This window comes from Dermochelys coriacea, chromosome 5, assembly GCF_009764565.3.
Source record: "Dermochelys coriacea isolate rDerCor1 chromosome 5, rDerCor1.pri.v4, whole genome shotgun sequence".
Taxonomy (NCBI): Eukaryota; Metazoa; Chordata; order Testudines; family Dermochelyidae; genus Dermochelys; species Dermochelys coriacea.
The window spans coordinates 134,770,421-134,914,599 of record NC_050072.1 but is presented as its reverse complement, the minus strand read 5'-3'; the positions used below and the strand labels follow the sequence as shown (position 1 = coordinate 134,914,599).

The 144,179-nt window shown below is 43.4% G+C and overlaps 2 protein-coding genes across 6 annotated transcripts; one reads left to right on the top strand and one right to left on the bottom strand.

Moving 5' to 3' along the window:
- Positions 1 to 14,725: 14,725 nt before the first annotated feature.
- KLF4 (Kruppel like factor 4) lies at positions 14,726 to 19,521 on the top strand. 3 transcript variants are annotated; one of them, XM_038403892.2, is made up of 5 exons: positions 14,727 to 15,132; positions 15,242 to 15,359; positions 15,598 to 16,456; positions 16,553 to 16,717; positions 18,441 to 19,521. In XM_038403892.2, exons 1-5 carry the CDS (start codon positions 15,128 to 15,130, stop codon positions 18,614 to 18,616), a joined length of 1,323 nt encoding a protein of 440 aa, XP_038259820.1. In that variant the 5' UTR covers positions 14,727 to 15,127; the 3' UTR covers positions 18,617 to 19,521. The 3 variants fall into 3 exon arrangements, with proteins under 3 accessions (XP_038259819.1, XP_038259820.1, XP_043370974.1); XM_038403891.2 differs by having other exon boundaries at positions 14,726 to 15,132; positions 15,598 to 16,717; XM_043515039.1 differs by lacking the exon at positions 14,727 to 15,132 and having other exon boundaries at positions 15,225 to 15,359; positions 15,598 to 16,717.
- A 56,580-nt stretch (positions 19,522 to 76,101) lies between these two features.
- RAD23B (RAD23 homolog B, nucleotide excision repair protein) lies at positions 76,102 to 134,637 on the bottom strand. Of its 3 annotated transcripts, none has more exons than XM_038401744.2 (10): positions 134,479 to 134,637; positions 105,503 to 105,584; positions 102,202 to 102,281; positions 100,605 to 100,864; positions 98,625 to 98,680; positions 93,994 to 94,121; positions 89,519 to 89,648; positions 86,460 to 86,587; positions 85,007 to 85,195; positions 76,102 to 77,433 (listed from the first exon to the last, which is right to left on the bottom strand). In XM_038401744.2, exons 1-10 carry the CDS (start codon positions 134,542 to 134,544, stop codon positions 77,320 to 77,322), a joined length of 1,233 nt encoding a protein of 410 aa, XP_038257672.1. In that variant the 5' UTR covers positions 134,545 to 134,637; the 3' UTR covers positions 76,102 to 77,319. The 3 variants fall into 3 exon arrangements, with proteins under 3 accessions (XP_038257672.1, XP_038257673.1, XP_043370408.1); XM_038401745.2 differs by having other exon boundaries at positions 85,007 to 85,177; positions 134,479 to 134,634; XM_043514473.1 differs by lacking the exons at positions 102,202 to 102,281; positions 134,479 to 134,637 and having other exon boundaries at positions 105,503 to 105,523.
- Between the last annotated feature and the right edge of the window lie 9,542 nt (positions 134,638 to 144,179).

Below are 144,179 nucleotides of genomic sequence, written 5' to 3'. Positions count from 1 at the left end.
AAAGAACATTTTTTTGACGTTTCAATTTGCAAAAAAAAAAAAAAAAGTTTTTTAATTGGTTTTGGTCCAGCCTGAAACTTTTAATTACATCTTTGAAATCATCACAAACCAAAAAATCAATTTTTAGCCCAGCTCTAGGTGGAAATCCCATCTTTTGAGTCATTTAAAGCTAGATAGAACAAAGTACTGGAGAATATGCTTTTGGGAACAATCCAGCACTGGCAGGGGGATGAACATGCTGACTGTGGGTCTTTATTTGTTTCAGTTTTTTTACGGGCGTGACCCTACAGTCCTTAGCTAAAACTTTCATTGCGTGCAATGGGAACTTTGCCCAGGTACTGGAATTCATGACTGGCTCTTAAGATTATATGACATAACAGGTGACAGAGGTGCCTTGCTGGGAGGCTGAAACAGAACAGATTGTCCCAATTATCCTGAAACCATTCAAACATTGCCTCTAGACACTGATGATGGACACAGCTTTGGATGCTGTGACATTACCATGTGCTCTGCTTAACCTTGCTTGTGAAGAGCTGGCCACTCGCCAATCATTTCACAATGAAAGAAGGGACAGGGCCCCCTGATATTGGCAAATCCTATCAGCATCCCCTCTCAGATCATCTGAGAGACAGTTTATCAGAGACCCTGCTTGATTCCAAGCTCCATCAATCAATAAAGATGGCTGCTTAGGCACAAAGAATGAGAACGAAAAGATAAGAGAGGAAAAGTTCTCTCTGAAGAAATATTTAGTCATAAAAAGAATGAGTAAAAAAGAAACTGGGACAGCCAGAGAAAAAGAAAACTGAAATGACATTGGCACAGAAAAGGCTGAGTAGAAATGGTACAGAGAGACGGAAAAGGAGATTTGAGATGCAGTCCAAAGAAAAAGCATTATTTGAAACAGAAAGATTTCCCTTGATGAGGTTACGCAGATTAACCACGACCCACCCTTATTTAAAGGGAGGTGCTCTAAGGTGGTAATGAGGGTACTAAGTATCAGGGGGTAGCCGTATTAGTCTGTATCCACAAAAACAACAAGGAGTCCGGTGGCATCTTAAAGACTTATTTGGGCATAAGCTTTCGTGGGTAAAAAAACACTTCTTCAGATGCAACTGTGCTTGCTGTCTCTCAATGATTTCCCTATCACATATGATCAGTGTACAAGTATAAAAACCCAGTTCCTATCTGCTAGCACGGCAAGCCCAGCCTGGAACCTGACAGTTTAGAGTTTAAGGCCAAAAGGGACCATTCTGATCATCGAGACTGACTTCCTGCATAACACTGGCCATAAACTTGAACCAAGTGTCTCTGCAAGCCCGTAACTTCTGGTTCAGCTACAGCATCTCTTTTAGAAAGACACCCAGTCTTGCTTTAAATACTTAGTAATGGAGAATCCACCACACCCCTAGATAAATTGTTCCAATGATTCATTACCCTCACTGTTAAAAATGTGTCTTATTGCTAGCCTGAATGTGCCCAGCTTTAGGTTCCAGCCATAGGATGTTATGAGCCCTTTGTCTGCTAGAGTAAAGAATCCTCTGCTATCAGAAACCTCCTTTTGTAGGTATTTAGAGACTGTGATCAAGTCACCTCTTAACATCCTCTTTGTTAATAAACTAAATAGATTGAGCTTCTTTAATCTCTCACTAAGGATATGTCTACAGGTGCTACAGCAGCACAGATAGCTGTGTCTACCGTGGAGGTTAGGTCGTCCTAATTTTTAGGTTTAAGATCAGGTCTTAGGTTTTCCAGACTTCAGATTATTAGCTGTATCTTTCTGGATTGTGCATCACCAACAATAAAGTTTCCAGGACAGGAACTTAAACAATTCTGATGATGATGCATGAGACTGAAAAGAATACCCTCACTCTCCCATGCTAACAGAAGTAAAAAGTAGTACAAACTTATTTTTGCCAAAGTCAGCAGATACAACTCTGATTGAATACACCCAAGGAGCAGATCTGTGGTGTAAGAAGGCACCATTTTCTGATGATAAATACACTTTGAAGTTTTTCAGACCCAGTAAAACTTTAATCACTTAAACAGACTTCTTGACCAAAATACAAGAGCTGACAATTTTGTGCATGTTGTGACGTACTGACAAGTTGACACATTGTGCAACACAATAGATTGTCACATAATGCAGAAGAATTTATCTATGGATGGAGGCATTCTTTGGCAATCAAGATTCAGCCTGAGGATAAAGTCACAGATTCAGCTGACAATGAGTGTTTGTTTGTTCATGGGAGTCTGATTGGCCTCTGAAATTATTAACTGATGTGAGTGTCCCAGTGTCTTTTAAAGCCTTGGTTGGATAGGTCCTTGCAACCATATATGCTACAGAGTTGTGCAAGGTAACTTATATCAGACTATTTTCAAAGAATTTAGTAACAGATTAATACCTTTTAAAGTTCATGTGTATATAGCTATACAAACCCCACTATATGTGTATACACTTAAAAACCTATGTTAAAAAAATTATAGTTGAAAGGTCAAGTACTCAAAAGTTGATCCTTTCTCAATGTTCCATTGCAAAAGTCAATCCTGTGCAACCATAATTTCACCCCGTTGTGCAAATGCATCATGCTACAGTCTTTAATTACATTATCACATATGATGGTTTCCACAAACCCCTGCCCTCTTTCAGTGCACATGATGGACAGTTTTCAGAGTAGCAGCCGTGTTAGTCTGTATTCACAAAAAGAAAAAGGAGTGCTTGTGGCACCTTAGAGACTAACAAATTTATTTGAGCATAAGCTTTCGTGAGCTACAGCATCAGATGCACCCGATGAAGTGAGCTGTAGCTCATGAAAGCTTATGCTCAAATAAATTTGTTAGTCTCTAAGGTGCCACAAGTACTCCTTTTCTTTTTATGATGGACAGTGTTCACTTAATGAGCAGTGATTCAACGTTTTGTTTTCTCCTCATTGTTCAATGTGTGACTCCGAGTCTTATTTACTACACACTGTTCAAACTCACTCTGAAGACAAAATTATTAATTTCCTCAGGGGTGTTTCTATGACTCTCATCACTATAGTATCTGAATGCTTCACAACCGTTAATGAATGTATTGTCACAACACCCTGGTGAAGAGAGGTGAATTTATTTAACAGAAATTACAGTCAAAGGTGTGCACAAATTCTGGGTGCAAATTTAAGATATCTAAGGCCTGATTTTTCAGGGAGCATTTCTGGTTAAGAGGATTTGCATTCTCAGTGTCCTGCCTACTAGACACCATGGGAGAAATCTTGCCCCCATTACAGTCAATGGCAAAAGTCCCATAAACTACAATAGGGCCGGGATTTCACCCCATTATGTCAAAATTCATCTTTAGTAAAAGTATCAATGAATCAGTATGCAGGATTTATGTCAAGCATCCTAAAGTATTTTCCATATTGCTCTAATTAAGAGATCACGTCTCTGCTGGAGAACGTTATCTTAGGATAATGGTTAGGATAAAGGCATTTATGGAAAAAATGTTGAAGTGTGATATTTATTTTCAAAGCAGAAGGCATTGATCCTATCTCAATAGTCTGTTACAATGACTTCGTTTCTGTTCAAATTATCAGAATATATATCTAATAATTTTCTCAGCTGGATGTTGGAGCAGTAAAGTAACAGATGTTCCCCAAACAGTTATTGACCTGTAGCATCGTGATTCGTTTAGATCCAACATATTGTTTGATTCAGCCAGTCAGATCAGTTTATCCATAAAAGCATGTGTGGAGAAAGTTGATAATGGTGATGTGGAGATGGTGGGTGAGAGGGGCTGAGCTGTTGTCTTCAATACTCTTTATGCATCTGACTAATTAGCACAGATTTAATTTAGTATACATCTGGTTTAAAATTAAAAGAACTTTACTACTTACTCTTTACCTTCTCTTCATGTAAATTCAGGCATTGCACTAGGCAAACTTGCAGCTATCATGTTGTTTGGTTGGTTGTTTTCTCAAAATATTGAATTAATATAAATTGTGTTCCTTAAAAACATCGCTGTCATTTAAAAAATAAAAACATCAGACCTGATCCTTTCCAAACATGAAAAGCCCACTCAGCCATTCCTGACCAATGAGTGGGAAGTTTTCCAGGCTGAGTGTGAGGACTTAAAGCAACAATTTCTGCAGAATTTAAGATTATATTTTAAAAACTGTCTTTAACTCTTGTGTATGCAAAGAACCTTCAATCTGTGACCTAAACGTAAAGTGATATTGTCCTGAGCCTGCGGGCAGCTCCAGTGCCTCAGCTTCTGCTGTGCACAATGTGCCAGGAAATGGAAATTAACAAGATTGGTCAGCCTCATAGTTCCTATTCAGAACGTTGTGGACAACAGTGAAACATTTAGATTTCATGCTGCTGCTGGGGAAAGCTATGAGAGGCCTCAAAAGCAGGCACTAGAGTTCTGAAAAGAGGAGGAAGATTGAAAAAGAAGAGGTTGGGGGGAAGACAGATCTCTTCCACCCCCCTCTTCATAGCAACCAAGGGTTCTGGGAAAGTGAAAGAGTATTGGAAATCCCCTCACACTGCAAACAGCAGGTTCTGCAGGGGGAGAAGAGACAGCTCCTTTTTTCTTCCAGCAGCTATAGGAGGGCAAATGTTTTAAACATTTCAGACACCGAACAGGTAAAGAACCTGAATCTCTAAATAGGACTCGGGGGGGGGGGGGAGGGGGCATTCTGATAAAAATCCCAACACCTTCCCTCTTCTGACATTTGGGGAAGAGGCATTCTCTGGGCTTCTCCCCAGGGCATCGCTTGGATCCCACCCCCCTATATTTCATATTTACTGCTGATTGATAGATTTAACCCTCCAGCTGGTTTAGTGCTTTAACTGGTTTTGTCAAGCTCTGTTATTTTCTCTAATTCCTCCATCAGCATAGGGAAAATACAGTGAATCAGCCTGGCAAAAAGCTCTGTTATTTTCTCTAATTCCTCCATCAGCACAGGGAAAATACAATGAATCAGCCTGGCTGATTCTCCTCTGTGTCTTTAAAAATACAGTGAATTTAAAAGACAATATTATTGTTTATTTTTTGTTTGCACAGGTTCCATTTTGGGAGCTATGTATACAAGTCATTGTTAAAGCCCAGGAACATCTGAGTTCCAAGGCAGGAACATCTGAGTTCAACTCCTTTAAAATAATGTTTGAACTATAAAGAAAATTATATAGTGATTTCTTTCGAAATGTCAAGCTATTTTTCCCTTTTTCTAAAAAAATTTTCCGTGTCAACTAAGTCCTTGGATTGTTTGAAAACAAAACGTATTTTTGCATGGGGAAAATCTTATGTTCAGTACCCTCATGAGTAACTCATGGGTACTGGGAATCCTTGCAGGGGGGACACAAGGAAGCACCCTCCTCAGTGTGCAAAATGGGAAAAGACCAATGGCTGGAGTAGCTTCCACTGCTCTAATACCCTATTAAAGTCAATGATTTAGGTACATAACTATAGGCACTCAAGTATTGAAATTTTGGCCTATGTGACTTGACCAGTGGGAGCCAGTGTCAGCGCTAGGATTAGTCCCTTGTTCTCATCCCTGAGTCCGCTACATACCACATTGCCTCTCCTATTCGTTTGCCCCTTTTTGTGGTCAAAGTCATGCTGGATGCTCAGCAGAGGAACTTGTGATGGTCCTAGTGCATCAATGATAGCCTGAGTGGTGCTGCCCACTCCAGCTGCAAAATGACCTGGGGCCTTCACAAAAATCAAAGACTTCCTGGCTGTGATTTGTCAGTCCTCAAAGACCAACCAGGTGACTGTAAATAACTCACAATCATTAGGAAAAATCAGTGTCAAGATTCCAACTCTAGCAATCAGAAAACATTGTTTCAAAAAATTCACAGGAAGGAGCTGTAGACCAAGCTGGATGAGCAAGCATCTTAGGAGATTAAGAAGAAGCAGAAAGCAGAAAGCATACAGGGATTGGAAGATGGGAGTGATCAGCAAAGAAAGCTACCTTACTGAGGTCAGAACATGTAGGGATAAAGTGAGACAGGCTAAAAGTCGAGTAGAGTTGGACCTTGCAAGGGAATTAAAACCAATAGGAAAAGGTTCTATAGCCATATAAATAAGAATAAAACAAAGAAAGAAGAAGTGGGGCTGCTAAACACTGAGGATGGAGTGGAGGTTAAAGATAATCAAGGCATGGCCCAATATCTAAACAAATACTTTGCCTCAGTCTTTAATAAGGCTAAAGAGGGTCTTAGGGATAATGGTAGCATGACAAATGGGAATGAGGATATGGAGGTAGATATTACCATATCTGAGGTAGAAGCGAAACTCAAACAGCTTAATGGGACTAAATCGGGGGGCCCAGATAATCTTCATCCAAGAATATTAAAGGAATTGGCACCTGAAATTGCAAGCCCATTAGCAAGAATTTTTAATGAATCTGTAAACTCAGGAGTTGTACCGAATGATTGGAGAATTGCTAATATAGTTCCTATTTTTAAGAAAGGGAAAAAAAAGTGATCCGGGTAACTACAGGCCAGTTAGTTTGACATCTGTAGTATGCAAGGTCCTGGAAAAAATTTTGAAGGAGAAATTAGTTAAGGACATTGAAGTTAATGATAAATGGGACAAAATACAACATGGTCTTACAAAAGGTAGATCGTGCCAAACCAACCTAATCTCCTTTTTTGAAAAAAAAGTAACAGATTTTTTAGATAAAGGAAACACAGTGGATCTAATTTACCTAGATTTCAGTAAGGCATTTGATACCACGCCACATGGGGAATTATTAGTTAAATTGGAGAAGATGGGGATCAATATGAACATCAAAAGGTGGATAAGGAATTGGTTAAAGGGGAGACTGCAACGGGTCCTACTGAAAGGCGAACTGTCAGGCTGGAGGGAGGTTACCAGTAGAGTTCCTCAGGGATCGGTTTTGGGACCAATCTTATTTAATCTTTTTATTACTGACCTTGGCACAAAAAGTGGGAGTGTGCTCATAAAGTTTGCAGATGATACAAAGCTGGGAGGTATTGCCAATTCAGAGAAGGATCGGGATATTATACAGGAGGATCTGGATGACCTTGTAAACTGGAGTAATAGTAATAGGATGAAATTGAATAGTGAGAAGTGTAAGGTCACGCATTTAGGGATTAATAACAAGAATTTTAGTTATAAGTTGGGGACGCATCAATCAGAAGTAATGGAAGAGGAGAAGGACCTTGGAGTATTGGTTGATCATAGGATGACTATGAGCTGCCAATGTGATATGGCTGTGAAAAAAGCTAATGCGGTTTTGGGATGCATCAGGAGAGGTATTTCCAGTAGGGATAAGGAGGTTTTAGTACCAATATACAAGGCACTGGTGAGACCTCACCTAGAATACTGTGTGCAGTTCTGGTCTCCCATGTTTAAAAAGGATGAATTCAAACTGGAGCAGGTACAGAGAAGGGCTACTAGGATGATCCGAGGAATGGAAAACTTGTCTTATGAAAGGAGACTTAAGGAGCTTGGCTTGTTTAGCCTAACTAAAAGAAGGTTGAGGGGAGATATGATTGCTCTCTATAAATATATCAGAGGGATAAATACAGGAGAGGGAGAGGAATTATTTCAGCTCAGCGCCAATGTGGACACAAGAACAAATGGGTATAAACTGGCCACCAGGAAGTTTAGACTTGAAATTAGACGAAGGTTTCAAACCATCAGAGGAGTGAAGTTTTGGAATAGCCTTCCAAGGGAAGCAGTGGGGCAAAAGATCTATCTGGTTTTAAGATTCTACTCGATAAGTTTATGGAGGAGATGGGATGATGGGATAATGGGATTTTGGTAAGTAATTGATCTTTAAATATTCAGGATAAATAGGCCTAATCCCCTGAGATGGGATATTAGATGGATGGGATCTGAGTTACCCAGGAAAGAATTTTCTGTAGTATCTGGCTGGTGAATCTTGCCCATATGCTCAGGGTTCAGCTGATCGCCATATTTGGGGTCGGGAAGGAATTTTCCTCCAGGGCAGATTGGAGAGGCCCTGGAGGTTTTTCGCCTTCCTCTGTAGCATGGGTCAGGGGTCACTTGAGGGAGGCTTCTCTGCTCCTTGAAATCTTTAAACCACGATTTGAGGACTCCAATAGCTCAGACATAGGTGAGGTTTTTCGTAGGAGTGGGTGGGTGAGATTCTGTGGCCTGCGTTGTGCAGGAGGTCGGACTAGATGATCAGAATGGTCCCTTCTGACCTTAGGATCTATGAATCTATGAATTTTCAAGAGATTGCCTTTTATATTCCTTGGTTCCCTCCAAATTAGGAAGGGCCTGTGACCGCAGGCATTGCAGGGTACAAAGGGCAGGTCCACATCCCTTTTCTCTTTGTCGTACTCCTGCCTGCTACCTTTTCATTTTCAGTTCTGCTACCACAGTACTGATCAGCAAATTCTTCAGTAGCATAGGGAAGGGCAGGCACCAGCACACAAGGACTATTACACAGAGACCCGTCAAATGCACACAGCAAACAAATAAAAACAAGAGAAGAAAATGTTATTTTTTCCTTTTAATCCCTTTCAGTGATAGCAACCTTCGTGGCTAATTGGAACAATAGTAAATACAGCATTTTCTGATTGAAATGATTTTTTAAGTTGCGGGTGCCCCTTTAAGAACAGTAATTGGCTAGGGTCTGTGACACAAGTAGTCTTTGGTATAATTCCATTAAACCTGGGGTTTTGCTCAATTACATAAGATATCTTGGAATTTTTCTGGCGTATTCACATCACATACATCACCTACAAGACTCCTGCCATAACAAGGGGTTCTTTATCGGGGTTTGAAATTATTAAAGTGACCCAGCACTTTTCACTTGTAACAGCTCAGGACAAAGTAGATCTCCTTGATCCCACTTATGTACCTATTTAAATGTAACCTAGTTTTAAGGTGGCCTAACTTAGGCTATTGCTAATTTTTTGACACGTTTTCAAAAAGTGGCCTCCATTTAAATACATGCAAATATCTGTATGCACACTTTCTGAGCACTGTGAGTCTGAATCTATCACCCGTTCATGCATCTGCTGTTGCCTGAAACAAGCACATGCTGCCATTTGCACGAAAACTTCTACATGCATGAATAGAGGAGGATCCTTTGAAAATGTAGCCTTTTAATTACATTTAATACTCCACAAGAGCAGCCTAAAAACAACAACGGGCTATAATAAAACCCTGGCATCAAACAAATAAGGAACAATATAAAAAATTGAGCAGCACTTTTTAAAGAGGACAGGAACAAAATATACAGTAACCATAAAACCAATAGATAAAACAAAACCCAGATTTCCCCAGGTGCAATCTAACAGGACAATTTTGCATTCATAACTCTAGCAATACTCTCATCTACTCAACATGTAATGATCCTGTTTAAGGTATCCAGGAGACAATATAATCTGGTCCCAGGGTTTGCACATGTTCACTTTGTTATGTCACTCCAACTGCCTCCTTTGGGGTTTGATTCTACACCATTGAAATCAATGGAATGTTTTCCATTGACTTCACTTAGAGCAAGATTGGGCCCTCCAGCAATTTCCACCCAGTTCTTTCTGCTATGATTTGTACCAGTCAGGGTTCGGGGCCTCATTGTTCTAGGCAATGTATAACAAAATGATGGCCCCCCGCCCCAAATATTCTGCAGCAGCATCCAAAAGATGCCAGAAATGCAGCCCAGTGAATTACCTTGATAACCCCTGATGTAATCTTTCTTAATGTTTGTGGTTTCTAATTCTATCAATTACTAGACAATTAAATTAAGGGGGTTAAGTCACACAGTGGTTTCTGAGAGCAATTGTTTTGAAAATCCAGTTAAAACGGTATTTTAAAGGTAAATAAATGTGTAATCTTTGCCTGAAGAACAATGTAGTTTTTTTTAAAATGTGTGCTACCATCTCCAAGCCTCATCCTCTCTCCAATGAAATCCCTCTTCAAATGCCTGCACTTTTTCATTTCCACCCATGCCCTTTCCCTTTTTGCCTTCCCAGAGCTATGTTCGTTCCTGCAAGCTAAGGCCTGGTGGGTTTATGCTAGAAAAATTACCCATTGCTACAGGGGGTTCAGCACCAAATCAGCTCCATGTGGTTTAACTGCAAGAGAAGAGCGGGATAAACTGGGTTCAGAATCTTTTCAGAAAACTGTTTTAACCACAGCAAAGGCCACTGGTTTCTGAAAGGTGTTTTACCCTGATCTACACTTGCAGTTAAAACATGCGCAGCTAAACTGTTGCTGATACCAACTGTCAGCAATAAGTAATTTTCCAAGAATCTAGGGTAGTGTAGGCCTAAAATGGGTGAGAAAGTCTCACTTCAAAGTCTACCAATATTGTTCTTGAAATGACTTAGAGCGATAGCCATAAAATGACTGACTACAGGCACTCTGATTTTCTCCCAGAAAGATGAGTGTGCTGCCCCTACGACGTTCCCCCACCCTTTGTGATATAGCAGGATTCTAACTGGGTACTGCAGAATCTGGAAAGATGCCATTATTACATCTTCTGAGGCACCAGAGGCACAAATTCTGTGCAATTTTCTGTCTTATTTAAGCAATCCTAAAGTCAGTGCTGAACCAACTCAAGGTTTGCAGAGGCATAGGGCACTCTGACTTGCTGAGTAGTGGGAGGAGTGTTTTAAGGAAATGCTAAAATGGCCTGAGACCCCATGTAAAACTGAATTAAGAAAAGAATCAGTGTTGGCTTAAACATCAAGTTGCAAACAAATATCTTTCCCTATGTAATGACTAACAACTTATATTATTAGAAGCAAAAGAACTGTAAACATTCAGCTTACCGGTCACCAATTATGTTATTTGTTTAATTTTAGCATTTCTCTTTTGCATTAGACAATGAAATCATTTTCACTTGTGTTTATAGCCGATTTCATTTCAAGTTCTCCTTTAGGTGGCAAACACTACAGGCTGGCATTCTTTTTTAAAAAAACAATAACTTTTTTATTGGGTTTGTTTAATTTGTGGAAAAGCTGCCCTTGGTCTTTATGGGTGGCATTTTCAGAAGTATTCAGCATTGGCCTATCTTTTTCTGCCATTGATGCCAATGGCAGAAAACTCCCATTCCCATTGGGGGCAAATTGGTAAAAGAAGCTACATTATTTCAAACTGTGCTATTCATGGGACCAATCCTGCTTGCTCCTGAAATCCATGGAGTTTTCCCATGGCCTTCAAAGGGAGCAGGATCAGGTCGCTTCCTATATTTGACATATGCTTAATGTTAAAAGAAAAGGAGTACTTGTGGCACCTTAGAGACTAACAAATTTATTTGAGCATAAGCTTTCGTGAGCTACAGCTCACTTCATTGGATGCATTCAATGCTTAATGCCATGTACTTCTAATAAAGGATTTAATTCTAATTTTTGCCTGGAGTGACTCTGAATTTCAAATTATATTTAAATATGGGAATTTATGGAATGGTTTAGGAATAAAAATAAATTACCATGTACAGAAATATGAATTAAAAAAAACAAATAGGGCAATTTCCCTGCTCTACATGTCAAAAACCCACACAGAGCTTATTTCAGAATTTTTCTGCAGACTAAGCTAAGGGGGGAAAAAGAAAGGGTTTCTCTAATTGTTTTAAACCATGGATGAAAAGAACCTAAGATGATCACCCTTGCTTAAGATGCTTATTATATAATATAGAGTCAGGGACACTAGGGAGAGGACCCTGGGCCACAAACATAACTAAGGAATCTTTCATGAGAACCAAAACAAAGCATCATTCAGAGTCTGTAAACAACTGAGCCTGCTGATCCTAAAACTAGTATTATAGGTAGACATGTACCTCTCTCTATGTGAAATATTTAGATAACATCCTTAATGTTTTGTTATTCTTCATGTCTCCACATTAATCCTTTTTATATTGATAGTTCCCAATGAATCCTGTGCCAAGAAATGGACTTTGTGCAGAGAAAAATCCATTTTCTATATTAATAATTAACATTTATATCATGAAACTTGTAATATCAGTTTGCTAAAATAAAGCTAAGCTTTTTATTATTATTTTAGAGTTTAATTTAGTCATCAAAGGTTACTCAGCTTCATGTGTATAAATTATACAGGGCAGGGACTTAATGCCTCTTGATCTACCTGTTTTGGAATTAGGCCTGTACAAGTAAGGAGGTTCATAACCTTGTTTGAATATCTGACCCAGCCTTGAAAGAAGGTGATTTATGGGATCGACAAACCCTCATCATTTCAAGAATCTGCATCTGAGAACAAGATTTTCCTCTATAACACAAAGAGCAGAGCAACTCAGGAAGTCCAACTACAAGCTACAACTTTGTTTATGTAAGAGAAATACAAGGTCTGAGAATAGTCTGCCAGTAAGAGTATAGATTTTAGAACAAATAAATAGCTACATACTGCATAAAAAACTGAAAGTTTTGAAACTACATGGCTGATAATTCAGCACTAGCTATGTAATAATAGCATGCTCTAATTTACCATTTGGCATATGCTTTTTGAAATACTAAAAGTACATATCAATGGTCACCTAAAGCATAGAACATTCAAGCCCTATTTTACATGTTGGGTGAGATATTGAAAACTGCATGACTTAGAAATGCCAGTCCCATTAAAAGTTAATGAGACTTATATTCCTAAATCACTTACTCTCTTTTGAAAATCTCACTCATTTTCGTTTCCAGGGCTACTGCCGCCAATCACCAAAATTTTTAAGATAGTACATTTTTTGTAATTATCTGGCATAATAAAAGCAGCAAAACTGTTTCTTGCAGAAAAATGAATCCAGAAATCCTAAAATACTGCAGTACTTCTGTTTTACTTTCTGTACCAATGATGAGAGGATTCTGTGAAGGTAGACTTTTTTTTACAGGATCTGTAAAATTTCTATAGTAATCAAACATATGCCCATATTAAGCACCATAGACTGCCAAATTCCAGAGAAACAGAAAACACTCTATATTTGTGCATGGAATCACTTTTATGTGTAATTTCAAATGCTCCTCCTGAAGTTCTTATGGTGATCTGCAAGTGGAAGGGAGAAGAATTCTGAAGACAAAAGTAAATTCCAGTGCCATTTCTATGATTGTGAAATCATGGAAAGCAAGGGGCTCTGAATTGATTACAGTATTTACATTACTGTTACAAATCCAAATGTTTGTGGGCACTCATCACCTATTTTCTAGGTATACTTCGCCCTAGTTAAGAAGAACCAAGCAAAATCATGGTGCAATGGTAATACAATTAGGGTATTTTTCCATGCACCAAAACTTGTAGATTGTGCAAGGAATATGAGGTTGTGACCTATATAAGTGCAGGTAACAGTGCAAAAAGGAGCTAAAACTGTTTTTCTTTCTTTAATAATTGTATTCTCTGCCATGCATTGTCAGGGATTGAGAAAAGCACATGCCCAGCTTTCATTATCTGAAGATAACCTTCCAAATGTAAACCAATGCAGAGCTGTCTTCCTGAGTCTGCAAACTGGCAGTTCCAGTGCTTCTATTCCTCCTCACAATTCTGCCAAGCAGTGGCAGCATGAAATTAACAAGACTTTCGTCAGTTTCTCTGCTGTTATTCAGAACCTCAAGGGTGACAGTAAAACTGAGAAAAATGGTGCCACTTTCGGGCTGCTCAGGAGAACTCTAAGTTCAAGCAGAACCAGGCACTGGAGCTATTCACAGAGAAGTTCAATCCCTCCCTTCCCCCCGCCTCCCATGGAGTGGGAGGGGGGAGGTGATTTCTCCCTTTGGGTCTTGAAAAAACAAGAGTGAAACAACAGGAGGCAACGTTTTCAAAAGGGGTGAAAAACATCAGATTTGTCTTCCCCTCCCTCCATCACTCCCTTCCCTGCATCCCTCCCCCGTCCCCTCTCTCCATACTTCACCCTTCCCTTCCCTCCATCCCTACTCCCTTCTTCCCCTCCCTCCATCCATCCCTGCCCCCTTCTTCCCCCTCCATCCCTTCCCTGCGTCCCTCCCCCTTCCCCGCTCTCCATCCTTCACCCTTCCCCTCCCTCTATCCCTGCCCCCTTCTTCCCCTCCCTCCATCCCTGCCCTTCTCCTCCCTCCATCCCTGCCCTGCATCCCTCCCCTGCGTCCTCCCCCTTCCCTGCTCTCCTTCACCCTTCCCCTCCCTCCATCCCTGCCCCCTTCTTCCCCCTCCATCCCTTCCCTGCGTCCCTCCCCCTTCCCCGCTCTCCATCCTTCACCCTTCCCCTCCCTCTATCCCTGCCCCCTTCTTCCCCTCCCTCTATCCCTGCCCTTCTCCTCCCTCCATCCCTGCCCTGCATCCCTCCCCTCCCCCTCCCTCCATCCCTGCCTCTTCTCCTCCCTCCATCCCTTCCCCGCTCTCCATCCTTCACCCTTCCCCTCCCCCATCCCTCCATCCCTGCCCCCTCCCCCATTCCGCCCGCCCCACCCCGCTCAGGTGCGCGCGGCAACGGGGGCAGCCGCCCCTGGCTCGCGGACTCCTCCTCGGTGGCGTCAAGGCCGCGCGCCGCAGCCAGCTGCTGTGCTTGCGTCACGGCCCGGCCCGGCCCTGCCCGGCCCGGCCCGGCCCGGCCCTTCCCTCCGCCTCCCTCCCCCACGTGTTGCGAGAAGGTTTGTTTTTGTGGTTGCCGCGGCGACGGTGGGCGGAGCCCGGGTGACCACGCGAGCTGGGCGGGGCGGGGGCCGAGGGGGATGAAGTTATAAGTGGGGCGGCCCGGCCGCGCGGCGTGACAGTTCCGAACGGACCGTGCCAGCGCTCTGGGCGCGAGCCCCGCCCGCGAGGACACGGCGGCGGCTCCCGCAGCGCCCCGCCACCCCCCCCCTCCCGCAGCGCCCCACCTCGCGGCGGCGGCGGCTCCCCCATGGCCGCGGCGCGAGCAGGGAGTCCCCGGGAACCGTCTCGCGCCGCCCCCCTCCTCCGCGCCCAACTCCGGCTGCCTCGCGGCGGCTGCTGCTGCTCCGGCTGCCGGGCGGCACCGCTGCTAGCCCCGAGCCACCGCCTGCTCCGGAGCAGCAGGGGCCTTGGCGGGGGGGGCAGCCCGGCCTCGCGGTTGCGCTGTCGCTAAAGGACACCGGCCGCGCCGCTTTTTCCTATTTTGGGTGCAACCCCCCCCCCCCCGCCCCCAGTTGGAGCCTCTCCCCGAGCTGGACTCTCCGTCGCGCTCCCAGAGCGAGCAGCCGCCCGGACCCCTTGATGAGGTGGGTGGTGCGTGTCCCCCCCGCCGGGCGCTCGCGGGGGCGCAGCGCGCTGGAGCCGGGCGGCGGCTGAGCTCTCACTCCCGCCCCTGCTCTCCCGTCTCCTCCGCAGGCAGCCCCCCGGCGAGTGCGACATGGCTCTGAGCGGCGCGCTGCTGCCCTCCATCGCGACCTTCGCCGCCGGCACGGCGGGCCGGGAGAAAGCCCTGCGGCCGGCCGGGGCCAGCAACGTGAGTATCGCGCTCGGGGCCCCCGGCCGCCGCCGCCCTGCTGGGGGCCAGGGCCTGGGCTCGCGGCGGGGGGGCCGCTCCCCTTCCTGGCGGGCCGGTTTCGCGCCGTGCGCCCGGCGGGCCCCTGGCAGGGACGACACCTGCCCGCGGCCGGGGGGGGGGGGCGGGGGCGGGGGCGGGCGCGGCCCGCGGGGCCAGGCCGCGGCTGATCGGTGCCTGTGTCTGCTCCCGCCCGCAGCGCTGGAGGGAGGAGCTGTCCCACCTCAAGCGGCTCCCGCCCGTGCTGACGGGGCGCCCCTACGAGCTGCCGCCGGCCGAGCTGGAGACCCAGGCGAGCAGCGGCAGCCGCGGGGCCAGCCCGGCGCTCCTGGCCCGGAGGGAGGCGGAGGAGCTCAGCGAGCTGCTGGACTTCGACTTCATCCTCTCCAACTCGCTCATCCACCAGGAGCCGGCGGCCTCCGCCTCGCCCCCGGCCAGCGCCTGCCCCTTCGCCTACCCGCTGCAGAGGGGGGAGCCCGGCCTCCTGTACGGCGCCGCCCGGGAGCCCGCCCCCGCCGCCCCCTTCGACCTGGCCGACATCAACGACGTGTCCCCGTCCGGTGGATTTGTAGCCGAGCTGATGAGGCCGGATTTGGACCCGGTTTACATGCAGCAGCAGCAGCAGCAGCAGCAGCAGTCGCCTCTGGGCAGCCTGCAGGGGAAATTTGTTGTGAAAGCCACGGTGAACATGGGGGAATACAACCACATCAGTGTTAGCGGCAAGAGCAACCCGGCTGCTGCCTGCGCGGACAGCCCCGGGGCCCCTTACGGCTCCCTGCCCAGGATGTGCCAAAAAATCAAGCAGGAGGCAGCCCCTGCTTGCACCCTTGCCCAGCCGCCGCCTCCGCGAGCCCAGCAGCACGAGTTCCCCTTGGGGAGGCCGCTGCCCGGCAGGACTAACCCCTCCTTGGCTCCAGAGGAGATGATGAACAGCAGAGACTGCCATCCTTCCTCCCAGGGGCTGAGTCACCTGCCACTACCCCCAGGCTACCACGCTGCCCCGGGCTACCCTCCTTTCCTGCCAGAGCAGCTACCGCCAAGTGCACTGCAGTATCAAGGTCAGTCTAAGTATCGAAATGTTTCGGGAGAGCCTTTAAGCGTGCCTCCCTTGGTACAAGGGGTGATGATGCTGACTCCACCCTCTTCACCTTTAGAGCTGATGCCACCTGGGAGCTGTCTGCCAGAAGAAACCAAGCCAAAGAGGGGACGTAGGTCGTGGCCCAGGAAAAGGACCGCCACGCACACCTGCGACTATGCAGGTTGCGGCAAAACCTACACCAAGAGCTCTCATCTCAAGGCACATCTTAGGACCCACACAGGTAAGGTCCATTCAGTAAGACTTTATTGCCATGGCAAACTGTGCAAGTCTTACCAAAGTGTATGAAAGACATGGACCGCTTTCTGGGCTCTCTTTAGGGAGGTATAGTCTGCTCAGGTAATTAAATACAGCTGATCCCAAAACATTGAATCTCCAAATTTTTTGATCAGATAAAAGATTGCATTTTTGTGGGGAAAAATAATCCCACTTTTTCATTCAGTTCAAAAAAAAAAAAATAGAAATCCATGCAATTTATGGCTTTACCTACTGGACTGGAGGTTACTTCATGGCTCAAAATGACTCCGACATTGCAGGGTGTTTTTGCAGACAAAAGATTTGTTTGCATGTCTATTGCTATGTGGCTAGCTAATCGGCAGGTACAGTAGTTGGAAGTCGAGCTGAATTTGTTGATCTAGATAGCACTGGCTCAGCTGTGTGATAGGAGTCTACCTTGCAGGTACCTCCTTAGATTTTTACTTTCTTTGCTCGTGGTTTAAAACTTTCTTTTGTTCTGGTTTGCTCCTCTAACTGGAGAGAGTCTATTACTGGCATTTCCGTAGTTATTGCAGTTCTGAAATCAATGGAAGATAATGTTGTTGCTTGCAGGCGAAGCAAGATACTCCCAGAACATTTTTATAATTTTGTATTGATGACATGATAAAATTTGTAGTCTACTTTTAAAAGTTATTCTTCAGCTTTATTACGGCAAGAAATCTACTTTAAGGTTCCTCAACTACTATTGGAATACAAGTAAAATAGTAAATACATTCACATTGGTAAATGAGCTTGATCTCACAGGTATGGTTTAACTTTGCCACTGAAGAATGCTTACTGCAGTAATGAAGTTGGTGAAAGTATTTCTGTTAAATAGTATTCACTACTTTTGACATTCTCTAAAAGCATGGTATAACTTAGATTTGAATTATTCAGGATCCCTGAATGAAGTGGTAGGAATTGGAATCAAAATTTATTCTGTGAGCGGAGGAGGTAGGAAAGAGCTAAGGGACATCTCAGGGTTTAGAGTGCAAACTATGGTGCTTACCACGTCCCAGCTAATGTCAATGCAAGCGGGATTGGGTTTTGAATTTCTCCAGAGATAAATGGCTAACAGTTTTTCTGGTATTTTCAGATTGGATGGATACTTTCCAGAATGCTAATGTGCTGAGTCTATAATCTTTAAGTAAAGTTCCCACTGAAGTCAATAGAAGCTTTGCTTAAAAGGCCATGAGATTGAGCCCTCTAATTTCTTAATAAAGTTGGTCTAATGAAGTTTCCAGCAGGTTCTTTATTCCTTAAATCTACTATAATCTAAATCCATTTCATCTGAGCTGTTTCTGTATTGATACTGTTACCTGAGCTTTGTATTCTAAATTCCTGCATACATGATAAAGACTGGAAATAAGTGTTGTAGTTAAGGTTTCAATAAAAGGAACTTACTGTCATGCGAAGAATAGATGTATTTTTCCCTTTGTCTGATTTTAGCATCTTTGTAGCTAGATATAGATATAGATATAGATATAGATAAAAATTACCACAAAAAGCCTTATTGATCTTATTTTCTTTAATGAAAACATTTAATTTTCCTGTACATTACCAAACATTAATCAAACTTCTTGAGTGAAGATGTTAATAGAAGGCTGGAATATTATCCTTATTGGAACATACTAAAGTATGTGCATGTCTGCAGACAAATATGGATTTAATTGACATGATTTTTTTTTAAGGAGAAAAACCATACCACTGTGACTGGGAGGGCTGTGGATGGAAATTTGCCCGCTCCGATGAACTTACCCGTCACTACAGGAAACACACCGGCCACCGCCCTTTCCAGTGTCAAAGATGTGACAGAGCATTTTCCAGGTCAGATCACCTAGCCTTACATATGAAGAGGCACTTTTAATCAGAAGCAATGGATCTTTCCCATACTGCCATAAGAGATTCAGTATTTACAGCACAGACTGTCTTCCACAAGAGGGAGGAGCCCAGCTAAAGCACTACAAGGAATCATGGTGAAGTCTTCCAAAGAGTGGAAATAGATAATCAAATGCAAATGTTGGAACTCTTCTTTTTTTAATTATAAATTAAAGAAAAAACATTGGGGTCAATGACTGGATCTTCTATCATTCCATTTCTAAATCCAACTTGAATATTTCTGGACTACAAAATGCCAAGGAGTGACTGGAAGTCAAGGATATCAGGGTTAAATAGACTGTTGGGTGGGGAGGGGAGATTATACAGGGAGATTACATTCCCTTAAATCTTGTTTCAATGCAATATGAGATGTAAATGTCATCTTGTCTTTTTTTCCTTCTAAAAGCCATTACTATGTTAAAAGAGGAGGAAGAAATTCAGGTACAGAATTGTTTAATAGCCTATTTCATGGTGCTTAGTGACTGTTGGTTCTAAAGGTACCAAAAACAGGAAGCCAAAGTTCTCAAACTGCTGCATATCTGACAAGGAAATATTTTTGTCTTCCGATCTACAATTATGACCTAAGTCAGGTAAATAAACCTGATTTATTTCTTTTCTTTTTTTTTCTTAAGAAAAAAACTTTATGCAGACAGTCTGTAATGCACTGTGGTTTCAATGTGCAATAATTTGTACAATGGTTTATTCCCAAATATGCCTTAAGCAGAACAAATGTTTTCTATATAGTTCTTTACATAATAAATATGTAATATAAATTTAAACAAACGTCTATTTTGTATATTTGTAAACTACAAAGTAAAAACGAACATTTTGTCGAAGTTCGTATTTTGCATATTCAAGTTGAAAATAAGTTTTAAATAAACCTATAATATTTTATCTGAATGGCTTTCCCACTTTTTTCTTCTATGCATTTGTCTCTAAAGAAAACTTGCTTTTAAATACTCATGAATGGCTCAGTACCGCAGTCCCTTACTCAGACAAAGCTCATAGGGCAAACAAGATTAAACTCATGCATTTCCAGTACTGCTATAAAGCTTTGTCTTTAGGAAAAATGCTCTCAAAACTGGATGTTCTGAGTAGCGAGTCTTGCTCACCTCTCTCCTCTGCGCCAGAGAAGCATACTTCTCAGTTTTAAACTAAGGTCTTTTGAATTACTCATGGTTAGACTGTAACCAACTAAAACGTCTGTCTGAGACTTAAGAGCATTAAAATAAAAAACCCTTAATCTTCAGAAACTGGAAGTCTTTCCATGGTTTTGTACTGAGCAAACTTGGTGTTTGTGTATCTTGAGTGCAACATCCATATAACTACCCAATCTGAAGTATTTACAGTTTGAGTTTTTAGCTTCTGTTCCTGTAAAGTCACATACATAAGCTGTTATGTTTACACTGTATCTTTTCATACTGCTGAGAAATTCGTTTAATATCGAAAAAAATCAACTATATGCTAGTAATAAACTTGGGGCATTGTGTATGTAATTTCTTGGCATTACATGGAGTAGTATAATTTCATGTGCACTGAAAATTCCCCATGACTTGAGAATTTTGAGTGTTCAGGGAATACAGGTATGCATGGCCCACATTGCTTCCAAGAACCTTGGTTAAGCCATATTGATTCTTCTGCACTGAATTCAACAAGCTGTAAATGCTATGCATTAGTATTAAACAAATCTTTAGGATCTACAAAATCAGTGGTTACAACAAAGTGCTTGATCCTGCAAACACTTCAGCATACTCTTACACCTTTCTCACTTCATTGAAGTGAATAGAACTAGTTGCATGAATAAGGTAGTTATTTTTATTGCAGTAGCATGTAAGGGTCCATGGTGGCTCAAGGCCCCTTTTGTGGTTTGATGCGATATAAATTCTTAACAATAAGACTGACTGGTGATCAGTGTTAGCAAGATCAGGCCAGAACTGGGACTCTTTGTAAAAAGAAACAAATTTTCTTGCACTGGTTTAAAAATGTCATCTAGGTATTTTGCCTATATATGTTGATCAGAATGAATAAAGTAGAACATGGAAAAATAAGTATTATTGATAAGGCCAGTTTATATTTTGCAGTGTCTGTAAAAACAAGTGGTAATACTAATTTGATTTTTTTTCAAATCTGTCTCAAGAATGCTATTGGATTTCACATTTTGATGTGTTCTTTCTTTGTGATGACTGGTCACATCTTTTACCAAGTTCATGCCTTACTGATTATATGCATTCTTGTTCAGTTGAAAGGTGCCTTGACTTGTTTGACGAACAGGGAAGGGGAGTGAAGGGGAGAGTATCCTTTTTGATTTTGCAAATTAATTTAGCTTTGTCTATTTGGTAGAGTTAGGAGTCACTTTTTTGATCATCAGGATTTTTAAAGTTTAAAATATTTACAGTAGTAATTGCTTTCGACCTTTTATGTTGCCTTGCCTCAAATATAGATGCTGCCGTGGAGGGATTATCAAATGTCAAAAGTGGAAAACTGTTTGACAGGTTGTGTGAACCTGCCAAGCTTTCCTGTTTGTCCTATGTACTTCCCAATGTAGCCGAAGCATATTTGCAACTCTGTAGATAACATGTGTACAGATAACTTGACTGTGAATCAGGAGACCCTGTTCATTTTCAGAATCACATCCTCCATCAGGCTCTATTAAAATCTAGCTCTAGAAAAACATGATCATTGGATAAATCTTGTACGTGTTTTGAGTGTCAAGAGCACTGTCATGACAATGTCTAAGCACTTTATTAAAAAATAAAGGTTCCCTAACATTTGGAGACACATGGTTATTAAAGTGAACTTTATTTTTCCTTTGATGCTTTCACAGGCCTGAACTCTATAGTTGCTGAAACAATAACATTCCAAAAACCAGCTTTTTCTCCCTCCTCCATTCAAAATGGTTTCCTACCCCAGGTTGTCTCTCATTTACATTATGACTTTCATTCAAAAGCTAAATACAGATGGCAGCAGCTCCGTGAAGTATTTAAAAAACTTTTTAAACAGATCCAACATCCATATACTTACAGAGATAGTGCCAGCTCACCATTCATCACTGAGTGGGGCAAAGCCCAGATCTCTCCTCCTTGTTCTTTAGGAGGGCTCCTGGGAAATGCTGAAACAAGCAAATCTTCTAGTTGTACTTTGATAGGCAGGTATAGCTAAAAACAGCACGCTGAGTTAGCCACCTATTCCATTGTGTCTTGCCTCCTGGAGGTGTATTTAGCTGAGGGAATACAAAGGCAGCTGGCGGCACAATATAGATGATAAATGCCTCCTATAGAGGGCATGCAAAAAAACACCAAACAATTTTGTTATACAGTACCTTGAAAAATCATATTCAATTTACTAATGTTTACAGCCTGGGCTACTTAAGTTTTTAGGCACCTTAAAAGAAGACATCTTAAAAATAGCCTCATTTCCAAAGGGAGCCAAGTACCCAATAGCTACCATTCACTCAAGGCCACTCTTGCAGATGCCTAGAGAAAGCCCCCAAGTTCGAGAAGGCTGTGCGTAGTCAAATACAAACTACAGCCATTATCAATCCTTATCCACCATAGCCCTAACCATCCCCTGTAAGCATGCTTGGTGTGTGAAGATGAGCCATTTACAAGATGACACATGTCTGTCTTCAAGGTGCCAAGTTTTCAGAAGTGTCATTTGCATACAAAAATACTCAAGGCGATAGATGGGATTATTGCTCATTAATCCTTTGTTTCTGTCTGTTGTGGTGTTTAGAGTGGAAACTTGTCTACTTCAAATTATTTCACTACTTGTAATCTCATGCAAATGCTTCCATCTCTTCCCTATCAGACAGTCTTACTTTAATAAGAATTTCTCTTTTAGTGGATTTACTACTCCCTTAGGGACCAAATCCTGCTTCCACTGAAGTCAACTCTGGACTCTCATTGATTTCAATTAAGGTGCTGTAGATCAGGGAATCTCTTCCCCTTCGCTTTAAGAAGGTGAGGTCAAAGGAAGTGTAGATAAGCACCCCTAGTCTTTAAATGCTCCGTTGAATACGTTTACCACATATTCCTATAAATGTATCCTGGACCTTGGGACCTCCTGCTTCCATGGGGGTCAGGGACAAAACTTCTATGGACAGCAATGGGATCAAAAACATGTACTTTGGCTTTTATGCATTTATCAGGCATTTCAAATAAAGAGGCTAAAATAGTCCAATAACTCAACGGTATTTGTTAGGTGCCTTAACGCTCCTTCTTGTTATGCATAAATTCAGTTGTTTTTGCGTAACTGGGAACCTTGAGTGCATTATAAAATCATAACTTGTCATGCTGGAATGTTCTGCTACAGAAGACTGGAAAGTCTAAGCATCGTTTTGAGACCGAGCACAGCCTCGGGTATGTGAACCTGCTCCAAAACTGAATGACAGAAGCCTGAGCCTTAACTCAGGGAACCTGCATGGATTGGCTGCATCTGGGAACATTTCCCCCGCTGCAGTGACCTGGGGTGACTTGAGCTTCCATTGTTGTTAACTCTGGTGGTGAATTATAGCTGGGAAGTTTATTATAGGCAAGACCCTAGAGGTACTCTCTGGGGCATGCATGCCCATGTGTTGGTGTTTCTACTGCTTTTGTTCTCGCTATACTTCAGATAAAAGTCTTCTAGGCTGCATTTCACCCTTAGAGACTTGCATATGAACCCTCATACCAGAAACCCTATGTATGAACCATGCTTGCTGTTGCAAAGGAAAAAGATAGTCTTGTTTTACTAGCATCTCCTCTATGTTTGGAGTGTGAGTGTTGTAAGTGATCCAGAAGGCTAATGACACAGCAGGTGTCTCCCACATGAGTTAGATTTTCTAAGGTGATGCTGCCCTCATTTTTGAAGCTCTGACTCATAGGTGCTGCAACTAAGGGTGCTGCTGCTGCACCCACAGACTTGAAGTAGTTTCCATCATCTACAGTGTTTACAGTTTGATTTAATGGCTCTCAGCACCCCCACTGTACAAATTGTGCCAGCACCCCTCCTCTGACTTTCTCCATAGTAGAGACTGGACTTGTTAAGTGAATGTATGCAGTGAGGTTTGGCAATATGAATGGTTACTAGTCAATTAAAGTTAACATGCTAAGCTCATTTCACCTAGGAATTTGTATCAGGTTATAAGGATTATAAATGTCTTATCAACACAGCTATCTAACTGCAACTCGAAATATTTTTGCATAATTTTGTTTTGGGTACAGTAGGCTTGTTTATTTGGTACAAGCCATGGCTTGCTCAATCTTGTAATTCAAGTTCTGTACTATTAAGGTTTCAGCCTTATTCAACAAAAATGATGCAGCTTCTCTTTATTGGCTGATTAAATATCTTTAAACAATTATAGCAACAGGTATTAGGCAGCTCTTCAAAGTAAACCTCCCCTGCCACAATTTGCTACTGATGGAGTAGGTGGTCTGATATTTAACTCTGCACCACCAAATCATGATATTATCTACTTGAAATTAATTATGTATCACTTAATGGCTGATCCTGCACCCAGTGCAGTCAACAGTGTTACCACGAGTAGGTCCTAATACAAGATCTGATCTATAGTTCATTAAAATTACTCCCATTGACTTCCCTGGCCTTCAAATCAGGTCCACAACTACCCAGGGTAACATCCTAACATCAAAGTAAGTTTTGCTGTTGACTTAAATGGGTCTAGGATTTTACCTCCAGTGTTGCAGCTTGTAGAAATACTGAGTGGGGGAGGTTGCCCCAGTAAGCCTCATATTGTAGACTAAAGCCACCCTAACATGGGAGTCTGATTTGCAATCTGGGTCTTTAGCAGATCTCTCTTGTTTGATGTCTGGTTCTCAATTTGCATCATGCAAAAAAGCATGACCTCATCAAGGCTTATATAGTTCATCACCTTTGTATTCATGGTCTGGCATAATTGATATTGTATGTTACTAAATTGCTAAACTCCTGTGCTGAATGTTTGCATTGATTAAGGAAGTCTAACAGAGTTTAGTTTCTAAACTGTCAAGGTTTTATGCCATACTTACTCTCCAAACATATTGAGTCAATAATTTTGTGGGCTACCAAAAGCAAAGACCCCCAACATTCCCATATTTTCCTGCACTGGAGTGAACTGAGCTTAAGCAGCCTATCTAAATTCTTGCATTTGTATATTTTAATAGCAGGTTTCCACTGCTCAGGAAAGAATAGCTGGGAGAGTCTGCTAAGAAATAATTTTTTTAAAAGTGGAATATAAAAAAGTTTGCTCATCTAGATAGCAAAAAATGTTATCCTTCTCAGTTATTGTTCATGCCTGGGTATTTACAGCTGCCTTTCCTCACATGTATTTCCTTATTGATTCCTATAAATATGCTGTCATCTGCACAAGATATTTAACTACCTTTCCTTTGGTAAACAGTTTTTACTAACATTTGCTTTGACAACGCTCCCATGTAGGTAATGTAAAACCTACTAAAGAAGCTTTGTATTCAAAGAAGCTGTCTAATTGGTTGTTATGGTTCAGACAATTAGACATCCTTTTAACTCTTTTGTTTAGAAAGATAGGAATACAGATCAACCTAGTAGTCCATGTAGTCCAGTATTGTGCCTTTGATAGTGGCAAATATGAGATGCTTCGGAGGAAGGTGCAAGACTCCAGTTGACTTTATTGGCTTTCGGATCAAGATTATAGCTAACCAGGCAGTAATAAGTAGTTATTGGGTAATGGCAACTCCTTGTGGCCTGTGTTCATACACAGACAAAACAGGTCTCATTTTTATGAATGAGAGAGAGAATATTGGGTGAAATTCACCCTAGGGCAGATGGCTTGCTAAGGACTTATGCACCACTTCAATGGGGATTTAGTGGGGAACAGTGTCTTGCTGTGTAGCACCCAGAGTGAATTTAAACCAATATGAAAGTGTTATATGCTCCTATATGCTGAGGCGAATCAGACCCCTTATGTTTCAGTGGTGGTGTGTTATTTGCACTGGAAAAAGAAGAAATACTGCCATATCAATGCTTGCAGATAGCAAGGCTAAGGCTTTTTGTGATGTGCGGGCCCCAACTTGACCTGCCTTATAAGGACCTGATTTTCAGAAAGTAATGAACACCTGCCCGTCCTCTGAAAATCAGAAATCAAGCCCCTTTTAAAGTGTCTTAAGCTGGGCACCCAAATGTTGAAGCAGCCAAAATCACTAGTCACACTGGAAAATTATGACCCCCCACCTTTTTTTTTTTTTTTTTGCATGCATCCATGTGACCAAAGGCTTGTTTATGCAAATCTTCACAAAGCCAGCAGGACTGCTCACGTATTTAGATATCTTGCTGAATCAGGGCTGACAGGCACACCACTCCCACTGTTTTCTGAAGGCTCTGAGAGGCGAATTTGGCTTCGTATAAGGTCCAGCATACCAGTGATGTTCAGCCTGAGGCTCGCAAGCCCCAAGTGGCTCTTCAGTGTGTCTCCTGCGTCTCTTTGCAGCACACGATATTAAAACACTGTGTGATTTAATTATTAACCAATCAGGATGCTGTTACTATGTTATTAACCAATTGTAGTTGATAAAGTAATAATATACTTGGCCAGTCATTTTGCAGTGAGAATTCTATTTCCCCGTCACGCTGTTTAAATATGAATATATAGTACTATAGTAAATGAAACAATGAACTCACACGCCTGTGAATTCTCCTTTGGGGAATGTTGATCACTAATTTGGCTCCTGAACCACCAAGATCTGAGTATCACTGGGCTAAACTAACAAACAAAACATTCTGCCGTCTCATTGGGTGTGAAAAGCAGCATGTTGATTTATAAGCATGAACGACCCAATAGCACCTGACTGCTGGGAATGCTGTTTTTGTGGGGGGTTCCCCCTCCTTTTTATGCCAGCATTTACGTAAGGAAAATAATATTCAGTTTTTCTGGTTGAATGTGCAAAAAGGTATTATTAGGTACCATTTGCTGGTCCATTTTAAATAGAACTGCATCAAATCTCTTTAATAAACCTTAACAGATTAGAGAGCACTGTGTGTTCACATCTGCCTGTGTTTAGAAGGAATAGGAACCAATATTTGTCAGCAGGGTGTTTGAATGTTCTTTGGTAGAACAGATTTTATTCACTTAAATTGATTACCATCCATGTATGATTAACATATTTGCCCTCATGTAAATTCTATTCACAATCGCATTGACAATTCCTCTAATGGCAGACTCCTGAAAAGGATGAGCCCAATTAGCACCATCTGAAAGATCCTGAATCTGACTCACCTTTACATTAAGCATATGCCTATATAATAGCGGCTACAGCCTGACAGCTCTGGCACTGCAGCTGCGCCACTGTAGCACTGTGGGGTAGATCTTGTTGCATCAACAGAAGGGTTCCCCCCCCCCCCCATTGATGTTGTTTATCCACCTTGCTGAGCAGCACAAAATTTCTCATAGTCCTGAGCGATGTAGCTAGGTCGGCCTAAGTTTTAGTTGCAGACCAGGCCTGAGGCAACGTAATGGAACTTAAAAAGTGGGAGAAACCTGCACTTTAAGGTCTCAGGTCGAGAGAGCGATAAAAAGTGACCCTAGTGTAAAGGAGACTCAAGCCACGTGTTTATACTAAAGAGCTAAGCAGCTACACTCTAAAAGGTGTAGCGCTGCTTGCCAAGCCAGTGATGAATTGTTTTGCAGTGCCCCCATGAGGACTAACAGCCAGCGTGCAATGTACTCCTGCATGTCCTGCACATATCTCTCTGCACACAAAAGGCCAACAATTTGCTTTCTTAAGTCCACAAAATAACTGGCCAGGCAGGAGCTTTGGGCAGTGAGAGAATCCCTGGCAGAGGACCTTTCTGCTTAACCAAGGACAGCTGGATTATTATTTTAAGTTTAGTTTAAATCAATGGTTGTAAGGCACAGCAAACTCCAGAGAGACAAGGGGGAAGAAGCCTCAGAGCCTCCTGCTTGATTTTTACTCTGCTTCATCAAAGCACACGAGTAGTCACGGTGGGTGAAATCCTAGCCCATGCACAGTGAAAATATTGTTCGGTGTGCCTATCCCGGGGTGTGTGTGTGGGGGGGGAGGTGTTGGAGAGCAAACCCGCCCTGGACCCACTAGTATAAGTACTGGGGTCCCCTACTGTTGCATCTCTGCAGGAGAGAGTGGGCCCTTTGTGCTCTTGAGGGGAGTGGAGCCTCTACTCCCATTCCTGGGAGGACAAGGAGCTCTATGCCACGGTCCCAGCCTCACGGGAGGTAGAGGGGGAGATGGCCCTTCCCACCAACACTCCAAAAGGATGGTGGAGTCAGAGTGCAGGGGCAGGGTTACAGGGTGGAGCCCTGAGCGCCCCACAACATAGTGCCCTTATCGGGTGGCTGCCAAATTGCTCCATGGCATTGTTGGAGCCCCTGTCGCTGTCCTATGGAGGCTTGTGTGATGAGTGTGGGGGGTCTCAGTTCCCTTCCTACTGAGCAAGTGCCCAGACCTTATACAAATATTTACAGGTTTATTCCAGAGCATCACAGTTCAACCCCAGCAACGAAGGGCCATTTCAAAGGCGCTAAATGGCATTCTGAGCAGAGAGGCCAAAGACTGCCTGGGTCACGAGAGAGCCTGTCACCCAGAGCTCAAGGGGAAGGCAGGGGGCAGCAGCAGCTCCTGTCCCACAGGGCAGGGCCTGGCTCTATCCCGGGCTGGTGCAAAGGGGAGGCAAGCCCGCCCGGCCCCCACCCTGAGCATCAGTGGCTCCTTTTTCGCATCCACAGGGCTGAGCCTGCAGCATGAGCCCAACTAGACCAGTAGCTGCAGCAACTGCCCTATGGGGGTGGCCTGGGCCCAACTTTCTGGTCCAGCCCCTTAGCTCCCACTGCTTGGGGGAGCTTTCCACAGCATCACATGGCACCCATTAGGGCTTTGCCTCGAGCTGGATGTGTGCATGGGTGAGGGCAGTTGGCAAGCAGGGCTGATAGATTTGTAGGCACTGCCAGCTATGGGTCCATGGGAGGTTTGCCATTGACTTCAGTAGGGCCAGGATTTCATCCATTGATTTCAGAGGGACTGGTAATCAATGTTCCCTCTGACAAACCATGTGTGAAAAAATTTTCTTCTGTGTAAATGTTTTTGCATGCGGTGTTTTGTGTGTGCACGGGGTTTAGGACCTGCGTGCATGCACACAGCTTAGAGGGAACAGTGCTGGTAATGTTCTTCAACAGATAAATATGTATAAGCACCTTGCTGAGTCCACACCATAATCTTTGCGAGTCTCAGGTCCCAATCTGCAAAATGGGCACAATAATAGTGCCTTTCTCCCAGCCTGGGGCTGACTTGCCTATTTAGATGGTTAGCACATTTGCATAGGGACTGTGTGTAAGGGCCAGATTGCTTTTTTCTAGGGAATGAGTTGACTTACTTTCCTGCAAAACCAACCCCTGTTTATAAAGAGACATCCAGATTCTCAGAGATCTCAGTGCAGTCCTTCATTTTGACAGTGCGTTCATTTGCACTTGCAAAGTGTATTGTTTTTGTGGCTCACAAATGCTGTTTGTCTTTAGAAAATCAAATGTTGTCAGTGCTTAACAGATAAGAAATAATTTGCCCCTGCCATTAATAGGGTGAATACAAAAATCAGAAGTAGGTTTACAAAATTTGCCCTCCTAAGTGTATTTAAAAACCAGGAATCCCTTTTGGTATTAAAATGTGGTATTGCTAGAAATAGCTTTTGATTATCTGTAGAATCTCCTGATATGGCACCACAGTGTTTTTATAATTGACACCTTGTAAAAGAAAGCTCCCCTAAACAGGATATTCCTGTTGGCAAAGAGACACCATATTTACTTAACACAACATTTCTATGTTTCTGCAACCCTGGACAAGTACAAACAAGGAAGCATACTGATAACTGAAGGGGGTGGGGGGGGAAGAGAATCTCTATCGACTAGGAAGTATGGAGGTTAGGCATTTACACAGATATCTTGGAGTTGCACATGTACAAAAGCATTTTTGATATTTCAAGGTCTTGATCATTCTCATTGTGCTAGTTTTTCAACTGCTCTGTCTCCATTTTGTTTACTATCTTGATCAGTTACTTTCCAGCTGTCACAAGCAGAAATTGTCACTCTGTTTTTCCTTTCTTTTTTTTTAAAATTGTCTTTCAAGTTTTTGAGAATTGTTTGAAGTGATTGATAATAGGGCCTGATTCTCATTTATACTAAGGCTTGTATGCACCACTCTGGCAATGTACATGATACTTAAAGACCCCATTACGCTCAGAGGCTAGTGCAAAGGAGCCTAAGTGTAAGTTTCAGAGTAACAGTGGTGTTAGTCTGTATTCGCAAAAAGAAAAGGAGTACTTGTGGCACCTTAGAGACGAACAAATTTATTGAGCATAAGCTTTCATGAGCTACAGCTCACTTCATCGGATGCATTGCAGCAGCTCCTTGTAGTGTGGGGCCCAACCTTGGACACAGTGAAGCGAGCTGTAGCTCACGAAAGCTTATGCTCAAATAAATTAGTTAATCTCTAAGGTGCCTTTTCTTTTCGCAGGAGTGTGGATTTTTCACACCCCTGAGACAAGTGGCTATATCAATGTAAGTTCCTAGTGTCGACCAGCCCTTACCGTCAGCAGTAAAACTATAGGCATTACCCAGCCTTTTCAGTTACTGCTCAATACTAAGAAAACCATCACTAGGACATGTATTCTCTGAAGTAGGTTTTCTCCTTTTGTCATTAAATATTCAATCTAAGCAGTTTGTTTAGCTTTTCTGAGGAGGAAGTGAAAATGCCCCCAGGGGCGGTAGAAAGCAAGTAGCCAATTCAATTAAGTGAGCCTCCATGATGTGACTGTTTACTAGAAAGGCAAGTGAGATGTCAGCAGTTCATAGATTTTGGATGTTAGACTGGATGTTGGTTTTCTAGGCAATTTGAACAAATTGGTTTCACTTACATGATGAGATCCAGCAAAGTGAATTGTAAGTAGCAATGCATACAGGATAAATAGCTGCGGTAAAATAACTTCAGGCCAAGACTGGAGCCGGGAGAATAATTTGAAACTAATCATTTAACAAATTTACCTCTTTTTCTGTTGATGAAATGTCCAGAAATGTCTGCCAAATTCTCATATGTATTGATGAATTCAAATTATTTGTGAATTTCTTTATTGAAATAGTCTTGGTCTGGAGCTCATTTATGAATTGCAAAGAATCCAAATTTGAAATATATGATGTATTGGTTAGTTATGTTCATCACATAGTCCTGCTTCTGTTTCCTGATTGGATAGCTTATGTAACTAACCAAGAACAGTGCAGCTGTTGAATTGCATATCTGAAAAATTGCAAATTGACATTTACAAAGGTTTTTGTTAGTTGTGCAATTTGAAATTTCACTGGCTAATATTTCACAGCATACTAGTGAAAAAAACATTTTACACAAATATTTGTGCTAGTAGAACATGAAAACTCAAATATTCATGTACAACGTACATAAAAGGACCACAGCTACATGGAGCACTGTGTCCAGTGTTGGGCCCCACACTACAAGGAGCTGCTGCAAGCAGCAGCCAGTACGTCCCTCGGCCCGCGCCACTTCCAGCAGCTCCCATTGGCCTGGAGCAGTGAACCACGGCCACTGGGAGCGGCGATTGGCCAAACCTGTGGACGTGGCAGGTAAACAAACCGGTCCGGCCCACCAGGGACTTTCCCTGCACAAGCGGCACAACAAGTTTGGGAACCACTGCTCTAGACCGTTCTCATTGGTGGCAGGTGACAGAACAAGGAGTAATGGTCTCAAGTTGCAGTGGGGGAGGTTTAGGTTGGATATTAGGAAAAACTTTTTCACTAGGAGGGTGGTGAAGCACTGGAATGCGTTACCTAGGGAGGTGGTGGAATCTCCTTCCTTAGAGGTTTTTAAGGTCAGGCTTGACAAAGTCCTGGCTGGGATGATTTAGTTGGGGATTGGTCCAGCTTTGAGGAGGGGGTTGGACTAGATGTCCTCCTGAGGTCCCTTCCAACCCTGAGATTCTATGATACATGTGAACTGAAATTCACTTCCAAATAATGGTTTGCACTAATACCCCAAGTCCAGTCTAGACACAAACCAGCAAGGCGTGAGACACTCTGCTGCATCTCTAAGAGGCAGAACACAGAACTTGCAGCCAAGGGGAAGGAGGGGCTAACTTGGTATAAGCCATCCATACACCTTCATAACCCCGGGCTGTTGTGGGGGCTGGAGAGGCCCTCAGCATAAAACTTAGATAGCTCCAGGGGCCTGTCTAAACTACAGCGAGCTCCCTAGGCTGCCCTATGAATGCAGTGCTGCCAGACCCCCCCCCCCAGAATGCCCCAATGCTGGAACCTATAAGGGGGTCCTTGTGAGGCAGCCATATGGCTGTCTTCTGCCATGTCTGTGCCCAGGGAATCCTTGCCTGGCTGGATGCAGGGCTTTTAGGCTCCCTTTAACATAAGAGGCAATATAAATGGTATGGAGAGAGAATTAGGAGCTCACACTGGTTGCCTAAAGTTAGGCTCTTAGATCCATCTTGAACCATCGAAATCAGTGGCCTGGTTTCCAGAGATGCCGAGCACCATCAACTCCCATAAAAGTAAAGGGGAATTACTGGACACTCAGTACGTTTGAAAAATTAGGCCCCTGACTACTTAGAGTGTAAGTTCTTCAGGGAAAAGACTTTGTACAGTGCACAATGGAGGCCCGGATCTCGGTTGGTGCCTCTAAGCACTATCCAAATATAAATAAAACACAAGCATTTCAGAGCCTTTGAAAACATGTAATTTGAGATCAGTTCTAGGAATGGGCAAAAAGTTTGGGTGAGGTAGTTTCACATGTTTTTGGAACTAGTTTATTTGTCTCTGTTTAAACCTCTTGGCAGGCAGATCTCACTGGTGATAATCGAAATCGCTCTGACTGTGAGGTAATTTCTAATTCTTTGCTTCTTGAATATGATTAGCTCTAACTGCTGTCTCCTGCTGAATCTATTTCTTCAGTGGACACTTTATGGTCCAGCAGTGGCAAAAGCCAATGGGGGGGGGCAGAGGTGGTGCCCTCCAGATCTAAACGTGATGCATTTTTAAGCCTATTTTTCAGTGAAAAATGGACACCACTGACTCATCACTAACCCCACTTCTCCGTAGTTACAAAACCCGGCTACACTACTGTGGGCCATATCCTAAAATGTATTTAGGTGTCTGTCTGCTATTTATTTCAATGGGAGGTCAGCATTTAAATATCTTTGAGGATCTGGATATGCCAACATCATGTTTATTTTCATGTTAGATCAATGTATTAGCTTGCCAACATGCTGGTGGTAGTATGTTTCATTTCCAGTGTATCTGGAAAGCTTAACAAACTTTTTCCCTTGTGTGTGTTTATATGATTTTTTTTTCTTTTATCAAATTGACAAACTCATTAAATTATCCATTCATTGAAGCATTTCTACTGCTGAGAAAATAGTAACAAAGTATTAATGAACATATTTGCATATTGGAAACCAAATTTCAACTTAACATAGACCAAGATTTTCAAAAGTGACTAATGATTTGAGGGGCCTCAGTATTTGATGTTCAACTTGAGACACTTTAAAAGGACCTGATTTTCAAAGCTACACAACAGTCCTTTCTGAAAATTGGGCCCCCTTTCAGGTGTATCAACACCACCACCCAAAAATTGGGCTACTCAAAACCACTAGTCATTGTTGAAAGGGGCAGCCCACCATGGTTTTGTGTATGGCATCTGTGTGAGCAGTGATTTGTTTATATAAACATTACTAGAAAAACAATTTTCATCCAATAGCAAAAAATCATTTCATACTTAATCAGTGTATCTCAAAAAGATAGCTGTGTATTTACAGCCTATTGCCCCAGCAGGCATATGCCAAATTGTATTGATAAAGCTATGCTGGTGGTGCCCAGATTAGCACCCACCCCTGGCATCTGCAATGAACCTTTTTTCCTTTCCCCACCTCCCAGCTATTACCTCTCTCAACCTTCTTGGATTTAATGTCTATAGGTCAAAAAAGGACATATATTGGTGCAGTATTGCCAAATGTCTGTTTTTCCAGCCTAATTGTATATTCATATAGAAAAAGGCTGGCACCTATATGGCAGTAAATAGAGTGACTCATTTATTTCCATTACTTTAAAATCTGTACTGCAGTGCCCCCTAGAGGAATAAGAAAAGGAGTACTTGTGGCACCTTAGAGAGAGGAATAAGGATTCTGTTGATAAAGCTGAGCTAACTGATTTTTGCTATTATTTCATGACTAATGTCATAGAGGGAATTATATTCAGGTAGATAGTAACACATTTATGATCTCTGTGTGACTTAACAGACAGAAGTTGTTGGATTTTTCCCCAATGAAGAATCAAAGCTTGGTAAAGTCTTAAACAAATAATGTTAATATTGATCCATATGGTATATAGAACTCTTCTCAGAGAGATTATTCTTAATAAAACATAAGGGCAAACATTATGTTTCATGCCAAATAAAGCAGCGTTTAGTCAGTAAATCTGAGGAGGGGGAAATACCAGATTCTCATATTCACTGAAATCACAAAAATTAAAGCTGGAAAAGACTTCCATGATTAGCAAAAAGAAAAGGAGGACTTGTGGCACCTTAGAGACTAACAAATTTATTTGAGCATAAGCTTTCATGAGCTACAGCTCACTTCATCGGATACATTCTGCAACCGATGAAGTGAGCTGTAGCTCATGAAAGCTTATGCTCAAATAAATTTGTTAGTCTCTAAGGTGCCACAAGTCCTCCTTTTCTTTTTGCGAATACAGACTAATACGGCTGGTACTCTGAAACCTTCCATGATTAGGTTATTGTTCTGGTCAGTCCAAGAACATAATCCTCAGGCTATCTGGACATTCACTTAGACCCAGATCTTCAAATGTATTTAGGCTCCTAACTTCCACTGATTTCAGTAGAATATAGGAATTTTGATTTTCCTTCCTTTCCTGGCAGGTAAATAAGAACACTCTTTATTTATCCAGGTTTTTATACTGTACCCCTCATCTTATTGTAATGCAGGAGGTCAGATTAGATGATCATAATGGTCCGTGATGGTTTTAAAAAGCTATTAAATTATATCTGAGCACCTATTAAGGTACAAACTAAGGATGGTCCTTAAAAAAAGTATTAAACAAACAGAAGACTCACTAATAGACCTGGGATGGGTAACATATTTGTCCCCAAGGCACCATCAGAGCTGTGCTAGTGAGTCATAGAGGACAATGCCGTTGGCTCTCAGGAGCAAGCAATTCAGGTGGAACAGGGATGTGCAGCAATCATCAGCCATTGAATGCATCATGTTAAGATTGAAAGGAGAATCAGCTCTGATACGCCTATCAAGAGTCACCTACCTGAAGTACACTGCAATACAGGTGTTGGCGGGGGAGGGGAGGAAAGTAGTGCTACTTTTCCCGTAGCTTGTCACACTTGAGTTGCCAAAATGAGCTGCTGCTCACAGTAGATTGTGCAGATATTTAAAAATATGTTGCACTGGGCCACTCCCTGGGCTTTGAACTGGACTTTTGCGCTCCTGGGGTTTGGCTCCTTCTTGACTGGGGGAAGAATATAAATAGTAGTAGCTCCCATATGTTGCCACCTGTGGCACCAAACTTTCTCACATTGCTCACAGTGACCTGTGCAGATCTGAGCACCGCCCTCTCTTTTCCTACAGGAAGGATGAAATAATTAATGTGTACATCACTGGGCATCTGCATTGGCCCCTCACTCAGACGAATGGGGCAGTTTGCACTCCCTGAGCTATTATTCCATCTATTGTTCTGAGCTACTGTTCTCATCTCGGCATCAATTACACTCATTCAGATTGTGGAGGTTTTCTTCACACCAGTACCAGCTAGTGATATACTTTTTCTTTTTAAATGAAAGCCAGTAATAAGATGATAGCTTCAGAATGGTGCTGGGACAGCATATGGGCACATACCAGCTATTTCTGAGCCCTGTTGCAATAGTTATGAGACAAGGGGGAGCTGGCATTCCCCCATCATTAAATTACTCTGCTTTTCTTTCCACAATGTGGGTCATTCCGCTACTTTAGTCCTCTAGATGCCTTCTAGTTTACAGGCCTTGCAGATTTTAAAAAGGATTCAGTTCAGTGGAGCTGTTTGTCCCCTGCTCGAACTCCATTGTGCTTGCCTAGGGAAGAGTCATGCCGCCTGGGGCCCCTGGGTCTCGTTACAGGTGCTTGCACGTGATCACAGGGTCTCCAGCACCAGAACTGGGACTAGGGTTCAAGCAGAATTTTGAACTAAACAAAACGGAGGCCTCCTTGGAAAATGGGATGAACTTATTATAAACTAATAATATAACAATTCCTATTCCCTGGGGGACTCAGAGACAGCAGTAATGTAAAGTATTTGGCCACTGTCTGCCAGAATTAGGCAGAGACCCTAAGGAAGGAGAAAATGATTCCCTCCCACATACCCCCACCACACTCACAGCGGGATCAGCTCGAACTCTGAGGAACGAAGTGAAAATAGAATTGCTGAGTGAACCTGGCTGGTCACAAGGGCTAGATCCAACCAACCAGAGACCCTGGCTGGAGAGATTCCATGTGGCTTCCCACCATTGACCTTGTCCCATCATATGAGCTGTCACAGCAAAACCAACCTGACCTCAAAGACACACTTCAAAAAGTTCCTGTCTGTGTCAGTAAACAAACATTAGCTGTGGGGCACCCCCTCTAAGGCACAGCTCCCTCCCTGCTTCCTCCTCATGGGCGGGCGATTGCTGCTCACAACACCTGTGTGGCCCAGCAAGTACAGGGTGGAGCCTAAGATCTGTCCATTCCCTACACACATGCTCTGGGTTGACTGCAAGCAAGCAAGCAAGCAAGCAAGCATGCAGCACCTAATTACTAGAGTACACCTGGACTGAATATCCACCTAGCCTTCCTCCCCAACCCTTGCCCAAAGAGGAATGGGAGCAGGTGTTCTTAGTCCTCCTTACTCCCCTCTCTCTTTTCTCACTCACATATTCATACACAGAATAGCCCAGGACTGTAAAGTCTGGCTTCCACCAACTTTTTTAAATAAAATACATTTTCCTCTTGCAAATGTGCAGCACATACCACTTAAAGTTGAAAGAGAATTCAGTCTCTCTAGACTGCAGCCAAATGGAACAAAACGCAGCGTTACTGCCCTGACCAAAGGTATCATTAGCTTTTATTTCCCCCAAATTTATGATGAATTTTTTGTCTTGTGCTGTGTGTAACATATTTTAATACACATCATAAACCTTTGGTCACTAACAAAAACTGACATTAAACAACTGCTGAAGCTGTGACATAGGCTGATGAAAGCCAGTAAATGTATGTTTAATGGGGCATTGTTCGTACCATATGGCCTCCAATGCTGAAACAAATGCAGTCCATTAAAAACCAGTTATGTCTGGGGGTGTCCAGGGCTGGATAGGTCACAGCTGTGTTCTGCTTAAGAAGCACAGAGGACATTTGCATGGCTTAGCTGAGTGGGTCTGAAATGGGCACTGCAGTTCAGATTGTCACTCACTTGAGTCCCAAAAGCCCAGACTCAGAGGTGTATAAGCGCATCACTCCCATTGAAATGAAAGAGAGCCAGGCATCTCAATACCTTTGGGCTTCTGGGCCAAAGTGCCCACTGCTCCACACAAACTTGGTGTCCCTGTTTTTACTGAATAATGATTCTTTGGTTTTGCTGTCAGTAGAGTCTAGAAAAAAGGTTGTTTACACTGCGGGGGCAGGGGAATCCCACAGCATTTTAAGCTCCCTGCGAGACAAAAATGGAGATTTTCTGTATCAATGGGTTATTCAGGATTAGCGAGAACCAACCCATCTCAATGGCAGATCCAGAAAGCCAATGGGAACACCAATGACTAACACTGAACAGCAGGAAGCTCCAGTGTGAACTCAGCAGGGCTCTGCAGGGCCAAATGGTGGCTAGCTGGTGGCTAGCTGGTGTCTGTGTGTTAAGAGCTGAGCTCACAAAGAACTGGAAGTTCTTACCTGAGACTGACAAAGGGACAGAGCCAGAAAACCAAGCTGGTTCCCACAATGACTTGGCTTATGGGAGCCCAGGCATTGGCCAGTAGGGACTATGTCTTAACTTTGCTTCTCTGTGTTAACTTAAGGTCTTCTCGGAGCTGTATTCCAAATGACTCAGAAATCCTGCTCTCATTTGAAGAAGCCGGCTGGTGTCACTGCAAATACTTGCTGAGGTGCATTGATCTCTGGAGAGGGTGAAAGCCTTCGAATATGAGTCAATCTCAGTGGGACTCATCAGGAAGAGCTCATGGTGAGCAGCAGGAATGCCGGAGCTTAGAAGGTGTTGAGATTGTGAAGGCTATCCTTGGGGGATGAGTGGGATCCTTTGGCGGGTCTGGTGCATTGAAGGGGTACCTCAAAGGGACTGTTTAAAAGCTGGGGCATAGCACTGAGCCTCTGCGTCTGTGACTGTCCCTGCATGAGACCTCTTCAACAGTGAAATCCTTGCTGATCTTAACACAAAAAAGAAGCTTACAAGAAGTGGAAGACTGGGCAAATGACCAGGGAAGAGTATAAAAATTTTGCTCAGGCATGCAGGAGTGAAATCAGAAAGGCCAAATCACACTTGGAGTTGCAGTTAGCAAGAGATGTTAAGAGTAACAAGAAGGGTTTCTTTGGGTATGTTAGCGTCAAGAAGAAAGTCAAGGAAAGTGTGGGCCCCTTACTGAATGAGGGAGGCAACATAGTGACAGAGGATGTGGAAAAAGTGAATGTACTCAATGTTTTTTTTGCCCTTGTCTTCACGAATAAGGTCAGCTCCCAGCAGCACAGCATGGGGAGGAGGTGACCAGCCCTCTGTGGAGAAAGAAGTGGTTTGGGCCTATTTAGAAAAGCTGGACGAGCACAAGTCCATGGGGCTGGATGTGCTGCATCCAAGAGTCCTAAAGGAGTTGGCAGATGTGATTGCAGAGCCATTGGCCATTATCTTTGAAAACTCATGGTGATTGGGGGAGGTCCCAGCTGACTGGAAAAAGGCTAATGTAGTTCCCATCTTTAAAAAAGGGAAGGATGAGGATCCAGGGAACTTCAGGCCAGTCAGCCTCACCTCAGTCCTTGGAAATAATCATGGAGCAGGTCCTCAAGGAATCAATTCTGAAGCACTTAGAGGAGAAGAAAGTGATCAGGAACAGTCAGCATGGATTCACCAAGGGCAAGTCATGCCTGACTAATCTAAGTGCCTTCTATGACGAGATAACTGGTTCTGTGGATGAGGGGAAAGCACTGGACTTGTTATTCCTTGACTTGAGCAAAGCTTTTGACATGGTCTCCCACAGTATTCTTGCCAGCAAGTTAAAGTAGTATGGGCTGGATGAATGGACTATAAGGTGGATAGAAAGCTGGCTAGATCATCTGGCTCAACGGGTAGTGATCAATGGCTCCATGTCTAGTTGGCAGCCGGTATCAAGCAGAGTGCCCCAAGGCTCAATCCTGGGGCCGGTTTTGTTCAGTATCTTCATTAATGATCTGGAGGATGGCGTGGATTGCACCCTCAGCAAGTTTGCAGATTGCATTAAACTGGGAGGAATGGTAGATACGCTGGAGGGTAGGGATAGGATATAAAGGGACCTAGAAAAATTAGAGGATTAGGCCAAAAGAAATCTGATGAGGATTTTTGTGGGAGGAGTTTGTCCAGCCTCACTTCTCATCCAAGCCTTGCATTAACTTTTTAGCTGAGCTGGCCTGAAAACAAAACTAAAGGGAGTGGGGGTGGGGAAGAGATATCTGACATTTTCTGACAGAAGAATTTTCATTTAACTTCATTGCTCTGGTTAAATATTTCAACTTCTCTGCAGGACCTATGCTACAGTGCTTTTCTGTAGCCATTGTTCCCAAAATTTAGTCATCTTATTATTTACTATTTATATCATCATAGCCATTAGAAGCCTTAACCAAGCTCAGGGTCCCATTGTGCTAGGTGCTGTACATACAAACATCATGAGACAGTTCCTGCCCTGGACACTAAGGGTCAAATTCAGAAAAGCACTTACATACATACATATATATATCATCCATATTCAGGCCAGCACTCAAGTACATGCTTAGAGCTTGTAGTTTACCGATAAAACACCCCCAATTAAAAAAATGTTGTTTATCCAACAAATACTGGAAAAACACCTGAAATGGTTGTGTGTGTTTATGGGCTTGTCTACACAGTGCAGTGATGCGGGGGTGCGAGTTCTAACGTGCTGTGCGTTAATTGGTCTGTGTAACCCCTGCTGGTGCACACAAAAGATTCCCACGTGCACTTTAACTAATGTTGGTTGTGCCAGTACTACATTAAAGGGCACATCACAAAGAGATTACACATTACTATATACACTACTGTGATGAGTAATGTATGTAATATACATTTATAATCATGTGTACAAAGCGAAAGCACCAAAAGAACTCCAGATTTTGGACTTCTACATAAAACTCAAAAACAAGTCCCCCCAAATTAATACACTCCCAAAACAGAAGCCCTACACAGACTTTACTTAGGTGTGTGCTTAAGGTCAGTGGATTTCAATGGGACTTACACACACACCTAAGGCTCAGCACGTCCTTAAGTGGTGTCCTGAGTAGGGATGCCTTTCTGAATTGGGACCTCAATAGATCAGACACAGAACTAGAAGGAGAAACACAGTATGGTCAGCCCCATGTTACAGCTGGGGACTTGAGGCCCAGGGAGATTAAGGGAGCTGTTTAAAAGGCCCAACTCTGATCCAACAGAAGCCAATGGCTCCCATGATTTCAGTGGCAAGTGCTTTAGAAAATCCCCCCCCAAAAAAAAAAGGAGTACTTGTGGCACATTAGAGACTAACAAATTTACTAGATCATAAGCTTTTGTGAGCAATAGCTCACTTCACTGGATGTATACACTGTCTGTGACTTGCCCAAGGTCCAACAGAAAAACCTTTGGTCAGACTGGCAATCATGCCCAGATCTCCTGTATCACAAGCTAATGGCTTAATCCTAAAACCACCACCCTGCTTCTCCTACTAAGGACAAACTGTAGCTGCAAGACATTCTTTAACTAGGGCCTAGAGAGTCCTCCATATGCTTCCTCCCAACACTGGAAAGATGCTTTGATTTATTTAATGCACTGTGATGGGACTTCCCAAGAAAACACGTCCCAAGAGCTAAGTGTGGAACAGGGAGGCCATTGCTGGGTGCATCACAGTGCAGAACAATGCTGAAATGACAGCAGCAGCAGTCACGTCAATTAGCAAAACCTAGCCTCCCCTTCCATTTTTGAAACAAGACTGGAGGGATGCTCTAGTTGTCAAACTGCGGCTCCGTCACACCAGTTCATGGTGATATTGCAGTGAAAGGACTTGATTCTCCATTCACACTAGTGCAAAAGAGGAATAATTCCATTGAATTCAGTGGAGTTATACTGGTGTAAAAACTGATATAAGGGAGAAGAGAATCAGGCCAAGTGTGTCTGAATGGAGCTCCAAGATATAGCCTCAAGTTCCACAATGGTCACTTAGGACAGAAGTATAAAGAGCTTCACATTCTTATTGGTTTGATGATAGGTTGTTTTACATAGCACCTTTCATAAACAACTAGCAAAGCATGTTATAAACATTAATTAATGTCCCAACACCCCTCTCATGTGGGCACATATTACTGTGACCCGTTTTACAGACGGGAGACACCGACAAAGACTACACTGGGGAAAGACCAAAGAATCATAGATCAGCCCAATGGCGACCTAGACCATTATCTTGTCTCCCACAGTGGTTTGCTTCTCACATGGGGAGTTATGAAATAACCTATTTATAGAGGCAGCTTCTGCCTAACCCCCATTAATCAGTCTGGCTTTTACTACAAAGCATGAAAGTTTACATTCCTGCCATATTTCCATGGGGCTTGGGGGTATTTTTTATAATCAAATATAATGTAACTGTGGATGTCTTATCTACATGAATGTCCAGTGCATATATGAATCTTACTAAATTCTTGGCCTCAAGGATATCTTGTGGCAGTGAGTTCCACATGTTAATTATGCAGTGTGGGAGGGAGAGGGTGCATTTCCTTGCAGCAATTGTAAATTTGGTGCCTCCTAGCCCCCTACTGTAACAACTCAATCACACTTACTCCCCTTAAAAGTTCTTTAAGGAGGATAAAATACAGGGTACTAAAGGGTTTTTCAGTATAGCAGCAAAGCATAAGTACACATGGCTGACAGCGAATGTCAGACACATTCAGATTAGAAACAAGGCACATATTTTTAATGCGGAGGGTGATTAACCATTGGAACAAACTACTAAGGGAAGTTATGGATTCTTCATCTCTTGATGTCTTCCGATCAAGACGATGCCTTTCTGGAACAGATGCTTTCGTTGAACACAAGTTACTGGGCTCAGTATCAGGGAAATTTTTGTGATAGATAGAAAGTCAGACTAGAGTATCTAATGGTTCCTCTGGCCTTAAAAATCTAAGAAGCTATAAAAAAAAGCATTCAAGTTCAATGCACATAAGCTCCCCTGACCCCTGAATGCTAAATCTATGGCCTAGCATAGACTGTATACAGACACTAAAGCTTTTGTACCTACCTGGCACTACTTACACTGCATTTCCTTGTAGGACACAAACAGGAAAAACTGAATGCCCAGGTCCCAGGCCAGTTTGTGTTCTCGTGCGGGTCTTGGGTGTTGGAAATTGTTACACTTGGCGTACACAAGGCACATAAAACTGCTGCAATCCAGTTGGAGGCAACCAACCTTATATGAAAAGGTAGGATGTGTTTTAAGTTGTCCTTTGGCAGCTCTGTACTACAAAGCAAGCATGTAAAAACCTTACCCACCCCAGAAGAATTTATCTGGGCTGAACTCTCAGCAACAAAATGATTGAAAGAAAAAAATGTTTAAGTAGAGCTGATGTCCCTTTGCCCCTCAAATTAAATCATAGAATCAGAATATCAGGGTTGGAAGGGACCTCAGGAAGGCATCTAGTCCAACCCCCTGCTCAAAGCAGGACCAATCCCCAACTAAATCATCCCAGCCAAGGCTTTGTCAAGCCTGACCTTAAAAACCTCTAAGGAAGGAGATTCCAACCATCTCCTTAGGTAACACATTCCAGTGCTTCACCACCCTCCTAGTGAAAAAGTTTTTCCTAATATCCAACCTAAACCTCCCCCACTGCAACTTGAGACCATTGCTCCTTGTTCTGTCATGTGCCACCACTGAGAACAGCCGAGCTCCATCCTCTTTGAAACCCCCTTTCAAGTAGTTCAAAGCAGCTATCAAATCCCCCCTCATTCTTCTCTTCTGCAGACTAAACAATCCCAGTCCCCTCAGCCTCTCCTCATAAGTCATGAGCTCCAGCCCCCTAATCATTTTTGTTGCCCTCCATTGGATGCTTTCCAATTTTTCCACATCCTTCTTGTAGTGTGGGGCCCAAAACTGGACACAATACTCCAGATGAGGCCTCACCAATGTCAAATAGAGGGGAACGATCATATCCCTCGATCTGCTGGCAATGTCCCTACTTATACAGCCCAAAATGCCATTAGCCTTGGCAACAAGGGCACACTGTTGACTCATATCCAGCTTCTCATCCACTGTAACCCCTAGGCCTTTTCTGCAGAACTGCTGCCGAGCCATTCGGTCCCTAGTCTGTAGCGGTGCATGGGATTCTTCCATCCTAAGTGCAGGACTCTGCACTTGTCCTTGTTGAACCTCATCAGATTGCTTTTGGCCCAATCCTCTAATTTGTCTAGGTCTCTCTGTATCCTATCCCTACCCTCCAGCGTATCTACCACTCCTCCCAGTTTAGTGTCATCTGCAAATTTGCTGAGGGTACAATCCACAGCATCCTCCAGATCATTAAATGAAGATATTGAACAAAACCAGCCCCAGGACTGATGCTTGGGGGAACTCCGCTAGATACCAGCTGCCAACTGGACATGGAGCCATTGATCACTACCCGTTGAATCTGACAGTCTAGCCAGCTTTCTATCCACCTTATAGTCCATTCATCCAGCCCATACTACTTTAACTCAAACACGAGAAGAGGTTTATTAAGTTTTCCAGATGTGGTCAGTGGCATGTGTTCTGACCTTTTGGGGCCAAATTATCTGATGGTGTAATTGTGCACAGCTCCATGAACATGAATGGAGCTTCATGTTTTTGCACCAACAGGGAACTTGGCCCGTTGACATCGTTTTTGCTCTTCACTGTAACAGCATTTCTCATTTGCTTGCAATCTCCACACCATGAAATAAGCAGCTTTCCTTTCTCTGTAGCTGCTTCTCAGCAATCTCTAGTCCATCTTAACTTCAAACTGGCAGCTAGCCAACATGTCACCCAGCAAACCAAGTTACCAAGCAAGTGCAGATCAGCAGATGACAGCTGTCAGGGGCTGCCTTTGTGCTATTGAAGAATGAAGATTTTTGGAGAGTCTGGAACCAGCAACTTCCCTCCAAGACTGGAAATGCCCATAGTAGGGAGGGGGCATCAGGGAACATGAAGACCATATTACAAAACTTCCATGGAAACAGCACAATGACATGGATGCACCATGTATCTTGTTCTGTAACTTTTGGCACAGAGGCTTAAGGAGTTCTCTCCCTTCATGACTGTCTATTGAAAACCATGTTGGGGTACTTGGGCATTAGAGGAATTGCAGAGCTAATATGTCAAGCAAATTAGCTGACTTGAATTGACGAGCAAGGGATTATAGGCCTCAGTTCAGCTGTGAGCCAAATAATCAGGCAGCTTATCTCCAGCTCTGCCACTGTTCTTCTGTTTGCCCTGATGCAAGACAACCTCTGTTGTCTCTTCAACCCTGTCTGTCGACTCTACTTAGATTGCAAGCTCTTTGCGGCAGGGACTGTCTATGATTATGGGTATGAGTAGTCCTTGGGCCCTGATCATGATGGGGTTCTCTAGCTGCACTGTAATACTAACAATAACTTTTGTTTTAAAGGATGACTTTTTATGGGCTTTGAGCTTATTAGGTGTTGAGCAATGTGACTGCTTCGCACGTTGTCTGGGTTAACAACAGCCACAGGGCTTGTGACCAAACATTTTCTATTCAGCAGCATTTGTGATGACCAGTAATAATGGCAGCGTGCACAAGGTGGCTTTTTAGCCCAGTGTGGAAAGCAGCTTATTAGCAGCAGACTAGCATTGCGTTCCTTCCTTACTCATTCGGTTTGCTACCACCGATCAAGGAAAGATGGGTGTCCCAGCCAGAAGAAGCACACTGCTCAACTAAAATACTTACCTTCTCTCACAGCTGGTGGAGGATAGTTGCAATGAAAACAAAAGAGAAGCTTGTTTGCTGGGGTTCCTTAACCAAAGCTGATTCTGAAACATGCCTGAAGAGATATGCTAAATAAAATCAGCACGACATTTAAAAGGGGGTAAGAATGGTCATTTGGTTGAGCATTCAGGAGATGAGAGTTCATTACTTGACTTTGCCACAGGCTTCCTGTATGATCTTGGGCAAGTCACTTAATCTCTCTGGGCCTCAATTCCCCATCTGCATAATGGGAGCCATACTTCCTTTCTCCTACCCTTTGTCTGCCTTGTGTGTTTACACTGTAAGCTCTTAGACGCTGAGACTCTCTCTCACTGTGTTTGTACAGCACCTAGCATAGTGCCCTAATCTTGGCTAAGCCCCTAGATGCTGCTATCAGAGAAATAATAGTAGCAGCAACGTGCTAATTCTGGGCACAGTGACTGCATCTAGCTGACCTGATTCTAATGTCTCTAAATAGAGAGACATAAGAACATTCAGATCAACAGTAATGCATTTTATTTTGGGAACTGGGATAAGCTGGTGTTAGGTTTACAGACAGCATATGAAAGACGCAACGTTTAGTTGCCTTCCAGCTTTTGGATGGTCACAGAAGCAAGATTCAAGCTACCATCCCTGAGACTAATCTGCCAGACGCTCTTCAGATAATGCCCCCAGTTTCTAGCATTAGCAAACATTTGCAGAACACAGTAGAAATGCCTCCTTATTGTTTCCAAATCTGATTTGTTGCATGAGTGTGCAAAATGGTGCTTTGAACATTGCAAAGTAATAGGTGCAGGTGTTGTACCAAAGCAATGGCATGATATTTTGAGTGTGAGAGAAAGTGACAGAAGCAAATCTCAAGCTAATGTATCAGATAACAATACAGGGGCATCATTAAGGCCAAGAGCTTAACAAGGTTTTAAAAAAGTCAGACTTTATATAGCTGGATGATGAGAACATCTGGAGTTATAATAGTAAGGATTCAAAAATATTATGAGTTTTGGAAGGGCTATAAACCCTTGTGCATCAAGGAATCAGACATTTTCCCTGGGAGCAGGTTATCCAATCACTGCCTACTACAGGGGTTCTTGTATCTTCCTCTGAAGCAACTGGTACTGCCCTCTGTTGAAGGCAGGATACGGGACAATACAGACCCCTGCTCTGCCCTAGTCTGACAATTTCTCTCTGTACCAAGTTCCTACAGCTATGGTCGAGAGATGCTACGTGCCAGAGACTTGATGGAGATAGTCATATATTACCACCATTTCATAACTGTCACTTCATAAACAGGTTTCAGAGTAGCAGCCATGTTAGTCTGTATCCGCCAAAAGAAATTTGTTAGTCTCTAAGGTGCCACAAGTCCTTTTCTTTTTACTTCATAACCAGTTTCACACAGCAAGTTAGTAACAGGTTTGGGAACAGAAAGCACTCAGGTCGCCTAATTCCTCATCTCTTCCCTGACTATAGAAAACGTTGCTGACCTGTGGTTTTATGCACGAGAGCAGATCCTGACTTTCAGTCACACGAGTATGTCCCTACTTACAGTGGGTGCGACTGAGAAGACACTAACCTCCCCCTATAGTAAGAATATTTCCATAATAACAGTCATCTTACATGGTAAGCGTCCTAAGAACGATATCCCTTCTGATGTCTTCACATTACACCCCAGTCTCAGGTAAGTGAATGGGAGTTTGAACACTCAGCCTGGGCAGAATTCCAACACGGCTGTCACAGCGCGAGTAAAGGGGTGGAGTGTACACTGAATAACTAACTTTCAGTGTAATCCTTGAACTCAAATTACACCAAACTGCATCCCAGAGCTGGAGAGTGACTGTATGCCGTAGTAGTACTATTTATACTGAGGTACCACATAGAAGCCCCAGTCATGGACCCCATGGGGCTAGGTGCTGTACAAACAGAACAACGTAAGTCCCTGCTCCAAAGAGCTTACATTATAATTTTTTCTGAACAACAGAACTTGTTTCAATGAAGGTTGGAAACACTGCTTCAGGTTACCGTTTCACCTATTTCCGGGTCAACTGTGCATATTGAGAAGGGGCCCCACATATTTTAACCCACTTTCTGATACGCGAGAGGTTTAATATGTTGTTATTGTTTATCATAGATATTTCTAAGGCACCAATTACTGTAAGCCAATGTTTTCAAAGATGAGTGAGCCCCTGAATAAGGAGCCTGATTTTCAAAAGGGCTGGGCTCCTAGCTGTTCCTATCCATGGCAGCAATTAATAAGAATCAATTGATAATTTCTTCAAAGTTGGGATTATACTCAAGATTTTAAAATTGCCAGGGGTTTAGCTGGATTTTAAGGGTAGGATCTGGCAAAGCACTCAGTGTTGGCCTAACTCTGCTCCCACTGAAGACAATGGTAAAGCGCCTATTGAGACTTCAATATGTGTAGAGCTGGGCCAGTAATGAGTGCTTTTGAAAAATCCCACCTAAAAGTTATCTGTACCAGAGAGAAGCAGAACAAAGACAATAACTCTGGTCACTCGATCACAGACCTAAGAGTGGCTATCCTTCAACAAAAAAGCTTCAAAAACAGACTCCAAGGAGAGACTGCTGAATTGGAATTAATTTGCAAACTGGATACAATTAATTTAGGCTTGAATAGAGACTGGGAATGGATGAGTCATTACACAAAGTAAAACTATTTTCCCATGGTATTTCTCCCCCTCCCACCCCACCCCTCACTGTTCCTCTGATATTCTTGTTAACTGCTGGAATTAGCCTACCTTGCTTGTCACCATGAAAGGTTTTCCTCCTCCCCCCCCCCCCCCCCCGCTGCTGGTGATGGCTTATTTTAAGTGATCACTCTCCTTACAGTGTGTATGATAAACCCATTGTTTCATGTTCTCTGTGTGTGTGTGTGTATATAAATCTCCCCTCTGTTTTTTCCACCAAATGCATCCGATGAAGTGAGCTGTGGCTCATGAAAGCTTATGCTCTAATAAATTTGTTAGTCTCTAAGGTGCCACAAGTACTCCTTTTCTTTTTGCGAATACAGACTAACACGGCTGCTACTCTGAATAACTGAAGGAGAAGCGCACACAAGGTTGGAGCTTTAGATCAGGGACTCATCCACAAACAGAACAGTCTCTTCTGACCTTGAATTGACCCATCTATGAATGATTCAACAGTTGAATGCTGTATTGGGATCAGATCTGTGACACTGGTCCACATTCTCCTTTCAGATACACTGATGTAACTCCATTGAAGTCAATGGGAGAGCACCAACAATAGTGAGAGAAGAGTTTGGTGCCGTGTGGTATAAAGCATCCTTAAACTAAAGGCTAGGTTCTGATCTCAGCTGAAGATTAGAAGTCATAGAAGTTTCTCCAGAATTATACCAGTATAACCGAATTGGGATCTAGGACTTGAACTTCTCCACCAACCTGTTTCCTTAAATATTATTATTTATTATTGTAGCACCTAGCAATCCCAGTCAGGGACTAGGCACTGTACAAACACAAAACAAAGACAGCTCATGCCCCAAACAGCTTCCAGACTAAATGCTGAATTACTTGCGACTATGTGTCCGTTTCCCAATGTATCCTTGACTGCTGGAAATATTACTAGTAAGAAATTCTGTATACAGCTTTAGCTTATATTATGCATAATCTTCCCGCTGTAGTTTGTCTTATTCTATGCATGGTACTCTCTCTCTCTGTGTGTGTGTGTGTGTGTAAGCGAGAGAGAGAGAGAATAGTAGAGGATGAGTGATATTTAACTATTTTTATTCTATTCTAGAAGGAAAAAGTGAATACTAGTCTCTGAGAAGAAACAGAAAATAACTAATAGTAATCAACATTTTTACCATAAGCATACAAAGTCTGGTTTCCAACGCTGGTTTAAAACCTGGTGGCATCTGCAGAGTCTAGGCAGCACAAACTGTAACAACGGTGAGAACCCCTGCAATTATTATTATAATTATAATTATGTGCTGATTCTTCAACTGTAACCTAAAATTACCCACACTACCCCACCAGCCATCCCCAGGACCCAGAGTGGAGCACTTCAGAGCTGTGGAATGTTTAAATGATGATCCTAAAAAAGGAAGAACTCCCTTTCACGGAAGTGGAACAACCAAGGAACACACTTAAGGAACAAAAAGAAAAGGAGTACTTGTGGCACATTAGAGACTAACAAATGTATCTGGATGCCGATGAAGTGAGCTGTAGCTCACGAAAGCTTATGCTCAAATTTGTGTCTCTAAGGTGCCACAAGTACTCCTTTTCTTTTTTGTGAATACAGACTAACACGGCTGCTGCTCACTCTCCTTACAGTGTGTATGGTAATACCCATTGTTTCATGTTCTCTGTGCGTGTATATAAGTCTCCCCACTGTATTTTCTACTGAATGCATCCAATGAAGTGAGCTGTAGCTCACGAAAGCTTATGCTCAAATAAATTTGTTAGTCTCTAAGGTGTCACAAGTCCTCCTTTTCTTATTGTGAATACAGACTAACACGGCTGCTACTTTGAAACTTAAGGAACAGCTGATGGTGTATCTAAATGAATCCCCTTCATTGGAATCTCCAGCTGTGCTGCTGGATTAACAGAGGGACTAGCTTTAGTAGTTGATTCGAGGACATTTGCAACATAAGGGATATCCTGGCATAAGAATATTTGTGTTTGCAAGGCATTTACAAACATTTTCTATTCATGTCAGGATTTTCAAACAGCCAGCATGTGAAGAAGTGCTGTGTCATTCACTGAACATTTGAGATTCAGACTCCAATACCCAAGTAACAGGTGCTGTCTCTCAGCGCCCGATAGTTTCCACCACTTACAACTGTTCAGCATAATTAAGATCTTTGTAGCAGGGTCTGAGCTACTAGAAAATTCACAGCAGGCCTAGGGAAATAAAAAAATTTAAAAGCCCCCCTCTAACAAAAAAAACCTTGAATGCCACATTTTCAGTGATTTTCTCTGTGTTTACTGAAATCAAAGCTTCAAAACAAAACCCAGAAATTACAGTCACAATGAGAATGACAAAAGGAAGCCATTTAAATCTTCCCACCTGAGACTCTATCCTGAAAACCAGAAGGCCAATATAGTATCTTAGGCCCCCGTGTTGCACCCCATTCTGCCAAATTCATTAGTTTTTTCTCCACCATTGCCAGCAACCAATAACTGCACAAATAGCATCAAATAGAAAATAGAGTTTCGCGTTTCTTGTTCTGTGCTGGAACCAGGCCAAGCAGGGGATCTGCCATAGGTCCACTGCATTCACAACTTCCAAAGTCTCAAAAAATAATAAAAATAAATGGCAAATGTTTGTCCTTCCTTAGGGAGGCAGATGATGAGTCCTCTGGTGTCTGCAAAAGTTCAAAAGCCAATTGTCCATAAGTCTCACCACATAACAGTAATGAGTAATAATAAAAAGTGTTTCATAGTCTCCTCTGATTCAGAGCAGGGTTCCTGGGACAGCCTTTATCTTCCTTTGCAGGTTACCTCTGACATACAGATTACCATGAAATACTCACCTCTGTACTTGAAGGAAACGCTGTGATTTCAATGGTACAGCAATGCCCCAATGAGACAATCTTCTGAGCAATTCAGTACTGCTAAATGGTGCTCTGAAAAATATTCCTTATGCACCCTCTGGTGTAGCGCTCTCGTAAACCGTGAGCCACCAGACCAGAATGCTGTTGCTTGAATTTGCCAAGTTGTATGCAAGCAGGAGACTGCTAGGCCATTGGAGGGGGAGAAAAAATACCTTTTTAGGGGCTACAATCCCACCAGTTACTCAATTTCCCCCCTGTGATATTTCCCAGTAATATTGGAAAATAACTACCAATCCCCTGCCCCAAGCTGTGCAAACACTATGAAAATTAAAAACAAAAAAACATTACCATTAGAAAAGGTTCCAAGCATGCCAGCCCTAAAGCCCCTTCATTAAACAGCACATAGACTATGATTCTCTTCACAAGGTTACATTTAATGCCCCAGAACCTCTGAAAAAATAACCCTGTCACTTTGACCGGTAGTTTTCCAGGGTAATGATACACTTGCCACACAATGCAAAGGAGCAGGAATGTAACAGGAATGTTTTAATTGACATCACCCTTTCTGCAAACGTCAGGGTCCATCTCTTCCACCTCATGACCTTAATCTGACAGGAGGCAAACTGCTTCTCTAGTTCAACTTGGCTATTGAATCACCACCACAGGTGAGTCCCAAAAGATCTATAACCCCAGGAAAGGGGGCTCATTGGAATCCACAACTCTTCTGGAGGAGCAAAAGAGCACTCCCAAAGGGCCCACCCACAAAGCCTTAGAATCATAGAATCATAGAATCATAGAATATCAGGGTTGGAAGGGACCCCAGAAGGTCATCTAGTCCTTGATCATCTTCATGTTAATCACAGCTCTGGCTGCAGCTGAATAATTAAACAAATACGTCCCTATCTTCCATGCAGCCCAGATATCATACGCCTGCCTGAAAATTTTCACTGACAGTGAAATTCCTCTCTCCTTTAATCTGTACATTTAAACCCTGAAAGCCCGTTACCCTACACTGACCACAGTAAAGGGTCCAAAGAAAAAAGAAAAGGTAGGGATAGGGTCCAGAGTAACCTAGACAAATTAGAGGATTGGGCCAAAATAAATCTGATGAGGTTCAACAAGGACAAGTGCAGAATCCTCCACTTAGGACGGAAGAATCCCATGCACCGCTACAGACTAGGGACCGAATGGCTAGGCAGCAGTTCTGCAGAAAAGGATCTAGGGGTTACAGTGGATGAGAAACTGGATACGAGTCCACAGTGTGCCCTTGTTGCCAAGAAGGCCAATGGCATTTTGGGCTGTATTAGCAGGAGCACTGCCAGCAGATTGAGGGAAGTGATTATTCCCCTCTATTCAGCACTGGTGAATCCTTGCCTGCCAATTCCACGCTGATTACTGGGATTCCTGCATGTCTAAGTGTGCTTGCAGATGTTCCTTCCCCAGTTTCTCTTTTCCCTCCTCCCCATCTCTGATGGTCTCCCCCCATTTCCAGAGATCATGTCCCTATCTGCATCTTTCTCACTCTCATTGGTTCCCTCTCCCTCCCCCGACACCTTCCCAATCCTGGATCAGTTAAGGCCAAGCTCTGTCCTTCTCTCAGAAGGAGAGAGGCCTTACAACTCAGAATGGGACTTCCATCAATCCTTGCAGGGCTGCTTGGAATTACCCAACCCACTGACTCTCAGCAGGAGAACAGGTCCTGGTGAGGCTGGGAATGACGTCTTTCCCTGTTGCACTGCTACCCATGAACACGTCTGCTTTCTCCACACATGTTGCACCGGTGAAATCCCTGCAGTCCTCAGGCTTGTGCGCACTGGAGCCGCAACACATGTACTGCCTCACCCCACAGCGGACAGTAAAATGTTCTAGAGTCACAGATAAAACAAGTGTGTGGCTGGCCAGGCTACCTACAACAACCCCACTCCGAACCTAAGTAAAATGTGGTGGGGAGACATTACACTGTATATTTACCTGGAAGAGTTCACTGGTGCCTTGAAAGTCACCATTCCAAACCCTAAATCGATCACAAACTTTAACTGGAGGCAGCGACACTTTAATGTAACATGAAACCCAATGCAGAACATCCACTTTGGGTATGTTTTCATTGCGGAAGGAAATAGTCGGTTGGAATAAAGAAATGGCTACTCCCCAATCCCTAGTCCCCTTCCTAAATCCCAACCACTGCCAGAAAAATTCCACATCACCATGAAAACTGACACCGAATTCCCTGCTGCCTGGCAGGTGCGTTACAGCTGTGCAGGAGAGAATCCTAAAGATTTTAACAGAAGAGATCCAACAACATAACCCCTAGTGCAGTGGGACAATTGTCCATGTCCCCTGGGTCGTGCAGTTGAATCACATATCTCTGCTGAGGCACCAGCAGCCCGATCCTGACCAGCTGTGACTGCTGCTAGGGTTTCTTCCTAGGCAGACCCTCAGGAGACCCAGGGCTGGAAACAGACACCTCAGGTCCTTCCTTATGGCCACTGTTCCTCAGCTGCTCACTCATGACAGCCCTTTGTGCTCCCTCCTCAGCTCCTGGGTCAGCCCTTTGTGCCGCTGGGATCCTTGGGGGCAAAAGAACCAAAAGACCCCACTTCAGAGTCTAAAAAAATGCCTCTTTTGGCCACTTCTTCTTCTGGTCAAATCCTGCCCTGAGGGGAGTCCCTTAAAGCGACTGGAGCCCCTGCAACAGAGGAGAGCCCAGTACTACCACAGGGCCGGCTGCTAACCTGACTTTTACCCCTACCTTAATGATACAGCCCAACTGTTGCAAAGCACCACAGTGGTCCTGCCCCTCCTTGAGGCCCCATGCTAAGCTTGAACTGGGGGACAGGCCCTGCAAAGCATTTCCCAGTGTGAGGGGCCTAGCTCCATGCCCTCCACAACAGGGGCTCCCTCTGGCAGCTGCAGGGGGAAAGTGAAACTCTTTTTCCTTTTGAACTCTTACTCCTCTTGCCTGTCCCTTCCCCCCAAATCCTTCCCCCATCTCCAGTAGAGTTCTCACGTCAGCTTCCCCACAAGTGTTTTTGTCCTAAGGGACTCAACCCCCAACCCACCACAGGAACAAGGCTCAAACTCAGCAGACAGTGCCACAGGATCTACCAGCCCGTGCACCATTCACCGAACAGACAGACTCTTCCACCGTCACATCCAAAGAACTTACTGGATGGAAAAGGTTCCCTCAGCCCCAACATCTGAGGCTGCAGCCAGCGTGGCAGAAAGAGGAAGCAAGAACAAAATAAACCAGTTATATTTGGACTTTATGTGGAATAACGGTCTCTAACCCCTTCCTAAATCCCTAAAACCAGCCCTGAGCATAGTTGTGTGACAATATTGAAAAGGAAGTGGCTAGGAGGTGGGGAAAAAAATGATTTGCCAACTCATCCCAGATAGCTACAGCCAGCCCTAGTTGCATACATAAAGGTATCACATCATGGAGCAGTCAAGCCGTGGTCCTCCTGGAATATTGCATTCAATTCTGGAAACTGCACAACCAGAAAAAACATCCCGTTTAGAAAAGAACAAGAATGGCACAGGGGCTAGGGCACTGGCTTGGGATTTCAGAGATTTTTAAGGCCAGAAGGGACCAATGTGAATAACACAAGCCACAGAACTTCCCCAAAATAATTCCTGGATTCACTCGCTCAGGGCCAGATTTTTACTGGGATTTAGGTACCTAAAGATGCAGATAGGTGCCTAGATTCTTTTGAAAATTCCAGTAGCATTAATTTCTAAGGACTTATCTACACTGGTGGTGGCATGTACGGTACAAGTAGCTACGCACTGCAATGAAAAGCAGGCTGCATCCACACTGCCAAGTGTAGCTACACATAGCAGTGAGAAACTCTGGCGGGGGCAGGCAGCGAAAGGCTCCAGCAGGAGGAAAGCAACAGGACACTACACTGTTAACAGGGGAGGCACTGCTGAAGAGTGTAGACACCCCCCTAAGGGTTCATTCATGTCTTTACTCACCTCTGTAGCACCTCACCATCTACATTGCTATTTATACCTGTGCTGGAGGGAGAGAGGTGCAGTGTATGTATGCTACATGCCACTGTAAGTGTAGGCATAGCCTAAGACGCAAAAGGGACTGATGCAACTTCCACTAAAGTCAATGGAAAGAGTCCCATTGACTTTAACGGGAGTTGGATCAAGCCAGGAGCTCAGATGTTTAATCTGGCTAAGCAACAAATGAGGCTGACATAAATCCATGAACATATTGTCAGCACCATGAATAAAGAGGGATTTATTAGGGTGGTAAATGTGTGTGTGAGTGTATTAACTATAATAGGACGAATACTAACAAAGGGAAATTATAGACTGAAGAAAAAAATAATCCTTACAATGAAACGTATTAATTTGTGTCTGAGTCTCCCATGGGAAGTCACAGAACCCTTATCTATTTTGCGGCTTTCTACAGAGCCTATTGCTGTAGAATCTAAGAGCTGAAAAGGTTAAAAAAAAAAAAGAACAGTTACTAACCTTTCACAACTGTTCTTCGAGATGCATTGTGTAAAAAAGATGGCCCGTCCAAGGTAGGAGAAAGGTGTCTGTGAGCGACCTTGGACTATGACCCAGGAAGGAGCAGAACAGGAGACACTTTCTCTTGTGCTTCATTGCGAACGGATCTATCTGGGGAGTTCCCCATTTCTGGAAAATGCCTTTCGTGATATCTGGATGGATGGACCACTCGTGGTGGGTGGAGAAGGATCTGCTGAGATGATCCGCTATCTTGTTCTGTGACCCCAGAGATAGGAGGCTTTGAGGTGGATTGAGCAGGCTATGTAGAAGTCCCACAAGAGAAGTACTTCCTGGCAGTTCAGGTACCTGTAGCGCGCTCCACCCTGCCTGTTATAGAACATCGCTGTTGTATTGTATTGTATTCAAAAGGGCTGACTTTCAAAAATTAAGGAAATTAGTTAGGGAAGTGGATTGGACTGAAGAACTTATGGATCTAAAGGTAGAGGAGGCCTGGGATTACTTTAAATCAAAACTGCAGAAGCTATCGGAAGCCTGTATCCCAAGAAAGGGGAAAAAATTCATAGGAAGGAGTTGTAGACCAAGCTGGATGAGCAAGCATCTTAGAGAGGTGATTATGAAGAAGCAGAAAGCATACAGGGAGTGGAAGATGGGAGGGATCAGCAAGGAAAGCTACCTAATTGAGGTCAGAAGATGTAGGGATAAAGTGAGAGAGGCTAAAAGTCGAGTAGAGTTGGACCTTGCAAAGGGAATTAAAACCAATAGTAAAAGGTTCTATAGCCATATAAATAAGAAGAAAACTAAGAAGGAAGAAGTGGGGCCGCTTAACACTGAGGATGGAGCGGAGGTTAAAGATAATCTAGGCATGGCCCAATATCTAAACAAATACTTTGCCTCAGTCTTTAATAAGGCTAAAGAGGATCTTGGGGATAATGGTAGCATGACAAATGGGAAGGAGGATATAGAGGTAGATATTACCATATCAGAGGTAGAAGCGAAACTGAAACAGCTTAATGGGACTAAATCGGGGGGCCCAGATAATCTTCATCCAAGAATATTAAAGGAATTGGCATCTGAAATTGCAAGCCCATTAGCAAGAATTTTTAATGCATCTGTAAACTCAGGAGTAGTACCGAATGATTGGAGAATTGCTAATATAGTTCCTATTTTTAAGAAAGGGAAAAAAAAGTGATCCGGGTAACTACAGGCCAGTTAGTTTGACATCTGTAGTATGCAAGGTCCTGGAAAAAATTTTGAAGGAGAAATTAGTTAAGGACATTGGAGTCAATGGTAAATGGGACAAAATACAACATGGTTTTACAAAAGGTAGATCGTGCCAAACCAACCTAATCTCCTTTTTTGAAAAAGTAACAGATTTTTTAGATAAAGGAAATGCAGTGGATCTAATTTACCTAGATTTCAGTAAGGCGTTTGATACCGTGCCACATGGGGAATTATTAGTTAAATTGGAGAAGATGGGGATCAATATGAACATCAAAAGGTGGATAAGGAATTGGTTAAAGGGGAGACTGCAACGGGTCCTACTGCAAGGCGAACTGTCAGGTTGGAGGGAGGTTACCAGTGGAGTTCCTCAGGGATCGGTTTTGGGACCAATCTTATTTAATCTTTTTATTACTGACCTTGGCACAAGAAGTGGGAGTGTGCTAATAAAGTTTGCAGATGATACAAAGTTGGAGGTATTGCCAATTCAGAGAAGGATCGGGATATTATACAGGAGGATCTGGATGACCTTGTAAACTGGAGTAATAGTAATAAGATGAAATTTAATAGTGACAAGTGTAAGGTTATGCATTTAGGGATTAATAACAAGAATTTTAGTTATAAGTTGGGGACGCATCAATTAGAAGTAACGGAAGAGGAGAAGGACCTTGGAGTATTGGTTGATCATAGGATGACTATGAGCTGCCAATGTGATATGGCTGTGAAAAAAGCTAATGCGGTTTTGGGATGCATCAGGAGAGGCATTTCCAGTAGGGATAAGGAGGTTTTAGTACCGTTATACAAGGCATTGGTGAGACCTCACCTAGAATACTGTGTGCAGTTCTGGTCTCCCATGTTTAAAAAGGATGAATTCAAACTGGAGCAGGTACAGAGAAGGGCTACTAGGATGATCCGAGGAATGGAAAACTTGTCTTATGAAAGGAGACTTAAGGAGCTTGGCTTGTTTAGCCTAACTAAAAGAAGGTTGAGGGGAGATATGATTGCTCTCTATAAATATATCCGAGGGATAAATATAGGAGAGGGAGAGGAATTATTTAAGCTCAGCACCAATGTGGACACAAGAACAAATGGGTATAAACTGGCCACCAGGAAGTTTAGACTTGAAATCAGACGAAGGTTTTTAACCATCAGAGGAGTGAAGTTTTGGAATAACCTTCCAAGGGAAGCAGTGGGGGCAAAAGATCTATCTGGTTTTAAGATTCTACTCGATAAGTTTATGGAGGAGATGGTATGATGGGATAATGGGATTTTGGTAAGTAATTGATCTTTAAATATTCAGGGTAAATAGGCCAAATCCCCTGAGATGGGATATTAGATGGATGGGATCTGATTTACTATAGAAAATTCTTTCCTGGGTATCTGGCTGGTGAATCTTGCCCATGTGCTCAGGGTTTGGCTGATTGCCATATTTGGGGTCGGGAAGGAATTTTCCTCCAGGGCAGATTGGAGAGGCCCTGGAGGTTTTTTTGTCTTCCTCTGTAGCATGGGGCATGGTTGACTGGAGGGAGGCCTCTCTGCTCCTTGAAGTTTTGAACCATGATTTAAGGACTTCAATAGCTCAGACATAGGTGAGGTTTTTCATAGGAGTGGGTGGGTGACGTTCTGTGGCCTGCGCTGTGCAGGAGGTCGGACTAGATGATCAGAATGGTCCCTTCTGACCTTAGTATCTATGAATCTATTGTCTGTGAGAACTGACATGCACTTGCCCACCATGTGGGGTTGGAACAGCCAGGTGAATCGCCCTGACCTCCTTGATGTTGATGTGTAGCAAGAACTCTTCCGGAGACCAAAGGCCCTGAGTTTGGAGGGACCCTAGGTGAGCTTCCCAGCCCATTGCGGAAGCGTCTGTGATGAGACGCACTGATGGGTTGGGGTCTTGAAAAATGGGACCCCTGCACACACCAGCAGTGGGTCCAACCACCAAAGAAGAGAGGAGATGACTAACGGGAGAAGTGTGATGACCGTATCTAAGTGGTGTTGGCCTGGTGCATATACAAACTCCAGCCACACCTGTAGATGCATGATGCCAGGGGGCCCTGGAGCTTTAGGCAGTTTCTCGCTGTGGTGATTTCTGAGGCTTTCTATAAGCATCCCTATTGCTTGGAACCGAGCTTCCTGGAGAAGGCTCTGGTCTGGACTGAGTCAAGAATTGCCCCAATGAATTCTATCCTTTAAACTGAGGAAAGGGCAGACTTCTGCACATTTATTAGCAGACCTATGTCCTGGAAAGCTGACTATTAAATTTATATCAGACTCCACTTGGGCCTTGGTCCGACTGCCGATCAGACAGTCATTGAGGTAAGGGTAGACCTGAACCCCTTGTTTCCTCAGGAAAGCTGTGACAACTGCCATGCATTCTGCGAACATACAACGGGCTGCTGATGGGCCAAACCGGAGCACTGAAAATTGGTAGTGCACGTGGCTCACGATGACTCTGAAATGTAAAAGTAAGTGTCCTTCAAATCGAGGGCAGTGTACCAGTCTTCTGGATCCAGGGAGAGGATGATGGAGGCCTAAAAGACCATGCAGACTTTCAGCTTCATGAATCTGTTGAGGTTTCGCAGGTCCAGAATCGGTCCGAGACCGCCATTGGCTTTTGGGATTAGGAAATAATGGGAGTAGAACCCCTGACTCCTTAACTCCTGTGGAACCCCCTCCACTGCTCCCACCCTTAGGAGCGACTGCACCTCTTGGGCTAGCGATTGCTTGTGAGAAGGGTCCCTGAAGAGGGATGGAGAGGGGGACTGGGAAGGAGAGGAACTGAACTGAAGGGTGTATCCCAGTGCTATTATGCGCAGCACCCAGAGATCTGAGGTAATTTGTCCGCACGTGTCCCATCAAAAGGCCTGCTCAGACCCTGCCAAGTGTCTGGGGGGCAGGCATGGACACAGATGAGGATTGGGATGGAGGACTTCTCCTGTAGCCCCGGCTCCTCCTTTTACTATAGTCTTGCCGGGCAGGTGTCAGGAAGAAACGAGTAGCTCGTTGGGGCTTGAAGTGTTTCCTAGAGGGAGTTGGTGTATGCAGGCCTAGGGACTTCAGGGCAGCTCTCGAGTCCTTCAGGCTGTACAGTTTGGAGTCTGCTCTGACAAGAGCACCGTACCCTCAAAAGGGAGGTCCTGCAATGTCTGCTGCACCTCATGGGGTAGGCACAAGGATTGAAGCCAGGAGCTTCTCCACATTGCCACCACTGAGGCCATAGATTGTTCTGCAGAGTCCATCGCTTCCAAGGCTGCCAGCAGGGATGCCCTGACCACAGATTTTCCCTCCTCTATGGGAGCTGCAAATCCACATCTAGACTCCTGTGGTAATAATTCTTTACATTTTACTACAGTGTCCCAGGAATTAAAATCATAGCAGCTCAGGAGTGCTTGCTGATCTGCGCTCCTGAGCTAGAGGCCGCCAGTTGAATAGACATTTCTGCCAAAAAAAAAGTTTAGTTTTTGGCATCCTTGGCTTTGGGGGTTGGACCATGCTGACCCTGTTGCTCCCACTCTTTGGCAGCTCATACTACCAATGAGTCTAGTGGTGGATGCGTGTACAGGAATTCAAACCCTTTAACTAAAGCAAAGTACTTTTTCTCCATCCTTTTTGCTGTCGGCTGAACGGATGCTGAGGTCTCCCATAAGACCTTGATGGGGTCCATAATAGCCTCATTTAAGGACAAAGCCACTCTTGAAGGGCCCAATGCAGCAGAATATCCATCAGGACAAGGGAGGACTCCTTTATCTCCTCTACCTGGATCCCCAGGATTTGAGACACTCTTTTGAAGTTCTCCTGATGTGCTCCATAATCGCCCTGGGGGAGTACTGTGTCCATTCCTATCACCACCTCATCTGGAGAGGAGGAAGAGGATGCTGCACAGGCAGGGGGCACTACTCCTCACCTTCAGCACTGGGCTGATCTCGCAGTGCTGGGTCCTGTTCGGAGAGGAGCGGTGGAGAAGCTCTAGACTCCTAAACAATGGACTAAGACCTTCTGGACTGTGACCCCCGAGCTGGAGAAAAAGCCCAGGGGTTCCATAATGGCCATTGGAGTGGCACCTACCACTGTGCTGGTGGCCAAACCGATGGCGGGATGCATCACCTCAGTCTGCCATCGGGTGATGTCAGCAGAAGTGTCGGTGCTGGCTCTTGCAGGGGACGTATGATTTGCCTCTGAGACCATCCCCAAGGATTCCCTTCCAGGTAACCAGGTGGTGTGGTGCCGAACAGTGCTATCAAACAATGTTCAGAGAGAGGAGACCGGGGCTGGGCTTTCATGGATGATTTCCCTTTAGACAGCTCCTGCGGCCTCGGTGCCATGGGAGCTCTTGCCACCACTGACACCTCCCATACAGCGGGGGATGGTGGTACCAGGAGAGATGGTAAATCTCTCAGGGCCTCAAGTGCCTTTGATATAGATAGTATTGCCAGGGTAGCAGAGCTCTGATGGCTGTAGCGTGGTGGAGAGTCTATTTGTGTCAGACTCAATGGTGGCCAGGGCTGGAGTCAACGGCACTGGACAAGTTGCAGGGGTCAGAGAGGCCCCACTCTACTAGCGTGTCTACCGCACAGACCTTGGAGTTGGGGATTGTCCCCATCCATCGTCTTCTGCTTCTTTCTCAGCACCGGCGATGGAGAGCGATGCCGAGAGTCCCTTGCTGGAGTGATCATCTTCAGTCACGGGGATGACAGACGATGCCGGGAGTCCCATGATGCAGAAGCAGCATCCTTTTTCATCGCCGGAGACATGGAATGGCACTGAGTCTCCTACGAGAAGCCGGGTCACTTCTTATCTAGGCTGAAGTACTTGGTGCCAAGTCAGAGCGACTTGGCTCCGAGGGAGGGCGAAGAGCTGCTTCCATGAGAAGGAACCTAAGCCTGGTGTCCTTGTTTTTTTGGTGCAGGGCCTGAACTCTCGCAGATTTTGCAGCGCTCCTGCATGTGAGCTTCCCCCAGGCACTTAAAGGAGCAGAAGCGGAGGTCACTGACAGGCATAGGCTTGTGGCATGAAGTGCAAGGATTTAAGCCCAGAGACCGAGGCATGTCCCAGTGCCAGACTAGCCCTGCTGAGTGGGGTTCACTAATCTAACTAATTTAACTAAAACTTCACTACTACAAATGAAGATAATGATGTACAATTAAAGAATCAAAGTCCATTGAGAGGAGTATGTGCAGAAAACACAAGGACAAGTTGAAGTTCTAGCGACTGTCAAAGGCGATAAGAAGGGGGCTGCAGGTCGGCGGAGCCTTTATGCGCATGCAACTCCAGGGGGCAGCAGAGTTGATCCTACCCAACAGATACCACGGAGGGGAAAACTTTCCGGCGGCGATGTTCGGGATGAGCACACACCTACTTTGGAATGGGCAAGCACTTGAAGTAATTAAATTACTTGGGATTTTTAAATGGAGACTATACAACAAAGTGCTAGGCAACCATCCTGCACTAGCAGAAAGATAGCTTGGATGAACTAAATATGTCGTCTTTTCCAGCTCAGATATCTATGACTTATGACTGGCTGGAAGGACATCCTGTCCTGAAGATGCAGCCAAAAACTATTAACTCTAACTATTCATTAATTTCCAGGAAATGCCCCATATGAAAGTCTAGTATAACCTGAAAAGAAAGGATGTATATTAGCAGATGACACAATTTTACACTTGGAATATGCACGTCATTTCTAGTGAATTAAGGCCTGCTTTTCAAAAGTAGGCACCTGCAATTACAGGCCTACGACTCCAATCCAGAAATCATGCTCCTGTTTAATGTTCCATAGGTGAGTAACCCCTTTGAAGTCAGTAGACCTACTCACATGCACAAAGTTAAGCACATGCATAAGTGTTGGTAGGATCAAAGCCCTAATTTGAATACGTGGTTATCATAATTACATACACAAAGCCACTAACTGCAGAGACAAATGCCCTGGCCCATTTGCATGCATAATTACCTCCATTTGCATGTGCAATCACTAATTCCACATGCAAATTAGCCACATAATGTGCATGCCTAATTTTTAAAATCAAGCCTATAATGCCTTGTATTTACCAAAGTAGATGCTTTAATGTTCTGTTTGTATTTCTCCGTGGTAAACTGATGCCACAAAATTCAGGTTACGATTTCAGAGCTAGAACCTCCACTGGTATGAAATGACATAGTTCTAAAGAAATCAGTGGAGTTATGTCCATTTACACCGGTTGAGGGTTGGGCCAGGCCCTTTCAATGACCTTCATTGGCCTGTCATGAAAGGAAAATTAGTGGCTTCATACATACATAAGCAATTCACTCTGAGTCTCATTTACACTAAGGCCCCTTTACATCACTCAGAAAACAAAGGTGCCTTAAACATGTACAGTATCAGGACTCTTTACATGCCCACAGTGGTGTAAAGGGATCATAATGTAAATGAGAATCTGGCTCCACTATATGAAGTGTTTGCACTAAGCAGGAAACTAAGTGGACCCTGAGCAGTGGAATCTCCAAAGTCTTTTTGCCTTTCCGTGTTTATTTTTCTCATGTTCTGAGGAGAATATGGAAAAAATCAAGAGCGTCTGGAACTCTTGCAGCATCCAGCATTCCATTGTGAAGAATATTGGAACAGATGTAACAAAGATTTTATAGTGTGCTAAGAAAAGCTCTGGAAAAGTTAATGTGAGATCTGGAAAAACTAAAAATGTAATTACATTATCCAGGTCTTTCCATGCTTTATCTTGAAAGACACTAGATCACTTTAGCAAACACTTAAAAAAATAAATGTAAAATGTAAAGCTTTTAAAATGATTTGGATGGCAAGCTGGGAGCTCTGGAAAAGTAGCTGTCTCAGGTAAGGTACATTGCCAAATATAGCATGTCTCATTAATGCCTACCTGGCAGAAAGATAGCTCTGAGCAGGTCAGCTTGTGGGGATCAGTTAATGGTTGAAATACTAACAAACAGTAAGTGGTGGAAATTGATTCAGTTCTGTCAGAGGGTTGGTGATTTATGTTTGTTTTTAAATCATAGCACCCAGCTATTTCCACACCTTGGCATTTTATTTCAGCTAATACTTGCATCTTATCAATTCAATAAGAAAGAGGCTACCAGGTCCACCTAGTCCAGTACCCTGTCTGTGGCATTTGTCCCCACCAGATGCTTCAGAGGAAGGCATAAGAACCACACAGTAGCCAGTTGTAGGATAATCTGCCTGAGCTCTAACAACTCTCTAACTACGCCCTTTCCATAACTATTGTTATAATTACTTAGACTGTGAGCTCTCAGGGCAGGGACTGGCATTTTGTCCTGGGTTTATACAGCGCCTAGCACAATTGGTTGCTGGTCCATGACTGGGCTCTTAGGTACTATGGTAATACAAATCATAAAAAATAAATAAAATAAGAACAACTCTGGATATTGATATCCCTAGACAGGGATGTGTGAAGGACCCCAGCTACGTTGATTGAAAGCCAATGGGAATTGGGCCCCTTAACTGTGATTTGTGCCTTGGAAAATCTCCCCCTTATTCTTTTAGGATGAGACTAAGCCATGAAGCTCCAGGCTGAGTCTGAGCTGGTGCCTAGCTCAGCTGCCGCAGGAGGTGTACTGGGAAGGAATTGTAACTGTGACACACCAGGGCACAATCTAGCCCTTATGAATGAATTATTAGTATATCGAGTATTCCCACAGGAGGGGAGGGGAGAATTTCTTGCTAGCACCCCAAAATAATGGTCAGGAACATTGTCCTAATATTAGAGTAAGCTGTAGTATTTGGGTCCATTACTATAGCACGGAAAAGTATTTTGAAATGAGCTAATAAGTAAACTGATAGAAATCAACAATTTACCCTTTTACAACAGGGGACCTCAGATAGAGGGGTAGCCGGGTTAGTCTGGATCTGTAAAAGCAGCAAAGAGTCCTGTGGCACCTTATAGACTAACAGACGTATTGGAGCATAAGCTTTAGTGGGTGAACAACAACTTCGTCAGATACCAAGGGATCTCAGACTTTTTCTTAGGGTACAACTTAACCGAGAAATTGTCTCATGGGCACCTCATTCATGGAACCTCCCCTCTCAGTCATGAACATATTACATTTATGGAGCAACTACAGCAATTACGTATGTGAAAAAGCAGTATCGGACCTCCAAAGACCTACGTTCAATTCCCGCTTCTGCAACTGGCTTGCTGATTGACCTAGTGCAAGTCACTTCTTGTCCCCGGCCTGTTTCCCCACCATCTGTTAAATAGAGATAATACACCAAACTTCTTTGTAAAGTGCTTGGGCCCAGATCCTCAAGAACTACCATTGATTTCAATGGTAATTACCTTTGAACATCTGGACCAGGGGTCAACCTTTCAGAAGTGGTGTGCAGAGTCTTCATTTATTCACTCTAATTTAAGGTTTCGCGTGCCAGTCATACATTTTGATGTTTTTAGAAGGTCTCTTTCTCTAAGTCTATAATATATACCTAAACTATTGTTGTATGTAAAGTAAATAAGGTTTTTAAGAGGTTTAAGAAGCTTATTTAAAATTCAATTAAAATGCAGAACCCTCGGACCAGTGGCCAGAACCCAGACAGCGTGAATGCCCCTGACAATCAGCTCGCGAGCCACCTTTGGCAGATGTGCCATCGGTTGCCTACCCCTGCTCTGGACCTTTGAGATCGACTGATGAAAAGAGCTAGGAAAAGAGCTAGTGCATCGGTAGCTATCTGTTAATGCAATTTAGCATGGACCCCGCATTTGTGTGGGTTGTCGGTAATTTTGGGGCTAAAATGAGTGAGGTCCTTTGAACTGAGACACATTGGAGAGGCATGTTTCACTGTTTAATTGCTGTTTATAGTTTTTTGCCTTTGTGTTTGGTTCCAACATTTGGATTTTTTTTCCCCTAGGCTGTTCTTAATTAATAGGAGATTGTCAGTTAATGTTGTTTCTTTAATAACTCTCTTAGAAGCTTCCAAATGAAATTCCTTTCCATACTGTCATTTTCCATTTAACAAAGATTAATTGCCAAGTGCTTCAATGGTGTTGAAAAGAATGCAATTCAGCATATGCTTAAAGAGGCAGGACACACTCGTTAAATGTTATATAGAACTTTATCAAACAACAATCACACTTCTCATCTGGTTGAACACAGACTTTGGCTTTCTGCCTGCTAACAACCCTAAAGTAATCATTATATCCATACACTTTCTCACGAGTTATGGGCTAGTGGCCTGCTTTTCAAAAGTGTGAAGTACCTGCATTTCTGAGTGAAGGCAGCGAAAGCTGTGGGAGATCAGCATCTCAAAGTCAAGCCATAAGGAACTAGGGAAAGGGGACAGGTGGTGATCAGGTTCTGTGTGTTGAAGGAGGGATGCGGGAAAGATTGCTTTAGTCTCTCGACTTAACAGCCTCAACAGAGTCACTATTACAAGTAGAGCTGGTCAGAATTCCTTATTCCCCCTGAACAGTTTGACTTTTCAGCAAACAAACAAACAAACAAACAAACAAACAAACAAACAAACAAACATGGAAATATTTTGATTCAGAAATGTTGCGGCAGCGCTTCACAGGACTTTTAGTATAGGTGCCTCATGATCCCAGACTGCTCAATAGGCCGAGCTCCCTGGTTGTACTACATGTCCCATGATGCACGATGGCCACCTCTGGTCCTGAGTGGAGGAAGTGCATCATGGGAGACCCATGGCTACGGAGTATCCTGGGAAATAAAATTTCGCTGGGGGGACCCTGGCCGCTAGAGGAGAGGGGAGCATGAGACACCACAACAGAGTATCTGAACTGAAATGTTTTCAGGCAACTTTTCCTGGAAAGCAGACACATTTCATGAACAATTTTAGTCAAAAACCCAAATTTCTGTCAAAAAGTTTTGACAGAAAATGTTCAACCTGCCCTAGCTATAGTTTAGAGCAACCCTGTTCTCTGACTCCTTCCATCTTTATAAGACTTCATAGAGGGGCTCAACTGGTTTCCTGCACCAGGCAAACCCAGAGCTACTCTACTGGAATTTGTGTCACATCTTAAGGGGAAAAATTATCTAAATATATTGATCCAGGCCCAACAGGGAGGAAAAAACCATTACATAGCTTAGCTGGTCAAAAATAGTAACCAGTTAAAGACATTTCATTTCACAGGTTTAGAAAATGAACAATTTTTCACTTACCTGATTTTATTTTCACATTCCCGCCCTTCTTTTCTTTACCCAGCTCCCTTTTCCTCCTTTCCCCCTTTTTTCCATTTTGTCAGTGAAAAATGCCCAGGGAGAAGGAAGAACAAAGAAAAACAAAAAAATTATTTCATTAAGAAAACAGAATTTTTCACACAAAAATATATTTTAGGAAAAGGAGGACCTTTCTGTCCAAAACATTTTTCAAAAGGAAAAATGTATATGCTTTCTACAAATATGCTGCTTATGTTAAGGGGAGACCAGGGAAGGCGAGGCTGTGAAAAATGCATGGAGGGAGTGTGCAAAATGTTTAGGTCTTAGGTTCAGAAGAAAGGAGATCATTTTAGAACCGATGGTCACTAGCACTCTAGTTCCCTAACAGTTCTGAATAGGTTTCAGAGTAGCAGCCTTGTTAGTCTGTAACTGCAAAAAGAAAAGGAGTACTTGTGGCACCTTAGAGACTAACAAATTTATTAGAGCATAAGCTTTCGTGGGCTACAGCCCACTTCATTGGATGCATAGAATTGAACATATAATAAGATATATATATATTATATTTATAAATTATATATACATACACACACACATAGGTAAGTTGGAAGTTGCCAGACAAACAGAGAGGCTAATTAGTTAAGATGAGCTATTATCAGCAGGAAAAAAAACCTTCTGTAGTGATAATCAAGATGGCCCATTTAGACAGTTGACAAGAAGGTGTGAGGATACTTAACTTAGGGAAATAGATTAAATATGTGTAATGACCCAGCCACTCCCAGTCTCTATTCAAGCACAAATTAATGGTATCTAGTTTGCATATTAATTCAAGCTCAGCAGTTTCTCGTTGGAGTCTGTTTCTGAAGCTTTTCTGTTGCAAAATTGCCACCCTTAAATCTTTTACCGAGTGGCCAGAGAGGTTGAAGTGTTCTCGTACCAGTTTTTGAATGTTATGATTCCTGATGTCAGATGATAAATTATGTCCATTTATTCTTTTGCACAGAGACTATCTGGTTTGGCCCATGTACATGGCAGAGGGGCATTGCTGGCACATGTTGGCATATATCACATTGATAGATGTGCAGGTGAACGAGCCCCTGATGGTGTGGCTAATGTGATTAGGTCCTATGATGGTGTCACTTGAATAAATATGTGGACAGAGTTGGCATCGGGCTTTGTTGCAAGGATAGGTTCCTGGGTTAGTGTTTTTATTGTGTTGTGTGGTTGCTGGTGAGTATTTGCTTCAGATTGGGGGACTATCTGTAAGTGAGGACTGGTCTGTTTCCCAAGATCTGTGAGAGTGAGGGACCATTCATCAGGATAGGTTGTAGATCTTTGATGATGCGTTGGAGAGGTTTTAGTTGGGGGCTGAAGGTGATGGCTAGTGGCGTTCTGTTATTTTCTTTGTGGGCCTGTCCTGTAGTAGGTGACTTCATGGTACTCTTCTGCTCTGTCAATCTGTTTCTTCACTTCAGCAGGTGTGTATTGTAGTTGTAAGAATGCTTGATAGAGAGATCTTCTAGGTGTTTGTCTCTGTCTGAGGGATTGGAACAAATGCGGTTGTATCTTAGAGCTTGGCTGTAGACAATGGATCGTGTGGTAGTATTACATTCACACATCAGTAGGTTATCCAAGTTCTTCCAGATCCTTACAGTAGAACAGCTCGCTGTGCTGTGGAAGAATTGCCAAACCATTTGGGGCCTGATTCTGCTACCTTTCCTCACAATGGTACATTATTCTACAATCAGGACTCAATCCAATTTGAACAGACATCAGCTGGAGGGAGGGGTCTTTCTATATTCAATGGGAGTTGAATACAGTTTCATTATTTTTCTGCAGGCCTTCTAAAGAGCAAGGTGATTCTTAGCACAGGGCTTTAGTGCATACTAGTCAGTCTTGTTCCCTGGCAAAATCAAGATATATGAAAAGTTAGGATGGCCCTCTACATAAATTACACACAACACACTATGTCAATAGAGCCATAAGGTTGCAAAGTCAAGCACTCAACAGTTAGGAAACACCAGTTTTAATGTCTGTGCAACATTAATTCAGCCCCCTGGGCATACACATTATAGTGCAGTGTTTAATTACAGAATCACGTTTTTCCATTGCAAACCGAAACCAAGATTCTATCATGTTGAGTCACATTGGCCCCTACCTGGCTCATCAGCAAGCTTTCAGCCTTTAGCTTTCCCAGACAGACTCTGCCATTTGAGGGAAGGGAGTAAACTGATGGCAGCAGTAGGTTGTCTCCTCTGTGGGGGCCAGCCCCCAGAGGAGAATGACACACTCACTTTGCAAGTGGGGGTCACAGATATTTGCTGACAGTTGAGGAACAGTGTGAAGAAGGCAGCCTCGCTTCAGTCCAGGCTCTGAAGTGGAGTGTACGCTTGTGACCACAGAGCTTTCCGTCCCGGTTGCCTCCCCCAAAGCCTGACCCCCTCTGCCCTAACCACTCCAGCCTGCCCTTGTGCCAGTCCGGTCTCTCCTCCCTAGCTCAATACTACCATCTCCATCCCAGATTCCTTGTTCAAGTCCCAGTCTCTCCTTGCTCCCTGGACTGCATGTGCAATCTCAGGTCCCCCCCACCCGACCCTCCTCCCCAACTCCTCACCCAGCATCCCCATGGCTTCCAGCTCTAGTCTTCTCCCTCAAAACTCCTTGCCCAATCAACCCCTCTGCCTGTCCAGCTCTTTCCTCTGCATTTCAATCGGGTTGTTTTCTGCTCCTCTTCTGTGCTGAGAACCAGGAGGAGCACTGAGAACATAGGAGAAAGCACAGGAACCAAGAGCAGGAAGACTCTCTGAGCCCCACAGCAGCTGCTGACTATGGGGAGCACTACCTGTAGGGAAAATCCCATTCAGCCCCTGGATGGAGCATGCTTTGTCGGGGGTGAGGCATGTGCCATCTTGTCAGCGCTAGGAACCGTGAGGGGAGGAGCATGGTCAGAGCAGATGGGACCTGCAGCAAATGTAGCTACCCAACTCTCTAGGGCATGTGTAGAGATTTTCAGAGGCCAAACTTGGGCAGTTTTTCAGGGGAACAGCAAAAGTCATATCCCAGCCACCACATTTGTCAAGCCCTTGTTCAAAACCGTGGATGTGCTAGAGCTCTCAACAAAACGGTTATTAAAAAAATTAACTTGGAAAAATGGATTTTTCCCTAATCTCATTCGAAAATGGCCAAACTGTTTTAGTGGAAAATTTCCTCAAAAATTCTGCCAAAGGCCAATGGTTTAAATCTGCAAAGTTATAAGCAACTGAAAACAAGAATCTCATAAAGGGAAATGTCAGACAAACAATGATATAGGTGGTGCTACCAGTTCTGCCTATAACATAGTGACAAATATATTCCAATAATCAAATCATGCGAACATCACTTATCGCCACTTCTCATGTGAATGGAAGTTAATTAGAATTGTAGTAATCTTTCACCTGTTCAGATCTGTTAAACAACATTCATATTTCCTTTGCTCAAACTGGAAATAAAATATTCTCTTTCACCCAGATGTGAAATGCTGCATTCCCAGTTCCAGGCTGTCCCCCAGGAAATCCCACGTGGGGTTTTATTTGTACTTAGATTTATACACTCATATTTGGAATAACATTACACCATAAAAGAACAGCCTACACAATTACATACTAAAATTGCATTCAGACTATTTGCTCAATACAGCCAACTGCAAACATATGTAACTTTTAATGGACAATAAGAAAGCAAGTCCAACTCGGATGCTTTTAAAATGTATGTACACCCACACCCCACATATGTTGAGGTAATTGCCATGTGATAAATAAGTATGTTGTATGAATCTGCAATTTATCATCCAGCTCTGACCACTTCACCTGCACTCTTCCTACTAATCTTTTTACCCTAGGACATGTGAAACATTCCAAACCCTGAGCAACTTCAAGCTGCAACTTTAAAAAAAAAATCAACCTGACAAAAATTAAAGTGCATCTTTAATTTCCTTCATTTTAAATTGAAATACACAGAGATGGAAATAATCCCACCCCTACCGACCCTCCTCCCAACTTGATGATGCACCTGGTCTTACCATATTTGATCCTGCTCACAAGATGTTGCTCATCCTGCACTACTCTTTTCCAAAGATCCTGTTTTCTCCTAGACAGTATCAATGCTCATTCCACACTCTGCAAGGCAGACAACCAGCCTTCTCTGAGGCTAGAGCTGTGCACCATGCAGAAGCACCCAAACTCAGCCTTGTTTTGTGTATCCCCCTTGGATCGTGAAACTGCTTTTCCCCAAACAAGGTTAGAAAATATGGGGTCACGTCCACTCATCTAGTAAATCTCCCATCCCCCTTGTTTGCATCCTTAGCTCCCTCCCACCCAGCCCTCCCCTCCCATAAGTGGTGTAGGGAGGTGGCTCTTGAGAGATTTTTGATGGCAGCAGGAGAGACTCCCCTGTGCTTTTGCACGGACCTGACTTGAACCTCTAAGCAAGCTTGCAGGCAACAGCTCAGAAGCAAGCTGCCTTGCTGACTGCACCCTGGAATGTTCACCCCAACCCTGCCCGACGTCAGGGCCAGCGTGTCATACACCCAAGAGATTGCTTTCTTCTTCCATGGAGGAAGTCACGTCATCCTCCTCAGCTCTAGCAGTTTGTAAACAGAGTAACTTGCACTTTCCTAGGCTAAAGGATGCAATGCAGTAACAAAGTCACGGCGTTGGCCCACTGCAAAGGAAAAGTATTTTGGGAATGCCAATCAGCTAATTTGATTCTGAACAGCAATCTAGGCCCTATATCCTATGGAACGAGGCATGTTTAACTTAAACAGGTGCACAGAATAGCCAGTCTTCTCTCTGTATATGGCAATCCCTTCATATTTAGGTTCACATTTCCTCCAATGTTTCAGAGTAGCAGCCGTGTTAGTCTGTATTCGCAAAAAGAAAAGGAGTACTTGTGGCACCTTAGAGACTAACGAAGTGAGCTGTAGCTCACGAAAGCTTATGCTCTAATAAATTTGTTAGTCTCTAAGGTGCCACAAGTACTCCTTTTCTATTTCCTCCAATGTGTGAGAACTGTCATGTTACTTGGGCCACTGGAAACATGCAACATGGGGGAAAAAAACTTGCATACTGCAGATTTCTATGCCCTCATTTGACACTGAGACATATACAGGGATTGCAAAAATTAGCTTTTTTAGCACTGCCTTTCATGCATTTTGATAACTTCCTATCTCAACCCCGCTGCTCTTCCGAGATTAAGTACTTCCAGCAATTTCCTTGGCACTGTTCTTTAGGTCACAATTATTTAGAATTTAAGACAAGTGCCAACAGGTCGTGAATTAAAGATATGCCAGTATCCCATAATCCTGACAGAATGAATTGTCAAAATGAACTCCACATTATCAGCCCCTCAGTAGGACCCATGACCCTCTGAGTTGTCAAGGGCTGAATTGAATGACTTTAAATTAGCCGTAGGTACAAACAAAACAAGCAATAGCATGACCACGAAATGTGCTGTTTAGCCAGGTGCTCCCTCTCCAATCAGCTCAAATGGGGGGGGGGGGGGGGGGGGATCGTAAAGAAGCCAAAAAAGCAGCTAAAAAGGTGTGTGTGCATGGAAGTGCGGCAAGTAAAACAAATTTCTGACCACTACATTCACATCGTGAAAGAAAAAAGTTTTACCTCTCAGCTTCCTTTTCTCCAAGCAGGGTCACGCTGGCAGACAAGCGGTCCAGGCAAAATTATATTGAGACTACCTCAGAAGAGCGTCTGTATATAGTAACATATGGCTTTTATTCTTCTGTGACCCCTTTATTGTTCTCCCCCTGCCACCTCTCCTCCTGTCTCCCTCCTCACGCAGATACCACCATTTCACCCACACTCCCATTCGTTAGTTGACTCCATTTGCCTCTGCACTCAAGCTTGCCAAACTGACCTGTCCCTTGGCTGACGTGGCAACTCCTCAGACCCCCTGAGCTCCCCAAACCTCTACCTCCTCAGAGACCCTTCCCTTCACATATTATGCCCCAGGCCCCTCTTTCTACTTAAGCTTTACCGCTCAGAACCAACCCCCTCAGCTCAGCAACCTCTGCCATCCAACAGACTCTGAATATTGCTCCCATCCAACTTCCCCTCCACTCCTCAACCCTCCAGCCTGGGTACTCTTCTTACCAAACAAACACCCCACCCCCCCTTACCCTTCATTTTCAAACAACCTCCATAGAAAATTCAAGACAATTAGAATAATTCAATTTTTGCAACGTTCCTACTGGGTCTAGAAAAGCAGGAGCAGGAGCAGCGAGCACATGCTCTGAAAGAGCTCCCCAGAACACCGTTCTCAGGGCTTCATCCCTCTGCTGCCTGCAGTTAATCGGCTGCATGGGCCGAAGCCCTCTTATGGCAGCCCAGTGTAGCAGTAACTCTAGGGGCTACCAGCTCCCCTGGCAGCAGGTGGTACTGCAAACTGCAATACACAGAAACACGACAGCAGGGAGGTGCGGGGGGGAAGGAGAGAGACGACCAAACAAGAAGTTTTCAGGGGATTTCCATTCAAAGTTTTTCATTGAAGAAAAAAAATCAGAACTTGAGAAGTGATGACTAGCTCTAAAAATTCTCTCATGTATGAACTATAGATTAATTCACCTGTTTTCTTATCCAAGGCTGCAGTCTTTATAACTCAAATGAATGAACAAACAGCAATGAATCCATCACCGAGGGGGCCACAACAAACCACTGACAGACTTACTTGGTACAGGACTATCCCTCACGTATCATGTCTGAGTCCTTGTCATCTCAGCCAACAGGAATTCCAAAGATGCTCCCCGACGCACTGAGGATTTGCTCACACATTATTACCTTTAAGTTAGAGGCTTAAAGCTTTTTATGACCTACTTCTAAGCATTGCTGCATGGGCGGAGGTGCAGAAAACATAAGCCCTGAACACCAACAGTTGCTGCTGGATTTCCTAGTACCAATAACGTATGATTGCTTTTCTGGATTGAAAGCGTGTCTGGGAGGATGCAGATGGCTAGGGTGGTGTGAACAGCAGTAACATGACTTTAGATGGTCCTATTTATTGACAACTAAAACCACTCAAGATTGAGTGATCTGCATGGAGAAGATTGATCGTAACGAAATTTGTGGACAATAGACTTCCCGGATACCAGTTTCTTTTCTAAAGTACATTTTGAGTTAAAAGCAACATTAAATTGCTTATTATTCATGTTTTAATCTCTTGCCCAACCAATGTTCATTTCTTATTTCAGAGGAGAAGGAAGCTATTCAGAGCAACCCCGAAATTTTATCTATAGTATAAGCTCAAGGTTCTCGTCACAGTGAACATTCAGATTCCTGACTGACCTAGTAATAAGAAAAGACTCATGCATGTAACACACTAATTGGACAAATTAGAAACAGTACTAGACTCACAGCAATTACAAAGGTGGCACCTTACTACCCACTTAAAATTTTCTTTCACTGGCCACTTCCATGCATCTTGCAAAATGGGCATCAATAGGGCGAAGTGGAATAGGATCCATTTTGTTTGCACTCAGTATTCCAGCATCTCTGCAATCCACATTTAGTAACCACTCTCTCCCTTGGCAAGTCCTCTCGTTTGTCTGCTATTTACAGTCTTCAAGTATGAGCAACAGAGCCTGACCAAGGTTGTAACAGCTTAGTTCAGTAACCATTTTGTACAACGTCCTCTCAGGGATTACAACTAGGGCTAACGAAAAAAATAGTTGGGATAGTTTAATACATTCAAAGGCATTGTCCGTTATTTTATTTCATAACAATCCAACTTTTCATTTTCCAAATGGACAATTTCATTTCAAAACTCTTAGTCACACCCTCTGACTGAGTTTCAGGAGTGACACTGGCCACACACTTGCCTAGCTAACCCCCCAAAAGAGGGAGGGGGAGTACCTCATGGACCAGGAGGTCACGCTAAACCGGGGGTAGCCAAACTTACTGAGTCAATAACCTTCAGCAGTTCGAGAAGCATGGTGCACACACCAGGGCTTGGGGCTTCAGCCCTGCCAGGCATCGCCTGTCCCTGCTGGGTAGAAACCAGAGTGATGTGTGAGAGGGACACGTGGGGTGACATCCCCCGCCCCGGTTTTTGCCAGCCCAGCTCAGTCACATGGTGCTGCCGGGCTCCCTCCCTGCACGCGGCTGCTGGAGCCGGCAAGCTGGGAGCTGCGCCCTGGGTGGAGGCAGTGGCAAACAGCTGGGAGCTACAGGAAGAGCAGCTGTTTTTGCTGCTGCCTCTCCCCAAGAAGCTAAAGCAGAGGCCCCACCCTGCAGCTCCCAGCTGTTTGCCCCTGCCTCTCCACACAGAGCTAACTTCGGGGAGCTGCAGAGAGGGGCCGCTGAGGGTGCGACACTCAAGCTATTGGGGGGAGGGCAGGACCACTAACCTTTACATTGTGCCCCCTACTCTCAGCAGGCACCAGTCATTTGTCAGAAGCCCGTAGCCGCCGCTGCTGCCCTTCCCTGGGGCCTGGTGGGCAGAGAATGGGGAGGGCACCACACAAACCGCAGTTTGGCCACCCCTGCTCTAAACTCTTCAGCTACAGTTAGGACCAGAAGATTTGTGATTGGGACAAGAATAACCACCCCTCCTCTTTGAAAGGGGAAGCATAGAGGACTAGGGACATAAATAGCAGAGCTGAGACTTTAAGTGAACCTTTTTCATCCGAGAAGCCCAACACACTTAGCAATGTGCGAAAGCAGAACAGCCGTTCTCCACATAAACAGTTCCTGGCCCTGGGACCTTTACTTGAAGGAAGACTGGAGATAAGAGGGTGACTTGTTTAGGTCATATTCCTACCTCCTTAAAAACTTCTACGAGATGCTCCTTTCCAGCTGCCGCTAAGGAGGGGCTGGGATTTGTCTCAGCCTGCATCCAGGATAAAAGTTTTACTCATTTTTCCAGCACTAGTTCAGGTGCATAGTATTACCAGTCTACAGTCACTGTATCTAGTAGTGACGCTTATGTTGAATATAACAATATTCTACAGGTAAAAGGGGCTAATCTTGACTTTTTGTGAAACCATGCTTACGGTACTGATGCTCGTGCTTAAATTATCTGAAGCGTATTGAAATTCTTTTGTTTTTGTTTTGTTTTTTTGAAGCCCTGAAGTTAAATTTTGTAAAACTGCAAAGATTAAAATAAAGTGTGGAACTATTTACTGGTCTCTACAGCTGACTATGATACCACTGCCATATTGTTGCAGTGTTAGTGCTCATGGGTATTATGTAACCATGAAAGCTGCTAAGAAGTTGCAATGAAAGTTTAATGAATAAGAGAAACATCAGAAAACAAACACAATTGAAGGCTACAGAGGAGCAGAGAGCTCTGTTTAGTTAAGCCACAGGGCACTGTGAAGCTCATTATTCTAGGCACTGAAAGTTTTTGTACCATGTAGCTAGTCAATACAAAGAGGAAATCCCAGGCTGGGAGCTATGCATTTGTTTTACTCTCCCCCACCTCATCCCCTTTTCCAAGGTACATGACTCACTGTAAACAGTGAACAATAAGATCAGTCAGCATACTGACTACATAATTCCATGTATAAAATCCCTCATCTGGTCAGAATTGTGCCATTAAAAACAGAGTTAAATAAGGATGAAGAGATCAAAGGTTAAACACATAGTTTAGAGAGTTATTGCTTTATGGCCAAAAAGTTATGACTTATCTTCAGCCCATGTTCAGGAAGTGTTGTACAAGAGATTTTTGAAGAAAGTAAAATTAAATTTTCCTCCTCAGCACTGCACCAGAGTTAAAAAGTTGTCTCTGCCAAGCCAAAATGTATTTAATAGGGAGGTTCACTGAATTAGCCACTCAGCACTCAAAATAACTGACAACGGGGCACCAAGAAATAAGACTCAGAACTCTACAATTAGAGCTTACTTTTAATAGAAGGAAAAGTAGATGTGCATAATCTTTTGGGATGCAATAACTTGATTGTTCGCCTAATTCTCAGGTTCTGAATTCCTCCACACAACAATTTATAGACACAATGTCCTTCCTGAAAAGTTGTTCCTGGAACATTACAATCCTTTCAAGAGCAATACAATGCCAATAGCCTTAAAGTGGTCCTACATTCTCACAGAAGATGAAAAAAATAAAGCAAAGGTATTACAAACATTAGATACCTGGTTTTGAAATACTTCCAGCTGTATTGGTGAAACAACTTTAATAAAACAAGAAGTACAGTGGAATCTGACTTGTTAATAAATAATATTTCACTATGATGGAGAGAAGTGAAGTTTAAATTTTTTTTTTTGCTGACCAAAGAAAGTGCTCAATTCACAAAAAGGGATACATCAAAACCAAACATGCAACGGTTGTTTTTAAAACCTTTACTGCAACATAACATTGAAGTAAACAGTAATTAGATAGCTATCCTTTTTTCCCCAAAAAGAAAAGACGTAAACAGGAAAATAAGTTTGCCTGTATGTATACAGCTTCCCAGATCATGTTAGAAGGGAGTTTAATTCAATGATCAACAAATTTTAACGCAACAGTAATGAGTTTTCATTTGAAGGCATTCTTCTTTTAAATCCAGCATTTAGCATGAAATCATGGGCTTCTTGCACTAAATTTAATACATCTGAAGCTGCAAAATAACCACCTATATTTTGGCATGTATGTTTACAGTTGCTCAATTCTTTTAGATTTCACAAAGCCATTATCCAGTGTTGCCATGAAATACAGATTGTAGATTCTAGGTAGCAAAAGCTATTTTCCAATATCAATGTTAAGTAAAAAGAAACATGAAGCAGGGCATTACACTAAGTTTCTGGAACTAGTACAGTAAAAGTGAAAACCTAGAAAAAAGTTAACCTACAGTTTATAGAAGGAACTAAATACCTGCAGAAGCTGGATTTTTGGTTGTATAGTATTTTACACTGTGTGATTTGCTGCATCTGCCAGTTTAAAGCAGACATGCTTTATTTATCCTTGCTTTGTTTCCTATGTTTTCTTCTCCCTCCCCCCATGCCATACACCAAGTATTGTGGATATGAGCCCAAATACCCCGAAACAATCCAGTGAACAAAGTTAGTGTAATGCACTGGTGTGAAGCGTGAGATAAAAAAAGTCTCTCCCTTTCAATCTTCATCGAAGTTCTGTTGTAGAAGAAAATTGGCAGCCAAGTTTTCATTCTTCTCGCAAGCAAAATATGCTTGTATCACAAGTCCTTCAGGAAATCCTAATGCCTTTAACTAAAGAAGAGACATGCATTTAGAAACCACTACATTTAAGCATATTAAAGCTCCTGGAATGTTTACTTTATTAGGATTTCACCATTTAAGCCATTTGTTCAAATAAACGTTGTGACCACAGTTAGGCTTCTCTTCCTATCACTTATTTACTAGAGATTTTTTAATTGAATTGGTTTCTTGTGGTAAGATCATATTAATTTCTCATTTAAAATGTGACTATATGTCAGTCTGAGTTCATTAAGACATCTCCGCTTTCATTGCTGTAATAAGTTATAAAACAGGCACTAGGAAATAGCATCTGAATGCTGCACTGCTGTAGCTAAAATTCATTCAACACAAAGCACATTTTAAATATGAATAGTATGATAGTTCGGTGCCTTTAGCAACAAGTATAGATTGTAGCAAACAGGATCTAGAACGCAATGACACTGGGGAACCTGACTACAGCAAAAAGAGTGTTTGATTTTAACTGAGCAAGCAGGAAAGTGCAATTGCTGCTGTGAAGACCATTAACCTCTGACCGTTTGGGTGGATAAGAGCGAGTGCTGGATTTATCCACTTTACACTTCTGTTTGTGTCTTCGTTTTAGCTAACTACGTCAGTCAGGTTAAGGAATTTGTGTTTTACGTAACAAGATTTTCTTAAAAGTCTCGGAGCATATGCAACCTGCACATATTCTAAATTAACACAAAACCAATGCTTAGTCTGAGACACTGGGTGCTCTTAACTAGGAGAGGATATCAATCCCTAATTAAATCTAGAGACTTATCATGGTGTACCTCTATGGAGCACGTCAGTGGTAACACCACATAAGGCATCTGAGCTCTATAGTGTGCTGAGCATCTGATAGGAAAAGATGTTACACTCTTTATGAGGTTTTGAAGCTATTTTAGAGTTAATCCTTTACTGCATAAAAATGAATTTAAAAGAGAAAACAGTAGGTTGAGGCAACACTAGATAAAGACAGGAGTCTTATTGTGCAGGGTGCGTGAGGAAAATAAGCTATTTTAGTGAATACCAATTTTCCTTCACCAACCCTGTCTGACCTACCCCACCTTTTATATTGTTATTCCAAAAGTTGCTGCAGAATCAGGGAGCTTCATTGGAAAAATTCAAAATTTCAATGAAATATACAAATGTTTCCACAATTTTGGGGGGAATTATTAGGGCTGTCAATCACAGTTAACTCACATTATTAACTAAAAAAATTAATTGCGATTAATCACAATGTTAAACAGAATACCAATTGAAATTTATTAAATATTTTATGATGTTTTTCTTCATTTTTAAATATATCGATTTCAATTACAACAGAATACAAAGTGTACAATGCTCACTTTATATTTTTGTATTACAAATATTTGCATTGTAAAAATGATACACAAAAGACTTTTTCAATTCACCTCATATAAGTACTGTAGTGCAATCTCTATCATAAGTGCAACTTACAAATGTAGGGTATTTTTGTTAAACAAAACAATGAAACAATGCACTTAAACAAAACAATGGAAAAACTTTAGAGCCTACAAGTCCACTCAATCGTACTTCTTGTTCAGCCAGTTGCTCAGAGAAACAAGCTTGTTTACATTTGCAGAAAATAATGCTGCCCACTTCTCAATTACGTCACCTGAAAGTGAGAACAGGCGTTTGCATGGCAATTTTGTAGCTGGCATTGCAAGGTATTTATGTGCCAGATATGCTAAACAGTCGTATGCTCCTTTGTGCTTCTGCCACCGTTCCAGAGGACATGCTACCATGCTAATGACGCTCATTAAAAAATAATGTTAATTACATTTGTGACTGAACTCCTTAGGCGAGAATTGTATGTCTCCTGCTCTGTTTTACCCACATTCTGCCATATATTTCATGTTATTGCAGTCTCAAATGATGACCCAACACATTGTTTATTTTAAGAACACTTTCACTGCAAATTTGACAAAATGCAAAGAAGATACCAATATGAAATTTCTAAGAAGAGCTACAGCGCTCAACTCAAAATTTAAGAATCTGAAGTGTCTTCCCAAATCTGAGAGGGATGAGGCGTGGAGCATGCTTTCAGAAGTCTTAAAAAAGCAACACTGATGTAGAAACATCAGAACCCAAACCATCAAAAAAGAAAATTAGCCTTCTGCTGGTGGCATCTGACTCAGATGATGAAAATGGAATACGTTGGTCTGCACTGCTTTGGATCGTTATCGAGCAGATATTCCTCTGGAATAGTGGTTGAAGCATCAAGGGACATATGACTCTTTAGCGCACCTGGCATGTAAATATTTTGCGACATTTGTTACAACAGTGCCATGCAAACACCTGTTCTCACTTTCAGGTGACACTGTAAACAAGAAGTGGGCAGCATTATCTTCTGCAAATGTAAACAAACTTGTTTGAGTGATTGGCTGAACAAGGACTTGTAGGCTCTGAAGTTTTACATTTTTTTTTTGAATGTGGGTTTTTATCGTACATAATTCTACATTTGTAAGTTCAACTTTCATGATAAAGAGATTGCATTACAGTACTTGTAGTAGGTGAACTGAAAAGTACTATTTCTTTTGTTTTTTACAGTGCAAATATTTGTAATCAAAAATAAATATAAAGTGAACACCTGTACACTTTGTATTCTGTATTGTAATTGAAATCAATATACTTGAAAATGTAGAAAACATCCACAAATGTTTAAATAAATTGTATTCTATTAATTTTTTTAATCGCTTGACAGCCCTAGGAAATCTTCTTTTACAACTATTTATAGAAAAAAACTGCGTTTTAAAAGAACTGCATGGAAGCATCCCCTTGACATACAAATCCAGATTTAGATACTTAATTATTTCCTTAGTGTTGGTATGTAGAGGTAAAAATCAGTGCATTTTACCAGATTGGAGCATTCAAGTGTAACTTCTTCAAAATTCCACAGCTATGCTTCTAGTTAGCAAAATAATGCAGCCTCAGTCTATTCTACAAATTGTAGTCGCAACTGTTCAAGATTAATTTTGTTCCAAATTACTGCATGTGTCACCTTTATTGAACAGCAAGTGGAATTTAATGCATTAGCTTTCCAGGGCTTGCAGATCTGCAAATTTATATAGATGTTTACTAATATTTTTAGCAACCTACAGAGCAAAAACTCAAACAGTCAAATAACTGGGTTAAACAATGACTTTCATCTACTTCCTATGAAAATTCAGAGCCAGTCTGAATACTTTAGGAATCAATTTTAAGGTACAAAAAAAGCACTCCCCCTGCACGTTACTAAAGACACTATTACACTTCTGGCATTGGTATCTGAAGCTTTCGCAAAAAAAGAACAGCTACTCGCCTTCTTGTAACTGTTGTTCTTTGAGATGTGTTGCTCATATCCATTCCACTTAGGTGTGTGCGCACCGCATACACAGTCGTCGGAAAGTTTTTTCCCCTAGCAGCACCCATTGGGTTGGCTGTGGAACCCCTGGAGTGACGCCTCCATAGAGCTCTACATATAACCTGGCGCCGCCTCAGTTCCTTCTTGATGGCTACTCTGACAGAGGGGAAGGCAGGTGGGCTTGGAATGGATATGAGCAACACATCTCGAAGAACAACAGTTACAAGAAAGTGAGTAACCATTCTTTCTTCAAGTGATTGCTCATATCAATTCTAATTAGGTTACTCCCAAGCCTTACTTAGGTGGTGGGGTCGGAGTATGGAATTGCTGATTGGAACAGTGCTCTGCCGAATGCTGCTTCATCTCTAGCACGCTGGACAATGGCATAACGAGAGGTGATCATATGCACTGAGGACCAAGTCGCTGCTCGGCAGATTTCTTGGATCGGGACTTGGGCCAGGAATGCCACTGATGAGGCCTGTGCCCTTGTAGAGCATGCTGTAAGTGCCGGAGCTAGGATTTTGGCTAACTCGTACGTGCTGATGCCACCGCTATGAAAGCTGGTTCCACTGCTATGAAAGCTGGTTCAACTTTACTCTGAACAGTTTAGCGGAAGACCGTGTAAGGTGGGTCAGAGGTGAGGGCCTTCAACTCAGACACCCTTCATGCTGAGATAATGGCGACCAGAAAAGCTACCTTGTACGATAGATAGAGGAAGGAGCGAGTCGCCACCAGTTCAAACAGGGGCTCCATTAGATTGGAGAGGACCAAGTTCAGGTCCCTCGCAAGAACTGTCCATCTAATCTGGGGATGGAAGTGTTCCAGGCCCCCTTGAGAAAACATCCCACCATGGGGTCGGTAAATACGAAGTGTTCATATACTCTTTTGTGGAAGGCTAAAATAGTGAGGTGTACCTTAATGGACAATGCTGCCAGGCCTTGTTGTTTTAGGTGTAGGAGGTACTCTAGGATGAGTGGTATAGGCACCTGGATTGCAGGTGTGTGATGCTGGGCACGCCAGCAGGTGAACCTTTTCCACTTAGCTAGATAAGTGGCCTTGGTAGATGGTTTCCTGCTGCAAAGTAGGACCTCCTGTTATCAGTTCCGAGCACAGAAGTTCCATGGAGTTTAACCTTGAAGCTTCCAAGCCATGAGATGGAGGGCCTCGAGGTCTGGGTGGAGCAGGCGACTGTGGTCCTGAATGATCAGGTCAGGGTGGAGTGGCAACACAATCGGGGTGTCCACTGGACAGTTCCAAGAGCATGCCAGGATGTACCAGTGTTGTCAAGACCATGCCGGGGCCACCAGGATTACCTCTGCTCAAGGTTCGCAGGGACAGAGAAGAACCTTGTGCACCAGAGGGAATGGGGAAAAGGCATACAACAGGCGGCCTCGCCAGGATAGCAGAAACATGTCCGTGACCAAGCCCAAGCTGTGATTCTGGAAGGAGCAGAACATCGAGCACTTCCTGGTGCTGTGGGTAAAAAAACAGGTTGACCTGAGGAAACCCCCACCTTTGGAAGATGGAGTATATGACATCCGGAGCACTGTGATTGCGGAACCATCTGCTGAGGTGGTCTGCCAGGTCATTCCAAGTCCCCTGGGAGATAGCCCACTCCATTCACCTGGAAGCGTCCTATGCAGAAAACTCCTAGAGCCTGAGGGCTTAACATGGGGGGAGGAACAGGTTCCACCCTGTTTGTTGATGTAAAACATGGTAGTGATGTTGGTCTGTCCTCATTGCCATGCACTGGCCTTGCAGCCGGGCCCAAAAAGTTTGGCATGCTAGGCGTACCGCCCTGAGCTCCTTGATGTTGATATGAAGGGAGAGCTTAGGCCCTGCGTTTGTAGATCTCCCAAATGTGCACCCCAACCCAGAGCCAATGCATCCATTACCAGGGACACGGAGGGCTGTGGTAGGGGACTCTTTCACACACCGTCCGAGGGTCAAGCCATCACTGGAGGGACTCGAGTATGTGCTCTGGTACCATCACTACTAATTCCAGGTTCTCGTGTCCCGGGTGATAGGCCGACGCAAGCCATGCTTGCAGGGGTCTGAGCTTCAGCCTGGCATGACAGACCAGTTAGTGCAGGCTGCCATGTGGCCAAGGAGATGTAATCAACCCCTAACAGTAGTGGTTGGGAATTGCCTGAGGCCTGGAATGATGTTTTACATGGCTTGGAATCACATCTCCTGCAGAAATGTTCTTGCCTGCACTGAGTCCACCACTGCCCTGATGAACTCTATTCTCTGGGTCAGAAACAAGGTTGACTCGTTCAAATTAAGGAGGAGGCCCAGTCTCTCGAGACTGGATCTGATGAACCAGACCTGAGATTCTACCTGGTGCGCCCCCTAAGCAGCCAGCTGGTGAGGTAGGGGTATACTTTGCACCTGTCTCTTGTGAAGGAAGGCTGCTATGATGGACATGCACTTGGGTGAAAACTCAGGGGGCTGTCGAGACCCCGAATGGAAGGACCATGAACTGATAGTGTTTGTGGTGAACCACAAACTTTAGAAAATCGCCTGTGAGCGAAGCAAATGGCTATGTGAAAGTACACATCTTTCATGTTGAGGGTGGCGTATCAGTCTCCCGGATCCAGGGAAGGGGTAATCATGCTTGGGGAGACCATACGGAACTTCAACTTCACCATGAATTCGTTGAGTCCTCATAGGTCTAGAATGGGTTAGATCCCCCCCTTTGCCTTGGGGATTAGGACTCTGAGCGGTGTTGGGACTCAGAGTGGTGTCTTGTCCCTGGTGGCGCCGAGGGGCGGAGCATTGCAGGCTTTCTGCAGGATGGTATCACACACTGTGGCATTGGGGGCTTGGTGCAAAGGGCCGGGAACTGCGGTGCCATCATGTCTGTGAGGTCTCTCGCGGTCTGGGGTGGAAGGCAGTTGTACCTCCTCCACTACCTGACACAGTGAGTCCAATTGCACCGGACTCAACGATGCGCCTTGCAGGACTGAAGTCGACGGTGCTGGCTCCAAAGTCTTCAGCACTAGGGGCTCCTCCCTGGGATGCGCCCCATTGGCCGGTTCCAAGGGGTTCAGTCCCGAAGTCAGGGAACCACTCCTCCCTTGTTTCCAGTGCAGCTTCTGACCCAGGGAATGGGACCAGTGCCAAGTCATCTCCGACGGTTTCCGCACCGGAGAATGGCGATGCTGCAGGTCTCTTCCAGAGCCATTCCACAGAGCCATCTCCACTGCTGCTTGAACACTACGCACCGATGCACTCAATGCTGGGTCCTGCTGCGCCGATGCTGGTTGCGGTCTAAGTGCCGCCTCCATGAGGAGCTGGTTCAGCCTAAAGTCCCGCTCCTTCTTCGTTCTCAGGTGAAACCCTTTGCAAATCCCACGCTTATCCACCTGATGTGTTTTCCCTAGACACATCAAGCAAGCGTCATGGGGGTCGCCCATTGGCATAAACTTCTTGCAGGGTTTGAACCCTGGGACTTAGGCATGCCCTGAATCCCCAGGGAGAATGCAGTCAGGTTGAAGGAGAACCCCCACTCCCGACAGCGAACTATTAACACTACACTAATAACTAAACAAACTAAGGAAAACAAACACTAAGTAAATAGGACTAGGGAAATGTAGGGAGCTTGCTGAGCAAGACGCCACAGTTCCAACGACCGTCACTGGCAGTAAGAAGGAACAGAGAAGGCGCCAGGTTGGCAGGGTCTATATAGAGTGCTATGGAGGCGCCACTCCAGGGGACTCCACAGCTGACCTGACGGGTGCTGCTGGGGAAAAAACTTTCAGATGACTGTGCACGTGGCATGCGCACACCTAATTGGAATCAATATGAGCAATCACTTGAAGAACTTTTGTTTTATCCTCTTGTTTTATCCTCTTCCTGAATAGGGCTCTATACTCATTCAGTTATGCATGTGCACAGTGGACCTTTGGCCACTTCAAACCGCAGTGCTGTGATTGCAATTGCATGGCCTTTTACAAGCTTCTCTTCTAAAAAGGCAAGTTCCAGAAGAGGTTGGGAAGCAATGGCCTTACAGCAAAGACATGATTTCCAGTAGGCCAAGACTACAACAGATTGCAAATCGTACAAATAAAGAAAATAAAGATGATTCATAGCAGTAAGATATCAACTTCACATATAGCTTTAGTGCGCATTTTAGCCTGCACAATGCCTAATCTTGGGAGTAAAAAAGATAGCAAGAGCATGTAAAGTATTTTAAACCCAAAAAAGGCAGCTTACCCTCTCTATAGCTTCTTTCTCCTGAGGTGTTACTTGAATGTAGTTCATCTGACCACTTCCAGCTTCTGCTACTCCTCCACTCCCACCACCGCCACCTCCTCCTTGGCTACCAGATTCTTGAACTGGCTCATTTAACATCTGAATAAAATGCTCCTGATGTTGGCTGATTTGCTGTGGTGCATGGGAGAACAAAAGGAAGCAATACACTGAAATAAAGCATGTTCAGTCCTGCAAACAGGCAACTAAAAGTGGTCTAGAGAAATATTACGGAAGCCTGGTTAATTTTGAGAATACTTGGCAGGTTCTGACTGAGAAGAGAAGCTGTTATGGTTACCATAGTCAAGTTGCAGCTACCTCTTTACTCCCTTACACACTCTGCATCCCATATAAAGGAAATAAGCTGTCGGCCTTAGTTCCTGCACAGAATGCATGTTTCTCCATTATTCTCATTGGCCAAAAAGACAGCTTAGCTTGGCACAGATATTACTAAAGGAATACCTACCTTCTATTGCTAACATTTGATCTTAATTCACTTGAGTCTCAATAGCTCCCCTTTTCGGAAAAAAGCTTCCGACTTCTTCCTTCCCGCCCCACTCACCATACTTATAATTTGAGAGATGGTACTTCTAAAGAAAATGAAAACTAGGAGAATTTACAAGCGTATCTTAAGGACAGTGACTCAGCATATTGGGCTGCATTAGTCGGAGCATTGCCAGCAGATCAAGGGAAGTGATTATTCCCCTCTATTCGGCACTGGTGAGGCCACATCTGGAGTATTGCGTCCAGTTTTGAAAGGATGGGGACAAATTGGAGAGAGTCCAGCGGAGAGCAACGAAAATGATCAGGGGGCTGGGGCACATGACTTACAAGGAGAGGCTATGGGCTTGCTTAGTCTGCAGAAGAGTGAGGGGGGATTTGATAGCAGCCTTCAACTACCTGAAGGGGGTTTCCAAAGAGGATAGAGCTCAGCTGTTCTCCGTAGTGGCAGAAGACAGAACAAGGAGCAATGGTCTCAAGTTGCAGTGGGGGAGGTCTAGGTTGGATATTAGGAAACACTATTTCACTAGGAGGGTGGTGAAGCACTGGAATGGGTTACCTAGGGAGATGGTGGAATCTCCATCCTTAGAAGTTTTTAAGGCCTGGCTTGACAAAGCCCTGGCTGGGATGATTTAGTTGGTGTTGGTCCTGTTTTGGGCAGGGGGTTGGACTAGACGACCTCCTGAGGTCTCTTCCAACCCTAATCTTCTAGAATTCTATGAACTCTTAGACAGTATCTAGAACTTCGGTTTGTGGCCAAATTGGGTGAGGTGCAGAAGGAAAGCCTCCATTCCAGTACTTTCCAGTCATAAAATTGTTTCACACACCCCAAAAATAAGAGGGCACATTACTAGTATTGATGTATTAAAGCGCCCTTGCCTGATCTAGACACGTTATCCCATGGTGCTTAAGTCACCTGCAGTAGCTGGGGGTTTTCCCGTCCTATTTGCTGTAGCAGTGCTGGCAGCAAATTAGGATTCTGCTGAATAATTTGTCTCATCTGCTGGAACTGAGGTTGATTTCGTAAAAATTCAAGTGGATGTCCTGCAATATAAAGAGTTATACATTTAAGAAAAAAGCAAGCAAGTTACTAGATAGGCTTCTGTAAATGTGACCAACAATATATATTAGAAGAAAAAAACTGAATTAGCTGAAGTTTCAGAGTTGGAGGGTAATGTAAAATTCCTTTCAAGGTGACTCAAGTCTTTGAAGTGTACAGTATTCATAATGGCCTTCTTACGGACAGGCTCAGACGAAGAAATGGATTGGCAGCAGGACCTGTCTCACTCATGAAAGTGGCTCCTCTCTTAGGAAGGGGTGCACTAGTGAAATGGTAGCAAAGCTTGCCTCACCAGTAACCACACTGCTCCTGTTCTGTGGCTTTATACAGAGAACTTCAGTTTAAGAGAAAGTCAACCAACATGGCTCAAAAATTTAGAAAATGACTAAAAAATAAAAGCAGACTTTGGTCTCTTAAAGCCTAAGATGGGGTTGTGTTGGGGACTAACATTTCATACTGTTCAGTTTAAAAAGTAAAATGTAATACAAAGGGATAAAGCAAAATATACAAGTTCAAAGGATCTTGTGGCTTTATAAGAGGTGTCCCCAACCCCAATGAGATGGTGACTAGAGATCTAATCTGAAGACCACTGCAGCTGAATTGCCGAGATCAAGTAAAAGTGGACAAATGTTCAGCCTCTTTGGGACCAGCATTTACTGGTAAAAAGTCAGCTTTTAAGAGGCTCCTCCCCCCCCCCCCCCGATAGAGCTGGTTTCTGAGAGTTACTTGCCAACCACCCATGAACAGTAACGAGAATATATATAATTCAAATAAAGACTAACATCTAATCTTTTAAAGAGCAGAACATAAGATTCCAAGGGTGGTTTTCCATTCTATATAATTTATAGAGGAATTAATTCCAACAAGCATACAGTATTTTATTTTGCTTTTTAGATAAAGAGAGATGATTCAACATACTGGAAAAACAGAGGTTTCTGCTAACCTAGGGGAGATCAAAAATTGGTGTCTGTGAACCATATAGCTAGGAAAAGACCCTCCCAAATATACACATCTGAAAGATAAAAATGCAAAGCAGCAGCATTATAATATGTAGCACGGGTGTAGTTTTATTCTGGTACACAAAAAAAAAAAAGGCAGAACTTAAAGCAAACTTGTCATTACAATGACAAAAATGTAGCAGACAATTTAGTTTATTTTTAGTATATGAAGTATGAAGGACTAACGATAGCAATGAACTGACATGCTCACTGACCCTCTCCACCTCCTCACACTAGATTTCATTTTGGGAGTGCCAATTCCAAGTGTTACTCCTTTTGCCACCTTCCCAATGATGCACGTGCACTCCCTTAAGTGTCTCCAAACACCTCAAAAACTTTTAAAACTATGCAGAAGAAACTATAGGGGCTCCTTTGAAAAGTAATGTTTGAAGCTTTATACTTTGTAGTGTAACTTAGCAACCACATTGCATTCAACAAACATGATAGGTACTTGTTAAATGCTTATGTTAAGGCAAGTTTGAGTCCTCTGAACTTAGTAGCTGAACTGGTGGGTCCCCTGCAGAAAAATGAAAAGCTCTCTGCTGCTGTGAGGTACTATATTTGAGGGGGGGTATGACGATATTGATGAAGAGGTCCTCTTCCCAAGCACCCTCAAAGGCTTACCCAAAAGACTGATCTACGTACAGCAGAGGCCAAACTGAGATGGCCCACAGAGCATTTCATGGCAGCTGATTAAGAGCTGGGTGGACATATAGTGCTGGCTTTGTTTCCAGCTACTTCTATAGGCCTCTTAGAAAACAACTGGAGGCATGGAAAAGCCAGAAATAGTGGAGCCAGTCTAGCTGCTTCTATTAGGGTCAGATACACAGGATGACAAACTGGAGTCACTAGGTAGAAAGGCACACCACTGGAAGCAAAGCAACCAAGAGTCAAGTAACATACGCAGAACAGGTGGAAAGGGGACAATAAAAAGGAAAACACAGTGAAGATTGAAAAGTGAGTTGCACTGAGAGGACACTTACTACATTAAAAAAAAAGGGGAAATATTCAGTTTTATTTTGTCAGCATTGCTTTTCCATGTACCATTGTTGTGGTTGCAAGAGAGGGGAGGCTCTCATGGACCACCTACTTAACAGTATTTGCCACATTTTGAGAACCCTGATTATTATTTATATTACAGTAGTGCCTAGGAGCCCTAGTCATGGACCAGGTCCCCATTGTGCTAGGCACTATATAAACACAGAACAAGAAGTCAGTCCCTGCCCCAAAGAGCTTACTAGTAAGTTTAAAAATTTCAGGTGGCCACAAGGAGGATTGCCTATTATTGTAGGCAATATAAAAATGGACACCTTTATAAATTAAACCTAATTCTCTGTGGTTACAAGTAGGGAAGTTTTGAAGTGATGTATTGCTACCACTCTAATTCTAGACAATAAGAAGCCAGAGGTGAGGTTGGTGAAATAAGAAGCTGTCCGTATCTGTGATCTCAGAAACTTAAAGCCACACACATTGGATCACAGAGTGGATATAAAACCAACAGTGGTATTTGGGAATTTGACCAACTATGGCCCCAACATTACAGATCTACCCACCCACAACAAAAACAATGAGGAGTCCTTGTGGCATGTTAGAGACTAACAAATTTATTTGGGCATAAGCTTTCGTGGGCTAGAACCCACTTCCTTAGATGCATGGAATGGAAAATACAGGAGCAGGTATAAATACATGAAAGGATGGGAGTTGCCTTACCAAGTGCAAGGTCATTGTTTTTGCTGAGACAGATTAACATGGCTACCACTCTGAAACTTGCCACCCACAACAAGTGTTTCTTCCAAGCAAGTTCTACTGCTCTTTTGTCTGTCACTTTGAAAAACCTCATGAACTTAAACCCACTGCTTAAACACCTAGTGCAGACAGACTGCTTAATAGCTACCCTTAAACATACGACCATCTTACCTCCTGAAGAACTAGAAGTTGTAGTTGTAGTTGCTGCTGCTGCCGCCACTGCTGAAGATTGAGACGCACCAGTGCTTGCTGCCTGAGGGGGATCAGCTGTGGCCTGAGTCTCTCTATCTCCAGGGATACCCTAAATCCAGGGATCATGTTACAATTTACAGCATTTTCATGGGTAGAGATCAAAGGTAATGGCTTCACTACACTTGCTTTGCCCTAGAAATAAGACTCAATACTTTCATTACAAATATGAAGCAATTAATACACTACAAATTTGCAGACACTATTGCTAAAAAAACAACAAAAAGCTCCAAATCATTCAATAGAGTATTGAATAAACTGAAACGGGAGAGGGGTCTCACCAATTTAGTGCTCTATTAAAACTCAACATCTTGCACTGCACCAGGAAGTTTACTGGTAGCTAATGCAGAGTAGCGCAATGTTCGAATATGTTTTTTGCACGATGAGTGCTTCATTGTATGACTTTAATAGAGGAAATCAATACATAATTGTCATAAGGGCCACATCCAAATGGGAAGATTGCACTTGTTGCCAGTCGTTGATGGTTAAGAGCACTCTTACCTACAGCACTCGATAGTTCAGAAGTAGACCAGGACGTAGGACCCTTAAATAGCAAGTCTGTATTACAACGGGCTCTGTCAGAGGTACAGATCTAGTTTCCTGAATTGCTCCCCTCAATATTCTTATTTGGGCTGAGCAATTCTTGGAACATTTCTTGAGGATAACATCTCGTTTCAGAAGGTGGAGAAATAACTACGGGGCACCCATTTTAGGCTTGATTTTGACTAACAGAGGAAATGGTTGTGAATCTGACAGTGCAAGGTAATTTGGCTGAAAGTGAATCATGAAATCGACCATTTCTTGACTAAGGAAAGAAAGGAGTGAACAGCTGAGTAAGGACAATGGACTTTTAAAAAAGCAGACAAACTCAGAACTGGTAGATAGGGTCCCATGGGAAGAAAATCTAAGGGTTTGGGAGTTCAGGACAGCTGGCAGTTTTTCAAAGAGACAGCATTAAAGGCTCAACAGAAAACTATTCTGATCCAAAGCAAAGTAGGAAGAACAGTAAGAGGACAATATGACTGCATTAGGAGTTCTTTAGTAACTTGAAAAATCAAAGAGGAATCCCACAAAAAATGGAAACATGGACAAATTATTACAGGTGAATACAAAATAGCAGCACACGCATGTTGGGACAAAATCAGAAAGGCAAAAGGCACAAAATGAGTTGCAACTAACAAGGGATAGAGGCTATAAGAAGAGGTTCTATAAATCCTCTCTCTTGCTTCTAATGTAAAGTGTGGGTCCACTATTTAGCAAGGAAGGAGAGCTAATAATGACACCAAGAAGGTTCAGGTGTTTAATGCCTATTTTGCTTCAGTCTTCACTAAAAGGGTTAATTGTGACCAGAAGGGTTAATTGTGACCACAGTTAATATTTACAACAAGGAAGAAGGAACACAAGCCAGAATAGGGAAAGAACATGTTAAAGAACATTCAAGTAAGTTAGGCCCTGCTGCCTTGAATACATCTAATGAAATTCATTCTAGTGCATTTAAGGAACTATCCGAAGCAATCTTGGAACCACTGGCAATTATCTTTGAGAACTCATGGAAGACGGATGTGGTACAAGAGGGAAGGGAAAATACAGTATCTATCTTTAAAAAGAACATAGGACCTGGGGAATTATAGGTCCATCAGCCAAACTTTAATACCTAGAAAAATACTGGAACAAAATTAAACAATATGTAAGCATCTAGAGGATAAGTAGTAATAGCCAACATGAATTTATCAAGAACAAATCATGCCAAACCAACCCTAATTTCCGTCTTTGACAGGCTTACTGGTCTACTGGATTGGGCGGGGGGAGGAGGAGAAAGACTTGATATTTTGATTTTAGTAAGGCTTTTGACAAATATTCTCAAACAATCTAGGGAAATGTGATTTAGATTAAATTACCTAATGACAGGTTCACAACTGGTTGAAAAACTAATCAAAAGAATAATTAGCAATGGTTTGGCATCAAACTGGGAAGACAGATCTAGTGGGGTCCCAACAGGGTTCTGTCCTGGGTCTAATATCATTCAACGTTTTCATTAATGACTCAGACAATGGAGTGGAAAGTGTGCTAATAAAGTCTGCGGATGACACCAAGCTGGGAGGAGTTGCAAGCACTTTGGAGGATAGGACTAAAATTCAAAATTACCTTGACAAATTGAAGAATTGGTCTGAAATCAACAAGATGAAATTCAATAAAGACAAGTGCAAAGTACTACACTTAGGAAGGAAAAAAATCAAATGCACAAATACAAAATAAGGAATAAATGGCTAGGTGGTAGTACTGCAGAAACGGATTTGGGGTTACAGTGGATCACAAATTGAATATAAGTCAATATGATGTAGTTGTAAAAAAGGCTAATATTTTGGGGAGTATTAACAGGAGCATTGTATGTGAAACACAGGAAGTAGCTGTCCTGTTTTGGGTGCCAGTTTAAGAACAATGTGAATAAATTGGAGTGAACCCAGAGGAGAGCAACAAAAATTGTAAAAGGTTTAGAAAACCTGATCTACAAGGAAACATTACAAAATTGGGCATGTTTAGTCTTGAGAAAAAAAGACAACTTAGAAGGGACCTGATAAGTCAATGGTGATCAATTGTTCTCCATATCCACTAAAGGCAGGACAAACAAGTAATCAGCTTAATCTGCATCTAGGCAGATTTAGGTTGGAAACTGGGAAAAATTTCTAACTATAAGGCTAGTTAAGCATTGGTATAGGTTACCAAGGAAGGCTGTGCAATCCCCATCACTGGAGGTTTTGAAGAACAGTTTAGACAGACACCTGTCTAGGTACAGTTAGTTGGTTCCGCCTCAGCAGTGGCGCAGGGTGAGGGGGATTGAATTAGATTAGTGTTTCTCAATGACTCGTCCATGGCAACCTCCTTGCCGGTCCCTGAGATTTCCTTGACACAGTTTAGGAAGGCAGCAAGCTGGTCCCTGGTATCAAAAAGGTCGAGAAACACTGGAGAGGACGATGTCTCAAGGTCCCTTCCAGCCCTACATTTCTATGATTAGCCAGCTCTCTCTCATCAAGTCCCAATCCCAGACATACAGGAACTATGCGGAAGTTTACATCATTGAAAAAAATTCTCTTACTGCTGGCTTACTAAACAGCTATGTAAAAAAATTTCTCTGTTATAGACCAACATTGTGAAACCTATAACATTAATGGGGAGGACTGAGATCTCTTTACATCTGTTATGTAGTGCAATGTTTAGTCCTCACAGTTGAAAGCTTGAAGTCAGTTTCATAAGCGGTTAAACACAATTTATGTTGAAAATGAGTCATAAGTAAACAGGTGCAGCACTGGCCTAAAACTATAAGTAGTAACATGAAGGATTTACATATGAATGATGCCTATGGAAAACCGTTACCAATTTGAAAGCTTCCTAGGAAGTTCGAGGTTTTTTTTCCTTCCTCAGTCTATAGGAAGTCCTGTACACACACAATCTGTATATCTCAGCTTCAAAACAAGCCAGAAATTAAGTTCATTAAGCATGAATGGGGAATAGCAAAGGGAAACTGATCTCTGGGATGTGACAGTTTCAAATGAACTCAAATGTAGCCAAAGCTAGAGACACTAGAAATATGCATTAAATAACCACCTGTCCCACTGAGCTTCCATACCCATTTTCATATTTTTCTTAGTTTCCAGAGCTGCTTGTAACCTATCAGGCTGAGAAACAGAACTGAATGTAACCCAATACAAAAATGGAATGAGGAATATTTTAACATGAAGTAACATAAGATTCACTTGGACTTGTAGCCATTTTCCATTTCCAATCAAGCAAATAGAAGTGCACTGCATTTTTAAAGCCAGTCTTACCACGAACAGGTTGTATCTTGTTCAGCAGATTGATCAATCAACTACTATTCAAAGAAAAACACTGAAGTCCAGACCCTAAGTCATTATAATACATACATGATATGCTCCCTAGGTTCTATAACGTGTCGTACCAAGGATGAACCAACAGCTTTAAGGGCTTAGTCTCTTTTGTGATACTATAACTGCCAATACAAAAAAAACAGTGACTATTATCCTCAACTGGTCACAATAAGAGAACCATTTTTAGTTAACTGATACAGGCAGTATCCTATTGAGATAGGTCATAGCTAATTAAATCACACCACATCAGCTTCACAATTTTTAGACACACCTACCATACGCAGCCCAATAAATGAGTACAAAATATGGCAATCACAAAATTTAGATGCAGGTATCGCCCTTAAGGCAGTAGGCTCTTGAAAATCATTTCTCAACCTGCCAGCCCCTCTACTTAAAGCTGCTGTTCCTTTGTGGACTTTTACTCATCTTATCTCTTTTAGGTTATCAAGTCATTCAAAGATTAATTCTTCTCAAAAGATGGGGAGAAAGTGAAAAGATGAAAAAATAGCTCACCATTAGAAGGTATTCCACTGCTCTGTCAGGATTGTTGAAGCTGGCTCTCAGTGCTGCAATTACTTGCTCTCGCTCATAGCCCATTGACATGATCTCAGTCACCATATTCTCATAAGACTGACCTGTCACTAGAGGGGCAAAAATAGCACAGTTTTAAATGCAGTAAAAGGGTGCAAGCAGACTGAGAAATACCAAAACTGAGACATTCACTCGAGAGGAAGTGAAGAAAAGTCACACTAAACTTGCCAAATTCTGCTGATTTCATTTTTCAGTATGTTCAAGTTTTGTATTAAGCACTCAACAGGATGGCAGAGTTCCTGGGGACAGAGCACAATACAGGCTTCTATAGAAGATTCAATGTGTTGGTGACACTCCTTGTACTAATAATTCCTCTTCCACACTCTTCACTAAGGTCAAGGGCAGTTGGAACATATGGTGCATCTTCACAGCTATCCAATATTCAGTTCCTGGCTTAATTTAAAAAGCTTCCCGCTTTTAAGGCTGGAAATTAATCCCAATAAACCAAAATCTGTGCCAGATTGCTTTGGAAAACCAAATAATAGCTTAACACAAAAGCTGGAATAGTCACCAATGGTAAGTGTGGACCGACTGACAGTTCTATACTGCTGCAACATGGTAAGGAGAGACAGTGAAGGCTGCCTGGACAGCGCAGTAAAGCATTGGATGGATCAACCCAAGGTGGCAGAGAAGGAAAGTTCTGAAAAGTAACAGAAGGCTTGAAGTGCTGTTTAGTGATCCAACTTGTTTTTTGTCTCTCCCCCCACCCCCCAAAAAAGTCAGTGGATAGTGAATTGGGTCCAACAAAATTTTGAGTGCGTTATATATTTATGGCCCTATCAACTGACACCCTCCTAACTTAGAATCTATTAAGTCCACAAGGCTTCTGATCTTATCTGTCCTCCTGTATGATATGGGCTACAGGACTTCTCTAAATTTATTCTTGGATGAACTAGAATATCTTTTAGAAAAATATCTAATCTTGATTTAAAAATCGCAGAGATGGAAAAACCACCAAAAGTCTTGGTAAACTGTTCCATGGTTAATTATCCTATTAAAATACTACACTTCATTTCTAGTCTCTGTTTGCCTAGCTTCAAACTTCCAGCCATTGGACCTTGTTTTCTCCGTCTGAGAGATTAGAGAGCAGCGATAAGATTAGTGCCCTTTATCAAATGTCTGTTTCCCACGTAGGTACATACAGACTGATCAAGTTATCCATTAATCTTCTCTTCATTAAAAACTGATTGAGCTCCTGGGATATCACAGAGAACATAGGCAGCAGCTTGGTGTACAGCCCTCCAAGGAAGGGCTTTCTACACTAGGCTGTTGCCTCCATCCTCAGATACATCTGAAGATGCTCCAGAGGTCCAAACACTAAGGTAAAGGGGAAAAGGTGCACACGTGCCCTGCCTCATCTTATGTAGCATATTTAAGAATTTTTTAAAGGGAAAAAATTCAGTGTAAGAGCCTAGAAAGTACATTCAGAGACATTACTATTAAATGCAAAAATCAGTCATTTTACTCTAAATGCTTTGCTTCCTTTCTTTAAGGAGAGCACGTTACACAAGTCAAGTAAAGGGCTGATTCTGCCTTGAAACGTAACCTGACAACCTTCATGGTATGGTGAGGGGTTAAGTATGGCAGCGCTGATCAGTACTAACTGACTCAATGGAGCTGTGCATCACTGTTCTAGGTACCAGTGACGCAGTCCGGTCACTTAAGCAAGGTTGCTAAAACAATTCACAATTGCAATTACAGCAACTAACAGTTTTGTTTTCTTGTTACTTATCCAGACTCTAAAATTTGTTAATTGTACTCTAAGAGTACTAAGTAACAATGGAAAAGAATCTCATGTTTTGGGACTGGCTCCCACTCACCTCCCTCACCGAGCACACAACCTGAGTACTGCTGCACATGCAGCCCCAAAGAGGGCAGGGCCGGCCTTGGAGCAGGACAGCGAGCGGAGTGGGACCAAGCAGCTGCCATGCAGGGACGAGGGCAGCAGAGCTCCCAGCTCAGCACGGCTGGGGGAGGGATGACCCCCAACATCCAGGTAGCCAGGAGCCACCAGGCTAGGCTGCGTGTGTTTTTCCTTTAAAACCTATTTTAAATATCTAACTTAAAACCAGGCAAAAATAAAAGCCAACCAAAAACACCTTCATTGAACATCCTATTTTAAAAATTAAGAATTGCAAAGTTTCATGCTAATTGTTTGACAGCCCTAGAGACTGATGTCCTAATTATCCTCAGTCTAGAGCTGAAGAGCCCAATTCTCAGATTAGATGGTAGTTCAGCATCAACCTTCTCAAACTGAAGTCATTCTACTGCAACAGTCACCAAAGGAGCTCATTATGCAGATTATGTACTCACATGGCCCCTTATGGGAACTGGAGTGCCATCAATAGCACCGCCAGTTAGGAAACAAGTTGGGCAGTAGTTTCCCTGCAGTGCATCATGTTCCTAGGGCTAGAGTGTCGACAATTGGGGTGGGGCGCACTAGGGACTTTGGGATAGGGTTTCTCTGACTCAGATTTGTGCACAGCAGCGTGAATGCCAGAGCCCCAGGTTTGAGCATGGGTCAGAAAACTCAATCTGTTAAAATGCAAAGTAGATGCTCAATTCCACGGTTCCCTGACATGCATCAGCTGACTGGAATCCCACCAACCCTAGGCTTACACTGTTGTGTAGACATACTCTTTATTATCTACATGAATTTAGGGGGTAAGTGAAGATAACATACATAAGAACCACTGGTTTATCCAAAATAACCTGGTAAACCACGTACAGAGTTGGACTCCCCATGGCATTAGTAATGTCAATTCAATATTAAACAAAAATCAGTTTAATTTTGAGCGACTACCACCTTGACTAAAACGGTTAATACAGGATCAATAACTTTTGCCCAGGTTTAAAGAAGTGCATGCACAAGTTACTGTGGTTGCGTGTGCATCTGCAATAAGGGATTAACCATTGTCTCTCCTTGGCCTTCCAAGTTTCCAGAAAGAAACTTCTTAAAATACGAACTTGTAAAGTAACTGATTTGTGTTTTGAGAAACAGTATCAGAAAACAAGTGCAAGTACAATTATCGTAGGTGAGGTGATCTTAATCAACAAGATCAGCAATTCTTTCTACTGACACATCAATCATTTACTCATATTACAAATCACAAACTAAGATTGGCAAAAACATGCCATAGAGCAAGTGAAGAGCACCATCACTTCTGGTCCCTAACCAGATTAAACTGGTCACTTTTTTCAAGTGTCTTTTGTGACCACCCATGTTATCCAGGTGTAAACTAGACCAATAGATGAATGGGGAAAACTAAAAAATCTGAAAGAGATAACAGTCAATTTATTCTAGCCTACTGCAGTCTGCACAGGCTAAGATGAAGGAGCAGATCTGAATACTGGCAATTTATGCATCTATAGTCAACAGCAATCCATGCACTCAAATCTGATTTCTCCAGTCACTCCTAGGTAGTGTTAAAGCAGGCTTGTGACGGGTACTCTAGGATCCACTTTTTTGTTTTCACAATCCATCAGTACCTCATTCATATTCAGTTGTGGATATTCTACCCTGCAGTGAAACTTGGACTGCTTCAGTGAAAAAGGAGTAAACAGTCAGCTAACTTACACAGTGAAAAACATTGACAGATGTGCCATCATGTGTAGCACATGATGGGGGAGCAGCAGGTTTATTCAGGTGGAGAGAGAAAGACCTCTCCATAGAAAATAATCTCTTTACTGGACAGACTGTGGAACTAAAAATGTCCTTCCATAAAATCCTCTCTGGGATGTAATACGGCCCAGAAGCCAAAAGTTAAAGACAAGACTGAGTCAGGATACCTGGGTTCTAGATTCAGCTCTGCTAATATGATGTGTGATTCTTGGGCAAGTCATTTCTTTTCTAAGACAGTTTCCACATTTAAAAAAATGTGAGTTTATGCCCACTCACCTTTGTGAAGAGTCTTATGAGTTATGGATAACAAGCACTGCATGTGCTATAAATGAAGACCAGCAACTCACTTCACTGGTCACTGCGCTGTATCTAGAGATAATTACTGCAAGAGACCATTTGCGACCAGAACTGCATTCAAACTGGTGACCCTAAATTCACTGGGTGCACACGCTATATAGTACTGTCAAAGTTGAAATGGTTGTTTCAATTATGTGAACATAATGGCTGAGGGTGCAAGTCTGAGGAGGGCATGTACACACATTGGTTGTGTTTACTGGCCACAACATAAAACAAAAAACACACCAGACTCAGCATTCCATCCGAACCAATTCAAGTTGAATCACTGGGAAAGAGTAAAAAATCTGGAAAAACCAGAAAGGCTGTTATAAAGTTTGTTTTCTCATCTTTATACAACACATCTTTGTATACAAGTTAAAATAACCTCTGTACTAAAGTGAGAAAAATGCTTATATGAGGTTGATTTTACCACATTTACTTCTGTTCTTTGGGAACAGTATTTTGATTATAATCTTGAGGATAAAAGGTATAGTAGAGGAGAGAAGGCAAAACAACTTATCTGTTAACTCACCATTTATTTTGGCTTCAATGAAACACGGTTTAAGTGCAAGCTAAAGTTTAGATAAACACTTACCAAGTGCACTTGTAGCATCCTCAAAAAGGTTGGATCGAGAAGTATCACCTGATGTACTGCAAGATAAAACAAAATCTCAAATATACGAGTTTGGAACACATAATTGGTAAGTAGAAGCAGCATCTGTAATTCTATGTTATTTCCTAAAGGAGTTAAGGGTGTCTAAGACCTGGTATGAAGCCAGAATTTACATACTTCTGTACTCCAAGTAAATGTTACTGTTTTTAACCCTTACTCTTGCCAACTCCCATCAAGAATATCTACATTTGGAATACTGCTTATCCATTCAAGAGCAGACACCTGCTTACTTTTCACCCAGCCCTAAAGGCATTGCTTAGGTAAGGGTAAAATGGGATTTTCGCAAGTGCTCCGTGTTTGCCTAACTGCTCCCACAGAAGTCAACAGTAAAACTGACATTGAATTCAGCATGAGCAGAGTTAGGCCAGGGCAGAGCACTTTTAAAAATCTCTCAGTATTGCCCTTTGAAGGACAACTGATTAAAGTTTACCCATTCCCTTTAAAATTCCTGTGACAGATGAAGATCTTTGTTCCCACAGTTTGTCTGAATCCACTTTCAAAAAGGCAACCATTCAGAAGACACTGTTTAAATGGATGTGAATTTTTCTACATATAAAGAAAAATGTTCTGGAAAGAGTACCACACTATCATTTGACACTGACAAGATTTACCAGAGCTAGAAATGCTACGAAGCGAGGGGAGGTCGTCTGTTTTTACTAGCCAATGCCAGGGAAATCCACATCCATACTCCAGAGGACAGTTATTTAAGTAACAGTTTGAGCTATTTGGGTTGATGGTAAAGCTTCCTTCCACAATCTAGGAAGTTTTTAAAAAGAAGATTCTATTTCCATAACTACACTCTTCCTATCTCTAATTCAGAGTTGGCCTTTACACCAAAACTTATTTTATATTCAGCCTGAAGTTTTATTTGTGGCCTTCCTCTTCTCTCCCACCAGTTTCTATGCCATCTTTGAATCACCTGCTCCCCCACCAGCCCACAACATCACTTGAGTGAATTTTAATATTTACAATCCAGAAGACAAAAAGTGTATTTAACTAAGAAGTGCATTTTACTCACTTGTATCAGTCCATATATGAAGTCATTCAATAACCAAGAACTCTCTCTCAAGACCATTTTGTGTGTTTGAGATATTTGTTAACTACCATCTTCAAAATGAATAGGGAATGGCAAACGAGCTAGACAAGAGGTTCTCAACCTCTGAACTCCCCAGTACGCAAATGTCAAATGCAATTTGTCACATCCCACCCAACTTCCACAGACCTTTGCAGCTGGGTCAAGGATTGCTTTTATTATGAATATTTTCCAATAGTGGCAAGATGTAGCTCATTTATTAACCCTTTGGTAGAATAGACAATCTTTTGGAATCTGTTCAGCAAAGGTGAGAACGATAGATTCCTTATAAAATTATTCTTTCCAGAAACTGTGTGAGATTCTGGTCAGAGCAAGACCTTAACTAACAACATGTCTAGTGCATCTGACTAAGATGTTTCAAAACATGGTTTTGAGGTTCTGGAGGGCAATCCATTTAAGTCCGGAATGGCTTTACAGACATTAATTCACTGTGGATCACAATACCCCAGGAAACAGGAAAGTATACTGAACATAGATGGGAAAACAAAGTCACAGTAATTCTGCGACACACACAAGGTCAGAGATGTCTGTGAAAGCCAGAAATAGAACCTGGATTTCTCAAACCCACAGGGCTGGAATTCAATCATAAGACCATCCTTTCCCTGAAAAAAGGTAGCGTCTTCTACAAAGCTTCACACCGGCCAGACAGCCATATACAAACTATTGTAATGGAGAAAAATAATTAGTCATCTTTTCATTCCACATCCCACTTTAGTGGCAGATTTAATTTAAATCAAATCTAAAGGGAAAGAATAATGGCCAATTTCACATAGAATGGTTTCCACAGTTTCCAAGTAGCCCATTCATACCTGTCAATTGATGTTGGGCTGATAGCAGCTGTTGCCTCAATGGGCTTCTCTGCTGGTTTCTCTTCTTTAGTGGCACTTACAGGTGCAGGTTCGCAAGCCACTGCAGCTGGTGTTGGAGGGGCAGGGGCTGGAGCAGGGACTGGTAGAGGGGCTGGTGCAGGAGCTGCAGCAGCCGTTGTAGTAGAACTAACAGTAGTAGCTGTAGCATTTGATTGCTGCGTTGTAGCTAGTGATGGTGCTGGAGCAGCTGCCATTTTGGGCTACAAAAACAATGAAAAAGAATTAAGAGATAGCACATTCCTGCCCTAAGTATGCTCTGCAAGGACTAGTTATGGTTCAGATAGTAACTTGCGAACTCAAACTCTCTATTTAGTGGATTTTATAAAAGACAAAAAAAAAAAAACCCCTAAATTTACAACATCTTAAGTGTCTAAAGATACACATTTTTAAAGGCCATAATTTTGCAATCAGAACTGATTTAATACATAATTACAACATCCAGTACTATGTTAGAGGCTTCATGTTTTGCTTCATAACCAAGTACATTCAAATCCAAATATATTAAAAGAATGCCTACTCATTTTTATAAGATGTACATTTCATAAATATTCTATACGCAAAAATGTTTATAGTGGAAATTCTTTAAGATAATCAGCAGATTCTTGACGAGTGTAAAGAGTGCAAGGTCTGACCACACAAATTTGAAAAAAGGTGATAAAAATGAAAATTTGACATTTAACTGTTAATTTGTTGGAAGGTAAGGTACCAAGAGTTAAGATTAGAAGTGAATCCTTAATATTAAGCTTAACCCACTACCAGTATGCCTAGGTACTAGAGCACCATTTTCAAAATATTGCAGAGCATTTTAGCTATGTAGTTACCACTGAAGTCCATAGAAGTCATGCAATGTCTTCAATATAAATTAGTTAGCAATATGTGACAGGTTTGCTATTACAAACATGATGGTTTCTACAATTCTCTCTTCCTTACCACTCACCACTTGAAACATGTAAAACTTATTTACATTCATTAAGTCCTCATATATGGTCCCCTCTAATTTGCCACAGCTGTCAAAATTCACAGCTCATGTCACAAATCATGTTTTTTCCTGGTTTAAACTGTTGAAGTTGACACAAAGGACCACAGTCATGAGTTTTGAAAGACAGCCACTAGAAACTTTGGAAGTTCTGAACCTGAGGATTTAATACTGGTCTTCCTTCTTTGGTGAATGAACTCATGAACAGGAGTACAAGAATGTAATCCAAGTAGGCAGAATGAAACAAGGGGAGATTGTAAGAAAGGGTGAACGGTAAAATTCAGACTCCACTTATCAGCCAGGAGCCATCAAAATTTTTTTTGGAGATTTTTGCATTCTAGTATTGGTGTTCATTATTACATACTGCAACATTTACGCACAGTGGAGTGGATAAAGGACAAAGTTTCAACTCTGAATCTCTTTCTCTCTCTCACACACACACTCTTCATGAATAGCATAACTCTCAGATAACTTAGACTTTAGTGGTTCTGTAATACTGAGAACCACAGTAAGAACTCTTTACAAAATGGATGTGATTTTGATGAGCAAATTGCAACTTACTTTTGTCACCATAACCACCACAAAGTTCTTCTCATCGATTTTGTATTCTTTAAGAGCAGTATCATCATTAAGGATTTTACCTAGCAAGTTCAATATGAAAGTTATTGAGAAGTCATTTAACAGTTTGTTAGCTCATCTTAATATTCCATTAGTGCAAACAGTATCAAGTACCTAAAAAATAGCTTTATGCAAACACTTGAATATGCATAAGCCAAAGAAGAATGTTTTACCCCTAAGCTCTGTCTGCAGAGCTCCCAAATAAAATTTTCCTGCTTTGTGTCCTTCTATAACACAAGTTATTTGAAGCCAGTTAGACTATTCTGACAGAACATTTTCAGCACAACACTAGCAGTGTCAGATATGCTCCATAATATTGAAAATAGGATCATCATCTCAAGGAAAAGGTTTTGTTCACCCTTTCTCAAAGTTGATCTTTTCAAAAACTAGAAGACAGACTTCAGTGTATCAATCATTAATTTAAATCAAATAATTTAAAAATTTGCCTACAGTGCTTAAGATAAAGGAAAAAATTTCAATATCCTCCATGCTCGATATCCCTACTGCATTATTGTGACTTGGTTAGTTTTTCAGAGCCAGCAATTGATCAGCATAAATGCTTCTGCATGAGGCACGCTTGTGACTCTGCAATTTTGCCAATTTAAACTTAGGAGACTCAAATACTGGCTTTATGTGAAACAGGCTTCACCTTTTTTTCATCCTGTCTTGCAAAAAGATGAAGGTAGAGACAAGAAAAAAAAAACAGTCGTACCTTTCTAATTTGCACTACCATTGTTGATTAGCATCTTTTGTTATTAAGCAGAAGATGGTCAAGTATACTTAAGTTCATCTATACCAGTTTGGTTTAAAACTTCATTATCCAAAATATAAATACCCTGTAAAAGTAGTCTCAGTTATACCATCACTATAGAACTCTAGTGTGAGAAATTAGGTGAGATAAGGTTAGAGAATACTATCCTACTATAAAACTGAGCAGCATCTCAGTTCTAACAGTCAGGCTTCCTGCAAAGGCAGCAAGTCTTGAGAAAGGGTTGGGACTAACATACATATGCACTTTTACAACTGATCCCATTCCCACATTAGTGAGGTTTGAAACAATATGCTGCCTCAGCTGTAGCTAACAGGATATTTCCTTGGACCTGTAGTGTAGGAAGTCTGGGCAACTGAGAATATGAATTGAAGCGTCTCACACTCAGGTGGCTCCACCTGGGAGTTGAAGGTAGACTTGAGTCCTAAATGGTTTGGTCATTTGAACACCAAAGGTGAAATGTGGATGCAGTGTCTGAATGGCCAACGTTTGCATTGGTCTATTTGCCCACTGAGGATCCCTTAGGGCTTGTCTACATTACCCACAGGATCGAAGGGCAGCGATCGATCCAGCGGGGGTCAATTTATTGCGTCTAGTCTAGACGCAATAAATCAACCGCCGAGCGCTCTCCCATCGACTCCAGTACTCCACTGGAGTGAGAGGCACAGGCAGAGTCAATGGGGGTGCATCAGCTGTCGACTCACCGCTGTGAAGACACTGCGGTGAGTAGATCTAAGTACGTTGACTTCAGCTGTGTTATTCATGTAGCTCAAGCTGTGTAACTTAGATCGATCCTCTGCCCGCCCCCAGCAATGTAGACTAGGCCTTATACATCTTGTAAGCTGTGTGGGAAAGGAACCGTGTATGCACCGGACTCTGCACCATACTCCCAAAAATACTGTGTTAAAGTCTCCAGGGACTACTGTAGTATAGATACAAAACAACAAAGTTATCATCTTTGAGTAGTTTACTGTTTTTTAAAGCAAACCACAACAACAATTCCACCAGGTTGAACCAAAGCCTAGCACAGTGCTTTAAAAAAAAAAAAAAAAAAAAAAAATTAAGAATGCCAAAATAGGCCCTCCCCACTCACCTTCCTAAGAAAGGATTTTATGCCATGCTTGACATAACCAATGACACCACCAATACCTTACTCCTAAATTTAAAAATAAAAAAATCTTTGAGCAATAATGGTGCAAGCTAGGATTATGGAAACTTGAGTCTTGACTCCTTAGTTTAGACTTTTAATCTGTGTCTTATTCCCCATCATCCCTATACAATTTTATTTGGATTAGACAATTTGCACAGTGATGCCAATGAAGTGAGCTGTAGCTCACGAAAGCTTATGCTCAAATAAATTTGTTAGTCTCTAAGGTGCCACAAGTACTCCTTTTCTTTTTATAAGAATTTGAGAATCTCAAAAGTGCAGCTACTTGTGTCAAGTTTAACTTGTGTTAAATCCTGCGCCCTGCTGTAGCAGAATTTTTCAGCCCCATAACCAACAGAAGCTTCAGAATTTCATGCAATTTTAAATACATTCATAAAACCTTTTATGAAGAAAGTTTTCTAGTTAATACAATTTAGAAATCCATCTTTATGAACTGAAGTCAGTAAGAACGAATCAGGCAAGACAAGTTCATTTCACTATCCTGGGAACTTTCCTGCCTGTTTGTTATTGGTCTGCCTGACTTAAACCCTCCAGGACCAGAGATGTGAAGAGAATCCAGAACAGCTGCCTTAACTGTCTCTCCCCTTATTTCAAATATGGGGTTTCCAAGTTTAATCTTAATTTTCTATTTTCTTTTTTATTTATACTAAACTTGTGTTTTTTCTCCTAAGTTATTGACATGTGCACTCACCCTTAACTCCAATTTAAGGACTTTTTTTTGCCTCTGAAGGAGAACAAACAGTTGTTCTCAGTTCCAGAAATCCCACCTTGATGTGTTGGGGAGAAGTCAAGGCAGCTGTTTCCAATATGTTAAGGATATCAACAAGGATTTTTTTGGGAGAAGAAGGAATCTGTGAGAATATTTTGGTCCTTGAGATAAGTGTCCTCTGAACTCAGAAATGAAACTACAAGGAGAGTGGATTCAGACATTTCAAAGCCAAAAGGGACCATTATGCAAGAGATCAGAAGATGGTTGTTACACAGCCATTGGATTTCACCAAGCGATTCTAGCATCAAGTATTAAGAATATGATTTTAAGCCCTAATGTCTATCTGCCATGGCCAGTTTCTCATTGGTATATACTTATTGTTTCTACTGGATTGTTTGTGATGCACCCGGAAAACTACTACTGAGAGCTGATCCCAAAATACCAAGAACTCCCTCTACTGATGAGACAGCTTCTTCTGGTTTTTAGTACTTCTAAACAAAATCCTAATTCTTGGAAGAGGGGGATATTGATTAAGAGATCAATGAAAAGCAGAAAGTTCATCAGTTTCAGATGTAATCTTTACTTTAGAAGATATTACCTGCATAAATTAGTTTTTGGCCAGCTACTGGAAAAGCATCTTTCCCCTTTTCTGATTCAATCTTCTCTTTCAGCGCCTTCACCTAAAACACATAATTCTTGTTAGAGGAAAATAGATTCACACTTCAAATCCCGCTAACACTGTGTTTGTTTCAACAGAACAGCAGATACAAATAGATAAAGCATATTTCAATCCCACATTTGGAACATAATGTCACAAAAATCAAACCGCCAAAGAGCTTTCCTTCCAGGCCCTGATTGGAGCAATATTGTTCTATGAAATCAAATTAGCGTTACAATCCAGTGTTGCATTACAATTACTCCCCTGACAAATATGAAATACAGATCTAGAATTCAGTGAAAAGTGAAGATGAGATTTGACAAAGTGCTCATTAAAGAAATGAGGTATCACGCCTAGTGGCCCTTCCTTAAAGCACTTGCTCAGAATACATGGGGCAAGCACAGAGTAGGTAAGAGATTTTTTTTTTTAAAAAGTTTTTTTCAATAGAATCATGATCTCTATCTATAAATTCAGTGGCACAGTCTTTAACCACTGCAGTCACAAGTGATCTGCTAGAGCAGGGGTTCTCAAACTTCACAGCATCGCAATCCCCTTCTGACAACTTACTACACGACCTCAGGAGGAGGGACCAAAGCCTGAGCCCATCCAAGCCCAGGATGGGGGAGCCAAAGGCAAAGCCCAAGGGTTTAAGCCCCAGGTGGGGGACCTGTAACCTGAGCACCACTGCCCTGGGCAGTGGAGCTTGGGCTTTGGCCCAGCATGGTAGGGTTCAGGCTTGGGCCCTGGGCCCCAGCAAGTCTAACTCCAGTTCTGGCAACCTCATTAAAATGGGGTTACAACAAACTTTGGGGTCCTGATCCACAGTTTGGGAACTGCTGTGCTAGACCACTGTGGGGGGCAAGTTGTCCAGTTTTGCTGCTGAAGTTAGATGACTGCTATCCAAAAGGGACTATATTCTGGTAGTAATGTGCAAAAGGATCACTAAAGACTGTTCAGAATACATAAATAAATGCTTTTATATTAATGCACTTAGAATGTTAAATATAAACACTCAAATGAAATGTATCAGAAGCATTTTACATTTGTTGTATTTATCCCTTGACAGTTCACAAGAACCGTGATATCTTTCAAACAGACAATCTGAAAGTCACACGCATGCATCGACAAACTAACCTATCTTCTAGAGGATTTCCATACCTGTTTTTCAAAAGTATACAACACAAGCTGGTGCATGGTCAGTAAAACAGACACTGCGGTTGAAAAGTGCATGACACTTAACCCAGAAGACTATGCTTATGCTTACTAACCAAAGCAAAAGATAAATTGTGATATTAGGATACAAGTAAGTCAATACTACTTGTGCCCTGTGTAGCTGCTACATGATCAATATTGTTCAATATTAAAATGCAGCTTACTAAGGCAAGCCCCCAGTAGCAGAAATATACTCAAATGCTTGCTATTCAATATCTAATAGATTTGTTAACGTAGGTATTACAAAAAGCTGTCAAGTTATGTCACTTAACACTGGTGAAATCAGTCAAACATTTGCTCTTACACATTTCTTTCCTGGCATCACTTTGTTATGTAGTTCTTCCTTCTCCCTCTCCAATTCCCTACCCCCCACTTAACGACTTTGCTTCTTCCATCTTTTTTCCGCTACATTATACATTTTACACACAGTATTTTAACTTTCTCCCATCAGCCTCTCCCCACAGTGCTTAGACATGAGAGCCCTCTGTCCAAAGGAAACTCAAATGAGGAGTCACATCTTCCTCCTTTTCCAGCAGCTGGGGAGAAGACTGTGCTGATATTCCCATTAGATATGCTGCCCTGGGACCTATCAGCAGCTCTCTCATATCAGCCTCCTAGCTAATCAGTTGTATTTCTATTGGAAAACTAGCCAGGCTCTTGAGTTTGGATCTGTTACAACTCCATGACCTCTACATGGCTTTACCACTGACAGGATTTTCTTTGTTTATAAAGGGCACTCTATTCCCCTCTGAATTTTTCCTATAATACTATTGACTTGCTGGCAAGCTGCATTATATTTACTTTAAATAATAAAATGCCAGTTTTATCCAGTGTTTATTCCAAAAAGGCTTTACATGGAGTCTACAAAACTATGACTGTTCAGATGTGAATTCTTCTTATACTACTTCTTGAGGTTGAAGGTCATTCACCTTGCTTTTTGAAATGTTAACTTAGGCTGTGTCTAGGCTATATCTATACTGCTACTTTTAGCACTAAAAGTTTAGTCATTCAAGGGTGTGAAAAAACACCCCCAAGAGACAAAAGTTTTAGTATAGACAGCGCATTATCGCCCCCCTAGTTCAGGGTGGTTATTTTTTATTTCCAGGAGATCTCTCCCTCGGCCATAAAGCATGACTACAATGGCCACGTTGCAACGCTGTAACATGGGCAGTTTAGTCATACCTTAAGTCTATCATTTGTTACCACAACAAACCAATCTGTAAATGTGATCTGTAAGCAAGTTTGATAAAGTTTTAGGGACTTCACTGGCTAAGACTAAAAGCTGTCATTAGCAGCTGAACTAATCAGAACTTGGCTGATCGTTGTCACACTCAAACTCAGCCACCACATTCAGTTGCCCTGCCTTTTGACCATACTATTTCATCTTTAGGGCTTGTCTACACTGGCGATTAACAGCGCTGCAATTTTCTCGCTTGGGGGGTGTGTGTGAGAAAGAACACCCCCCTAAGCGCAGCAAGTTGCAGCGCTGTGAAGCGCCAGTGTAAACAGTGCCCCAGTACTGTGAGCCAGACTCCCAGCCCTGAGAGCTACGCCCCTTGTTGAGGTGGGTTTTTTAAGAGCACCAGGAGAGCTCTCTCCCAGTGCTGTGCCACGACCACACAAATCACATTAAAGTGCTGCCATGGCAGCGCTTTAGCGTTGCCAGTGTACACTAGCCCTTACATGTTTAACACCCTTTTGTAAGGGTCTTGTAGATTTTGTTCCCTTCCTTGGGGAGACTAAGGGCATGGCTACACTTGCAGATGTAGAGCACTGAGAGTTAACCTAGCCCTCAGAGAGCGCAGCAGGGAAAGCGCTGCAGTGTGTCCACATGTCAGCATGCTGTCTCGTCAGTTCAGACAGCAGCAGACCCCCCTCCCTCTCACACACTCACAGCAGCAGCATTCCACAGTAATGGTTTGCTTTGTCCCAGAGCAGATAAGCAGCCGGCTGTCAGAAATGGAGCTTTGAAAGGGCATATCTGCATTCCTACAGCTGATTCCAAAACAATGATGAGAGTGATCACTTGATTTAACGGGATTATGGGACATTTCCGGAGGCCAATCAGAACGCAGTAATGCAACATCTCGTTCACATTGACGCTGGGGTGTTTCAGCCGAGGTGCAGCGTTATGCTTCTCATGGAGGTGGATTACCAGGAGCACTCCAGCTGCAGAGTCCAGGCGCCTTGCCAGTGTGGACAGGTCATGAGTTAGGGCACCCGGGACTGCTTTAATGCGCTCTAACTTGCAAGTGTAGCCAAGCCTTAAATCTAAGGCTAAGTCTACAATGGTGCGGCTGTTGTAAGGGGCACAGTGCAGATGCTCAGTCACGGAGACAGTTCTCCCAGGTAACAAAATAGCACTATCCACACCCACCGGTTTTTCGTCATTAAAACTTTTGTCATTCGGTGTGTGTGTGTGGGGGGGGAAGGTTCCACACCCCTGAGCAACAAAAGTTTTAACAATGGAAATGCAAGCATAGTCAAAGCCTAGATCAATGTGCTAATTGTGGTCACCAATAAGAGCAATAGATATGGTTGGAATACTTGTGGCACCTTAGAGACTAACAAATTTATTTGAGCATAAGCTTTCGTGAGCTACAGCTCACTGCATCAGATGCATTTGGTGGAAAATACAGTGGGGAGATTTATGTACACACACAGAGAACATGAAACAATGGGTTTTATCATACACACTGCAAAGAAAGTGATCACTTAAGATGAGCTATTACCAGCGGGGTGGGGGGGGGAACCTTTTGTGGTGATAATCAAGGCGGCCCATTTCCAGCAGTTAACAAGAACATCTGAGGAACAGTGGGGGATGGGGGAGGGGAGAAATAACATGGGGAAATAGTTTTACTTTGTGTAATGACCCATCCACTCCTAGTCTATTCAAGCCTGTTTTTTCCACTGAACGCATCTGATGAAGTGAGCTGTAGCTCACAAAAGCTTATGCTCAAATAAATTTGTTAGTCTTTAAGGTACCACAAGTCCTCCTTTTCTTTTTGCAAATACAGACTAACACGGCTACTACTCTGAAACCTGTCATAGATAGGGTTGTTTTCCTACTAAAGTTTCAGCTAAAGACATGAAGAAGACTGAGTTGAAAATAATCTACCAGAGTTCAAGAAGGTGGTGTTAAAAAAAATATTGGAGATACTTAAAAAAAAACTACCTACCTAACAAAACCACAGAGGATGCAAGGCCAAACCACACCTCTTCTACACCAGATCACTGATATACTTTTCACTAGACTGAGCCAGAAGATGTAAAATTAAAGTGTTCCACAACTGGTTTATAAGAAGTAAATTGATGGTAAATTGAAAAAAAAAAAAAAACTATAAGAGATGTGTCAGTACAGTACAATACCAGTCTTGATCTTCTCTTCCAAACGGTCTCAAACTTCGGACTTGTCTACACAGGGAAATCTAGGAAGAAGTTCATCCAAATTAACTAAAAGTGTGAATTTGAAGTGGATTAGTTAAAACGCATTAAATACATATGAACACCTTCATTCAGAATAAAAGTGGCCTTAATTTGGCTTAGCTGAATTTACTTCCGAAGACAAATTAAGGCCACTAATTCTGAACCATTTAATGCAGTTTAACTAATCCACTTTAAACTCAGACCTTCAAATACAGATTAATCTTCCAGAACACCCCTGTGTAGACAAGCCTATAGTTTGTCCATCAGTTTAAAAACAAGGCACATATTAATTTCATAGAATCACAGAATATCAGGGTTTGAAGGGACCTCAGGAGGTTATCTAGTCTAACCCCCTGCTCAAAGCAGGACCAACACCAACTAAATCATCCCAGCCAGGGCTTTGTCAAGCCTGACCTTAAAAACTTCTAAGGAAGGAGATTCCACCACCTCCCTAGGTAACTCCTTCAATTGCTTCACCACCCTCCTAGTGAAAAAGTTTTTTTTAAGTTGGATATTAGGAAAATTCCCCCACTGCAACTTGAGACCATTACTCCTTGTTCTGTCATCTGCTACCACTGAGAACAGTCTAGATCCACCCTCTTTGGAACATTTCTGACATTGTGGGCCAGATTATCCTCAAATCATGCTTGTTCAACTTCACTGACGTCAATGGGGATGCATGGGTGTAACTGAAGGTCAAATTAAGTCAGACATTAAGAGAATTTCTATTGACCAGCTGAATTTATTACCGTTTTATGCAATATTCAAGTTGCTTCCAAAACAGCAATTTCTAAAAATATACACTTATTTTGATAAGCCTAAAGAATCTCAATCACACCCTAAAGAAACACATTTACTTAAGTTTAAAGTGGTTGTTTCTCTCAGAAAAATAATCAGAATGAGAAGTTTTTCTGCTGTTACCAAGTCAGTACAGGTGTAATCTGTCACAAAACGTATTCAGTACAGATATCAACAGACTTCTGCTATTAGAAACAGATGTAAATTCCTTAAGACATACAAGCTATAATTAGTTTCTGCAACTGTAAACTCCTCTGGTCTTTTGGACTATCCAGCCAAGACTCTCCTCACCTGCAGAGGGTTTATGAGTAATGCTAGACCTGTGTTATGGTTGCCACTGATTCTATAATCATGTTTATTTATGACTCAATTTTATATTAAGCCATTTGATCACAAATATTAAGCAACTCAAGTTTCACTAAGAGCTACAAAGTTAAATCTTTGAGTAGAGATGAGACAAACAGACCATTTCCTCAGCAGTACCACCAGATTAGGGGACAAACTGAAAACTTAAAGACAGGTTTCAGAGTAGCAGCCGTGTTAGTCTGTATTCGCAAAAAGAAAAGGAGTACTTGTGGCACCTTAGAGACTAACAAATTTATTAGAGTATAAGCTTTCGTGAGCTACAGCTCACTTCATCGGATGCATTTAGTGGAAAAAAACCTTTTTTTTCCACCAAATGCATCCGATGAAGTGAACTGTAGCTCACGAAAGCTATTTTTCCACCAAATGCATCCTATCACTCTTCTCCAAGCACACACCAACCAGGCAGACATCCGACCTGCTGAGTAAGCATTCTTTATAACCCCTTTTCAAAGAACAAAGCTTGACTCCACCCAACCTAGCAGTCAAATACAGCTATCAACTCTGAGGACTGGGAAGCGTTTCTCCACTGCTCAGTTCCATCCTTTTAATGCTTAGGCAATGTCGACATTACAGGTGCTACAGCAGCACAACCCTACCACTGTAGCACCACAGCATAGGCACTTCCTACAGCGAAGGAAGGGGCTTTTCCATCACTACAGGTAATTTACCTCACCGAGCAGTGATAGCCAGGTCAACTGAAGAATTCTTCCGTCAACCTAGCCACATCTACACTGGGGGTTAGCTGACTATAGCTTCAGTTTTGGGGGGGGTGGGGTGACTTTCACATCCATGAACGCGGTAGCTGTGTCAACCTAAATTTTAGGCATAGGGCAGGCCTTACACAAGTTATTTCATAGATAACCGATTTCATTCAACTAGGGAAGTTTAAAAGGGAGTGTAGCAAGGTAGCTACTGGCCTCTTCCACAGCTGATGGCTCTTATGATTAGACAGAAGAGTCATGCAGACTGACAGGGTTCCCCTCACACATACCACTGATTAAGGTAGAACCTATAGCATGTAATAGCCCTTGAATCCTTCAAGTCCTCAACTGGGGATGAAGTAATAGCATGGGAATTCTTCCAATCAGCAAATTTAAACATCTTGAGAAACTGGATTTTGACGCTTTTGAAAGAAGCGTCTCAGCCACTTACCACTGTAATTGCAACGAATCTTATATTTAGTGCATGGCTGGCTTTTCCTCAGCTCTAATGGTCTAGTGACTTCATTATAGAGTAAGCAAAGGATTCTCCACATTAGCTCCACAGCCTCTGTTTAAACCAAAACCCATCAGAGAAAAAAAACTTGCAGAGAACAGTGAAGGGCGTTGGGAGACACACCTAGAGCCCTCCTGACAAGGGTGACAAGATTAAGACATCTCCATTAGCACAGAGAATGAAGAACAGAGACAATTCCCCTAGCCTTATCTGCATGAAAGATGGGACAGGGATTAGCATAAAGAATGAACAGAGAACCGCACTGAACTCTGGGACCAGAAAAACAGGAACACACTGCATCATGGGAATCTCTGCTCCCTATGTTAATGAACTTAGGCCTGCACACACCTAGCACAGCAATTAACAGACCAATTCTAGTAATAAATTCTTGATTGATATCTAAAATACTGACGCAGCCTAGCTGCACTGTGAGCTCCCTGGAAGAAATCACCACCCATAGCCAAGAGTGATCAGCTCCTATTGTCTAGCCTAAAGATAACCCTTGAGTCATCAGTTTACCCAAAAACAAATCTAGTGTTCTCCCTTGAACCATTGTATTTTCTCTACAAAAACCCCTATCTATGCCCAAGTAAGCGTTCTGAAGCTTAGATCCAAACTACGCATCAGTTTCACTGGGACTCCATCTCCTGACCGATGGTGCTGGGGGCTCTTGAGCTACCACCATCACCTGGGAATTCCAACCAGTTCAAGCCTCATGGAGTGAGCGAGATCCCACTCCTCCCTCTCTCTCGGTTTTCCTTTCTACATTAGGTATTAACCTTTAATAAAGTATGTTATGTTGGTTTAGCCCTCCCTGTGTAGTTATCACCATCATTCAATAAATAACTTTTATGGTTAGGCTGGTTGCTTCTCACTCTCTCCGAACTTTACTCTTTTGTGTTTTTAGCTTCCCCCATTTACTCTGCAGCAATGCTTCTTTTACCCAAGCTAAAGATCCCTGTGGCGCCCAAAAATACTGTGGGGTTTGCTCATCAAGTGGGTTTCTACCAGTAGAATTGTGACGTGAAAGTGGGATAGGGACGTGTTAAACCTGTGGCACATAAGCAAAACTGGATGGGAACCTGGGAGCAGCGACCATGAGATGGCTGAGTTCAGGATCCTGACACAAGGAAGAAAGGAGAGCAGCAGAATACGGACCATAGACTTCAGAAAAGCAGACTGACTCCCTCAGGGAACTGATGGGCAGTATCCCCTGGGAGAACAACATGAGGGGGAAAAGGAGTCCAGGAGAGCTGGCTGTATTTTAAAGAATCCTTATTGAGGTTGCAGGGACAAACCATCCCAATGTGTAGAAAGAATACTAAATATGGGAGGCGACCAGCTTGGCTTAACAGTGTAATCCTTGCTGATCTTAAAAAACAAAAACGAAAAGAAGTGGAAGATTGGACAAATGACCAGGGAAGAGTATAAAAATATTGCTCGGGCATGCAGGAGTGAAATCAGGAAGGTCAAATCACACCTGGAGTTGCAGCTAGCAAGAGATGTTAAGAGCAACAAGAAGGGTTTCTTCAGGTATGTTAGCAACAAGAAGAAAGTCAAGGAAAGCGTGGGCCCCTTACTGAATGAAGGCGGCAACCTAGTGACAGAGGATGTGGAAAAAGCTAATGTACTCAATGCTTTTTTTGCCTCTGGCTTCACGAACCAGGTCAGCTCCCAGACTTCTCCCCACACTGTGCTGCCCAGTGCAGGAGGTGGTGACCAGCCCTCTGTGGAGAAAGAAGTGGTTTGGGACTATTTAGAAAAGCTGGACGAGCACAAGTCCACGGGGCCAGATGCACTGCGTCCGAGAGCACTAAAGGAGTTGGTGGATGTGATGGCAGAGCCATTGGCCATTATCTTTGAAAACTCATCGTGATCGGGGGAGGTCCCGGACCACCGGAAATAGGCTAATGTTGTGCCCATCTTTTAAAAAGGGAATGAGGAGGATCCGGGGAACTACAGGCCAGTCAGCCTCACTTCAGTCCCTGGAAAAATCATGAAGCACATCCTCAAGGAATCAGTTCTGAAGCACTTAGAGGAGAGGAAAGTGATCAGGAACAGTCAGCATGGATTCACCAAGGGCAAGTCATGCCTGACTAATCTAATTGCCTTCTATGACAAGATAACTGGCTCTGTGGATGAGGGGAAAGCAGTGGACATGCTGTTCCTTGACTTTAGCAAAGCTTTTGACACGGTCTCCCACAGTATTCTTGCCAGTAAGTTTAAGAAGTATGGGCTGGATGAATGGACTATAAGGTGGCAACAAGGGCACACTGTTGACTCTCATCCAGCTTTTTGTCCACTGTAACCCCTAGGTCCTTTTCTGCAGAACTGCTGCCTAGCCATTCGGTCCCTAGTCTGTAGCGGTGCATGGGATTCTTCCGTCCTAAGTGCAAGACTCGGCACTTGTCCTTGTTGAATCTCATCAGATTTCTTTTGGCCCAATCCTCTAATTTGTCTTGGTCCCTCTGTATCCTATCTCTACCCTCCAGCGTATCTACCACTCCTCCCAGTTTAGTGTAATCTGCAGACTTGCTGAGGGTGCAATCCACGCCATTCTCTAGATCATTAATGAATATATTGAACAAAACCGGCCCCAGGACTGCCCTTGGGGCACTCTGCTTGATTCCGGCTGCCAACTAGACATGGAGCCATTGATAACTACCTGTTGAGCTCGACGATCTAGCCAACTTTCTATTCACCTTATAGTCCATTCATCCAGCTCATACTACTTTAACTTGCTGGCAAGAATACTGTGGAAGACCGTGTCAAAAGCTTTGCTAAAGTCAAGGAACAGCGTGTCCACTGCTTTCCCCTCATCCACAGAGCCACTTATCTTGTCATAGAAGGCAATTAGATTAGTCAGGCATGACTTGCCCTTGGTGAGTCCATGCTGACTGTTCCTGATCACTTTCCTCTCCTCTAAGCGCTTCAGAACTGATTCCTTGAGGACCTGCTCCACGATTTTTCCAGGGACTGAAGTGAGGCTGACTGGCCTGTAGTTTCCTGGATCATCCTCCTTCCTTTTTTTTAAAAAGATGGGCACTATATTAACCTTTTTCCAGTGGTCTGGGACTTCCCCCGATCGCCATGAGTTTTCAAAGATAATGGCCAATGGCTCTGCAATCACATCTGCCAACTCCTTTAGCACTCTCGGACGCAGCGCATCTGGCCCCGTGGACTTGTGCTCGTCCAGCTTTTCTAAAGAGTCCCGAACCACATCTTTCTCCACAGAGGGCTGGTCACCTCCTCCCCATGCTGTGCTGCCCACTGCAGTAGTCTGGGAGCTGACCTTGTTCGTGAAGACAGAGGCAAAAAAAAGCATTGAGTACATTAGCTTTTTTCACATCCTCTGTCACTAGGTTGCCTCCCTCATTCAGTAAGGGGCCCACACTTTCCTTGACTTTCTTCTTGTTGCTAACATACCTGTAAAAACCCTTCTTGTTATGCTTAACATCTCTTGCTAGCTGCAACTCCAGGTTTGACCCAGTCCGCTTAGACTTGCTCTGTTAGTGTGTGTGCACGCATGCGCACGTGCATGTTCATCCAATTCTAGGGCTGGAGGAACCCAGTCCTGGGGAACCTAGGTCCTGCAGGTTAGCTCCATTGGGAGGGGACTTGCAGAATGATCAACCAGCGAACCAAATTTGGTGGTGAATCCTGCTCACGTACTACCTGAGGCACATTGTGCACAAGCTAAGATGACGACTGAAGCAGCAGCTTCCAGTTCAAATGGATTGTTAAGTACAGTATTAGTGGATTCATCAAAACATATACAAAGTTCTTACCCATCTTATAAGTTCTACAGGTTGCTTACAAAACATTTAAACCAAAGCATCTTATACTTTTTTTGTATTTCACTTTGAACACAAACTAGTGGACTAGCGTCCACTTTTTGGTTCTCAAGCATTGCAGTCTAGCCTTTGAAAGGGATATTTGCACTCTGATGATTGCTATATAGTGTGTGTTCAAAGTCAGCCCATGCCATCACTGCTAGATCAAGAAAAACTGACATAGCCTGAAGTGGTAAACTGACCAATATAACAGTTTTATTCCCCTACACCCTCCTCCAATACTACTAAGAGACAAAGGACCAACATCTCAGTATTCACTAAAATAATCAGTGTATTAATGTAAGGCCAGGTCTACACTAAAAAGTTAAGTCAACCCAGCTACATCACTCAAGGGTGTGCAAAAAATCTATGCTTCTGAGAGACACAGTTAAGCCAACCTTACCTCTAGGGTAGACAACGTTAGGTCAATGGAAGAATTCGTCAGACAACCTAACTACCGCCTCTTGGGGAGGTGAGTTAACTACAAAAAATGGGAGAACCCCTCTCATCACTGTAACAAGCAGTAGAGAGGAGCAGCTGCAGCATTTCTCATGAAGACAGCCTAAGACAACTTCACTGATAAGGGGATACCTAGCTCCAATTTTTAGTAGAAATATCAAAAACCATCTTGGTTGACATGAGCCGACTTTACAGTACGGCCTTTTACATGGGACGCACGGTTTTATTTATCCTCAATTTATACTATACCTCTGGACCAGGAGCAGAATAGCAACTTGCATTACAGACAGGGCAATTTAGTGAGACACAGAACAAAAGTTCGATTAACCCAATGTGGTTCACTAGTTTTATTGGTTAGTTTTGATGTTTCTGTCATGCTCTCATACCACTAATACTGAGACAATACCAGGACTTTAAAGTCCATTTGCCAGTAGCAAATAGGATTCTGCCCCTGATAAGCATATGGGGGGGGGGGGACACTAACCCAAATCATTTCCTTTCAAAAGCTTCTAGACTTCTGTTTGTATGCTTTTGCAGGTGTACAAAATTTAAACTAATGCATTTCTCCCCTCATAGTTTGCAGAGAGGCAGCTGCAGTGATCTTGCTGTCCACAGATTTCTCAAGCAGTATCAAGGGGAGATTAACACTTAAATTTCAATCCTCATTTTCAAAAACCCTATGGGCAGGAATGAAGCCACACGAGTCACATCATCTTCACCCTGCTGCTGACTGGAGAAAGCTCTGAGCAGTACAGGCAAGCACTGGAGTTATTTGAGAGAGAAAAGGCTCAAAAACCATCAGAACCCAGGAAATGGGGTAGAACAGAGGTCTATTTGCCTGGTAGTCAAGACTACAGCGGGTGTAAGATTTCTATTTCAGCGAAAGAACCAGGGGCAGATTTGATATTTCAGACACCTGCTAGCCAAAAGCTGATACACGAGATAAAGATTCCTGTCAAGATTCTATTTGCCTTCCCAATACCTGAAAGTTTTTGGGGGATTAGCATAGCAGGACAGAAGAAAACAGAGAAATGCAATTGGATTTCTCACTGCTAGACCCTGAACATATCTGACAGATAGTTTAGACCTCTCACAGGTAGGTCTGGTACATTTTTCAAAGCACTGGTCTACATTCCCAAGATTTCCACCTTAGCAAAATCAACAGTAATGTGCCAGCAAGCTCTTCCGCCAGCTCTTCTCAACTCCTGGATAAAATTTATCTGGACCTGCAGATTTATAAATATCTAACTTTAGTAGCAGCTCTTTAACATCCTCATGAATTACTACTGGAAAAGAAAGCGTCATCACCTGGACTTTTTCCCAAATAACGAACAGAAATATTCATTGAACATTTCTGTGTTCTGTTAACACACAGCCCCCAAAAGTCTTTAGTAAAGTTAGCTTGATAGTTAATTGCCCATGCTCTGAACTCCATCCAAGGAAAGGTGTGATCATTGAAAGGAGGAGAATATAAAATACAATTTAAAAAAAAATCCACATGGATAGTTTAATAAGTTAGGGTAGGTATACAAAAAAAATTATTAGAGAGGGTGTAAACATTATGGTTATAAAATAGCTGAGAGTCCCCAGTACTTCGGATATAATGATCAATTCTATAAGGCCACTCTGTAATGTATCTGAACAAAATTAGTTGTGAGCACACCTGGCATTTCATGCAGTCTTAGCATTCCTTTAAAGAAGACTTATAGAATACAATATATTTATATTAAGAAATGCCACAGAATACTGAAGAGGATTAGAAAACCAAAGAACTGGATTTTACCCTTCTCTAGCCTAAGAACTCAAACTGTGGCTACAAAACTGGATGCAAACAATTTCCAAAGACAAGCAAAATGTGCTTTACAGAAAAATACCAGTTTGACTTCTCAAAAGGACGTCTCCTCTTGCCCACAGATCTTAATTTGGAGGAATGCATGACAAATTATGAAACAAAAAAGGTGCCACAAGTATTCCTTTCAGAGTAGCAGCTGTGTTAGTCTGTATTCGCAAAAAGAAAAGGGAGTACTTGTGGCACCTCAGAGACTAAAATTTATTTGAGCATAAGCTCTCATGAGCTACAGCTCACTTCATCGGATGCATTCAGTGGAAAATACAGTGGGGTACGAGTTTTTTCATGATGTTGATAGATTTCTACTCCATACGGCTAAATTCAGTGCCTGTTCTTTTTGCGGATACATACTACTAAATGGTTTATTCTGACAGTACAGAATTTTGAAGTTACTATGTTTACAGAGTAATCCACTGAGTATCAAGAAGCAAAGTACAGGCCCTTATACTTCACAGCTTCCCCAACTATTTGTGCAGTAGCAATTAAAGGAGAAATGTAACTAGTCTTTAGAGGGGAAACAAACTGCCACACCAGGGCAGATAAAAATCGTTCGTGAAGACAGAGGCAAAAAAAGCACTGAGGTTAAATCCCAAAGCAGTAAAGTCAAAACAACATATGGCTTAAAACTAATGACTAGTCTGCCAACCCATATGAATTTATATTACCTAAAGATTCAGAATTTAGGTAACTCAAGGCCTAGTGGCTCCTGCTGGTACTAGAAAATGAAATTAAATAATTGAAACTAGAAGGTATGTTGCAGACTTAGTTGTAGTGATCCACTTAGATAAGAACATAAGAGTGGCCACACTGGGTCAGACCAATGGTCCATCTAGCCCAGTATCCTGTCTTCCACTGACAGTGGCCAGTGCCAGATGCTTCAGAGGGAATCAAACAAAACAGGGCAATTACGGAGCGATCCATGCCCTGTCCTCCAGCTTCCGGCAGTCACAGGTTATGGATCACCCAGGACAGGGGTTTCCATCCTTGACTATCTTGGCTAATAGCCATTGATAGACCTATCCTCCATGAACCCATCTAATTTTTTTTTTTAACTCATTTATAATTTTGGCCTTCACGAGTTCCACAGATGTGTGAAGTAATACTTCTGTACTTTAAATCTGCTCCATATTAAATTCATTGGTGACCCCTGGTTCTTGTGTTATGTGAAGGGATCAATAACTTTCTTATTCACTTTCTCCATCCTGTTTGTGACTGAATAAACCTCTATCATCTCCCTCCTTAGTCCCCTCTTTTCTAAACTGAAGATTCCCAGTCTTTTTAATCTCTCCTCTATAGAAGCTGTTCCATACTCAATCATTTTAATTGCCCTTCTCTGTACCTTTTCCAATTCTAGTATCTTTTCTGAGATGAGAGATGACCAGAACTGCAAACAGTACTCAACGTGTAAGCGTACCATGGATTTATACAGTGGCATGGTGATATTTTCTGTTTTATGTATCCCTTTTCTAATGGTTTCTAACCTTATCTTTTTTGACTGCTGTTACATATTGAACAGATGTTTTCAGAGAACTATCCACAACGACTCCAAGATCTCTTTCTTGCGTGGTAACCGCCAGTTTAGGTATTATTTTGTATATATAGTTGGGATTATGTTTTCCAATATGCATTACTTTGCATATATCAACATTTAATTTTATTGGCCATTTTGTCATCCAGTTTAGTAAAATCCCTTTGTAACTCTCTGCAGTCAGCTTTGGATCTATCTTAAGTAATTTTGTGTCACTTGCAAAGTTTGCCACCTGTTTACCCACTTCTCAAGATTATTGTTGAATAGCACAGGTCCCTGTCCAGCTCTTTGGAGGACTCCGCTATTTAACTCTCTCCATTGTTTAAACTGACCATTTATTTCGTCCCCTTGGATTACTATCTTTTTAATCTGTTACTGATCCATGAGTGGACCTTCCCTCATCCCATGACTGCTTACTTTGCTTAAGAACCTTTAGTCTTAAAGATTAATCTTTAGCCTGTCAAAGGCTTTCTGAAAGTCCAGGTACACTATATCCACTAGACAATCCTTGTCCACAAGCTTGTTGATACCCTCAAAGAATTCTAACAGATTGGTGAGGCATGATTTCTCTTTGCAAATACCATGTTGACTCTTCCTCAGAGCATCGTGTTCATCTAGGGGTCTGATAATTTTGTTCTCTACTATAGTTTCAATCAATTTACCTGGTAACGAAGTTAGGCTTCTTAGCCTGTAATTGCCAAGATAGCCTCTGAAGTCTTTTTTTAAAAATTAGCATTGCATTAGATTGGTCGCATAAGGAAATCAAGGCTCAGGTGATCTTTAGTGGGATTCTGCCTGTTCCTAGAGAAGGGCAACAAAGTTGTGACAAGATTATGATGCTCAACAGATGGCTAAGGCACTTGTGCTATAAGGAGGGCTTTGGGATGTGTGGCCACTGGGAAGCATTCAGGGACAGAGGACTATTCTCTCGGGATGGACTTCACCTGAGTAAGGAGGGAAATAGACTTCCAGGATGGAGGATGGCACAACTGATCAAGAGAGCTTTAAATTAGGAATCTGGGGGAGATGTCCAGGTAATCTCCATGCCCGAGTTTAACATTGTGAGTGAAGAAAACTATGTAAGAAAAGATACAGCTGTGGGTAGGAGAATGGACATAAGAAGGAAGGATAGTGTACATACCAGTCTAACAGGCGATACTGGCGGTAGAATGTCTGTGCCTAATTGGGTAAAGAATGTGAGTGAGGCCAAACAGCAAAAATTAAGATGTTTGTACACTAATGCGAGGAGCCTAGATAAAATGGAGGAACTAGAGCTACTGGTACAGGAAGTGAAATCAGATATTATGGGGATAACAGAAACATGGTGGAATAGTACTCATGACTGGACTACATGAAGGGTATGTGCTGTTTAGGAAAGATAGAAATAAAGGCACAGGTGGTGGAGTAGCACTGTATATCAATAATGAGGTAGACTGTAAAGAAATAAGAACTGATAGAATGGATAAGACAGTCTATCTGAGTAAAAATCACTTTGGGGGAAGAGAGCTACTAGATCCTCCCCTGGGATAGTGCTTGGGGTGTGCTATAGACTGCTAGGATCTGATCTGGATATGGATAGAGACCTCCTTAATGCTTTTAATGAAGTAAATACTAATGGGAATTGTGTGATCATGGGAGACTAACTTCCCAGATATAGACTGGAGGACAAGTGTTAGTAATAATAATAGGGCTCAGATTTTCCTGGATGCGATAACTGATGGATTCCTTCACCAAGTAGTTGCTGAACCAACAAGAGGGGATGCCATTTTAGATTTAATTTTGGTGAGTAGTGAGTATCTCATAGAAGAAATGGTTGTAGGGGGACAACCTTGGTTCAAGCGATCATGAGCTAATTCAGTTCAAACTAAATGGAAGGATAAATAAAAATAGATTTGTGACTAGGGTTTCTGATTTCAAAAGGACTAACTTTAAAAAATTAAAGAAATTAGTTAGGGAAGTGGATTGGACTGGACTGAAGAACTTGTGGAACTAAAGGCAGAGGAGGCCTGAAATTACTTCAAGTCAAAGTTGCAGAAACTATCAGAAGCCTGCATCCCAAGAAAGGGGAAAAAATTCATAGGCAGGAGTTGTAGACCAAGCTGGATGAGCAAGCAATTTAGAGAGGTGATTAAGAAAAAGCAGACAGACTACAAGGAGTGGAAGATGGGAGGGATCAGCAAGAAAAGCTACCTTATTGAGGTCAGGACATGTACAGATAAAGTGAGAAAGGCCAAAAGCCATGTAGAGTTGGACCTTGCAAAGGAAATTAAAAGTGATAGTAAAAGGTTCTATAGCCATATAAATAAGAAGAAAAGAAAGAAGTGGGACCGCTAAACACTGGAGGATGGCGTGGAGGTTAAGGATAATCTACGCATAGCCGAATATCTAAACAATTACTTTGCCTCAGTCTTTTATGAGGAGCTTAGGGATAATGGTAGGACGACAAATGGGAACGAGGATATGGATGCAGATATTACCACATCCAAGGTAGATGCCAAACTTGAACAGCTTAATGGGACTAAATCGGGGGGCCCAGATAATCTTCATCCGAGAAGATTAAAGGAACTGGCACATGAAATTGCAAGCCCATTAGCAAAAAATTTTAATGCATCTGTAAACCCAGGGGTTATACCATATGACTGGAGACTCACTAACATAGTTCCTATTTTTAAGAGGGGGGAAAATGTGATCTGGGTAACGACAGACCTGTTTGTTTGACATCTGTAGCATGCAAGGTCTTGGAAAAAATTTTGAAGGAGAAAGTAGTTAAGGACATTGAGGTCAATGGTAATTGGGACAAAGTACAATATGGTTTTACAAAAGGTAGATGGTGTCAAACCAACCTGATCTCCTTCTTTGAGAAGGTAACAGATTTTTTAGATAAAGAAGAAAAGGAGTACTTGTGGCACCTTAGAGACTAACAAATTTATTAGAGCATAAGCTTTCGTGAGCTACAGCTCACTTCATCGGATGCACGAAAGCTTATGCTCTAATAAATTTGTTAGTCTCTAAGGTGCCACAAGTACTCCTTTTCTTTTTGCGAATACAGACTAACACGGCTGCTACTCTGAAACCTTAGATAAAGAAAACGCAGTGGATCTATTTTACCTTGATTTCAGTAAGGCATTTGATACGGTTCCACATGGGGAATTAGCAGCTAAATTGGAAAAGATGGGGATCAATATGAAAATTGAAAAGTGGATAAGGAACTGGTTAAAGGGGAGACAACAACAGGTCACACTGAAAGGTGAACTGCCAGGCTGGAAGGAGGTTACTTGTGGAATTCCTCAGGGATCGATTTTCGGACCAATCTTATTTAATCTTTTTATTACTGACCTTGGCACAAAAAGTGGGATTGTGCTAATAAAGTTTGCGGATGACATGAAGCTGAGAGGTATTGCCAATACAGAGAAGGACCGGGATATCATACAGGAAGATCTGGATGACCTTGTAAACTGGAGTAACAGTAATAGGATGAAATGTAATAGTGAAAAGTGCAAGGTCATGCATTTAGGGATTAACAACAAGAATTTTTGTTATAAACTGGGGACACATCACTTGGAAGTAACAGACGAGGAGAAGGACCTTTGAGTATTGGTTGATCACAGGATGATTATGAGTCGCCAGTGTGATACGGCTGTGAAAAAAGCTAATGCAGCCTTGGGATGCATCAGGCAAGGTATTTCCAGTAGAGATAAGGAGCTGGTAGTACCATTATACAAGGCACTGGTGAGACCTCATCTGGAATATTGTGTGTGGCTCTGGTCTCCCATGTTTAAGAAGGATGAATTCAAACTGGAACAGATACAGAGAAGGGCTACTAGGATGATCTGAGGAATGGAAAACCTGTCTTATGGAAGGAGACTCAAAGAGCTTGGCTTGTTTAGCCTAACCAAAAGAAGGCCGAGAGGAGATATGATTGCTCTATATAAATACATCAGAGGGATAAATACCACAGAGCGAGAAGAATTATCTAAAAAGAAAAGGAGTACTTGTGGCACCTTAGAGACTAACAAATTTATTAGAGCATAAGCTTTCGTGAGCTACAGCTCACTTCATCGGATGCTGTAGCTCACGAAAGCTTATGCTCTAATAAATTTGTTAGTCTCTAAGGTGCCACAAGTACTCCTTTTCTTTTTGCGAATACAGACTAACACGGCTGCTACTCTGAAACCAAGAATTATCTAAGCTCAGTACCAATGTGGACACAAGAACAAATGGATATAAACTGGCCATCAGGAAATTTAGACTAAATTAGATGAAGGTTCTAACCATCAGAGGAGTGAAGTTCTGGAACAGCCTTCCAAGGGAAGCAATGGGGGCAAAAGACCTATCTGGCTTTAAGACTAAGCTTGATAAGTTTATGGAAAGGATGATATGATGGGATAGCCTAATTGTGGCAATTAACTGATCAACTATTAGCAGTAGATATGCCCAATGGCCTGTGATGGGATGCCAGAGGGGGTGGGATCTGAGTTACTACAGAATTCTTTCCTGGGTGTCTGGCTGGTGAGTTTTGCCCACATGCTTAGGGTTTAGCTAATGGCATATATGGGGTCGGGAAGGTATTTTCCTCCAGGGCAGATTGGCAAGAGGCCCTGGGGGTTTTTCGCCTTCCTCTGCAGTGTGGGGCACGAGTCACTTGCTGGAGGATTCGCTGCACCAAAGTCTTTAAAACACGATTTGAGGACTTCCAATAGCTCAGACATAGGTTAGAGGTTTGTTACAGGAGTGGGTGGGTGAGATTCTGTGGCCTGCATTGTGCAGGAGGTCAGACTAGACAATCATAATGGTCCCTTCTGACCTTAAAGTTTATGATTCTAAGATTCTATAAGAGGCTCTATTCAGAAGCACAGCTTCAGTTTCAGCTTGCCACATTATATTCCCTTTTGGTTTAAAATTGCCAACTTTTCCCTTTGAAGATTTATTGGACTGGAAAGAAAATACTTGATTTTTCTACCACACCATAGGAAATAAAAGTAGCAGAACTGCAGTATTTACTTCTATGTCATAACACCACAACTTGGTTGTTGAGTCAAGAAGCGTGCCCTTCCACGCTAGCAAGCATAACGCATACTATGGCATTGGCAGCTGATGACAACGTTTAGGAAAGAGCTAATGACAAGTTACAGTAGATGAATGGAAGAACAGGGATACTTCCAAACCTTAGGCTTGGGCGAAACCTAAAATTTAGATCAATTTAGCTAACACCTTCTGTCGTTAAGTGTCTACACCAGAAGTCGGCAACCTTTCAGAAGTGGTGTGCCAAATCTTCATTTATTCCCTCTAATTTAAAGTTTTGCATGCCAGTAATACATTTTAACGTTTTTAGAAGGTCTCCTTCTATAAGGCTATAATATATAACTAAACTATCGCATGTAAAGTAAATAAGGTTTTTTAAATGTTTAAGAAGCTTCATTTAAAATTAAATTAAAATGAAGATCTTATAAATTTAGTGTGATCCTTGCCCTTGCTTTTCCTTGCTGAGTTTTCCAATGTCTGGCATGTATTTGGATACTTCAAGCTGCACACAGGCTTCTCAGTGATCATTTGTTAACTGGCTCCGAGAGGGACAGAGGACAGATTTCATGTGTGAAAAATACCTGTTCACACAGGTATGTGGATTCAAATGCTGAAAGCATTGCAAACGCAATTTTCTTCAAACAGTTAAATTTCACTGGCAGGGATGTCCAGCAGGTCAGAATAGAGGCCCCATGATCTCTCTTCATAACTTCAAGTGCACTCTGCAGATCTCCAAACTTTGATGCCCACAAATCTGAGCTTTTTTTTTAATTGAATGAGCTGCATTTCGAAATCTTCAACACCAATCCACTGAAATACAGACAAATCCAAGTTGCTTTCATCGAACTTTTCAGGTTTAATTAGAAAAAGAAAGCATTGGCCAAATCGCTGGAAATCTTGAAATCTGTCAGAAAATTCTGATTCCAGTTCTTGCATGTACATTCTAATCTCAACATCAAACGCAGTGTGCTGTTCCACGTGGCTTGAGAGTGATGTAAGCAGCAAATCAGGACTTGAAAAAATATCCCAGTACAGTGGCACTGGAACAATTTTTAAGGTGGGGGTGCTGAACTGTACCCCCTCTTGCCCCTGCCTGCACCTCTCAGTGCCCCAGGCTGGGGCCAGTGGGCCACAGCTGGGGGCAGCTGTAGAGCCCTGGGCCAGCAGCCAGGACCCCAGGCCAGCAGCAGAGCCCCAAGACAGGTGGCCGGGACCCGGGGTGAGGGGGACTGGTGGACGAAACCCCAGCTGGCAGGGGGCCGGCAGCCAGTACTCCAGGCCAGCAGCGGAGCCCCCGGGACCAATGGCCAGGACCCAGGCAGTGTGAGTGCCACGGTAAATCAGCTCGTGTGCCACCTTTGGCACGCATGCCATAGATTGCCTACCCCAGGTCTACACTACAGTGGTGATCTGTGTCACTGCAGTGCTTGTAGTTGTAGATCTGCTCACAAGGTGATCTTTTAAAAGGAAGGGCAAGTCTAAAATTTAGACAAGTAAAGCAGATTATTTTGGGGAAAATTACATTTATTACTCACTTTATTCTTGAATATTGAGCAAATGCAAAGTCCTATCTGCCACAAAAATCAAGTGTTTAGGGCTAGATGCCACTCCTGTCGATTTCAATGGCAAAACTGCCACTGACTTGAGTTAGGGCAGGATTGTGCTTTTAAGCGCTGTGGCCTTCCCACTTCATTAACTGCTTTTAAACAGTCTTTAGCAAAACTTCTGAAGTACTGAAGAGATTAGAAACTGATGGGACCAATATGCCTTTCAGTCTCAAACTTGCATATAAATCCACTTGTAAAGTTTCAACCACCCAAAAGACTATTTGGTTTAGTAACATTATCTGATTCACAAATTTGACATTATCACTACAAGTAGGACCACAGAAAAGTACCAGAGTTAAGTTTTGGGATTTCCCGCATATATATGTTTGTGATTACATCAGCAGAAAAAGCATTTCAGATTTGTCAGATTTTACCTAGGCTCTGTGCTCCTGACTGACAGGTTTTTACCCACATCGTTCACTGTGAGCCTGCTGCCTTACTCCCCACCCCTCAAAGTCTCCCTTATCTTCTCTGCTAGGGTAGTCACTTCTTCCTATCACCCTCCAAGACCAGTGTATCATTCTTGATGGAGCACTAAGAATGCTGACTTAGTGAAGCCCCACATGCAACACCACCATCCCCATTATAGCTTTTCCCCCTTCCTCCTCCCATTGCAGCTTCAATGGAACCTGCTTCATGTCCAGGATTCCTTCTTTGTTAGATCCCAGCCTCCAAGCAGATTCCGTAATGCTAAAATTTGAGAGGCTGAAACTTTCATCATCATCAGATATCTGCTATGAACAGGGCTTTTTGATGTGTACATGCTAGTTATATTTTACTGTTAAAATTAACATGAACACAAAATTTGTCCAAAAGTTGTTTTTAAAATAGCTTCCACAACTTAAAAAAAAAAAAAAAAAAAAAAAAAGATTTCTTAAACAGGCATTCCCCGAAGAGTGCTAGCACAGGAGAATTCAGGCAATGTTAACTAGACACTGTTGGAAGAAGAGTGACATTTTTGGCATTTCTCTCAGCTTGGAAAGAGATTTACTTCAATAGACTCGTAAAATATAAGTTAAACATAACTTAACCTGGTTGAATTATTGAGATCAGTATTCAACATATTAGGGAAGCTTAAAAACATTTTACCCAGCACTGCTGTATATTTAAAAGGCATGCTATTCCTGGGCCACATCAACTGCATCTTGGTCTAGGCATTCCCAACAACGTAACACCTTTCAAAGTCTACAACTCTGGATTGTCATAACTGTCTTTCAGCCACAGGCAAGAACTCCTTTGCTAGACACTACTGCAAAAGTCTCGGGTAGTGGGAATTATTTCAGCCTGTGGTCCTCTACTGCATTCACCATTTCAATCAAACGTTGCCAGTAAACAGGAGTACCAATTATTATGCCACCGGACTCCTTGTTTTTGTGGATACAGATACTGCTACCCCGATATTATATAAACAGGTGCTTTTGTTCATCCTGAACCAACCAGAATGAATTACAAGTATTCAGCCAGAAAAACTTAGAACGCTCCAACTGCTCCAACTGGCAAAACAATTTTCCATTGAGAATGAGGGGTGTAAATATAATCTCTACACACTTGTTCCAAAAGTTGACTGCCCAAAATTCAGAGGCCAGAACAAAGTGTGGCAAGTATTTTCCCCCCCAACACAGACCCCACAGAACTTCTCCAACCATGAGGCCTTTAGCCAAGACTTTCTTAAAACAAGTATTATACCAGATGAGATGTTCTACAGTTTCTACCTGATAAATTTAGAAGGGTACTTCCATGGACACAAGACAGGTCCTGCTTCAAGTCTAGTAATTAGAAAGGGGAAGTTCGGACCATGCTAGTACTTAAATAAAAAAATTTAAAAAAATAAAAAAAACTCAACAACATCTAACTTAGGACCATAGCAACAACATTCAATAACTTGGTTATGTGAGCCTGTTCTTTGATTAAGGGAGATTTTGTCAGAAGTTTATGCAAAATGCTGAAATTGTTACTGAATTTGTGGTTATTTTTATATAAAATGAAAATTAAGTGTGTTGTTTCATGTTCTTAGTGGAAAGTATAGTTAAATATTTTTGTGACATCTCATGGTTGAATACTTCTAATGACAATATGTAGTGTTTCTTACTTTGCACTCAACATCAGCTGTTATTTCTTTGTTCTTTTAAGCTTGACTTATATAAAGAAAGTTAAAGAAGTGGCCAGAAATTGCTAGAATAGTAGAATAGGTTTAAAACATAAATTTCCTGAGCCTATCTTAACTGGATCATTTTGGCCATGTCACAGGACAGGGCAGTGCTCCAGGTAATCAAACCTACCTTTAGCATTGAGCACGTAGAAACAGTGAATTGACTAAATGTAACGTTTCAAAAACTCCCAGGAGTTAACACATTTTGATTCAACACAAGTTTAACATTTGGTTTGGGCACTAGTACACTTCACTATAAAGGGCCATTTTCAAAATTAGACTGAAAGGGAACATCCAACCAATAAAACAGCTTTAAAACCTAAATTAACAAGGCTATTTTAAAGGATTTGGTGATTTAAACTGATTTTGATTTTTAACACAGGCCTCATGAGCATGTTTTTTATAAAGCTGGCATTACAATTTACCATCAGCTGTTCCAATGTTTGGCATACTTTTTCCAACAAGAAAAGGAGTACTTGTGGCACCTTAGAGACTAACAAATGTATTTGAGCATAAGCTTTCGGGAGCCACAGCTCAATTCATCGGATGCATTTGGTGGAAAATACAGAGGGGAGATTGATATACACACGCAGAGCAATCACTTAAGATGAGCCATCACAGCAGCGGGGGGGGGGGAGGGGGGAGGAGGAAAACCTTTCATGGTGACAAGCAAGGTAGTCTATTTCCAGCAGTTAACAAGAACATCTGAGGAACAGTGGGGGTGGGGTGGGGGGGGAGAAATAACATGGGGAAATAGTTTTACTTTGTGTAATGACTCATCCATTCCCAGTCTCTATTCAAGCCTAAGTTAATTGTATCCAGTTGGCAAATTAATTCCAATTCTGCAGTCTCTCCTTGGAGTCTGTTTTTGAAGCTTTTTTGTTGAAGGATAGCCACCCTCAGGTCTGTAATCGAGTGACCGGAGAGATTGAAGTGTTCCCCCAGTGGTTTCTGAATGTTATAATTCTTGATGTCTGATGTGTGTCCATTCATTCTTTTACGTAGAGACTGTCCAGTTTGGCCAATGTACATGGCAGAGGGGCATTGCTGGCACATGATGGCATATATCACATTGGTAGATGCGCAGGTGAATGAGCCTCTGATAGTGTGGCTGATGTGATTAGGCCCTATGATGGTGTCCCCTGAATAGATATGTGGGCAAAGTTGGCAACGGGTTTTGTTGCAAGGATAGGTTCCTGGGTTAGTGGTTCTGTTGTGTGGTGTGTGGTTGCTGGTGAGTATTTGCTTCAGATTCGGGGGCTGTCTGTAAGCAAGGACTGGCCTGTCTCCAAGATCTGTGAGAGCGATGGGTCGTCCTTCAGGATAGGTTGTAGATCCTTGATGATGCGTTGGAGAGGTTTTAGTTGGGGGCTGAAGGTGATGGCTAGTGGCGTTCTGTTATTTTCTTTCTTGGGCCTGTCCTGTAGTAGGTGACTTCTGGGTACTCTTCTGGCTCTGTCAATCTGTTTCTTCACTTCAGCAGGTGGGTATTGTAGTTGTAGGAATGCATGATAGAGATCTTGTAGGTGTTTGTCTCTGTCTGAGAGGTTGGAGCAAATGCGGTTGTATCGTAGAGCTTGGCTGTAGACAATGGATCGTGTGGTGTGATCTGGATGAAAGCTAGAGGCACGTAGGTAGAAATAGCGGTCAGTAGGTTTCCGGTATAGGGTGGTGTTTATGTGACCATCGCTTATTAGCACCGTAGTGTCCAGGAAGTGGATCTCTTGTGTGGACTGGTCCAGGCTGAGGTTGATGGTGGGATGGAAATTGTTGAAATCATGGTGGAATTCCTCAAGAGCTTCTTTTCCATGGGTCCAAATGATGAAGATGTCATCAATGTAGCGCAAGTAGAGGAGGGGCATTAGGGAACGAGAGCTGAGGAAGCGTTGTTCTAAGTCAGCCATAAAAATGCTGACATACTGTGGGGCCATGCGGGTACCCATCGCAGTGCCGCTGATTTGAAGGTATACATTGTCCCCAAATGTGAAATAGTTATGGGTGAGGACAAAGTCACAAAGTTCAGCCACCAGGTTAGCCGTGACATTATCGGGGATACTGTTCCTGACGGCTTGTAGTCCATCTTTGTGTGGAGTGTTGGTGTAGAGGCTTCTGCATCCATAGTGGCTAGGATGGTGTTTTTAGGAAGATCACCAATGGATTGTAGTTTCCTTAGGAAGTCAGTGGTGTCTCGAAGATAGCTGGGAGTGCTGGTAGCGTAGGGCCTGAGGAGGGAGTCTACATAGCCAGACAATCCTGCTGTCAGGGTGCCAATGCCCGAGATGATGGGGCGTCCAGGATTTCCAGGTTTATGGATCTTGGGTAGCAGATAGAATACCCCAGGTCGGGGTTCTAGGGGTGTGTCTGTGCGGATTTGTTCTTGTGCTTTTTCAGGGAGTTTCTTGAGCAAATGGTGTAGTTTCTTTTGGTAACTCTCAGTGGGATCAGAGGGTAATGGCTTGTAGAAAGTGGTGTTGGAGAGCTGCTTTGCTAGTTTAATACTTCAACCCTATTGCTGCAGAGTTACCAAAATCATGGTTTCATGATATATAATTTGACATAAGATACCCAAAAAATCTTCTCATATTTTTAGCCATAATTCTACTGAAACATTGTGTGTATGCAAAGCCCCTAATTTACTGGAGCAAGTTCTTTGCTCAGTTACTCCTACACAGTGATCAAATGTTTATTAATTGGAGAAACCATTCTACTTCCCCATCCTCCAATACCTAGCCCAGGGGTGGGGAACCTACGGCCCATGGGCCAGATCCAGCCCACTGCTTCATTTTAGCTGGCAGCTTTCCGTGGCATGGGCCAGAAGTTCTGAGTCCCCCCAGCCCCCAAACTCCGTGCCCTAAGTCAGAACACCCTCCCTCACACACCATGCATCCCCACCCAACCGGCTGCCCCAGCCCCGAGCCCCCCCCCCACACACTCCCTCCCTGAGCTTGCACCCCAAACCTCCTCCCACACCCCAATCCCCTACCCCAGCCCTGAGCTTGCTCCCGCACTCTAAACTCCTTGGCCCCAGCTCAGAGCCCCCTCCTACACCCCAAAGCCCTCACCCGCAGCCCCACCCCCAGAGCCTGCACCCACCAGCCAAAGCCCTCACCCCATCCCGCACCCAAACTCCCCGTCAGAGCCTAGAAGCCCTGTCCCACACCCTGAAACCCTAATATCTGGCCCCAACCTGGAGCCTAGGGGAAGCCCCGAGCCTCTGCGCACCCCTGTGGGGCTGTGTGTGGCCTGTGACTGATTTTTTTATGTGGATCAGTGCCCCGATAGAAAAAAGGTTCCCCACCCCTGACCTAGCCTATATTTTTTGCAGTCTCACATGCATGGCTGGCAAACCTCCCCCTTAATCCCCCCCTTTTCCTAGGACCTCAGAGCTGCTCCAATTCACTCAATATGATGAGAAGGGGAATAAAAAGAGAGAAAGCGACTCCCTGGGTAGGGATTAATTATAAAGGATAGTGTTTTAAGCCTGTGAAGGACTCCGCTGTGTACATTTCAATTAGACATTCACAATCTCTCTCAGCCAACTTGTCTAGACCCAAGCACCCCTGTGAGCAAGCTGCAGTTCCCCAGCAGCCCCACACTCACAACACTCAATTATCTTTTCTTTTTGGAGGTGGGAGGGAAGAGGAGAGCAGGGGTGTTTAAACAATCAAACCTAAGTAAATGATGAGGCAGAGAGGTCTTTCGATAGTTTCATTGCTGAGCCCTAATGGGCAAAGCCTGGGGAAGATTCACTGAAATCCCAGTGGGGTGTTAGAAGATGGCAGCAGGTATGGGTGTAACATGGGGGAACTAGCTGTAAGAGGTTGCACCCACATTCCTCTCTGAGTTTAAAGGGCACCGTAGTCAACTTCCAAAGTTGGACAGGGTATAAGTACCTAACCCTCATTTTAGTTACACGCACAATCCCCCCCCGCCACCCCAATATCAATATTTTGCAGTAACATCCGTCACCCACCACCTTGCAGAATTAGTCTCTAAGGTGCCACAAGTCCTCCTTTTCTTTTTGTAGATACTGAGTAACAGGCTACTCTGAAACCACTCACTGGGACTGCCAGTGGAGTCACCCCACGCATGCACCCCCACTATAGAGCAGTCACTGCAACTGAAACTCAGAAGACAGGTTTCAGAGTAGCAGCCGTGTTAGTCTGTATTCGCAAAAAGAAAAGGAGGACTTGTGGCACCTTAGAGACTAACAAATTTATTAGAGCATAAGCTTTCGTGAGCAACACAAAATTTGATGCATCCAATGAAGTGAGCCGTAGCTCACGAAAGCTTATGCTCAAACAAATGTGTTAGTCTCTAAGGTGCCACAAGTCCTCCTTTTCTTTTTGTGAAACTCTAAAGGAACTACTAGAATCCCCCCCACCCCCAAGCCTCTGGGGTCTCTCAATTCACACCCAGCACAGCCACCCTCCCTCAAAATGCTCCCCCTCCTCCCCAGAGGAGAAGTGCAGTCACAGCAACCCACACCCCAGGCCAGGCCATGAGTCTCCCCATATACACCAACCCCAGCAGACACACACAGGCCTCACCCAGCAGAGGCGCCCCAGTCCCCCCCATCCACCCCCCCCGGCACCCTAACAACACCCACGCCCTGTAAAACGGGTCTCCACTATTCACAAACTGGAACAGCTGCTAACCCCCCCCCGCCACCATGGCCTCCCCACCCCATCACCCCCCCGCGCCACTCTCCCAACCCCCACAGCCTCCCCACCTCTTCCCTAAGGGGCCTACTCCCTCCCCACCTCTATCACCCCAACCTCCCCGTGCCACTCCCCCCAACCCCTCCAGCTTCCCGCCCAACCCCCACCCCAGCCTCCCCACCTCTCCCCTGGAGGGGCCTACTCCCTCCCCCCACCCCGGCCTCCCCACCTCTATCACCCCAACCCCCCCGCGCCACTCCCCACAACCCCCCCAGAGGGACCTCCTCCCGCCCCCACCCCTGGCCTCCCCCCCTCTATCCCCCCAACGCCCCCCGCGCCACTCTCCCCAACCCCCGCCCGGCCTCCCCACCTCTCTCCTGGAGGGGCCTACTCCCTCCCCCCACCCTGGCCTCCCCCACCTCTATCACCCCAACCTCCCCGTGCCACTCCCCCCAACCCCTCCAGCTTCCCGCCCAACCCCACCCCGGCCTCCCCACCTCTCCCCGGAGGGGCCTACTCCCTCCCCCCACCCCGGCCTCCCCACCTCTATCACCCCAACCTCCCCCCTCCCACTCCCCCAAACCCCTCCAGCTCTCCCCCAGAGGGGCCTATTCCCCCCCCCGGCCTCCCCACCCCTACCAGCCCAACCTCCCCCCGCGCCACTCCCCAGCCCCCCAGCTCTCCCCCAGAGGGGCCTATTCCCCCCCGGCCTCCCCACGCCTATCACCCCAACCCTCCCCCCGCCCCCCCCGTCGGGGCCTCCTCCGGCCCCGGCCCGCCCCCCCGCGCACCGTCTCCTCGGGGTCGATGTCGATCTTGAAGGTCTGCTGCTGCAGGGTTTTCAGGGTGATCTGCATGGCGAGGGCGCCGCCCCGGGCTCGGCCGCCCCGCGCTCGCGGCCTGCGCCTCCCGGACCCGCTCCCGCCGCCGGGGCCCCGGGGCCGCTCCCGCCGCTTGGCGCGCGGGCAGGGGAGGGGAGTCGGGGGAGGGGCGGGGGCGCGCGTGCGGGCGGGCGGGCGGGGAGAGTCTCTCGCGCCTCACAGCCTGGCCGCCGCCATCATGACTCGCCTCCGCAGCCCCCTGCACAAGAGAGGAGGGGAGAGGGGCAGGGACGCGCCGTGCGCAGGCGCGGGGGGCGGCCTGTGCGCATGTGCAGGGAGGACTTCGGCGGCTGGCGGAGAAGCTGCTGGGTAGGAAGGGGATTGAAGGAGGGGGAGGGGTTAAGGGCTGGGATGGGGGCAGGGGCTGCTGGGGGCTGGGGTAGGGTTGCTGTGGGGGGGCTGGGATTGGGGGCAGGGGCTGGTGGGGGCTGGGTTAGGGTTGCTGTGGGGGGGGGCTGGGATGGGGGGCAGGGGCTGCTGCGGGCTGGGTTAGGGTTGCTGTGGGGGGGGCTGGGATGGGGGGCAGGGGCTGCTGGGGGCTGGGTTAGGGTTGCTGTGGGGGGGGCTGGGATGGGGGCAGGGGCTGGTGGGGGCTGGGTTAGGGTTGCTGTGGGGGGCTGGGATGGGGGCAGGGGCTGCTGGGGGCTGGGTTAAGGTTGCTGTGGGGGGGCTGGGATGGGGGGCAGGGGCTGCTGGGGGCTGGGTTAGGGTTGCTGTGGGGGGGGCTGGGATGGGGGTAGGGGCTGCTGGGGGCTGGGTTAGGGTTGCTGTGGGGGGGCTGGGAGTGGGGGTAGGGGCTGGTGGGGGCTGGGTTAGGGTTGCTGTGGGGGGGCTGGGATGGGGGGCAGGGGCTGCTGCGGGCTGGGTTAGGGTTGCTGTGGGGGGGGCTGGGATTGGGGGTAGGGGCTGGTGGGGGCTGGGTTAGGGTTGCTGTGGGGGGGCTGGGATTGGGGGCAGGGGCTGCTGGGGGCTGGGTTAGGGTTGCTGTGGGGGGGCTGGGATTGGGGGCAGGGGCTGGTGGGGGCTGGGTTAGGGTTGCTGTGTCGGGGGCTGGGATTGGGGGTAGGGGCTGGTGGGGGCTGGGTTAGGGTTGCTGTGGGGGGGCTGGGAATGGGGGCAGGGGCTGGTGGGGCTGGGTTAGGGTTGCTGTGTCGGGGGTGGATTGGGGGCAGGGGCTGGTGGGGGCTGGTTAGGGTTGCTGTGTCGGGGGCTGGGATTGGGGGTAGGGGCTGTGGGGGCTGGGTTAGGGTTGCTGTGTCGGGGGCTGGGATTGGGGTAGGGGCTGGTGGGGGCTGGTTAGGGTTGCTGTGGGGGGGCTGGGATGGGGGTAGGGGTTGGTGGGGGCTGGGGTAGGGTTGCTGTGGGGGGGCTGGGATTGGGGGCAGGGGCTGCTGGGGGCTGGGTTAGGGTTGCTGTGGGGGTGCTGGGATTGGGGTAGGGGCTGCTGGGGGCTGGGTTAGGGTTGCTGTGGGGGGGCTGGATTGGGGGGCAGGGGCTGGTGGGGCTGGGATTGGGGGCAGGGGCTGCTGGGGGCTAGGTTAGGGTTGCTGTGGGGGTGCTGGGATGGGGGCAGGGGCTGGTGGGGGCTGGGTTAGGGTTGCTGTGGGGGTGCTGGGGATGGGGGCAGGGGCTGCTGGGGGCTGGGTTAGGGTTGCTGTGGGGGGGCTGGGATGGGGGGCAGGGGCTGCTGGGGGCTGGGTTAGGGTTGCTGTGGGGTGCTGGGATTGGGGGCAGGGGCTGGTGGGGGCTGGTTAGGGTTGCTGTGGGGGTGCTGGGGATGGGGGCAGGGGCTGCTGGGGCCTGGGTTCGGGTTGCTGGGGGAAGGGGCTGCGGAGGGCTGGGATTGGGGAGAAGGGCTGCCGGGGGTTGAGTTAGGGCTGCTGGGGGAAGGGGCTCTTGGAAGGAGCTAGGATTCAGGAGGGAAGGGCAGTCCCCGGGCTGTCTGGGATTGGGCATGAATGAAGAGGAGTTGAGACTGGAGGAGGAGCTGGGATCCAGCATCCTCTGCCTGGCTCCTACCCCTGTAAAGTGTTGTACAGTATAATACACAGGAGCCTAAGCACATGGGGGTTGTGATGAGCATGACACATGGATGGCACCTCTCCCCCATATTTTCATATGTGTTATACTCTTTTTATGATGCCCCCATAAAAAAAAATCCTGTCTCAGTATACTTCTATGACAGTTTTCAGAGTAGCAGCCGGGTTAGTCTGTATTCGCAAAAAGAAAAGGAGAACTTGTGGCACCTTAAAGACTAACAAATTTATTAGAGCATAAGCTTTCGTGAACTACAGCTCACTTCATCGGTTGCATTACCCTCTGATCCCACTGAGGGTTACCAGAAGAAACTACAGTATTTGCTCAAGAAACTCCCTGAAAAAGCACAAAAACAAATCCGCACAGACACCCCTAGAACCCCGACCTGGGGTATTCTATCTGCTACCCAAGATCCATAAACCTGGAAATCCTGGATGCCCATCATCTCGGGCATTGGCACCCTGACAGCAGGATTGTCTGGCTATGTAGACTCCCTCCTCAGGCCCTACGCGACCAGCACTCCCAGCTGTCTTCGAGACACCACTGACTTCCTGAGGAAACTACAGTCCATTGGTGATCTTCCTAAAAACACCATCCTAGCCACTATGGATGTAGAAGCCTCTACACCAACATTCCACACAAAGATGGACTACAAGCCGTCAGGAACGGTATCCCTGATAATGTCACGGCTAACCTGGTGGCTGAACTTTGTGACTCTGTCTTCACCCATAACTATTCACATTTGGGACAATGTATACCTTCAAATCAGCGGCACTGCGATGGGTACCCGCATGGCACCACAGTATGCCAAAATTTTTATGGCTGACTTAGAACAACGCTTCCTCAGCTCTCGTCCCCTAATGCCCCTACTCTACTTGCGCTACATTGATGACATCTTCATCATTTGGACCCATGGAAAGGAAGCCCTTGAAGAATTCCACCATGATTTCAACAATTTCCATCCACCATCAACCTCAGCCCTGGACCAGTCCACACACGAGATCCACTTCTGGACACTACGGTGCTAATAAGCGATGGTCACATAAACACCACCCTATACCGGAAACCTATCTGACCGCTATTCCTACCTACGTGCCTCTTGCTTTCATTCAGATCACACCACACGATCTATTGTGTACAGCCAAGCTCTACAATTATAATCGCATTTGCTCCAACCCCCTCAGACAGAAGAGACAAACACCTACAAGATCTCTATCATGCATTCCTACAACTACAATACCCACCTGCTGAAGTGAAGAAAACAGATTGACAGAGCCAGAAGAGTACCCAGAAGTCACCTACTACAGGACAGGCCCAACAAGAAAACAACAGAACGCCAGTAGCCATCACCTTCAGCCCCCCAACTAAAACCTCTCCAACGCATCATCAAGGATCTACAACTATCCTGAAGGACGACCCATCACTCTCACAGATCTTGGGAGACAGGCCAGTCCCTTGCTTACAGACAGCCCCCCAACCTGAATCAAATATTCACCAGCAACCACACAACAGAACCACTAACCCAGGAACCTATTCTTGCAACAAAGCCCATTGCCAACTCTGTCCACATATCTATTCAGGGGACACCATCATAGGGCCTAATCACATCAGCCACACTATCAGAGGCTCGTTCACCTGTGCATCTACCAATGTGATATATGCCATCATGTGCCAGCAATGCCCCTCTGCCATGTACATTGGTCAAACTGGACAGTCTCTACGTAAAAGAATAAATGGACACAAATCAGACGTCAAGAATTATAACGTTCAAAAACCAGTTGGAGAACACTTCAATCTCTCCGGTCACTCGATCACAGACCTGAGGGTGGCTATACTTCAACAAAAAAGCTTCAAAAACAGACTCCAACGAGAGACTGCTGAATTGGAATTAATTTGCAAACTGGATACAATTAACTTAGGCTTGAATAGAGACTGGGAGTGGATGGGTCAATACACAAAGTAAAACTATTTTCCCCATGTTATTTCTGCCCCCCCCCACCCCATCCCCCACTGTTCCTCAGACGTTCTTGTTAACTGCTGGAAATGGCCCACCTTGATTATCGCCACAAAAGGTTTTTCTCCTTCTCCCACCTCCCCGTCCCCCCGCTGTGCTATGATAGCAAATTTTTTTTGTTGACTCTGTAAGGGCACAACCCTGCTTCCATTCAAAGTCAATGGCAAAATTTCTGTTTGCTTCACTGGCAGTAAAGTTGAACCTAAGATTTCACTACTTTCAGTTAAGTTAAAGTCTGGATTGCAAACCTAAATGGCCCCAGTGATTATTATCTGTTCAAAAGGCCTGATCTTTCTTTTCTAAATATTTGTCTCCATCAGTTCGCCCATGTCTTTTCTCCATTATCCAAGACTCTTCCGTAGCTGCTCTGACATTCATTAGCTTAAAATCAAATCACCCAAACAGAGGTTTTTGTTTTCATTTCTTTACTATTACAAAGTGAAATTATTAATTACAGAGCTGTAGGAAAACAAGCTGAAACAAAAATCATACTGAGCTGTTAACTGACAAGATGAAGAATCTTGGGCCTCAGGGAGTACCAAATAGTAGTAAGGTCCCGATCTTGCAATTAGATCTATATGTGTGGACATCTGTGCCCATGGAGGCTTTCCTTGGGCACATGGATACACTCACATTGAGCTAGTTGCGAGATCCTAAATGTGTTTGGACAACAGTAATTTTCAATTGACAATTGATATTAAATGGGCATCAGTTGTACCAAATTAGTACTATGTGTTTTGGCCCAGGGGTTGCCCCCCTCCCATGGGGGTGACATTTTCCACTGAGTCAATATTAAGTGACCTATGCTGTGCTTGCTTATAAGCTCTGATTTCTTTGTTGGTGTTACATCCATTAGTACAATATTGCAATGGACCTTTCTGGAATGTGTTACAGTAAAATCAGTGAAACCCGCTGCGACCACAGCTCCAGAATAGGTGAATTCGTAACATATTTCCAGTTTGAAAGACAAATCACTTCTGTGTAAATGTTTATATTTGTCAGTACTTAGCCTAATTTTAAATAGTCACAGCTTTATTCATCTTTAACAATAAAAGTATTCTTTCCTTTCAAGGTTGACAGGCCTGATCTTTAATGTACATTAAAACTGCCATTTAAAAATAAAATTTCCTCTTGATTATGAAAAATCTATCGGCTTTGAATAATCCCACTGAAGGCAATGGTGATACTTATGTGAGTAAAGTTACTTGGGTGTAAGCACTTGCATGGTCACACCCAAAAGGGAGGAAATTCACAGTCAAGTCTCCAACCCCAAAATACAACAGACTGTCAAACCTGATTCTGATCTACCTCATGCAAGTGCAAATCAAGAGTAATTCTACTGTAGTCAATAAATTTGCAATAGTAAATAACACTAGTAGGAAATCAGAATCAGACCCAGACTTTCTTCCAGGGAGGAGTATAAAAATATTGCTCAGGCATGCAGTGAAATCAGGAAGCCCAAATCACACTTGGAGTTGCAGCTAGCGAGGGATGTTAAGAGTAACAAGAAGCGTTTCTTCAGATATGTTAGCAAAAGAAGAAAGTCAAGGAAAGTGTGGGCCCCTTACTGAATGAGGGAGGCAACCTAGTGACAGAGGATGTGGAAAAAGCTAATCTACTTAATGCTTTTTTGCCTCTGTCTTCACAAACAAGGTCAGCTCCCAGACTACTGCACCGGGCAGCACAGCATGGGGCGGAGGTGACCAGCCCTCTGTGGAGAAAGAAGGGGTTCGGGACTATTTAGAAAAGCTGGACGAGCACAAGTCCATGGGGCCGGATGTGCTGCGTCAGAGAGTGCTAAAGGAGTTGGCAGATGTGATTGCAGAGCCATTGGCCATTATCTTTGAAAACTCATGGAAATCGGGGGAGGTCCCTGACCACTGGAAAAAGGCTAATGTTGTGCCCATCTTTTAAAAAGGGAACAAGGAAGATCTGGGGAACTACAGGCCAGTCAGCCTCACCTCAGTCCCTGGAAAAATCATGAAGCAGGTCCTCAAGGAATCAGTTCTGAAGCGCTTAGAGGAGAGGAAAGTGATCAGGAACAGTCAGCATGGATTCTCAGGGCAAGTCATGCCTGACTAATCTAATTGCCTTCGATGATGAGATAACTGGCTCTGTGGATGAGGGGAAAACAGTGGACGTGTTATTCCTTGACTTTAGCAAAGCTTTTGACACGGTTTCCCACAGTATTCTTGCTAGCAAGTTAAAGAAGTATGGGCTAGATGAATGGACTATAAGGTAGATAGAAAGCTAGCTAGATCATCGGGTTCAACGGGTAGTTATCAATGGCTCCATGTCTAGTTGGCAGACGGTATCAAGCGGGGGGCCCCAAGGGTTAGTCCTGGGGATGGTTTTGTTCAATATCTTCATTAATTATCTGGAGGATGGTGTGGATTGCACCCTCAGCAAGTTTGCAGATGACGCTAAATTGGGAGGAGAGGTAGATACGCTGGAGGGTAGGGATAGGATACAGAGGGACCTAGACAAATTAGAGGATTGGGCCAAAAGGAATCTGATGAGGTTCAACAAGGACAAGTGCAGAGTCCTGCACTGAGGACGGAAGAATCCCATGCACCGCTACAGACGAGGGACCAAATGGCTAGGCACAGTTTTGCAGAAAAGGACCTAGGGGTTACAGTGGACGAAAAGCTGGATATGAGTCAAAAGTGTGCCCTTGTTTCCAAGAAGGCCAATGGCATTTTGGGCTGTATAAGTAGGAGCATTGCCAGCAGATCGAGGGACGTGATCGTTCCCCTGTATTCAACATTCGTGAGGCCTCATCAGGAGTACTGTGTCCAGTTTTGGGCCCCACAATACAAGAAGGATGTGAAAAAAATTGGAAAGAGTCCAGCGGAGGACAACGAAAATGATTAGGGGGTTGGGGCACATGATTTACGAGGGGAGGCTGAGGGAACTGCTGTTGTTTAATCTGCAGAAGAGAAGAGGGAGGATTTGATAGCAGCCTTCAATTACCTGAAGGGGGGTTCCAAAGAGGATGTATCTACACTGTTCTCAGTGGTGGCAGATGGCAGAACAAGGAGTAATGGTCTCAAGTTGCAGTGGGCGAGGTTTAGGTTGAATATTATGAAAAACTTTTTCACTAGGAGGGTGGTGAAGCACTGGAATGGGTTACCTAGGGAGGTGGTGGAATCTCCTTCCTTAGAGGTTTTTAAGGCCCGGCTTGACACAGCCTTGGCTGGGATGATTTAGTTGGTGTTGGTCCTGTTTGCTGAGGGTGCAATCCATGCCATCCTCCAGATCATTAATGAAGATATTGAACAAAACTGGCCCCAGGACCGACCGTTGGGGCACTCTGCTTGATACTGGCTACCATCTAGACATGGAGCCATTGATCACTACAAATTGAGCCCGATGATCTAGCCAGCTTTCTATCCACTTTATAGTCCATTCATCCAGCCCATACTTCTTTAACTTGCTGGCAGGAATACTGTGGGAGACCGTATCAAAAGCTTTGCTAAAGTCAAGATATATCACATCCATCTCTTTCCACATATCCACAGAACCAGTTATTTCATCATAGACGGTAATCAGGTTGGTCAGGCATGACTTGTCCTTGTTGAATCCATGTTGACTGTTCCTGATCACCTTCCTCTCCTCCAAGTGTTTCCAAACGGATTCCTTGAGGACCTGCTCCATGATTTTGTCAGGGACTGACATGAGGCTGACCAGTCTGTAGTACCCCGGGTTCTTTTTTTCCCTTTTTAAAATATGGGTCTATATTTGCCTTTTTCCAATCGTCCAGGACCTCCCCCGATCGCCACGAATTTTCAAAGATAATGGCCAATGGCTCTGCAATCATTTCAGCCAACTCCCTCAGCATCCTTGGATGCGTTAGATCTGGACCCATGGACTTGTGCATGTCCAGTTTTTCTAAATAGTCTAGTTCAGTTTGTCTAGTCCAGTTTATACAAGGAGGACTAAAGGGAGCAATTGTGATTTGAGGGGTGTTTGAAACACAGTTCCTCCTGACACTACTACTGGGATGGTGCAGCTTATGCCCCGTCCTTGCATCAGGGCTGCACCTCAAATTATTGTATACAAAGGACTAGTTTCTATTTTTTTTTTTTTTTTATAATTTGGTCATAAGTCTCTTCAAGTCATATCAGTGTCCCTGTCACTTCTGGAGGTGAGGCTTGCCAAGAAAGGGAGTTTGTAACTGAACACCACACTGCACGCTACATGATTCCCCAAACATTTAAAAGTAAAGATCATTTTCCAAGCTTTTAATGATCATGAGTGACAGTTCTGGAAGCTTAGCCTCTCATTATGCATGCCCACTAGAGAATCTTGATTGGTCACAGGGATTAATCTTTGTAAGTTTTTGTATGCATCAAGTTTAGTTATTTTTAAGGAGGCCAGTGTATTGAATTCAATATGACAAGAGATTCTACAAGTGAAATAAACAAAATCTAGAAAATCTTTGGTTTCTGTAGTAATAGTTTGGTCGTTTAATTAGAGGCTTTCTTTTAAGTGTAAGCGATTTATGAGGGGAGAAGGCAAAAAATAGGTTTTGAGTGTGGACAGTGATCATCAGCTGAATCTCCATGGCTCTTTTTTTTTTCCAATGCAACAGGATTCTGACTCTGTTTGCCCATCTGTGTAACATTTATGCTTTGTCTGGGCTTCTATCTTGCCTTTGTCCCTTTGAAATAATGGCAGGAACAACTGGAAGCTAGAGATGCATGCTGGGCTGCTGTACTTGAGCAAAGCTGCTATAGAGGAGGCCACACATCTGAACATCTCCATGACAATATTGAGTACCGTGGTGGTCATCAAAAGCACAGAGCGTGTGTGGTCAATTTAGTTTAACCTAGTGCTATTTGTGTGATTTGATAGTGTCACCATCAAGGGTCTTCCCAAATCCAAGCCTCGACTAGGCAATAGTGGAATGTACTGTTGACTATGCTACAAGGAACTCTGAGAGGGACCTTACCTCAGCTATTGGCTGTGACTAATCTGGAACGTTGATTCCAAGCACGCCTGTCATATTAATAAGTAACGTAAAATTGTGAGACAAATCCTGCAGGACTAACTTGGGAAAAACTCCCTTTATCTGGGCTATTATTAAAAAGTTAGAACAGTTTATTATCATATGATTTATTAATAACATATTACAGCTATCATTTTCATTATCAGGAAGATTTTAATCAAAATGCAGTTAAAATTAATTTAAACAATTGTTGGCCCAAATTGCACTGGTCCACGCATAGACCAAACTTTTCAAACCTGGGTGTTTAAAGTTAGGAGCACACACTTTTCAACATTTTGTTTTTAATGCCTGTAGAATAAAGGAGAACAATATGGTAAGCCCCAGGGGGCTGGTCACACTATTAGTAGTCTGTACAAACCATCTGTTGTGCAGCAATACAGCAGCTATAATACACTGCTGTCCTACAATATGGGTAGTCTGACAGTTGGAGTGTGTGGCTCCTCTGGACTTGTCACGAGATTGCTCATATGTGTAACTACTCTAGTTACTTAAGTACTTTATGTAAAACAATCTTAACTTTTAGGTCTTGGTGACCAACAAGCTTTCTAA

Bases quoted from the DNA above. Each gene is read 5' to 3' on its own strand.
- KLF4 (XM_038403891.2), top strand. The intron at 15,360-15,597 runs GTGAGTATCGCG...TCCCGCCCGCAG, and splicing joins GGCCGGCCGGGGCCAGCAAC to CGCTGGAGGGAGGAGCTGTC. The intron at 16,718-18,440 runs GTAAGGTCCATT...TTTTTTTTTAAG, and splicing joins ACATCTTAGGACCCACACAG to GAGAAAAACCATACCACTGT.
- RAD23B (XM_038401744.2), bottom strand. From the start codon at position 134,544: ATGCAGATCACCCTGAAAACCCTGCAGCAGCAGACCTTCAAGATCGAC. The intron at 100,865-102,201 runs GTAAGTTGCAAT...TTGTTTTTGTAG, and splicing joins TGGTGGTTATGGTGACAAAA to CCCAAAATGGCAGCTGCTCC. The intron at 89,649-93,993 runs GTGAGCTATTTT...CCCTGGATTTAG, and splicing joins CAGTGGAATACCTTCTAATG to GGTATCCCTGGAGATAGAGA.